This window comes from Rattus norvegicus, chromosome 1 (genome assembly GCF_021556685.1).
Source record: "Rattus norvegicus strain SHRSP/BbbUtx chromosome 1, alternate assembly SHRSP_T2T, whole genome shotgun sequence".
Lineage (NCBI taxonomy): Eukaryota > Metazoa > Chordata > Mammalia > Rodentia > Muridae > Rattus > Rattus norvegicus.
Genome location: NC_141534.1, coordinates 229,859,306 through 230,003,484, shown reverse-complemented (window position 1 = coordinate 230,003,484; position 144,179 = coordinate 229,859,306).

Genomic DNA, 144,179 nt, shown 5'->3' with positions numbered 1-144,179 from the left:
GGAGGTAAAAGCAGCAACTGTCAAAACTGATATGTGAAGGGGAACAAGCCATCCATGCTCCTAAATTATTCTGGAAGGTAGATTTCTGGTGTCTTTTTGAACCAGAATGGAGCCATTATTCTGCTAACAAAGATATGTCGAAGTGTTCACATATCAAAGCGAGTTTCTAAAGGAGGACGTCAGACTTGCTGAGTGTTTGTGCTGCTGCTCCACGGAGCCTTGAAATGCACCGTAGATCATTCCGTGATACCCATGTGCGCTTGCTCAAGCTCAGTTTGCTCAAGTCTGTCCTTACTCAGTTTTTTTTTTTTTTTCTGATTGAGTTTTTCGTCTCTAAGGTTTTCTTGCCTTCTGGGCCATTTATAACTTTAAAATATCTGTTAACTCACCAAGATATACTTTGTTTCCTTATTGTGTCATTATTGTAGTATACAGAGTATATCCCGTTTGAGTATTCTTTTTTTTAAATGACACACCCTAAATGTACTCCTCAACAACATATCACTTACAGGCCAAACAGTTTTTAGTACAACTTTCATATTTTGTATAATTTCTATTCACATTGTTTGTTCTAGGAATACCATGATACTTTTTTTTTATCCCGAGCAGATACTTTAAAGATACTCTTTGTATCTTTAGCAGAAAGCATTAAACATTTTTGTGTAGCACCCACATTTTTGTTTGCACTGTTTCCTCACTAGACATATGTGGCCTCCCTTACCTTTCCTCCAACATGCACATAAATATCCTAATGTTGTATTCTTGCTCATCAGACAAGGCCAATATCTCGCAGCCCTATCTATGCCCAAACTGCCATTCCTGTATTAAGAGGTGCTCTCCTCTGTCCCAACATTATGAGTTTGCATTTCACAATCCAAGTCAAACCTGAGTATCCAGATTGACTAGTCTCAAAATTTTGAAGATATTATGAAACCTGCTTTCTATCATGACTTCTCTTTAGAGAGGACAATTAAGTTAGATAAAACTAGACAGACTTAAAAACAGTCTTATTAGTGATAATTGTTTAGGTAAGTTCATTTTAGTAGTGCTTACAAAGTATATCATTTATATCTATATGAAAATATTAAATAAATCTGTCCCTGATTTCCATGACACAAAAAGTATGTCTAGCATCCTGATCAAATTTGAAAGTCCTCCTAAAGCTTCAGCTTTGTCTCGTGGTTGAAATTTGAAGCCATTAAGAGTAGTTTACCGGCCCGGGAAGTTTCAATTAAAAAAATAAGAGTCATTTTCCTTATGAATAAAAACACAGTTATTACATATTACTGTTGGTACTCACAAGGTTACTCCTGTTTTGTGTGGGGAAATTAATAGGGGAATAAATACCCCTGCTGAAATACAAAAAGAGAGAGAGAGAAGTTTACCTTAGTTAAATAGTCACTCTATGTTTTTCTGTAGACAAAAATTGACATGAAATTTAGTATAATTGTGGGATAACTATTGTATTAACTTCATAGTGGAAAAACCAACTATAAAAATGACAGTGAATATAGATTTTTGAAACATTATATTAGCATGTATTAGTCATATATAATATGGGTTTAGGTATATTTTCATATATATATAAATATATTTGCATGGCATATTTTGATTACATTATCTCCTCTCTATACCTGCAAGTTTATTTTATATCAATTTCCTCTTATTTGACATATTATATCCATCAAAAGGCTCAGAATCTTCCAAGGGGACTTTCCTTAAGTTCCTTAGTACTTATGAATTAAACAACTGAAAGTTTCAAAAGGTTCCTGAGATTGACCAGATATATGTGGCTGTTCAAGCTTACAGGAGTGGTGAGGAATGTTGAATCTCAGACAAGCCCAGCTGCTGTGAAAAGATGTAGACCAACTATGCTGCAAAAAAGAAGCTGAAAGCAGCCAAGATATGCAACAGATCATAACCAGCTGAACTGTCTGATTGAAAACTCAGATTAACTGAGTTGCCAGGAGCAAAACCTCCTCTGTGTGTCCAGTTCCTTCCAATTAGGCACGAATTTCCATGTTTCTAGGTTTCTTCAGGCCTCACCTATACTGAGGTGGCATTTTATTTTGTTTTGTTTAGACGATCCAGTTGTCTTTCAGCCATTTATACTCATATCAGTAACTCAGTAACTCTTCAGCAGTGTTCCTGTATATAACCTCTATAAAACACATTAATTTTGTCAAGCTAGACATTGATGGTATCCTTACTTTGATATATCATGAGTTATCTATTTGTATTGAATTGACTTTGTTCAAGCCTCCCAGAAACAGTGTCACAATGCTCCCTCCCACTCTTGATGATACTGCTTTGCTTAACCTTTCTATTTCTATGCCTTTAAAAGTCACACCATAGATGAGCATACGCAAGAAAATATCTCTAGGAGCATGAATGCTTTACCAGTAGTTACAACACTGATGGAGAGATCTCACCTTCAGCCACTGTTAGGGAAAGCTGTGGCTTATTATGCCTTTCCATTATAACTACATTTAATTGCCTATTAATTAGGGAGGGGCATGAACTTCTGAGCCCCCGCCTTCTCCATAGCAGGATGCTGAAAGGCCCAGTCACAGGCATGTCCTCTGCAGATCAGAGCTGCTATGATTAACATGCTATGGATGACAATGTGGTACCAACATTTCAACCCACCCCCTTATCCATAATTCCTTCTACCGTGTGTTTTGTGAGGAGAGGGACATGAATGTCCACCTAATGAATTGACACTCATCAGTCACACACCCTCAGTCTCCTTTTTCTCTTTGTAGTGTGTGTGTGTGTGTGTGTGTGTGTGTGTGTGTGTGTGTGTGTGTGTCTGATCTATATACTCAAGGGTATGTACTTGCTGTGGTACCTGTGGGTAGGTTAGAGTACTCCTTTGATGAGTTGGTTTTCCCCTCAAGCCATGAGTTTATAGGTAATATCTCTTGTCATCAGACTTCTACAGTAATCCCCCTGAGCCAACTCAGCCCTTATTATCATGACTTTAAACGTTTGTAAGATTTGGTAGCTGTAACTTCCCACGGTAAGAAGGAGCTTTTCTGAAAAAGCAACCAGTCGCATTAATACTATTATTAGAATATGACTAGTCCCTTACGTCTCCACATCTCCCCCAACACCTTTCTAAGGCTTTAGTCCTTAAAATAAACTTAAAATGCATAATTTTTAATTTGTAAACACTGCAAATTTATAAATAAACAACCCTGAAATTTATAAATAAGGGTTTCTTTGAATGTTTGTTTAGCTTGTTAACGCTAGGCAATTTACATTCATTCTTGAGATTTGTGCATTTATGTATGCTTATATGTATAACTGTGAAGTGCTTAGAAAAATAAAAGTTCTCTTCTAACGAGCAGATCATATTTGCACGGCTTACAACTTACAAGGCCTGGCAAACACTAAGAAGTCACACTGTAAATCTGCTGTGCCTAGAATCTTTTTTTTTTTTTTTTTATTAACTTGAGTATTTCTTATATACATTTCGAGTGTTATTCCCTTTCCCGGTTTCCGGGCAAACATCCCCCTCCCCCCTCCCCTTACTTATGGGTGTTCCCCTCCCAACCCTCCCACCATTGCCGCCCTCCCCCCATAGACTAGTTCACTGTGGGTTCAGTCTTAGCAGGACCCAGGGCTTCCCCTTCCACTGGTGCTCTTACTAGGATATTCATTGCTACCTATGGGGTCAGAGTCCAGGGTCAGTCCATGTATAGTCTTTAGGTAGTGGCTTAGTCCCTGGAAGCTCTGGTTGCTTGGCATTGTTGTACTTTTGGGGTCTCGAGCCCCTTCAAGCTCTTCCAGTTCTTTCTCTGATTCCTTCAATAGGGGACCTATTCTCAGTTCAGTGGTTTGCTGCTGGCATTCGCCTCTATATTTGCTGTATTCTGGCTGTGTCTCTCAGGAGCGATCTACATCCGGCTCCTGTCGGTCTGCACTTCTTTGCTTCATCCATCTTGTCTAATTGGGTGGCTGTATATGTATGGGCCACATGTGGGGCATGCTCTGAATGGGTGTTCCTTCAGTCTCTGTTTTAATCTTTGCCTCTCCCTTCCCTGCCAAGGGTATTCTTTTTCCTCATTTAAAGAAGGAGTGAAGCATTCACATTTTGATCATCCGTCTTGAGTTTCGTTTGTTCTAGGGATCTAGGGTAATTCAAGCATTTGGGCTAATAGCCACTTATCAATGAGTGCATACCATGTATGTCTTTCTGTGATTGGGTTAGCTCACTCAGGATGATATTTTCCAGTTCCAACCATTTGCCTACGAATTTCATAAACTCGTTGTTTTTGATAGCTGAGTAATATTCCATTGTGTAGATGTACCACATTTTCTGTATCCATTCCTCTGTTGAAGGGCATCTGGGTTCTTTCCAGCTTCTGGCTATTATAAATAAGGCTGCGATGAACATAGTGGAGCACGTGTCTCTTTTATATGTTGAGGCATCTTTTGGGTATATGCCCAAGAGAGGTATAGCTGGATCATCAGGCAGTTCAATGTCCAATTTTCTGAGGAACCTCCAGACTGATTTCCAGAATGGTTTTACCAGTCTGCAATCCCACCAACAATGGAGGAGTGTTCCTCTTTCTCCACATCCTCGCCAGCATCTGCTGTCACCTGAGTTTTTGATCTTAGCCAATCGCACTGGTGTGAGGTGAAATCTCAGGGTTGTTTTGATTTGCATTTCCCTTATGACTAAAGATTTTGAACATTTCTTTAGGTGTTTCTCAGCCATTCGGCATTCCTCAGCTGTGAATTCTTTGTTTAGCTCTGAACCCCATTTTTTAATAGGGTTATTTGTTTCCCTGCGGTCTAACTTCTTGAGTTCTTTGTATATTTTGGATATAAGGCCTCTATCTGTTGTAGGATTGGTAAAGATCTTTTCCCAATCTGTTGGTTGCCGTTTTGTCCTAACCACAGTGTCCTTTGCCTTACAGAAGCTTTGCAGTTTTATGAGATCCCATTTGTCGATTCTTGATCTTAGAGCATAAGCCATTGGTGTTTTGTTCAGGAAATTTTTTCCAGTGCCCATGTGTTCCAGATGCTTCCCTAGTTTTTCTTCTATTAGTTTGAGTGTGTCTGGTTTGATGTGGAGGTCCTTGATCCACTTGGACTTAAGCTTTGTACAGGGTGATAAGGATGGATCGATCTGCATTCTTCTACATGTTGCCCTCCAGTTGAACCAGCACCATTTGCTGAAAATACTATCTTTTTTCCATTGGATGGTTTTGGCTCCTTTGTCAAAAATCAAGTGACCATAGGTGTGTGGGTTCATTTCTGGGTCTTCAATTCTATTCCATTGGTCTGTCTGTCTGTCTCTATACCAATACCATGCAGTTTTTATCACTATTGCTCTGTAATACTGCTTGAGTTCAGTGATAGTGATTCCCCCTGAAGTCCTTTTATTGTTGAGGATAGCTTTAGCTATCCTGGGTTTTTTGTTATTCCAGATGAATTTGCAAATTGTTCTGTCTAACTCTTTGAAGAATTGGATTGGTATTTTGATGGGGATTGCATTGAATCTGTAGATTGCTTTTGGTAAAATGGCCATTTTTACCATATTAATCCTGCCAATCCATGAGCATGGGAGATCTTTCCATCTTCTGAGGTCTTCTTCAATTTCTTTCCTCAGTGTCTTGAAGTTCTTATTGTACAGATCTTTTACTTGCTTTGTTAAAGTCACACCGAGGTACTTTATATTATTTGGGTCTATTATGAAGGGTGTCGTTTTCCTAATTTCTTTCTCGGCTTGTTTCTCTTTTGTATAGAGGAAGGCAACTGATTTATTTGAGTTAATTTTATACCCAGCCACTTTGCTGAAGTTGTTTATCAGCTTTAGTAGTTCTCTGGTGGAACTTTTGGGATCACTTAAATATACTATCATGTCATCTGCAAATAGTGATATTTTGACCTCTTCTTTTCTGATCTGTATTCCTTTGATCTCCTTTTGTTGTCTGATTGCTCTGGCTAGAACTTCAAGAACTATATTGAATAAGTAGGGAGAGAGTGGGCAGCCTTGTCTAGTCCCTGATTTTAGTGGGATTGCTTCAAGTTTCTCTCCATTTAGTTTAATGTTAGCAACTGGTTTGCTGTATATGGCTTTTACTATGTTTAGGTATGGGCCTTGAATTCCTATTCTTTCCAGGACTTTTATCATGAAGGGGTGTTGAATTTTGTCAAATGCTTTCTCAGCATCTAATGAAATGATCATGTGGTTCTGTTCTTTCAGTTTGTTTATATAATGGATCACGTTGATGGTTTTCCGTATATTAAACCATCCCTGCATGCCTGGGATGAAGCCTACTTGATCATGGTGGATGATTGTTTTGATGTGCTCTTGAATTCGGTTTGCCAGAATTTTATTGAGTATTTTTGCGTCGATATTCATAAGGGAAATTGGTCTGAAGTTCTCTTTCTTTGTTGTGTCTTTGTGTGGTTTAGGTATAAGAGTAATTGTGGCTTCGTAGAAGGAATTCGGTAGGGCTCCATCTGTTTCAATTTTGTGGAATAGTTTGGATAATATTGGTATGAGGTCTTCTATGAAGGTTTGATAGAATTCTGCACTAAACCCGTCTGGACCTGGGCTCTTTTTGGTTGGGAGACCTTTAATGACTGCTTCTATTTCCTTAGGAGTTATGGGGTTGTTTAACTGGTTTATCTGTTCCTGATTTAACTTCGATACCTGGTATCTGTCTAGGAAATTGTCCATTTCCTGAAGATTTTCAAATTTTGTTGAATATAGGTTTTTATAGTAAGATCTGATGATTTTTTGAATTTCCTCCGAATCTGTAGTTATGTCTCCCTTTTCATTTCTGATTTTGTTAATTTGGACACACTCTCTGTGTCCTCTCGTTAGTCTGGCTAAGGGTTTATCTATCTTGTTGATTTTCTCAAAGAACCAACTTTTGGTTCTGTTGATTCTTTCTATGGTCCTTTTTGTTTCTACTTGGTTGATTTCAGCTCTGAGTTTGATTATTTCCTGCCTTCTACTCCTCCTGGGTGTATTTGCTTCTTTTTGTTCTAGAGCTTTTAGGTGTGCTGTCAAGCTGCTGACATATGCTCTTTCCTGTTTCTTTCTGCAGGCACTCAGCGCTATGAGTTTTCCTCTTAGCACAGCTTTCATTGTGTCCCATAAGTTTGAGTATGTTGTATCTTCATTTTCATTAAATTCTAAAAAGTTTTTAATTTCTTTCTTTATTTCTTCCTTGACCAGGTTATCATTGAGTAGAGCATTGTTCAATTTCCACGTATATGTGGGCATTCTTCCCTTATTGTTATTGAAGACCAGTTTTAGGCCGTGGTGGTCCGATAGCACGCATGGGATTATTTCTATCTTTCTGTACCTGTTGAGGCCCGTTTTTTGACCAATTATATGGTCAATTTTGGAGAAAGTACCATGAGGAGCTGAGAAGAAGGTATATCCTTTTGCTTTAGGATAGAATGTTCTATAAATATCCGTTAAGTCCATTTGGCTCATGACTTCTCTTAGTCTGTCTACATCACTGTTTAATTTCTGTTTCCATGATCTGTCCATTGATGAGAGTGGGGTGTTGAAATCTCCCACTATTATTGTGTGAGGTGCAATGTGTGTTTTGAGCTTTAGTAAGGTTTCTTTTACGTATGTAGCTGCCCTTGTATTTGGGGCATAGATATTTAGGATTGAGAGTTCATCTTGGTTGATTTTTCCTTTGATGAATATGAAGTGTCCTTCCTTATCTTTTTTGATGACTTTTAGTTGGAAATTGATTTTATTTGATATTAGAATGGCTACTCCAGCTTGCTTCTTCTGACCATTTGCTTGGAAAGTTGTTTTCCAGCCTTTCACTCTGAGGTAGTGTCTGTCTTTGTCTCTGAGGTGTGTTTCCTGTAGGCAGCAGAATGCAGGGTCCTCGTTGCGTATCCAGTTTGTTAATCTATGTCTTTTTATTGGGGAGTTGAGGCCATTGATATTGAGAGATATTAAGGAATAGTGATTATTGCTTCCCGTTATATTCATATTTGATGTGAGGTTATGTTTGTGTGCTTTCATTCTCTTTGTTTTGTTGCCAAGACGATTAGTTTCTTGCTTCTTCTAGGGTATAGCTTGCCTCCTTATGTTGGGCTTTACCATTTATTATCCTTTGTAGTGCTGGATTTGTAGAAAGATATTGTGTAAATTTGGTTTTGTCATGGAATATCTTGGTTTCTCCATCAATGTTAATTGAGAGTTTTGCTGGATACAGTAATCTGGGCTGGCATTTGTGTTCTCTTAGGGTCTGTATAACATCAGTCCAGGATCTTCTGGCCTTCATAGTTTCTGGCGAGAAGTCTGGTGTGATTCTGATAGGTCTCCCTTTATATGTTACTTGACCTTTTTCCCTTACTGCTTTTAATATTCTTTCTTTATTTTGTGCGTTTGGTGTTTTGACAATTATGTGACGGGAGGTGTTTCTTTTCTGGTCCAATCTATTTGGAGTTCTGTAGGCTTCCTGTATGTCTATGGGTATCTCTTTTTTTAGGTTAGGGAAGTTTTCTTCTATGATTTTGTTGAAGATATTTACTGGTCCTTTGAGCTGGGAGTCTTCACTCTCTTCTATACCTATTATCCTTAGGTTTGATCTTCTCATTGAGTCCTGGATTTCCTGTATGTTTTGGACCAGTAGCTTTTTCCGCTTTACATTATCTTTGACAGTTGAGTCAATGATTTCTATGGAATCTTCTGCTCCTGAGATTCTCTCTTCCATCTCTTGTATTCTGTTGGTGAAGCTTGTATCTACAGCTCCTTGTCTCTTCTTTTGGTTTTCTATATCCAGGGTTGTTTCCATGTGTTCTTTCTTGATTGCTTCTATTTCCATTTTTAATTCCTTCAACTGTTTGATTGTGTTTTCCTGGAATTCTTTCAGGGATTTTTGCGATTCCTCTCTGTAGGCTTTTACTTGTTTATTAATGTTTTCCTGTGCTTCCCTAAGTGTGTTCAGGTCTTTCCTGAAGTCCTCCAGCATCATGATCAAATATGATTTTGAAACTAGATCTTGCTTTTCTGGTGTGTTTGGATATTCCATGTTTGTTTTGGTGGGAGAATTGGGCTCCGATGATGGCATGTAGTCTTGGTTTCTGTTGCTTGGGTTCCTGCGCTTGCCTCTCGCCATCAGATTATCTCTAGTGTTACTTTGTTCTGCTATTTCTGACAGTGGCTAGACTGTCCTATAAGCCTGTGTGTCAGGAGTGCTGTAGACCTGTTTTCCTCTCTTTCAGTCAGTTATGGGGACAGAGTGTTCTGCTTTCGGGCGTGTAGTTTTTCCTCTCTACAGGTCTTCAGCTGTTCCTGTGGGCCTGTGTCTTGAGTTCACCAGGCAGCTTTCTTGCAGCAGAAAATTTGGTCTTACCTGTGGTCCCGAGGCTCAGGTTTGCTCGTGGGGTGCTGTCCAGGGGCTCTCTGCAGCGGCAGCAACCAGGAAGACCTGTGCCGCCCCTTCCGGGAGCTTCAGTGCACCAGGGTTCCAGATGGTCTTTGGCTTTTTCCTCTGGCGTCCAAGATGTGTGTGCAGGGAGCAGTCTCTTCTGGTTTCCCAGGCCTGTCTGCCTCTCTGAAGGTTTAGCTCTCCCTCCCACGGGATTTGGGTGCAGAGAACTGTTTATCCGGTCTGTTTCCTTCAGGGTCCGGCGGTGTCTGTGTGCCTAGAATCTTGAATGGAATTCTCTATTAATCTGTATGAAGTCCTTCAGAAGTTCTATTTTTAAATTTAAAAGCTCTAATTTTAGTAATGGGATCAACATGAAGAAGTAATTGAGATATTTATATGTAAGGTTTCCTGAACAGTTGGGAACAGAGAGAGATTAAGAAAAGGAAAATTTCTGGGGCAGAAAGATGGTTCACTATGTAAAACTTTTCCCTCCCAAGCCTGACAAAACATTTCTGGTATAGGAAATACATAGGTACATAGAAGAAGGGAACGTGGAACACTGCTCTACACAGTGTTCCTTAAAATTCCACATGCGGCAGACATGCACACAGTAACTTAGTACACATATAAACAACAGTAATAGATAAAGAAGAATAGGGGTATTTTTTTTAAAGAGGTTAAAGAAAATTTTTTCAAGCACAAGAATGGGAAGCTGTGATAGAGTGTAAAGAGCTCTAGAGAGCTTAACAAATAAAAATGTAATTGGTGCCAAACAGTAATCCATGAAAGGATTTGTTGAGATCCTTGGGCACGTGACAGGGTGTGGTGCAGCTGAACCATATGGTAGGTCTAGTTTTAGTTTCTTGAGAATTCTTTTAGCTGATTTCTAGTAAACTTGTTTTTGCGTTATTTATTTGCCATTTTGTTTTCTTCATTTGAAAACTCTGTTTAAATTCCATCCCTGTTTTTAAATTTAGTAATTTGCTTTTTCAGCTCTTGCATTTTTTTTCACTTCTTTGTAAGTTCAGAATATTAATCTTCGGTCAGATGTATAGCTGGCAAAGATTCTCTTTGGCTATTTTCTTCACCTGATTTGTCAGTTCCTTAGTTGTACAGAAGCTTTAAAATATTATGAGGTCACACTTATAAGATGCTGACTTCTATTTCTTGAGAAATGGAATTCTGTTCAGAATTTCTTTTCCTATTTCTACATCATGTGAGGTAATACCTATGTTTTTATAGTAGTTTTAGTAGTTTGTATTTCAAATTGAGGTCTTAGATTAATTTGAATTAATTTACTGTTCAGGTAAAATATAGCTAATTTCATTCTTCTGCATGTGAAATCCAGTTTTTGCAGCAGTGTTTGTTGAAAGGGCTTTCTTTTCTCAAGTCTATGTGGTTTTTTTTTCTGTTTGCCAAATGCATATGATTTTGCCAATTAAAAATAATTATGAGTATTCATATTTGTGTCTGTTTTTCTTCTGTTTGTCTAAATATTTATTTTTGTGCAGTGCCATATGGGTTTTATTACTGTAGCTTTATATTCTTTCTTGGAATCTTGAATAGCAATCTTTACAGTACTGAATTGTTTGCTTACAATTGACTTATCTACCTGAGATCTTTCTGGTACAAATGAATGTCAATATTTTTTACTATTTCTGTGAGGGATATTGTGTGCATTGTAACTGAGATTACATTAAATGTGCAAATTGAATTTTTGTAGAATGACCATTTTTGCAAAATTAATTCTACTAATCCACAAACACTGGGTTCCTTTATATTTTCTACCATCTTTGTCTATCTTTTAATTCAGAGATTCAACAATTTTATAGTAGAAGTTTTGTATATCCTTGGCTAAGTTTAAGATATTTCATAGTCTTTGATGGTATTTTGAATGGGAGTATACCCCTTGATCGCTTTTCCAGTGCATTATGGTGGTGTATAGAAAACACCAAATTTGACTGGCCAGAGAAGGAATAATTAACTTTTCTTGGAGAAAATGACTTTATTGTTTCTCTAATGCAGAGACATCATCTTTGAAGTCTGAGGTTTTATTTAAATATATTTGGGCATGCATATACATGCATGTACACATACATATATAAACAGTAATAATGAAAAGAATGGAAATGTGGGAGGGGCTGGGGAGTGGAACGGATTTGAAAGTGATGTAGTTTAATTCATAATAAAAAATGAAAAGTGAAAAGCAGCTGCTGTTGAACAGTGGGTGAAAGAAGTGGAAACTTAAGGTCCTTTGAAAAGTCAGCTGTGTTGGACAGTGTTTTGCTGTAGCAAACATGGGAAGGAGTGTTTGTCTGAAGCAGACACAGGTGGAAGAATGTTTTCCTAAAGCAAGCATGTGAAAGGTTGCCTATTGAAGGGTTCTTTGCTAACAAGGTGCAGGCATTGGTTGACATGCGTTGTTAAGCTTCACTTGCTATGACTCAATAGAGAAAACCACACCAAAACCTGGGCTGAATGGCAGAGTGAAATCAGCTGATATAGACTTACATGAAGTTTTGGTAAGACAGATTGACTAGCTGAAGCAAGACCTGTGGAGGACATGTGATATTTGGTGAGAGTTTAAATGGGCCTCAATGAACAGCGACTGGGCGTTGGTTTGGTTTGCTTGTATAGCTAGCACTGCAAAGCTTCTTGGTCTCATGTCTTTGCTGATCTCCACTTCCTTGAGAGAGGAACAGAAAAGAATTTGCCCTGGTGTCCCTGGTGTCCCTGGTGGTCCTGACCCTGCCGGCTGACTAGTGCCATTTGATTCAGCTCAGGCCTGGCTGCTCCTGCTAGGTCATGTTATTGCTGCTGCTATCCTGACACTTCTGAACTGGACTGCTGATCTATGCTCGAAGTGTTTCTGAGTACATTGAGCTGCTGCTGCTGACCTATTAGCTGAAATGCTGAATTCCTGACAATGCAGATGGGATTTGCTCCACAGAACCAATTCTAAACAGATACACTTCACCCATGTCATAATAACCTTTCTTTTCCACTACTGTAGAGAGGAAGTTAAAGGATAAGAACTGTCATTAGAAATAGAGTGAGAAAAGATTTAAGCTTACAAATGAGGATGAGAAAGTTTGTCCTTCCCAATTGCTAAAATCTATTCAAATAAATGGCATCTTAAAGGAAAAAGAGAAAACACACACACACACACACAAACACACACACACACACAAACACATACACACACATACTTACGCATACACACAATCAGGCATATAAACCCACATTCACACACACACACACACACACACACACACACACACACACACACACACACATACACATACAACCATACACATACAGTATGGGCAATAATTTACATTACAACATATTTTATGTTATCCCAGATTATTATCCACGTTTGGCAATAGGAAATAGCAAAATGTATTGTAAATTTGTATCATTCAGATGTCTTTAGAATTAGAGAAGCATAGCATATAGTTAAATTGTGCATCATATAGTACAACATTTGCAGTCTTGGTGCTTTAAATTTTGTACTAAGCTAAGTCTAACTCAACTTAACCAACTTCTTTAAATATTGATCAATAAACTTGATAATTCTAAAGTCAGCCACCATCATTCTGCACCTTTGAAAACATTTAAAATTCAATTCAATCAACAATGGTGAGGAAATTTAATGAACTTGTTTCTATACCCAAATGATAGCAGTGACTGCTAGCGTGTGCCACTTCAAGCATGTGGAAGATCAATCCTTTTTATAAGAGGGAGCTGAAGTGACCCAGTCAAACTGCTGTGGAGTTTAGAGTGTTTCCCTTCATCTACAATTCTTTTATTCCTAAAGGGAACATCTTTCAAATAATGCAAGATATGCTTTCTCATTCCAGGGATAAAAAATGTTTTCATATTAAAAAGATGAAAGTCATACTTGACTGTTTTGCTGCTTATGGATAGAGAAAATATTTTGCTATGTTACCTGCTTGTCTTTGACACCCTGTCAGATTGTTAGCACACAAAGATTAAATTAAAATAAATTGGCCAAATGCAGCCTGGAAACTATATAAAAGGATAAAAGGTAAATGTTTGTATCCACAGAAGATTTACGGCACTTGGAACTGGTGGAACAAGCAGAGTTAGGAAGAAAGCACCTGTCCTTTCTTGTCTTAACTTAGAGGGATGGTAGCCAGCATCCCCATCAGAAACAAGGTGAATTTACATTTCTTGTTAATGCACTGTGTTTGAATTTCATCTATTTGGGGGCTTCTATTGAAAATTTTCAAGTTTTGTGGCACTATAAATCAATGAAATCAGTAATGCCTCTGCCGCTCATCAATTATCCTCTCCAGAGCTCCCAGGGACTAAACCACCACCCAAAGAGTACACATGGACAGACCCAGGGCTCCAGCTGCATATGTAGCAGAGGATGGCCTTGTTGGGCACCAATGGAAGGAGAAGCCCTTGGTCCTGCCAAGGTTGGACCCCCAGTGCAGGGGAATGTCGGAGGGTGGGGCGGGAAGGAAGGGTAGATGGGTGGGGGAAGACCCTTATAGAAAAAGGGGAGGGGAGATGGGGTGGGGATTTATGGACAGGAAACTGGGAAAAGGGGTAACATTTGAAATGTAAATAAAAACATATCCAATAAAAAACAAAAACATCATACAAAAATAAAGACAATGCTTAATTTAAAACTTTACTCATAATTTATTATTCATTTCATTGGTCAGGTCTGTAAGTTAGAGTACTTGTGCACTGTGACAAATTCATGCATAACAAAAAAATGCAAATAATGTTTAAGGAATCACTGTCTTATTCTTTTACAGATCTCAACAGGAGGAAATTAAAAGATAGGACTGCAAAGCAAGCAGCTGCATGTGATGTTTCCATGCAGCTTGGAAATCTCACAGAATGATGGCTGTAAGACAGTTCCACTTTGCATTTTCAGACTCAGGAATAAAGGGTATATACATGGACGTGGAAGCACACACACACACACACACACACACACACACACACACACACACACACACACACGCACATTGATCCCTACAGACAAACACAGAGAACTGACTTTGGTTTCATGAGTTTTCCTTAGAAGTTGGATACCTGTACTTCGGACATGTTCTGTCTGTACAAGAAACACATTCTTACTGAATCAAAAAACTACGTGCACTTGCACACTGATAATAAAAAATTATTCTCTGAGAAATTTGAACTCAGTTTTAAGGAAATTCTCCCAAGTTTGTTCTCTCAATACAAATGAATTTATTTCATTCATAGCACATTAAGTATTTATATAAGATAGCTCAGGTCAACACCTCTACCTCACAACTAGTAAAAGCAGGATCTTCCCTCACTTTTCCAGTTTATGTTACCACTCCTGTAAGATTCCTAAAACACCCCAGCATTATGCACGAGTGGCCTTGAGAACCTATAGCAACAACATAGAAATCTTTGTTGGTTCTTCATTCCACATAGCTAGATCAAAAATGGTAACAAAGTACTGTATCCCTTGACCCCATCTATCTAGGGAACTCTTGTGTCATAGTATTTCGTACATTCAGACCTGTAAAGAAATATAAAGACCATGGTCCTAAATCACTACAACTCAATAATCTTTTTAATGAACTATTTTTAAAATCTATTGATAATTTTATTGATTTACATTTCAAATGTTGCCCTTTTTCCCTGTCTCCCCTCAATTCTCAGATCCCCATCCACACTGATCTTTATGCCCATAGCAGAAGGCAGACAGGTAGAACTAAACAACAGGTCACAACTAAAAACCTAACTCTTCGTGTCCAAATGCCATGCAAACTAAAGCAATATAAAAATGAAAATCAATATGTCCCTACCTAAAACTCTCAATCTCATATAGGTGAAATTTAAGGAGAAACAATTAAATAAAATAGAAGACATAGAATTCAAAAGACCTGTTTAAGTGTAATCAAAGAATTTAAGCTAGATCCAAATAAAGACCTGAATAAATTTAGAGGAGACAAGAATGAAGTCCAGGAAACCATAAACAAAACAAATGGATAGATGAATTAGAGAAAGCTATTTAGGATATGAAAATATAATTCAATAAACAGAAATGCAGAAGCAAATTTACAATAAAGTGAAGCTGTGAAACAAAAACTCAGTCAAATAGAAAGCTCAGCAGAAAAACTCAACAAAAGAATAAATCAGGTGGCATGTAAAATATCAGGGCTAGAGGAACTAATATTTTGAAAAATTGGAGCATTCAATTAAATAATGTGAGAAAATGTAAAGACACATAAATAAAACAAAAATGTCTTTGGAACAGTATAAATACACAATACCTATTCAGTATGAACAAAGAAGAAGAAAAAGAAGAACAAGAAAGAAGGAGAAGGGGAAGAAGGAGAAGAACGGGGAGGGGAGGAAGTAGAAGAAGAGGAGGAGGAGGAAAGGGAGGAGAAATTATGTCAAACCATAAAAATATTCTACAATAATTCCAAAGAAGTATGTCTCACAAATTTAGAGAAAGGAATGTCCATCCATGTGCAGGAGACTTTCAGAATATTATGTGCAAAGAATTAGGAATGGAGATTAACAAAATATATTATAGGTAAAAACCTAAAATCATAGTATAAAGAAGTGTGTCAAAAGATCCAAGAGAGGAGGACCAAATCACATATGAAGGTAGGCCAATTACAGTAACCTTTCATCAGAAACATGGAAAGCCAGTTTCTTGGAAAGATGGACTTCAATTTCTGAAAATTCAAAGTGCTAAACTAGAATATTATAGCCAGAAAAAGTATCTTTTAAGAACGAATGATATATATAAAACATTCCGTGATAAAAAAGGATCAAAGGAACTTATGACCACTAAACTATCTCTACTAAGGATATCAGAAGGATAAACACATCCAAGAGGCCACAGACAAAAAAATAAACAATATTAGGAGAGAAAAAAGATTTCTAACAATATAATTCAAAATCAATAAAACAACAGGAAAATATACATATGTCTGCAATAATTCTGTTTATTGATGTTGAGAATTCCCAAGTAAACGTCAAGGAAAAACTGACTGTATTAGGAACCAGGGCTCAGGGTTTTGCTGTCTCTACTTACGTCTTATCACTAGAGGTAGGTTTTATCTTAGCACACGTGAGTCCATGTTTAGAAAACAAAACTACCACGACTTCAGCAAATAAAATTAGAAAATAAGCTGGTGTATTTTATTCCAGTATTTAACAAAATTAGGCTTCAAACCAAAACTATTCTAAAGAAATAAAAATATAGAGGCCCTTGATCCACAGTGGGGGAGGGAGATAGGGACAGGGGGAGGAAAATGGGATGGGAGTGGGGGGGGAGTGGAACATGATTTAGTATTGGGTGGGGGGAAAGGACTGAAGTCCTGAGGACCAGCAGAAAGAATGGAAACAGGTGACCTTGGGAGGAAGGAGCTTGGGAGGACCCTCTGGAATATACCAGAGACCTGGGAAGTGAGAGACTCTCAGGACACAAAGTGGGGGGGGGGGCTAGATAAAATGCTCTACAGTGGGGAGAGGGAACTCATAGAGCCTAACCTCCAGCAGAAACACAGAGCATCAAGTGAGTCAGATGAGGTTGCTATTCCACAGTCAAAACTCTGATCCATAATTGTTTCTGTCTGAAAGAAATTCAGGGATGGAAATGTAGAAGAGCCTGAGGAAAAGAAGGTCCAGCGACAGGTCCAAAATGGGATCCAATCAAGGGGAGGCCCCAAGACCTGACACCATTACTGTGGCTATGGGATGCTCACAAAAAGGGACCTATCATGACTACCCTCCAAAAAAAACCCCAGTAAGTAGCTCAAAGATGCAGATACTTACACCCAACCAATGTACAGAAGCTGCCGACCCTTGTCACTGAATTAGGGAAAGACTGGAAGAAGCAGAGCAGAGGGCAACCCTGTAAGAGGACCAGCAGTCTTAATTAACCTGGACCCCCAAGATCTCTCAGACACTGCATCACCAACCAGGCAGCCTACACCAGCTGAGATGAGGCCCCCAACACCTATACAGCAGAGGGCTACCTGGTCAGGGTTGAGTCAAAGATGATGCACCTAACATTCAAGAGACCCCAGGAAGTTTAGAGTTCTGGTGGACTGGGTGAGGTGGGACATCCTCTTGGAAACAGCGGGGAGGGGAGTTATGGGATGAGAAACCGTCAAAGGATGGACTAATGGGAATAAAATATGGAGTGTAAAAATAAATTTAAAAAATTTTAAAAAAATAAATAAAAATGTCAAGAAAACCATTCAAGAGAATAGTCCAATTCTAACATATGTGGACGAAGCATAGGTACACCTAATCTCATAAAAGAACATAATATATAGAAAGCCAAGTTTATTACGAGCAGTTATTATATCCATAATTCTGTGAAGACTGTTAGCAAGAAAATGCCTTAACTCTAATTTCATAAGTATATTTTAAACAAAAACTATGAAACATTTTAGGAAACACTGGAACATCTTGAATTTGAAAGAATTTTACTTTTCATTATGTTTAAACCTAATTACAAAATTATCTGTTCAAAATCTGTTTGTAATATCTACCAGAACATTTTGATATTTTAGCATTTTGTTTGTTTTCTAATAGTGTTTATAATTAAGAACAGGTTTGAGCTCATTCTTGACCACCCAGGTTATTGAATTACAGCACAACTATGTACATCTTGAAAAATAATAGATAACCATCTGCTTTAAATGGCTTAGCTATTAATGTTGCTAAATCTCTAAAACTTTTTCCAGATTATTATTTGAGTATTAGGATATTAAGGGAAATAATTTCAGTTCTATGCTGATGATCATTCTTAATAGGTTACTTTTCATTATATTTTTATTGTTCTGTTAGTGTGGGTACAAAGAAAATGCAGATATATTGTGTGATATTTACCTCCTTTTCCCTATCCCAGGAGAAGAGCATTGTACTCATCCACTCTTCTCTTCTTGTTTTAAGAGAGTGCCCTTAAAGTTAAGCATAATAGAAATGGATGGATTTTATTGTCCATTTTGGGTTCCATGTCTTTATATAGTTGTCTCATTTCTATATGGGGGAAGGAAAAATATCAGGTGAGCTATTAGTATTTGCGAGGTGAAATAGATTAAACAATTAAATCTGATAACCCAGGTTTCTATTTTGCCTTGATTCACAAACGTAATATCTTTAGTCGTGGGTATCTACATTGATCATCATCTATAATATTTATTGGATGTTAGTTTGAATGTTCATTTAAACTATAAAAGATCATCACAAAAATTTCATAGTATGATTACATGAAATGTATTTATTGGGAAGAATAGCCTGTGAATACTTTTTTTTGTTTTTGTTTTTGTTTTTTTCTTGTTTGTTTGTTTGTTTGGTCAGATGATGGCATGCACAATCTTTTTATTATATTGATTAAGACAATATTGCATTAACAGATGCTTAAATAAATATCCTCTGGCCAAATTTTAAGAACACAGAGAAGTATATTTCTATTACTATTGAAGAGAAACAAAGCACATTTGCCATTATTTGAACAGAAAAAGTAAAAAAAAAAAGAGCTTGTTATGACATGAAGTCAAAAGGACAACGGTGAAATCCGTGTCAACTGTATGTCCTCAGGACTTCTGTCATCTTCCTTAAAAGGAATCTTCGTGCTTAAATATCGTTAAATTTCAACATAATAAAAGTAAAGAATACTTATTCCACTTACAACATAATGTTTACATTGCAGCCTAGTGCTCCTTAACTTAAGAACCTTAATGCATTAATTGTATATACATTTCTGAAAAATGTAAGTTTTAAGCAATAAATAAATCATATTATGTATGGTGAGAATTTTTAAATAATCTTTAATCTGCAATAGAAAAGTAGTTAATGTACACATTTGATAATGATAGTGGGTGGGTATAATGGTGATAAGGACACAGAGGAGGAGACCTGACAGGAGATCAGGTTGTGCATTGAAACCATCTACAGTGTTGTTCTTAGGAAATGCTTGTATGCTGACGTAACTTAACCAATAAACACTAATCACTCCCACAAATTTTATTTCACTATAGTACATTGTCTCCCATAACTCCTTGAAGTTTGTGCTCAAATACGAATGAATCTTATTTTATCATATTTGTCTGTATTAATTCAGCATAATGTGAATTCTGGTACTTCTCATTTCATGACACAATATTTTTTTAGAATTTGATAACACAATATAGTTTTGTGAATTATAAAAACTAAACCACAAGCAAAGTTTAAATATTTGAAATTGACATCACAAACAAGCTCTCTCCTGACTTGTGTAGTGGCAGTCAGAACACCCCCAGAAAACTGTGCCAAAGAGGTTAGAAAACAAATATACAATAAAAATAAATACACATACAAACCCACAAACTTCAGGTAACTGTTTTGAATTGTAAAGGCCAAATATTTAATGTTGAATGAGCTGATAAAATAACCATTTGAAAAAATAAAAACTAAACTTAAAATTCTAATTTCAGCATTTTCCTGAAATTTCCTCATTAATGAAGTTCCACAGAGCCACTGATTTTTATCAACTTTCACTAGATGATGAAAATTTATTTTGATACAAAGTTGAGTGGCAGAATCTTCAGATTTCAAGTCAATTCTTTTCTTTCAACATCAAGGTCACTTTGTGTTGACCACATATTACTCGAGAAGGGCCCTTCTACTGGGGCATGATAGATTTTTCTAGGGCTACATTTTTAGAAATAAACCTGACCCTTTCTCTATTGGCAGCCAGCAATTACTAATAAATGGTTCCTTGGTTAAGGATGGAATTTTGTGCTCAACTATGCTCCCTATTTTGTGATTCTGTCTGAATATAGTTTGCACAATTTTGTTTTGTTTGTTTAGATTTGTTTGTTTTGGTGCATGCTGCTATGCTCCCTGTGGGTTTGTATGTGCACTGTCCTGTGTGCCCAGATGACACCACTTTCATATAATCATACACCTTCAGCTCTTATGTTCTTTCTGCCCTATATTTCTCAATGATCCCTTGGCCTTTGCAGGAGGGGACACAGTATTAAATATGTTACATTTATGTTAAAACATTCTCTGGTTCTTATTCTCCACATATTGTCCCATTGTGGTTCTCTGTGTTTATGGCTTCTCTGACAAGGGTGGAGACCTTAATCTATAAGTACAATGGTAGGCTAATAAGAATTGGTTTAATTTTTCTTCACTTGTGAGAATAATAGTGTTTGATTCTTTTCTATAGTCAATTGTATATGTATCCATAGGTTTTTGTCATGTTAATAGTATCATGTATGGGTTTTATCTTTTTGATCAGGCTTAAAAATCAGATCAGATAGTGCTTGACGATTCCCGTGACATTAGTGCCCCTATTATAAGAGTGGTCATGTCTTGCCAGAGCAATCATATTATAACATACAAAATTCACAACTGGCTAAAACTAATGATTGGTTTTCTGTTCCTGTAGGAAAATGCCAGGGCATTGAGGTTGTAGTGGGTAGGTGGGAGTGGGAACATCCTCATAGAAGCATGGGGAGGGAGAAGGGGGTGTGAGAAAGGGAGGAGAGATGATCGCATTTGAAATGTAAATGCATAAAATATTCAAGAAGAATAAAATTTTTAAAAAAGAAAAAGAAAAGTTTTAGGCATATGGGTGAAGCTGGGACCATTATTCTCAGTGAGGTCTTTCATTCCCCCAAGAAACAAAATATCTTATCTTTACTAATTTCTGGATAATTAGTTTATAATATTTAACAATGCATGCTTCACTCTGAACAGACAATGGTCAGAAAATAACTAAGGGCCCATAGAAGGATGTTCTGATACATGATTAAGTGAAAAGGGAATTATAGAACAGAATAAACTGAGGTGGGAGAAAAGAGAAAATGGTTGAAGAAGGAAACTGGGAGGGATAAATAAAACAAAGGCTTTTAAAAACAAAACCTTAAAAGTCACTTGGAAACTTACTATCGTAGAAGCTTCCCAAAATGTCTGAGCATATAGAGAAAAATAGATAAATGAGTTACTGTATGTCAGGGTAACAATACCCTTACTAGAATCCAGAAGCTAACACATTAAAATCCTGGTCTCAGAAATGAATTGCTTGCTTTAGAACTTTTGGCCAGAAGGGATTCCAGAGACTTCCAAGTATTTTAGGTTATTATCATTACTGTTTGTTATGTCCAGACCGTTACACTAATGCACTTTTGCTGAAGATACCACACTCTTTAGTTGTAATACAGAGAAGTCAAAGTGATGCTATTCTGTAAACCTCATTTGTTTAACTTTGTCAGTCCTGGAAAAGGCTAAGGATTTTAGTAACTTCAATGATGAACTATGATTGTGTAAGTTGGTAATGCCTATGTTTCTGCTATCCAATTTTGGTGAGTTTATTTTGTTTCCTTTTTGTCTTTAAAATATTGAGTGATTGCATCTCGCTGTTTTATTCTTCTTTATTTAAATCTAGCCATATTTTGGACATGAATATTATCAATACCATTATTTGATGATTGGAAAGTGATCAGTTTTTATCTTAAAACTTTCAAATGTAACATATATCTAAAGTCAAATTTTGTGTTTGTGAATCCTTTTAGCTAGTTACTTTATTGATCCAGAAATTATTTTAACTTTCTTAAGGTACTAATTTTAATTATATTTAATGATAGCTTTTATGTTTTTCTTATAAATATTGATGCGTCAGAGAAGAAAAACAACAACAAAACCAAAAACATTTTCAAATCTCTTTTTAAGTCATGTTGGAAATCAAGGAACGAGTAGTCCACAAATATCAAAGTAAGAAGGGTTAATGTTGCTTGTATTTTTTCAATTAGAAAATATTAATGGGACAAACTTTTAAGAAATATTACAGATAATATAAATTTTATCTCCACAATGAAAATATATTTAGTGGCCAAAAAGGAAATATTAGGCAAGCAACATAATTAATTACTTCTGTTACCCATGTATCTACAACCTACAAAATAATAAAAAGTATTTCTGTAATGTATTAAAATTAGTAAATATGGACTCGATTTGTCTCAGTAGTTACTACCTTGCTGCTCATGTAGAGTACTGGAGTTCAGTGTCTAGCACCCACATTCAGCAGCTCCCCATGGTCTGTAACTTCTGTTCAGTCTCAGATCCTGTCTTCTGGACTGTGTCTGTAGTGACTTGCAAACAAAAGGGTCACATACATGCACTCAGGCACACATAGAGACACATAAAATTAAAGGGAAATCTTTCTCCCCTAAATGGAAAAGTGTAATATCCTATCCTTCATTAGTGTTCCTAGTTGGGATTCTAGCACATTCTAAATGAAGTGGCAGTATTTTGAATAAGTGAAATCTATAGTTCACATCACTCTTTCATTACAATGTAGCATGGTGAATTTTTAAGCCATTCTCTTGTTTGATACTTGCCAACGCATTTAGCATAGTTTTACCAAGTGTTCCTATGTTTGTTTAACAAATAAAGCAAAGTGCAGATGTCAAAGGTAAAATTACTTATTAGGGGAGATCTGAAACAGAGAGTCATGCATCTTATCAAATTTAACGATTCACAGAAAGGTAACCACAATAAATCGTGACAACATGCAGAGACTGAAAGGAAAACGTGATGATAGCAACAAGAATTGACATGATGTGTCCATTCCTTAAATTCTGTAGCTAATTTCATGTTGACAATAACTTTAGAAGAATACTTATCTCAGGTATAAAATGTGAATCACAAAATTTGCTCAAGGTCATGAAAACAGTCACTTTGAATATCTGGCATATTATTTTCAAATTCACAGAAATCATGAGTACCAGGAGGCTATCATATATGTATATATGTATATATATATATATGTATATATATATAAATGTGTGTATGTGTGTGTGTGTTTGTGTGTTGAGTTTAAGTACTAAAGCATGAGCATAGAAAATTTGAATCTATTTAATAGATATATGATGCTGCGATGTTGTATTTTCCAAGTGCTAGTTAGTGTCTAGGTTTCTCAATTTAAGAAAGAATTTTTAAAACAGGTGTGACCTATACTCTAAAAGAAATTGACCATCAGGAGCAGCTGTCGTACTTTCCTTACCTGATTTAGGTGGAGATTACTTCCCCCTTCCTCGTTAGAAGTTCCTGTTAAACATCCTCGACCTCCCAACCCCTACATCTATTACTTTGTCCTATAAAATTAGAAAATAGAACAAAAAGAAAGGAAAAAGGCTAATGTATCCTCTGATACGGGATATTGCTGCTTTGAACATTTTAAGATGGAATTTATGTGGAACCAGATTAATTTTAAGGAACTCCCTGTGGGTTCTGTTTGTTGTTTTGAATTGCTTTAATAGTAAACTTGCATTATTTATGTTTATTAATATTTAGAATGCACTCTGCAAGGATGATTTTCATCTGAGTTATAATTAGTCTCAGATGATGAATGCAATAAAATGATTATAAACAACTTTGTGAGATCATTATCAGCGTCCTGGGAGAAAATGTTACAACACTGTTTCAGTGTTTCACCTTCAAAGATCCATGAAATGAGATTCAACCCATTTAAATTTTTACTTGGGTCACATTAAATTTATGCTCTTCTTCATGAATTTATTGAAGTTCTCGTACTGATTCTTTTCAAATGAAGCTCATAGTTCTTACATATAAATAGCTGGATATTTTGATAGTCATCTCTCAATTGAAAGATTGCTTCTTTGTGAAGTATTAAGAAATTCAGTTGTATGAAAAATTACATGACCGTTAACGATAAACTTATGAATAGAGAGGGTAATATTGGCATTGGAAAACAGTCTCCTTGACTAGAATGTAGATGTTAGTATGGGATTTAGGTGACTGAATATATAATATCCTAATAGTTATTTTCATTAGGCATCTGTTATGGAAGATTTCTAATAGTTTGTTTAAAAATTATCTAACAAAATAATACATATGTGCTACAGCAAAATAGAATACTTTGATATGATTCTTTAAGGGAAACCATTAATTTTTCAGTATGACAAATATCAATATAGAGAAATAATAATCTAAGTAGACATTTTTAACATTTCCTTTTTGTGAAAAGTTGGATTTTTCAATCAAGCTAACAATTATTAGGGGAGTTTTACACATTTAAGAATTAAAATCTATAAAAGTTTCCTTTGTTTGCATGATTCTCCTATTTGAGAGTTTTTGCATGAAGGGTAATGAATATATCCCATAACAATATTTGCATATTTGATAAATGTATGTTGCCCATTTTATATTTACTTTTTAGTCATTTATCAAAATTATAGTCTTTCAATTGTGATATCCAGTTATATTTTGCCAAATATTTGCATTACTTACTTAAATGCTATCTACTTTAAGAATTTATTTTCCTTAAAGCATATTTATGGCTGATATTTACCATAGTAAATAAGAAATAATGATTTTTAATGTTCCATTAATAGCAAATATGTTTGTTTCTACCTCTTTCAGCTTTGCTTATTATCTAGTTATAGCAATGGCATATAGTTGCATTTTTGTATTTTTTATTCTTTCTTTTAAAAAACATAATAAAAATTGCTTTAGTCCTGTCTAATGTTTTTAATTATATGATCTTGTTTTTTTCTCTAAGCATCTGTGTATATTTTATGCCTTTAAATAAAAGCATCATTTTCTTTGTAATTATTTATTTCCCTTTCATGGCTCTTGCTCATTTCCTTGGCATCCACTATAACACGTTCTGCCCGAATGGAACTCACCCTGAACTATGTATCAGGCAATGTAAGTGTGCACATGACCTTCCCTCCAGGGTTTAACACCTACTCAGCATATCCATTTGTTTTGTTTAATATTACTTTGCACATCCAGTGGAGAATTCTTAGATGTTGTAGTTGCTTCTTATTCTCCCTTTTTACTGCTAACATTCTATATATTAACATCATTTTAAAAATTATACTACTAGAATTTCCCTCAATTTTGTCTATATGGCATCCTTTTGTGTGCCTTTTTTGTTTCAATTCCTAATTGACCTTGATTCAGGTAACTATTAGCTCTTCAATATATATGGAAAATATCTTTGAGCTTTCCATTTTCTCTGTTTGTGATATAGGTGTCCCAAACACTAATAATTAGCATCTACTCCCTTCTCATTATCTGTAGGATGCATTGTAGAATTTCTTTACATATCTTCCTATTAATTGGCACTTGCTTTTCTCCTGTAGTCCCACAGTCTTCAGCCTCTGGTGTTTTCCCTTTGTCATCCCTCCTAATATGGTTCTTCTTAATTTTGCATCATTAATCAGGTCATCATTTTTCACGAAAAATGTTATTTTTTAGATAACTCACAGTTATATTTTCTAATGCTATAATCTCTTGCTTCTTTTTGCCCCTAACCTGTTTTATGCTTCTCATAGACAATATCAATATTAGAAAATTGTTAAGATATCATTTTTATACTACCATACTAAAATAGAATTCAAACAGAGGTTTCTTCAAATATATCCCATTTTTCTCTCCTTAATACAAAGTAAATACAAACGGATTAAGCACCTCAACCTCAAATCTGAAACTGCTAAGATAAAAGACAGAGATAGGAGCCAGAGGGAAGAACTTTCTAAACAGGGCTTTGGTTGTCTTAGAAATAATGCCACTAACTGACCAATGGAATCTATGAAAGAGGTGGTGTAGCTTAGGCTAAAGGAAGTGGTAAATGGTGTGAAGGGACGGCCCACAGAATGAGAGAATCACTGGCAGCTATTCATCAAACAGATAATATAAAATAAATACAGAAGGCAAACCAATAAATAATAATAGTAATAATAATAATAATAATAATGGCAATAATAACAATAATAAAAACTGGATTATTCTCGTCTCCAAGGGCACTTCAGTTGTTTTCCAGTTAGAGTTAAGAAAACACTTAAATAAAATAAAATAAAAGTAAATTTAATTTTATAAATTTAAATAACATACTAAAACATGACCTATATAGTCTTCTCAGAGGAAGAAATAAATTCTAGCAAACATTTTAGAAAGTGTTCAAGTTCCTTAGATTAAGTAGTTAAAGAAATATAATTAAAACTATTTCAGCTCACCAATCAGAATTTCTCTCGTAAGAAAGGAATTGACATTAAATGCTAGAGGGGATGTGGAAAACGGGGAACTCCAATCTATTATTGGTGGATATATATAAAAGGGAATATTTTTTATAGAACTCAATCATAGATTTCTTCAAAAAGTTAGAAAGAAATATAAAATGACCCACCTATACCACCACTTCTGGGTATATATCCAAAGGACTGAATAATCTACTTCAGCAGTCCTTGCTAATTTAGGTTTAATCTGTTCTATTCACATCAACAAAAGAATGAAAAAGGTTTAGATATCTATCAACTGATGAATAAATAATGAATATGTGGTACATACACACAAATCTTTTCTCATCAATTAAAATATTATTTTAAAAATGAATTCAGAAATAACGAGTTAGTTAAATTATGCTGCCCTTAGGATCCATGGAATATGAAACAAAATTCCCAGTGCCAGGTATGGGGTACTTTTATGAGTTGGGGGTAAAAACAACCCCAGAAACGCTTCCCCCACACAATACAGGCTTCTTCTATTGTTCTTAATAAGCTAGAGTATTAGATGTTAAAGCTCTGTAGTTGAAAATACCACACAACTTGATTCTGAGGCAAGAAAAAATCAAGTTGAAGTTGAGCTGGAAGATTTTTCCCTGCTGATTTACTCTGGTTACTGGAAAAGAAACTCATCAGTTTGTATGGAGATAAGCCAACTAAACTACGAAAAAAAAGTTCCCTACCAGGCAGGTATGCTCAGTAGTACAATAGTGTCATGACTGTTCTGAGGACCACCAACTACTCTTTGATGAGATTTAAGGCCTTCTCCAAAGAAAGAAATGTATACCTGCTCCTGTAAACCTCATCATAAACCTATGGTTGTAAAAGATTTTGGAGTAAATTCATCACTGTGTTTTGGCTAACATTTATGTTTATACTCATAGACCAAGTCTACTCTCAGTCCAGTAAGTGGTGTATCTCTTCACAGTCAATGATGGTAAACACAGAGACACGTCTGCTTACGATGATTAGAATTGGGGACAGCTGAGAGACCAGCTCAAAAAAGACATTTATAGTACTCCATGTAAGACTTGGAAAACATTTGAGGAGATGGGAAGATTATAAGAACTGTTGGAATGAAGAGTTCCAGAAATACAATACTCTATGCATCAGGCACAATTGTAATCACTAACTCACAGTCACTGCAGCTGCCTACACAAAGCCTGGGAAAGAGTGGGATGGGAGGGGACAGATATTGGTGGGGGAAGACTACAAAGGGTGTTCTTACCTTCTCTGCTGAACAACTGGCTACTGATGCATTCAGAGGAAGGAGTCATTGAGTTATTGCATATTCTAATGGTTCCTGAGGAGCCTACTAGGCTCTACTGAATAGGTCCGAACTCATGCATAAGCAGATGCCCTGGTTAAATTCTACAAGGTACAAAGCAAAAGATGTGACCATGCAAAAAGGACTTGTAGAGAGCAGTCAGGTGGGACAAAGATTCATAGAGGAGAGTAATTTAAAAAACACACAATATACAGTTCAAAATATACACGTCATTTCATATCAGTTGAGGCTGTTATATTTACATTCTAACAGAAAATTTTCATTTCTATATTTTCAGTCAACATAATACTTGTACACTTTCACTTCACAACTTTCATTTATTTTTATTTTTCCCTTTAAACATCATTTTCCTTTAGGTAACTATTTTAATCAGCATGTAATTAAATTCTGTTGTGTAAAACAATTGGCAAGAGCATCTGGTTTTTGAAGATAAATTTAAGCCAATTACCTTCATTATCATAATTGATGACTTATATCAGATTTTTCATGCTTTTATTTTTAAGTAGTCACTGAATATTTTTAATCTTTGTAGAAAATATATTGGCTTTATTTAACTTCCAAGTGTTTCTGCTACTTGATTCACTGTCTTCTACATTAAATAATCATTGATATTAAAGTTTTATCTGTAAAATTGTATATGATTCACATATTTGCACAAATAGGAAGAAAAAGGTCTTCTGGTGATTTCTTTAGCTATTAAAATTCTGTCATTACAGTAAATTTATAATGCATACAGAAAATGAAAGGTAAAACTGTAACTTGCATTATATAAGATATAGGGAAGAAGCTAAAATGTAGTGTTTTTTAAACTATTAAATACTACCTTAATAGTTTAAAAGTGATAATTTGAGATGAGCTTTTGTGTAAACTTCTTTGTAAATGCCTACAATTTTAGAAAAAGAAATTTTAGATGGATCCCCAGGTAGGGCAGTCCTCGGATGGCCCGTCCTTTAGTTTCCTGCTCCATTCTTTGCCCCTGTTCTTCCTCTAAACTCCCCGGGACCTCCAGTCTCTTGAGGGTTAGGTGCATCTTCTCTGACTGAACCCAGACCTGGGAGTCCTCTGCTGTATATATGTTGGAGGCCTCATCTCAGCTGGTATGTGCTGCCTGGTTGGTGGTCCACTGTCAGAGATCTTGGAGGTCCAGGTTAATAGAGACTACTGGTCCTCCTACAGGGTTGCCCTCCTCCTCAGCTTCCTCCAGCTTTTCCCTAATTCACGAAGAGGAGTCAGCAGCTTGTGCTCATTGATTGTGTGTAAGTATCTGCATCTGACTCTTTCAGCTAGCTGCTTGTTGGATCTCTCTGAGGGTATTCATGATACACTTCTTTTGTGATGCTCCATAGCCTCAGTAATGGTGGCAGGCCTTGGTCCCTTGCCTTGAACTGGATCCCCCATTGGGGCTGTCACTGGACCTCCTTTTCCTCAGACTTTTCTCCATTTTGGTCCCTGCAGTTCTTTCAAACAGGAACAATTATGGGTTAGAGCTTTGAATTTGGGATAGCAACCCCATCTCTCACTCGATGCCCTGCCATTCTACTGGAGGTAAGCTCTACAAGTTCCCTCTTTCCCCTTTTTCATTTTACCCCCCCCCCCTTTTGAGTCCCGAGAGTCTCTCACCTCCCAGGTTTCTGGTAAATTTTGGAGAGTTCTCCCAACCTTTTACCTCGTGAGGTTGCCTGTTTCCATTCTTTCTGCTGGTCCTCAAGGCTTCAGTCCTTTTACCCCCACCTAACACTAGATCATGTTGCCCTTTCCCTGTCCCTTTCCCTCCCTCCCTCCCAACTCCCTCCTGACTTGTGGTTGTTTTCTTCACCCTCCCAAGTGGGACTGAGGAGTCCTCACTTGGGCCCTTCAGCTTGTTGATCTTTTTGAGCTCTGTAGACTCTATCTTGGATATACTTTTTTTTGGCTAATATCCACTTATTAGTAAGTGCATACCATGCATTTCCTATTGGATCTGACTTACCTGGGTATCCATCCTGTCTGTAGACATCAAACCCGACACTGTTGCTCTTGCCAAGAAGCACTTGCTGACAGGAACCTGGTATGACTGCTCCTGGGCAGGTTCAGCCAGCAACTGACCAATATAAATATGGATGCTTCGAGCCAACCATTGGTGTGAGCTAAGGGTCTCTGGTGAGGGAGCTGGAATAAGAACCGGAGAAGCTGAGGGGTGTTGCAACCCCATAGGAAGAAAAACATCAGTTGGCTGGACAACCCTTTGTTCCCAGGGACTAGACTATGAACCAAGGAGTGTACAGGAAGGGATCCATGGCTCCAGAGGCATAGGAATCAGAGAATGGCCCTGTCTGACATTAATGGGAGGGCAGGCCTTTGGTCTTGTGGTGGTTTGACGCTGCAATGTAGGGAAATGCTGGAGGGGTGGGGCAGGAGAGGGTGAGTGGGTGGAGGAGCACCCTCTAGAGGCAAAGGAGGGAGGAGAGGAAGGTTGTGCGATGGGGGTCTTGTGGAGAGGGAACTGGGAAATGGGATATCATCTGAGATGTAAACAAATGGAATAATTAATAATAAAACCACCACCACAACAAAGAATACTGTGAAGAAAGAATGGGTTTCTATGTAAATGACCTTTTTAAATGACATTTAGTAAATGACACCCAAGAAGCAAATAACACAATTATAAGTGATACCAATCAATTAAGAAGAGGAAATAAGAATTATAAGTATATGTGAACAACACATATACTTATGCATCAACAAATGAAAGAAATGCAAATAGAATTCATTGGAAATATTAATACAATATTGTGAAAGGATTCCAGCATTTCAATGGGGAAGAAAACCCACACGGAAATCCAATAGGGAAGCAACAGGCAATGTTAAATACCTAGGAGACCTTGCAGAAGTAACACAACAGACATTGTTTTTGAGTAATTATGAAACACATTTTGATATACATCAGACATTAAACCGAAAAAGTGCATCTTAACAATTGAGAAGTCTGAAGTAATGTCAAGTTTCCTTTCCCACCACGGTGTTCTGAATCTAATGATCATTACCAGGCAAAACTAAAAATTTAAATACAAAAAGATCATTAAAAGTGACTATGAACACTACCATGATAAAGAAAAAAATAAACTTAAATTAATATGTAAACTAGAAGCATATACCCTATCAGGGCTGAATCTGAAGAAAGAGAAAACCTAAACAGATAAATAGCAAGTGAGGAGACCAATTCAATGAAAATCTTCCCTTCAATGTAATGAATGCCTCACAGTTTCTCTAGTAGGTAATACTAGGTACTTATTGGAAACTTAACACACTATAATCTGCCAAACTGAAGAGAAAGAAACATTTCTCAAGTTAATTCTTTGAGGTCAGGATTATTGTAATCACAAACCCACATACGGAAGTCACAGCTATTAAATTACATGCCAATTGTCCCACTGAAAATGGGTTTTAAAGGTGTCAAAACAGAAGTAAAAAATTCAAAACAGAACAAGGAATGGCAAATGAGCGAGGGCTGGAGGGAAGAATGGGAAGGAAGAAATGATATAATTGTCTTGTAATATCAAAATATAAAAGACATAATCAAAACTTTTTATTCGTTTTATGTATTTTACTTAGTATTCTTTTTTTGGTCATAATTTTTAAATTAACATTACATTTCAATTAGAATACCCCTCCCTCCACTCTTCCAAGTACCACTCTTACAAATCTCTTTCCCTATTATCTCCCTCCTCTCCTCAGAGAAGGGGAATCCCCTTTATGCACCACCTCACCCTGGAACATCTAGTTCCAGAAGACTAAGCATATCCTTTCCCAGTGAGGCCCAACCAGGCAGACCAGCTAGGGGAAGAGGATCCAGTGGCAGGCACCAGAGTCAGAGAGAGCCCCTCCTATAATTGATAAGGGACTCACATGAAGACCAAGCTGTACATGTGCTGCAAATGTGTGAGAGGCTTAGGCCCAGGTCCTGAAAGCCCTTTGGTTGGTGGTTCAGTCTCTATGAGACCGCAGTGGCCTAGGTTAGTTGACTTTTAGGTCTTCTTGTGCTGTCCCTGATCTCTCTGGCTTGCTCAGTCCTGTCCTCGAGTCTTCAACAATATTCCTAGAGAACCACCTGATGGTTAGCTACAGGTCTCTGCATCTATTTTCATTTGCTGCTGGATGATGTCTCTAAGAAGACAGTTACTCTGGGTTCCTGTCTTCAATTATAGCAGAGTATTATTATTAATGTCAGCGGTTGGCTTTCTCATTTGGGATGTGTCTTAAGTTGGACCAGTCATTGGTTGGTGGTTCCCTCAGTCTGCTTTGTCTTTATCCCTGCCCATGTTGTAGGCAGAACAAAATTTGGATTGAAGGTTTTATGTGTTGGTTGATGTCCCCCTTCCTTCACTGGATGTCCTGCCTGGCTACAGGAGATAACCACTTCAGTCTCTATATTCTCCTCTGCTAGGAATCTCAGGTAGGGTCACTCCCATAGCCTGTCTGTAGCCTTCCCCATTCAAAGTGTTCATCTAGTCCCAGAGATGCCCTCTACTGATTTTTATTCTCACCCCTAGACTTGTCTTGTCTCCCTTCCCCCAAAACCTGACCACCATTCCCATACCCCTCCTCACCCCCTCTTCATCCAGCTTCCTCTCTCCATCCACTTCTAATGACTGTGTTTTTTCCTCTGTTCTGAACATTTTTTCAAACCTTCAAAATGTTAGGCACTTAAGTTCAATAGCACAATAAATTGATTTAATTATTGTAAAAAAGAGGTTATCCCTGTGGTGCATGAGTAGTTTAACATGTTCAAATCAGTAAGTATAATCTGCCTCATTAATTAAACAAATGACAAAAATAATAGTATGCTTTTAATAGATGTATTTTTCATATAATCAATACATATTAAAATGAAATCTCACTCAGTAATATAAACAATAATATACTATGAAAAAATATTCAACAAGGCCCATAACAAATATTTTACATAATAGTGCAAAGCCAGAAAGTAAACCAATGAGAAAAATCAGGATGGTGGCCCTTTCCATTACTAGTCAAAGGAACAAAGACGCTCCAGCTGGAGTAGAGAACAGAAAGGGTTGGGATTAGAGAGAAGGCTCAGTGGTTAAGAGCACTGACTGCTCTTCCAGAGGTCCTGAGTTCAATTCCCAGCAACCACATGGTGGCTTACAACCATCTGTAATGGGATCTGGTGCCCCTCCTCTGGTGTGTCTGAAGACAACTATAGTGTACTCATATACATAAAATAAATCTTAAAAAAAAAGAACAGAAAGGGTTCATTCATAGACACTGGAAACAAAAATACTTAGTTTTACCTATAAAAAGTAACATTCAAAGAGTGTAAGATTTTGCCTGCTTTCAAGAGAAAATCTTTCATTGACAAGGAGACAGTTTTAGAGGACATTATCCTAAGGGAAACAAGCCATGCAGAAAAGGCAAATATTGCTTGATCTCATCTTTGGAATCCTAATACCTAACTCATATAAGTCAGAGATTGGGGTGGCTTATTATTGTCAGGGACTGAATTTGGGGCATGGAGTTTGTCAAAGAGTACAGATTTCCAGCTATGGAGGATTACTAAGTTCTAGAGATCTAACATTGTTCAGTATGATGACTGTAGTTTGTAATATGGAATTTTGTGCTTGAAAATTCCTAAGATTGAATTGGAAATGTTTTCATCCCAGAGGAAAAATAACTCTAGGAGCTGATTTATATTAACTACAGTTTAAACATATGTAATGTATATATGTGTTTATTTCATAATATCACATTTTAATTTTATTTTCAAAAATTATTATTATTTTGTGTAGGGGGAGCCTGCATGTTGTGGTGCACGTGTAGAAGTTACATAACAAATTTTTGAAGTTGGTTCTCAGCAAGAGATCAAGTTCTGGGCAGTAATCCTTTTACTCACTTAGCTCTTTTGTTAGCTCTAAATAATCATATTTTTGTATCTTAAATATATATAATCTTTGCTATGACATAAGTAAAGCTATAAACCTAACAAGGTTAAATTAAAACTAGTTAGAATGGCGATATGTTTACTATGGTACTGGAAGAATGAAAATAATTTTATTTTAAAGACATAAATGTTTAAAATTAAACATTTATATGTATATGTACACATATACCTCAAAATAGTAGTTTTCATATGCTTTTATTACTTCATTCATATATGTTTCCTCTTATTAAGTTATTTGGTGCTAGGGAAAGTCCTAGCTTCCTAGCTATGGTTTGTTTTCGATTAATACAAGGATTTTATAGTGTGAAATGTATATTGCCTTCAGTGGTGAAATCACCTATTAATTTCATCATGTATTATTTAATTCTCTGTATTTGTGTAGCTCTGTTAACCTTTCCAATGAGGACTATACTATCATTCTTTTATCCAGATTGACATTTTTGATACTGAAATTACTTTCCGTTTATGTATCTTTAAAAATTGAAATATTTGCCTACTATTTTTCACTATGTAAAAATCAAACACTTTTGCAATACAATGTGTCTATCCAAAGAATATGAAGATGACTTAGAAGCCACTTATTCTTGAGAGAAATCAGTACTTTTAGAGAATCTCACACTGAAAACCTGTAACAGTTTTATTTAGTTTTAATGTGTGATATTCACATTATTTAGCGACTCAACATGTTGTTTGCTGGTGAGTTTTGACTTAATGTTTCTTGGGAAGCTCAAGAAGAAGGACCGGTTATGTGGTTTAGCTGTAATAAAGTGATTAGTAGACGTGAGAACAATATCTGCGAAGACTGGTTACTAGCACAGAATGGAAACTAAGTATTCTTCCTAGCACAAATTATTTAAGTTCTGACTATGATCAACTCATATCAAGTTAATCTAAAGCAAAAAACAGAAATGTGACCTCATAAGATTAAAGGACAGTTTCAAGTGTTTTCATACAGCAAGTATTATTATAATATAAATGCTATTATAGTTATTTTGCATAAGGCCTATGAGGCCAGACTGACATATTGTGAGTGAAGTAAGTTAGTACTGGTTAGTCAATTTCAATATTTTTTACCTAATGATTTATCTTCTGCAACATCCTGTTTTCTAGTGAGCTTCAAGATAAGAATCCATTCTGTAAGTAGTTGATAGATACAGGAGTATAGGAGTATCTCCCACAGATCTCAGAGTCACCGGATGTTGACAGTAATCATATCCTGGAGCTCACTGAGTCAGCACAGAAGTTAAATAGTCATCTTATTCTGGACCTTTTGTTGTTCACACCGTCACATTCTGGCATATGTCTTTAAATGATGTGTTCTGAGAAATGCATCAAGAGGAAATGCTGCCTTTGTGCAAACACCAAGCAGTTTACTTACACAACCATGCAAGACAGGTTAATCGCTTGTGTGACCTACTGACACAAATGAGATTTGGTGCATAAAAGTTTAAGGAGGCTGCTGTGGTTGTAACAAGGCCAATTGTTAAACTGTCAACTATTTTTTTCAAGGAGGAGTAAGTACACTGTCAAAAAAACAGGATATGTGTGGTGGCTCACACCTATAAATTCAGGATACAGTAGGCTGAGACAGGAGAATTAACACAAGTTTGAGGCCATTCAGAACTATACAGAAAGTTGTAGGCCAACCTAGTGTCTAGTGTGAGACCCTGCCTCAAAACACCAAGACATGATGTTTGAATGACTAATTCATAGGTAGGAATACTCAGATATGCTAATCAATATGCTTAACAGAATTATATGAATGGCAGGACAAGTATGAAATATTTCATTGATCTTTTTAAAATGTGACATTTAAATACAAACTTTCTGATGGTAAATACTTTAATGGTTGAAGAGATGACATAGTTGTTTAGAGCAGTTATTATTCTTACTGGGACCCGAGTTCAATCCCTAGCATCCAAATGGTGGCTCACAATCCTGTACACCACCAGTTCTAGGAAATCTAATACAGTTTTTAACCTCTATTAGTATAACACATGCATAAGTTGTACAAATATGCATGTAAGCAAAATATCCATATACATAAAATAAAATAAATAAATCTAAAATTCTCCACTTTCAGCTGTAGGCTGTGTGTAGTAAAAACACAAGCATATACAAATCTGTCATATAATTAATATAATATAAATAAATATAATTATGTATTATGTATATAAATATGTATTATAAATATAATTACATGTATGTGTCCTTATTCATCTAATTTTGTTGTTTTATTTGTTTAAATATGTAAAAAGATTTGTGACCCACAGAGAAATATTTGAACTTGATTTTAAGTTGGAATAGTATATTAACATTCAGACCTCCATTTGCATTTCTAATATATTTTTGCCTTGAAAGACAGATATGCCACAATATTTAGTACGGACTCAAAATTCTCTGATAACTATATTTCTGATGTGTATATTAGGCTTGGAAGGTTGACAGTCTTATTCCTGGAAAGTTATCCCTGAATAAATGGCTACTTAGCTTTCTTTCCTTTAAGATCATAGGCAATTTGGACGGCAAAATGTTATCATTAGGAATTGTGGTACCTAGTATCTTCTCCTTCACACATACCCCAGCCTTTGAATTAAGGTCTTGGCAGAAGAGATAAGCTGCAGACTGTCTTGCAACAGGTTGCCTTAGTAAATAGCCTTGATCATCCCGTAGTCATCTTGCAATCTAATTGCTAAAATACGCTACAGTCAAACATTGTACATTTCAGCTACAATATCAAAAAGTTGATATTCTTCTGTGAATATTTGAAGTGTTATCTAGAAACATGAAACCTAGAATTAAACAAGAGTTCTGATTTTTTTGCTAGCTTGTAACATTGGCCAATGAAATGTGAGAACAATATTATATACCTATTACTTTGTAAAATGTTCATAAACATAAAGATAAAAGAAATTCTTTATATTCTCTTCCTTTCTTTCATATCTTTTCAGTATGGATAATACATGTGCCAAAAGTCTCCTTTTAAGAGTAACTGGAGCCAAGGAAAGAAGGATTTGAGACTTATCCAAGAGTCAGAAATAGTTTATTTGTCAATACTGAATTGACATTTCTCACTGTGATCTAAAGCTTAAGCTAGAAGTTATGGACAGAGCTCTCTTATTCTTTGATCAGACTTTACTTTTCCCATTTTCCTATATTTGCTTGTTTCTTGAGAAAATATCCTGTTTCAAAAGACAACATCTAGAAAGTATTTTAGAAAATAACTAGGGACGATTACTCTTTTCTTTTACAAGGTCTGTTTTGTTTTAATAAGAAAGTGGTCACAATAGAGCAAAGGTTTATACATGTGTGGCAAATATTTATCACTTCATACAAACATAATCAGCATACAGATTTGCAGATCACATGAGATACGCAGATTTATAGCTCACTTTATTTTTTTCTTTAATAAACTAATGAAAAATATTTGAGACTATCAGGTTATAGGCTGTCAATTTTAATAATTTCTAATCAAATTAATATTTCTTACAGACCAATGTGAAAAACAAGCCATTTTAAAGGAATTGCTTCATAATTATATAGCCTGACATTTACCAGTGGTTTTGATCCAAACTCAAAAGATACTATTCAACCCCATACTCTGGATTCTGATTCTGGAATCTTACTAAAAGGATGATCTCTACTGAGGCTGGTGAGATTGTTTTTACAACCAAGCCTGACAACCTCAGTTGGATCTCTAGGATGCATTTTTGGGAAGGGAGAACTGACTCTCACAAATTTTCCTTTAAGCTCCATGTGCACACTGCAACACTCATGCCCCCTAATGAACACACACATGCACACACACATGCTTATCAAACAATGCAATTAAATATTTCTAAAAGTGGTTGTGTTTTGTTGTTGTTTGTTTGTTTTTTGGTCAGGACTAGCAAATTTCAAAATGAGTCATGAGCCTCGAAACATGGTCATCGTTCTCGTTCATATAGTAATAAAACTTATCCCAAACAAATTGCGAATTTTCCATGTAAACATGGGAAAAGTTGCCATATAAGTTTTCAGAAACATATTTGATTAGGAAGAAATAGAGGAATTTAGTGTAATTTAACTATTTTTAGCAAGTTGTTTTTAGCTCGATGGGAAAATCAACACCTTTAAGATAATTTCTCCTATCTTTATTCTAAGGACAGATTGTTTATCTTAAAAAGAGATAAACTACACATAAAACATAAAAACAAGCACAGTATCCTGTGCTGCTAAACTGAAAACATAATGATCTCGGCAAAGTAAGGCAGTTTACAAGCAGTAAAACCAGAGGCTTTCCAAGGACAGGCCCGAAGACCAGAATCTGACCTCTGTTGAATGGAATGTTCTTGGCTGACTTGAGGGAGAATTTGGTACGCTTTGTTCCTGCTCTTTCTTCTCTGAGCTAATCTAGTTGGAGCCACACGGCTCCCACACACTGAGCAATCAGGTCCACTGGACTGCTGTATCTGGGTGTTGTTTCTGTTCATGAATTGATCAGTGGGAAGATTGCCATGAAACACCAGTGCCTTAAAAATGTTACAGTATTTGCATGAAAAATCTAAAAATTGGAATTCATGAAATCTAAGCATTTGGAGTTAGGTCAGGGGTAGCTTTTCTTTGTAAAAATACCCAGTCCTCTATAGTTGAGTTGGTGTTAGGTTATTTGTTTGCAGTAGCTCCATGTTTTCAAGTTGTAGCCAGCTGCATGATACTTGGTTTTCAGACTTGAGACCACTCTGTTGATGTATGAATGGAGAACAAGGAATGGTCTCAGCCCACTTTATAGGTGAAATTTCTGAGTTTATGCACAAAAATTACTTAAGTAATCTCACTGTAAATCTTTAAAAGTTAAAAGTAGACTTTTTGCAGGAAGTCACTGCATGCCAGTGACTGTGTTCACAGTAGATGTGACTAGTACATGAATGACAAAGGATGCTGTGCTCCAATCTTGGGACTAAGATGAATTACACTACCCAGTATTTGTTGTAAAACATAAAACACATAACCGAGACTCTACGTCTTCTCTGTAGAACAGCACCAACCTCATATTTTCTGAGAAAGGCTACTTAGCTACTGTGCAAGACAATAATTTCAAAGGGCATTTTTTTTTGTTCAAATACATTCAAGGAACCCAAATAAGATAATAATTAATTGAGGCTTCAGCAGCAAAGCAAACATTTGAGGAAAATAATGAACAATAAAAGCTATGAAAATTGAATTTAGTAAAGAGTGGAAAGCCTTTAAATAAAAGAAAGGTAAAAATCAAACTTGATATGAAAAACTCAGGAAGTCAAAAAATTCAGCGGAAGACTCCCCAGTAGATTTCATCAAGGAGAAGAGCCAACAGGTCTCAGAGAGAAGGTATAGGAAATAAATGTCTTGGTAAAAGAAAATGTCAAATCAGAAATAACCCAGGAATGAAACATGCAGGGCAGCCTTGGTGGTGATCTGATAGGATGCATTGAATTATCTCAATTTTCTTGTATCTGTTGAGGCTTGTTTGTGTTCAATTCTATGATCAATTTTGGAGAAGGCTCCATGAGGCATAGAGAAGAAAGTATATCCTTTTGTTTTAGGGTAAAATGTTCTGTAGATATCAGTTAAATCCATTTGGTTCATAACTTCTCTTACTTTCATTGTCTCTCTTTTTTGTTTCTGTTTCAATGGCCTGGATGTTAGTGAGAGTAAGGTATTGATGTCTCCCACTATTATTGTGTGTGGTTCTATCCGTGCTTGAGCCTTAGTTTCTTTACAAATATGAATGTCCTTGTATTTAGAGGTACAGGTTCAGAATTGAGAGACCATCTTGGTGGATTTTTCCTTTGATGAGTATGAACTGTCTATCACTATCTCTTTTGGTTGAAAGTCTATTTTACTGGCTATTCAAATGCCTACTCCAACTTGTTTCTTGGAACCATTTGCTTGAAAACTTTTTTCCACACTTTTATTTTGAGGTAACTTCTGGGAGAATCACCATCCCTGACATCAAGCTATACTAAAAAGCAATAGTGATAAAAATCCTCATGTTATTGGTACAAAGACAGACAGGTAAATAAACAGAATAGAATTGAAAAACCAGAAATAAACCCACACATCTTTGGACACTTGATCTTTGATAAAGAAGTCAAAACCGTACAGTGAAAATAAGAAGGCATCTTTAACAAATGGTACTGGTCTAACTGGCTGTCTGCAGGTAGAAGAATTCAAATTGATCCATTTGTATCTCCTTAAACAAAGCTCAAGTCCAAGTGGATCAAGGATCTCCATGAAAAACCAGATACACCGAATCTAATAGAAGAGAAGAGAAAGAGGTAATATTTTATGAACATAGCACCAATGGCTCAGACTCTAAAATCAACAATTGACAAGTGGGACTTCATGAAACCAAAAAACATGTTAATGCAAAAGACACTGTCAATAGGACAATAGGGCAACCTACAGATTGTAAAAAGATCTTTACTATCCCTACATTCAATAGAGGGCTAATGTCCAAAATATGCAAAACTCTCAAAAAGTTACACTCCAGAAAACCAATAATGCGATTCAAAAATGGGGTACAGTACAAAGAATTCTCAACTGAGGACTCTCAAATGACTGAGAAGCACCTAAAGAAATGCACAAAATCCTTAGTCATCTGGGAAATGCAAATCAAAACAACCCTGAGATTTCACCTTAAACCAGTCACCAGTCAGAATGGTTAAGATAAAAAAAACTCAGGCAAGGATATGGAGAAAGAGGAACAATTCTCCATTGCTGGTGGGATTACAAACTGGTAATCTTTTGAAATCAATCCAGTAGTTCCTCAGAAAAATTGGAAGTTTTTCTAAAGTCCCAGCTATACTAATCCTGATCATGTACACAAACGATTTTCTACCATATGATAAGGGCATATTCTCTACTATGTTCACAACAACCTTATTTATAATAGTCAGAAGCTGGAAAAAACCCAGATGTCTCTCAACCTAAGAAAAGATACAAAAAATGTGGTACATTTATACAATTGAATACTATTCTGCTACTAAAAATGAGGACATCAGAAATTTTGCAGGCAAATATATGGAATTAGAAAATATCATCCTGAGTGAGGTAGCCCAGATCCAAAAAGGGCATATATGGTGTGTACTCACTGAGGATATTAGCTAAAAAGTTCATGAAACAATTTGCACACCATATGAAGCTTAACAAGAAGGAAGGCCCAAGCGTGGATGTTTCAATCCCACTTAGAATGGGGAATAAAATAATCATAGGAAGCAGAGGGAGGGAGGGACTTGGATGGGAAAGGAGGGGGAGGGAAAGGGAGCAGGATCAAGCATAAGGGAAGATAGAAGTGAATTCCAGAGGGTCAGAAAACAAACAGAAATATGGAGCAGTGTGTGGTGGGAGACAGGAGGAACTGCTAGAAAGTCCCAAACACCAGATATACGAGAGGTTTCCAGGACCCAATGGTGATGACATTAGCCAAAATGCCTAACAGTGGGGTGATGTAACCTATAGAGACCGCCTTCTGTAGATAGACATAGCCTCCAGTGGAAGGATGGGGCTACCCACCCATTTCAATTTTTTGACCCAGAACTGTTCTTGTTTAAAGGAAATGCAAGTACAAAACTGGAGCAGAGACTGAAGGAAAGACCACCCAGAGACTGCCCCACCTTTGTATCCATCCCATGTGCAAATTTCAAACCCTGGACACTATTGCTGATGCCAAGATGTGCTTGCAGACAGGAACCTGGCATGGCTGTCCTCTGAGTGACTATACAAGCACATGACTAAGACAGATGGAGATCTTATAGCCAACCATCGGACTGATCCCATGGACCTCTATGGAAGGGTTAGGGGCAGTACTACTGAAGGAGCTGAAGGGAATTGCAACCCCATAGGAAGAAGAATAGTATCGACTAACTGGACCTCTCAGAGCTTTCAGGAACAAGGCTACCAACCAAAGACTATACGTGGACTGGTCTGTAGTCCCCACTACATATTGTAACAGAAAGCTGCCTTTTCTGCCTCGGTGGAAGTGGATATGGTCTTGTGGAGGCTTGATGTCCCAGAGAAGGGAGATGGTAGAGGAGTGAAATGGGAGTGGGTGGTGGGTGGGGAGCACCCTCTTAGATGCAAAGGTGAGGTGAAATGGGGTGGGAGCTTCTGGAGGGAGAACCAGAAAGGGAGACAATATATTTGAAATATAAAAAAAATAAAATAATTAATTAAAAAGAAACATGCAATAACTGTGGAATACTATGAAAACCAAACTTACAAATTATCAATATAGATAAAGGAGAATAAACTTAGATCAAAAGCCACAGAAAAAAATTTTCAAGAATAATTTCCAAATCTAAAGAAAAAGATGCTTGTCAACAAGTGCAAGACTTCCAGAAAACCAACTACAAAGGACCAGAATGAAACTCACAATGCCACTTAATAGTTAAAACACTAACTCAAGTGCAGAACAAAGAAAGCAATGGAGGACTCCAACAAACGTCTAAGTCACATGTAAATGCAAGCCAATCAGATTAACACATGATATTTCAGTGGAGATTTGGAAATAAGAAAGGCCTGGGCTTATGTCTTGCACATTCTGAAAGATGAGTAAAGGAAAGAGAAATAGGCAAGAATGCATGTAGAGAGGTTGAGGCTTGACACCACAAGTTAGGGAAAGAATCCCTGAAGTCAGACCACGAAAGGTCGCTGGTGAAGTTACTGTGGAGAATCCAACATTTTGGAAATGACAGTACCCTAAGGTGATGACCAAGGGCAACAGCAGCTGTGAAGTAGAGATGATGTGAACCTAGGAGACAAGCTATGTATACTGAGGATGACAGAGTCAGAGAGCTGTACCTGCCAAGCCCTTTATTACGTAGAATATTCTAAGTTCCAGAAATCTGGCTGAGTTTTATGCCAGGGCTGAGTTGTAATTGTACCCTGACTCTTGTTTGTAAGTATTTCACTCCTTTTTCCCAAATGGAACTCAAAGTTAACAGACTTTGGAAATTTAAAGAAAGTATAAATTCAATGAGGCTTTTAACTTTAGAACTGGATATTCTAAAGAAATTGTAATTTAGAAGTATTTGCATTTTTTAAAATTGAGACTTAGAAAGAATTGAAAGAGCTAAAGGGGCTGGCAACCACATAAGAACAGCAATGCCAACCAACCAGAGCTCCCAGGAACTAAACCACTATCCAAAGACTATACATGGACTGAGCCATGGCTCCAAGTACATATTTAGCAGAGGATGGTCTTGTTGGGTACCAATGGAAGGAGAATCCCTTGGTACTGCCAAGGCTGGAGCCCCCAATGTAGGGGAATGTCGAGGGTGGGTGGGAAGGGGGAATGGTTGGAGAGGGGAACTCCCTTATAGAAGAAGGGGAAGGGGATGGGATAGGAGGCTTATGTCCAGGAAACCAAGAAGGGGAATAACATTTGAAATGTAAATTAAAAATCCAATAAATGTATTTTATGTTGTGATACTGATGTGAATATGAGATTTGGGCTATAAACAAGCCAGGGATTGTTTTCCCTCACTTTTTATTTATTTTTATTTATTTATTTATAATCCAGCTGTTACCCCACCTAATGATGCCCCCTCCCACAGTTCCTCATACCATTCCTTCTTCTCCCATCTCTGAAAGGATGCTGTCCCTGTCAGGCCTCCCCTCTCCCTGGGGCCTCAAGTCTCTTGAGGATTAGGTGCATCTTCTCCCACTGAGGTCAGGCAGGCAATCCTCTGCTATATGTGTGTCTGGGACCTCAGACCAGATCCTGTATGCTGTATGATGATGACTTGGTGTCCGGGAGCTCCCAGAGGTCCAGGTTGGTTGAGACTGCTGATCTTCCTATGGGATCACCCTCCCCTTCAGCTTCTTTAATCCTTCCCCTAATTCAACTCTAGGGGTCCCTGCCTTCAGTTCAATGGTTGGGTGTAAGTATCTTCCTCTGTCTCAGTCAGCTGCTTATTGGGCCTCTCAGAGGACAGCAATGCTAGGTTCCTGTCTGTAAGCACAGCATAGCATGAGTCTTGGGCCTTGGTGCTCCCCCCATGTGATGGATCCCAAGTTGGGCTGTTTTCTGGACCACCTAAGAGAGGGACTTTTTTAAAATAGTAATTATTAGTGTGTCAAGTTGATAAGAGGCCTATTGTCTTGGTTAGTTTTTGTCAATATGGCAAATGTTAGTTATTTAGAAAGAGGACATCTGAACTGATAAAATTTTACAACAAATTGACCTGTAGATAATCCTGTTACTAAAGCATTTCCTTGATTAATTATTGATAAATGAAGATATAACTTTAGGCATTGCCATCCTGGTGTAGGTTGTCTTGGATGGTATAACAAAGCAGATTGGGCAGGAGATAGCCATTAAGTAGCAATTCTTTATGACTTGTGCTTCAATTTCCACATCTGAATTCCTTCCCTGGCTTCCATCAATGATGCTCTAGATATTAAAGTATAAGCTGAAATGAGCTAATTCTTCTCAAAATAGGTCATGGTCTTTTATAACAATTATACTAAGAAATTACTCTCTATAGTTATTTCATATGTATGGCCACAATAATATCACCATTGGATTTTAATGATGACTAAAACACATCTTTCAGTCTACTCATGAAGACATTTTGTTACAATTAAATGTATTCAATTACATACAAACATACATTAATTAATTAATTTTCAAATATATTTTCAGAATTTCAAAATTGTGAAGTTAATGTTTCTTTGTAACCATACTCTGATAATATTTGCCTTCACATAACCTAGTCTGTTGTGATCCTCCTCTGAAAAAACAAATGTAGGGTGCACAGGGATACAGATGGAGTGGAAAAGGAGTAGAAATTGAGGAAAGAGCAAATGAATGACCGGCTCAATTTTAGAGACATCACATATAAGAGAGCCAATCCATGACACTTATTAATGATACCCTGCTATGCTTACAGACAGAAGTCTGGCATAAGTGTCTCTGTGAGAGTCTAGCGGTGGATAGAAACATACGCAGAGACACAAAGTCAAACATCAGGTACTGCTTGAGGAGTCTTATGGAAGAGCAGGGGATATAACTGAGCAAGCTGAAGAGGTTAATGATATCACAAGAAAACCTACAGTCAGAAAACCTGGGCCTATGGTGGTTTATACAGATGAAACCACAAACCAAAGAGTATGCATGGACTGGACTTTGATAACCTACAGCTTTTTAGCAGATGTGCAGCTTGGTCTTCATGTGGGTTCCCTCACAATTGGGGTGGAGGCTGTCTCTGTCTTTCATTTGTTTCTCTAAATGATTCTTATAATTGATCCTTTTTTCAATTTGGGAAAATTTCTGCTATAATTCATTGAGTTGACTCTGCCTGTTTTCAGCCCTTACTTTAGCTACTTCTTCTCCCCTGGATCCTTTGCTTTGGTGTGTTGAATATGGATCAAAATCCTCAAATACCATATTCACACACCTTCGGCCCTTATTAAAATTTGAATGAAACATTATGTATGTCTCCATCCGTGTTATTCTTTCTCCTACTTTCCAATGAGATTTTATTTGATTTTTTGGCATTTTAATTTCTATTCTTATTTTCTTTTCAAAGTCTGAATTCCTTTGTCTGAGTCTTAATTCTTTTCTTTTTCATCCATGGTGCAAATTTAAAATATATTTCTACATTTGAAATATAATTATAACTCTTTACCCAATTCATTTCCTTATCCAACTTCCTCCCAAGTCCCATTGCTTCAACTCTTACTATGCTCTTCCACTGTCAAATTGATAACTGCTTCTTCCCAGATTATTATTGCTGCACATGTATATATTTATATGAAAAGACATACATTCAACCTGAGTCAGTCTCTCTCTCTCTCTCTTCCTCTCTCTCTCTCTCTCTCTCTCTCTCTCTCTCTCTGTATATGAGAGAGAGAAAGAGTGTATGTTTGTGAGAGAAAGTGTGTGTGTGTGTGTGTGTGTGTGTGTGTGTGTGTGTGTGTGCGTGTGTGTGTGTGTAGTTTCAGGAATGACCACTTTGTAAAGGACAGTGAATTAAGTAGTTTATCCTTAGAGAAGGTTAATGCTTCCTTTTCAAGCAGCTGCCTTTAGTTTCTTGTTCTAGTTGTGATCCTATAGATTTTTTTCACCCTCCCTGTTATTATGATTATTGACATTATCTTTTTCAGATATTATCTATTCAATTATGTAACTGAGAGACTGTTCCTTGGCTTGACTGATGATCTGGCCATCACGATGTTTCTATTATGTACTTACTGATATTCTTGGAGCTATAGATTAAGGAACTGTGATGTACATGTATTCAATGAAGCTGAACTACCGTGATCAGTTGAACTTTGCATTTTGTTGAGTTGTGGTTTTATGTGATCATGTATATTTGTGACAAAGTGAAACTATTTTAATGAGGAATGATTGAATATTTGGAGCTATGAACCAATAGGAGAAACACATGGTCTTTGTTTATCTGCTTCTGGGTTATTTCACACAATATAATCTCTTCTATGTCTATTCTTGTACCAGAAAAAATTATGATTTCATTTTTCTTTAGAGATGAATAATATCTCGAATGTTTATGTGTCACATTTTCATTATCTAAGCATTTATTGAAGATTCTGATATATATATTCTATAGAGGAAATAGATCAAGTGAATCAAAGACATCAGTTTGAAACTGAGACACTAAAACAGTTAGAAAAAATCATATGCAATAATCTATTTTTTATAGATGTAAGGGAAACATTTTTAAAAGGTCTCCAGTTGCCAAGGTAATAAGACCAAAAATTCACAAGGACTTCATAAAACTAAAAAACTTCTGTTAATTTAAGAAAATAATCAATTAAGTGAGAGAAAAGTCCTCATAATGGAAGAAAAACTTTGTCAGTTATACATTTGACATTGGGTTAATGTAGAAATTTTACACGTAATTCAATGAAGAGCTAAGAAAATAAATGATCCAATGGAAAGATGGGCTATGAATCCAAATAGAATTCCCAGTATAAGAAATACAGATAGGTTGAAAATGCTTCAAAAAATGTTCTCCATGCTTAATAATTAGAGAAGGGCAAATTAAAACAACTTTGAGATTTCATCTTACCCAATTTAGAATGGCTAAAATCAGCAAAACAACTAAGAACACTGGTGAGATCATGGGGAAAGAGACATCCTCATTTTGTATTGCTGGGAATGCAAATTAGTATAACTGCTCTGGAAATAGATGTAAATAATGCTCAGAAAACTAATACTAAATCACATATAAACTCATGCACACACCTACATGTGCACACACATACATACTTTGAAAGTAGAGAGAAGTTGGGAAGAAGAGAAAGGGGGTGATTAGTGGGAGTGGCATTAGATTAATTGCTTAAATGTGATCAAAATATGGTTGTACATGTATGCATATTTCATAACCAAACCCATATTTATTTCTAATTAATATTTTCTAATAAAACCTAAAATATGATGTTACACAAATCCTGCTATACATATTAAAAAGCAACACAAAAATAAGACTAAAGAAAAAGAGCCACTTGCAAAGTGATAATAAAGTAGACTCTTTCTTGGTCCTGGTAAATTGGGCAGGCTTAGTAACACCCATGGAGAGTAGAAGGGTCATTGAACTACACTCTCATTTGTCATCCTGTGTATTCTATTGCTTGTTCTGTGCTAGAGAATAGACTGATGGCCACAGCATAGGTTTGCAGGCAATTTTACATCTTCTATGTATTAAGTACCTCTTTATCCACTATTGCCTTTTCCTTTCTTCAGAATGATCCTAATCTCCCATCTTCTGGAGTCTACCCAAATTGTCTTGTTTTACATGGTTGTTTTGGCTGAGGGTGGCTACTAGCTGCATTGATAAGAGGGGAAGCAATCATGGCACTGAAACTATACAAGCATATAACTTGCATTTGTCTTTTGCAAGATCACTAAAACATTCCACTTCTGGAACTTCAAATATCTCTAGTACTACAGCAAAGAGTTACAGAGAGATCGCTTTTCAAATTGCTCCCACCAATGATTCCAGGCTCAGGACTGTCAAAACGTAGAGCAACTCTTGGGTGACACAATTGACTCCTGGATAGTCACCTCAGAGTGATTTCTCTATCCTCTAACTCAAGCCTGTTCCCTACTGGCTCTCTGTGCCTTTTCCAAAACAAGGGTTGTAGCAGGTTAAATTGGCATTATCTTACCTTTTGTTGCACCCTGACAAAAAAAAATCTCAATTTTACCAAAACTTTGTAAGGACGATGAGTTGATTCAGAGTGTTGGACTGTCTGTCTTCTCTGGCCCTTCTCATTTGATAGAGCTGGGGAGCTTCTCCCAATAGCCAGTTGACAGCATGGCCAAGACTGTAGTGGGCTTTGTTATTAGTGCTGTGAGTCCTATTTTATGAAAAATTTCAGTATCCCATTACTTTCTTTATTAATAATTGAAGCTTTTTCTCCAGTTTTCTCTTTGGAATAATGTCCTCTAGCACACTATCTTCCCTGAAAGTCCTAACAAAAACCTTCCATAGAGGATTTTGTCCCTTAAGACTACTCTGGTAGAAAAAGCTAGTTACTTTTATTCATTCATTTGATTTTATTTATGTTCTTTGGCCTTTCTGAAGAATGGCTGTGCCTCCTTATTGTTCCCCACAATAATTACCACAAAGCAAGGCCTAGCTAAGCCATCTCTCTAGTCAGGCTACTGCCTTCTCTCCATCTTTGAGAACATCCTGAGTCTTTCTCTGAAAATTGCATTGAGATTTTTAGTTTTAATCAGTAGGACTATTCTGTGTGTATAAAGATTTCATATCCAGTGGCCTCAAAAATCAGCCAAAGACACTTGGGTTTTATTCTCATGAATCTTGAGAAAAATCGTTAAAATGGAAAAAGTCAGCCAGACAATCACATGGGAAGCAAATTGGCTGCAGTCTCCATTATACTACGGCTCCTGGGAGGCACACAGGTTCCTAGCAGACTGTGTTACAAATCTCTCACAGTTGAGGAGGAATCTGCACCCACAGCATTGAACACCATGTGAGTGTATCAAGGGCAGAACAAAATTCACTTTCCGAATAAAAACAAAACAAACTTTCACATGGTTGTCTTTTTAAGCTCTGTGCAAATTCACAACTTGAAGCTGCGTTTATTTGAACTGAGGATGTGGCAGCCTCTCCACCCACATGCCCGAAAGCCATTCTGCTCACACTTTCTTGTTTGGAGAACTATACTTTTATCTCCTGCTTTGAAGGAACTCAGACGACATCTGTCAAGTAACCCAACAGAAGCTTTACACCAGAGTGTTGAAAATACTCTTTAAAAAAAAAATCTGTTCGAAAGCCACAATATTTTAAAATTAGCAACAGTAGCTCACAAAACATTGCCATTAATGTCCATTAGTGAAATTTAATTTGTCATTTTGACTTTGGCTCCCTATTGCTGCATATTATTTAAGAGCTGGTACCCTTTGCGATATGAATGTGTATAATACAATTAAATTTTGTAACTGTAATTCATCCACAGTATTTTAACAGGAAAATGATCATTTCGAATACTTACTTATGTATTATAATATGCACAAAATAATGTCTATTATTCTTTTCAGTTTATAAATAATGAAAATTTTGATACTTATAAAATATATGCAAATTATTAAAGAAGAAATCTTTAGTAATCACAGCAAGATCGAATATTGTCTCAAAGTAACATCTCCTCATACAGGTATGTATGAGCTTATATTTATCTTATCATCCAGATGTGAAAGCAGCAAGCAGAAGGAAGTTATTCAAGAGCCGAGAAGAAAGTACTTCTCTGGGACCAAGAAGCAACATCGCAAGCTTATTTTGAATTTAATATATTGCTTAGTGAAGTTAAGAAATATATTAAAGACTATTTTTGTTTGTTTTCTCATTAATTACTTTATTTATTCGCTTTACATTCTGATTGCATGATTGCAGCCCAGCAACTCCTCTAAGTTGCCCCTCACACATTCCTTTCCCCATGCTCCCTCCCCTCCAACATTGAGAAGGGGTAAGATACCCCTGGGTATCGCCCTACCCTGGCACATCAAGTCACTTCTGGACTTCGTGTATCCTCTCCCACTGAAGTCAAACAAGGCAGTCCAATTAAGGGAACAGGATCCACATTCAGGCAACTGGACCGCACTGCTCTAGTTGTTGGGGGACCTGCATGAAGATAGAGCTGTATACTTGCTATACATACACAAGGGACCTAGTTCTATCCTGTGCTTTCTATTTGGTTGGTGGTTCAGTCTCTAGAAGCCTCCAAGGGTCCAGGTTACTTGACTCTGTTAGTCTTCTTTTGGTATCCTTATCCCTGTATCCTTCTCCCTCACTCTTCCACAAGACTCCCCGAGCTCCATATAATGTGTGGTTTTGGATCTTTGTGTCTGTTTTCATTGGCTGCTGGGTAGAGTTTTCAGGGGACAGTTATACTAGGTTCCTGTCTCAGACAATATCAAGTTACTGGACAAATAACCTGTCTACAAGCATAGCAGAATATCATTAATGATGTTAGGAACTGGTTCTTGCCCATGGGTAGGGTCTCAAGTTAAGCCAGTCATTGCTTGGCCATTCCCTTAATCTCTTCTCCAGCTCTGTCTCTCCACATCTTATAACCTGCGTCGAAGCTTTTGTGTGTAGGTTGGTGTTTTTATACCTCTATAGGGAGTCTTGTCTCGCCACTGGGGGTGACCATATCAGGCTCTATATTACATACAGTGAGGAAGTTTTAGCTAGAGTCATCCCCATAAACTTCCCGGGGCCGCCCCATTGTCCCAGGTCAACGGCACATTCTAGAGATATTCTCCCCAGCCCATTGCCTATTTCTTCTCTCTCCTCAGCTGTTTGTATACCTGATTCTCCATTCCAGTTCCCCTCCACTTCCCATCTCCTGCCTACTTCTCTTCCTCCACTTGCCTCCTATGTCTACTTTCCTTCCCATTCTGAGTAAGATTCAAGCATCCTCCTGTGGACCTTCCTTGTTATTTGGCTTCTTTGTGTCTGTGAATTGCACTGTGTTTATACTGTACTTTATGGCTAATATCCACTTACAAGTGAGTACATACCACGCATGTCAATTTGGGTGTAGGTTACCTCATATGGGATGATATTTTCTAGTTCCATCCACATGCCTGAAAAATTAATAATGTCCTTGTTTTTAAGAGCTGAGTAGTATTTCATTATACCAATGAACCACATTTTCTTTATCTATTCTTCAGTTGAGGAACATCTGGGTAGTTTCCAGTTTATGGCTATTAGGAATAAAGCTGCTAACAACATAATTGAGAAAGGGTTTTGGTGATACAGTGGGGCATTTTTTGGATATATACCTAAGAATGGTATAGCTGGGTATTAATGTAGAAATAATCTCAATTTTCATAGAAAAGACCAAATACATTTCCAAAGTGATTGTTCAAATTTGTATTCCCACCAACAATGGAAGAACGTTCCCGTTGCTCCAGATCCTTGCCAGCATGTGCTGTTACTTGAGTTTTTTTAGTTTTTTATGTTACTCTTTCTGATATAAGGTAGAATCTCAGAGTCATTTTGATTTTCGTTTTCCTAATGACTGAGGATATTGAACATTTCTTTAAGTGGTTCTCGGCCATTAGAGATTTTTTTTTGTTTTGTGGAGAAATCTTTGTTTATCTCTATAGCCCATTTCAATTGGGGTTAATTTTGGCTGTTGGTGTCTAACTTCTTGAGTTCTTTATATATTTTCAATATTAATCCTCTGTTAGAGAATGTAGAGTTGGTGGAGGTCTTTTCCCATTCTGTAGGCTGCCATTTTGTTTTATTGAAGTTGTCCCTTTTCTTAAAGAAGTGTATCAGTTTCATTAGTAGCTAAGCTATGGATGTTCTATGTTATCTCCTACATGAATGAGTCCATGGTTATTTCGACTTTCTCTTCTATGACATTTAGTATATCCTGTTTTATGTTGAAGTCCTTGATCCACTTGAACTTGAGTTTAATGCAAGGTGGTAAATCTGGATCTATTTCTATACTTCGACATGCAGACAACTTGACTGTGTAAACATTATTTAGAGGATCAACTTACTTTCACATAGTTAAGTTGTAATAATCAGATACATCCAATGATGCAATCAAAAAATTATTTGCCTTCTTGATTTCTTGAAGCCAAAATGATCTCAAAATGCATTTGGAAATTAAACTGCATAGATTACTGTTTTGATATTATGTTAGAATGATATGTTATATTTCTTTTCCTAGTGGTTTTTTCAATGTAGTACAGCAAAAAATAAGAAGATAGAATAATCTCCAATGCTCCTGGATTAGTTGGATTAACATTAAAAATGGCTCTTCTTCCAAAAGCAATCTACAGATTCAACGCAGTCCTCAGCAAAATTCATACTCAATTCTTTACAGTCCTTGAAAGAATGATACTCAAATTAATATGGAAGAACAAAACTAAAAAACAGGAAAGCTAAAAATAGTCTATAAAATAAAGGACACCCAGACGTATCACCATTCTTGAATTCAAGATAGTTATAACAAGCTTCATGGTATTGACCTAAAAACATAAAGCTGATCAATTGAATTGAATCAAAGACCCAGACATAAATCCTCACACCTATGAACACCCCGTTTTTGATAAGGAAGTCAGAAATGTACAAAGGACAAAAGAAAACATCTTTAACAAATGGCAGTGGTTTAACTGAAGTTTGGTATGTAGAAGAATGCAAATAGAGACATATTCATCATCCTGCACAGAACTCAAGTCCAAGTGGATCAAATACCTCAACATAAAACTAGATACACAGAACCTGATAGAAGAGAACATAGAAAATAGTCGTGTAAGCATTGGAACAAAGGAAACTTCCTGAACATAAGACTAATGGCACAGGCACTAAGATAAACAATTAATAAACGGGACCTCATGAAGCTCCTATGAGATAAAGAACACCATCAATAGGACAAAATAGCAGCCTACAGAATAGAAAAGGATTTTCACCATCACTACATCTGATGGAAGGATAATATCCAAAATATATAAATAAATCAAGAAACTATACATTGACAAACTATATTTCACAGTTTAAAAATAGGGACAGAGATCTAATCAAAGAATTATCAACACAGGAATCTCAAATGGCTGAGAAATATTTAAAGAAATGTTCAACATCCTTAGCCATCAAGGAAAGGAAACTCAAAGTGATTTGAGATTTCTGTCAACATGTCTAAGACCAAAAACATAAGTGGCAGTTTACCCTTGTGAAGATGTGGAGCAAAAGCAATACTCCTCCACTGCCCATCTGAGTACAAAGTTTTGCAGCCACTTTGAAGTCAATATTGCAGTTTCTCAGTAAATTGGAAATCAACCAAAAGACACAGCTATACCGAAAGGAGATATGGGCATATACCACATACAGAAAGGATGTTCCTCCCTACCACTAACAAACTTGCTCAGCTATGTTCATAGCAATTTTACTCAGAGCCAGCAACTCGAAGCAACCTAGATGTCTGACAGTTGCAAAACAGATATGAAATTTTGGTACATATACACAATGGAGATATGATACTTGACTGCCAGAAAAAAAAAACGACATCATGAAATTTACAGGCCAATGGATGGAGCTATATAATCATCTTAAGAGGAATAACTGAGACCCAGAAAGACCAACATGGTCTCTATGAATTTATAAGTAGATATTAGCTATAAAATAAAGGACAGTCATGCTACAATCTGTAAACCCAGAGACTAAATGTCACAGCTGTCCCTGACATTTTACCTCCCTGTGTCACCCTGCACCTTCTACTGGGTTGCCTTGTACAACCTAGGTGTGATGGCTTGGTCTTTTTGTAGCTTCTTATACTTTATTTGGTTAATGTCCCTAGTAGACCTGTTCTTTTATAAAAGGAGGGAGGAGAGTGGGTTAGTTGGCCAGGGAAGGTGGGCAGAGAAACTGAGGGTAGAAAAAAGAGGGGAAATGTGGTTAGTTAGGATGTAATATATGACATAATAATATATATATATATTATGAATACTGTGAAAATAATCTGCTTTATCTCATTTTATAATAGTTTTTACATGCCTGAATACAGTCATGTAACATTTATTTTTTTAATTTCTGAGGAATAAACCATAATTTAAGATAATGTGAGATTTTGTGACAAATTACGATATTTACACACTTATTCACAGCACAATGTAGTAATCAACACTTAGAAATAGGTAATTAACAATCTTAAAAAACTTCATAAAATTCATAGGCAAATTGATAGAACTAGAAAATGCCATCCTGAGTGAGGTAACCCAATCACAAAAAAACCACAAATGGTATGTACTCAATGATAAGTGGATATTAGCCCAAAAATTCGGATTACCCAAGATACAATTCACAGACCACATGAAGCTCAAGAAGAAGGACAACCAATGTGTGGATTCTTCAGTCCTTCATAAAAGGTGGAACAAAAATATTCATAGGAGGAGATATGGAGACAAAGTGTGGAGCAGAGACTGAAGGAATTGCCTTTCAGAGCCTGCCCCACCTGGAGATTCAGTCCATATATATACAGCCACCAAAACTAGACAGTATTGATGAAGCCAAGAAGTACATGGTGAAGGGAGCCTGATATAGCTGTCTCCTGAGAGGCTCTGCCAGAGCATGACAAATACAGAGGTGGAAGCTCTCAGCCAACCATTGAACTCAGAATGGGGTACCCACTGGAGCAGTTAGAAAGAGGATTGAAGGAGCTGAAGAGGCTTGCAATTCCATAAGAACAACAATACCAGCCTACCAAAGCTCCCAGAGACTAAACCACCATCCAAAGAGTACACATTGACAGACCCATGGCTCCAGCTGCATATGTAGCAGAGGATGGTCTTATTGGACACCAATGGGAGGAGAAGCCCTTGGTCCAGCCAAGGCTGGATGCCCTCCTACCTCAATGTAGTGGACTGTCAGGGTGGGGAGGCGGGAAGGTGTGGGTGGCTGGGTGGTGGAAAGGGATAACGTTTGAAATGTAAATAAAAAATATGCAATAATTTGTAAATGAGCTTTTTAAGGATTAAATGCTACATGACAGGCATTGACTATCTAACATATAAAATATGTATTTTTCCAGGGAGTTTTAGATAGGACATATTAAAAAGGATTTATGGAGGGTAGGATAGGGGAGAGATTGTGGGAGGGGTGACCAGGAGTGGGACAGTGAACAGGATGTAAAGTGAATAAGTAAAAATAAGTAGATAGGTAGATAGTTAGATAGATAGATAGATAGATAGATAGATAGATAGATAGATAGATAGATAGATAGATAGATAGATAGATAGATGGATGGATGGATGGATGGATGGATGGATGGATGGATGGATGGATAGATAGATAGATAGATAGATAGATAGATAGATAGATAGATAGATAGATACATAAAATCCCATGGGAGAGGAGGCAGGAAGAATGTTAAGTGCCATAGAGAATGGAGGACTTCAGGAGAACCATAAACTGAGCATAGTTCATATGAACTCACAGAGACTGAAGCTATAAACACGAGACCTATAGGAGTCTGCATTATACCCTTACATATATATTATGACTTCTAGTTTCGTGGTCTTATGGGACTTCTGAGTGTGGGAACAAGCTGGTCTCTGATTCTTGTGCCTTCTGTGCCTTGGGCTCTTCCTCTTCTGTTGGTTTGCCATGTCCAAAGCTGATGTAATGGCTTTTGGCATTTGTTTTATCCTATTACATTTAATTTTGTTATACTTGGCTGTTATCTCTTAGTAACCTGTTCATTTCTAGTAAGAGTCGTAAAGGGACTTGAGTGAGATGGGAGGGGAAGTGGTGTGGAACTGGGAGAAGTAGAGGGAGGGGAAGCTGAACTTAGGATGCATTGTATGAGAAAAGAATCTCTTCTAAACGCAAGGGAAAGTGGTGTCTTCAAAGGACATATAAACTTGACAAAACGAATCTTGTCTCATTGTCCCCTTCACTTCACAAATGACGTCATCGTCTCAAGTTCATCAATTAATTCACTGATTAAAGAAAACAGAATATTGCAAATAAATTGAGCATATATCACTTGTTTAAACATGCGTAATCATTAACCAAAAATCAGGTGTAAACTATATAAATTCAAGAAAAAATAATTTGTTTTAATTTACTAAACATTGAGATTTTCCTCTGCATATTAAAAATTAAGTTAAAAATAAAGCTAATATTTGCCAGAGCTTAACATTGTGAATTTGAACCAGTTACAGAAAAAATTCATGTTCAAGCCAAGCCTACAAATAAAGGTTTTCATAATGAAGTACCTCCTTGCCCATAATTTCGAAAATGCGTTTTCAAGGTATTTGACATTTGTCTGATTCCTATTGGCTTAAAGAAGGTCAGATGGATCTTGCTTTGGTTAGTGGAATTTTGTGGACATGCCCAATATTGCTTCTAGTAAAAGCATTTAATTTCTGGTTATCTCTCTTCCTTTTATGTAAATATTGGAAATTACATAGGAAAATAGTACTAAACAGTTCATAAATAAGAGCTGACTTACTTACATATATAACTTACTTACATATATATACTTACTATATAACATGAGATAGAAATAAACCTCTCTTATTTCCAAACTTTCAAGAATTTGAGAATTTGACACTTAAGAATACCCTTGCTCTATCCTAACTATGCCTGTTGGCTGTATGGAACTTGGAGGGCTTGCCTTATTGAACAATCCTCATGGTGTGTCAACGGTTTGGAAGATCAACTAAGTACTCTTTGTAATCGTCCACATAGGGAGAGAACATCATTGCTACTTTATAAAGGGTTATTCGGACAAACTGAATCGCAGGCTGTGTTCATTAGTTATCCTATCACTCCAGCTCTGTTCTGATAGTTCCACCGAGAGCATGGAGAGTGGCTTTCATGATTTGGTATTTAAAGCAAATATTTGTGTGGTCGAGTACTCTCCTCCCCCTAATTTTCCGTTTCTTTTATTGTTAGTTCTTCCTTATGAAATGTATAAGGAAAGTCTAGCCTTGTCTTATGTGTTGTTATTTAAACAAGCCTGTTACTTCCTCATTCACGAGTCTCATTCACATTTCTTAAATCTTTTCAACATTCTCATAATTTCAATCTAAATATCTTGCTTCTGGGCTAAGAACAGTGATTTCTACCCCAGAAAGCTACTTAACAACTTGAAAACTTGAGGCAAAATTTTCTACTATCTCCTGTTTTGGTTTCTTCTCATGAGAAGTGTCAGAGTATACAATGTTTGAAAGGATTAATATAGTATGAGGTATTTGAACACAGATTGACATGCGCTAGATATTATTACATGCTATATGAAAGGAAAATGAAATAACATAGTATGATATTCTTAAGTTTTTATATTATGACAGCACAGTGTCAGGTATTTTTCTCAAACCACTTCATTACAGCTCTACAATGATTGATTCTACGTTGGTTTTATAGTGGTTTTCTGTATGAAAGCTCTTGTATTTAGAGATGATAAGAATTGTTATACTATTGTCATATTCTGGAGTCTACTGCTTGGATGTTATAGTAGTTCTAGTATTTTTAACAATGCTGGATGAAGCCCTATAAAATATAGAGGTGTTTTAATATTGTTTAGCATCAGTGTTCTAAGATACACCAATGAGATTATAATGATGTAAACCATTGCTGTCTTCTACAGCCTAAAACCAATAAATACATTTAAAGTGTTTAAACAGCCTGAAAAGAGATATTACTGTGAATGAGACATTATAAGAATATTAAAATGAAATGTTATAAAAGATCTGAAAAACACACGTGCTTCTGACTAGAGCAGATGGTTTCATGTAGAAAGAATTTGGAATCTTAGCACACTCAGAATGATAGGTGGAATTTTTGACAGGTGCCAAAGTTGCAAGAGCATTGCAGGAGGAAGTAACAGCATGAAAAAGGAGATATTTCAAAAATGTACAAAGCATATAAAAAATAAGACTTAGAGACTTGAATATACAAAAGCATTTTCAAAGGAAGAACAATTATAATTAGTCTCGGTGTACAATGACCTAGTTGTTATTAATGATCACATTGTACACTATTTTATTGCAATCCAGAAACTAGCTGAATAAAACAATAACTGTCTGTTCACATTTACAACAGAAATTCACGGACATTTAAGTTTGTGGTTTGGTATGAAATAACAGTTAAGATGTGAGCTGTCACTGCAGACTTGTGAAATCTGAATGGGGACTAAAGGGTAAGCTCCAAATAGGATTACTCATATTCCTATGTTCCTCGATAGGTAGCCCCAACCCTTGTCACATGAATTTTTTCATTTTGCAATTTGAGTTACCTTACCATGTGGCAAGCACGTCAGAGAAAACACGACAGAACTTTTAATGTCTCCATGTCATCTAACTTCAAAATTAATAATTATTTTTAGTATTTCCTTGAATTTCTACTTTGTGAAGGAAGGTGACTATGGATGCAGGAAGTGGACATCATTGGCACCATTTCTGAAAGCTCACTACCACAGCTGTCGTTGTGTTTAAAATAAAACCATGGTCCTTAGTTAAGTCCATGTTCGGATAAGATCCCAAGAATAAGTCACTAAATTATACTAAAAGGCACATCTGTGGAAAAACCACATATCTCATGAATTCACCTCGCCATTTGCATAGGATTAGGACTACATAATTTTCTCTTATAAACCTATTGTATACACACACACTTTCTCACTAATGTTTGAAGTGAAATTTTACTTCGAAATCTTAGTTTGGAATAGAATTTATAGTTTAAACCACTACATGATAGTTGCAAGATGCTTAATCTAATGGCTGTATATCAAGATTTATCTTGAAATGGATCAGGAAAGCCATTGCTGCTTATGGGTGTCACCAGGTTCTCAGATTAATTCAGCCAATAACCTAGATGATAAAGGACAGTCGATGACCTCACTCAGTTTCCGTAAGCTAAAAATACTGAGAATAAGAGAGGAAATCTAATAGCTTTTACCTTTCAGATTGTTGTTTACTGATCTCAATTTCAGGTTGCATTTTCAAATCGTAAGTAGTTCACAAGGCTTTATTTGGCCTCTCACTTTTATTGGTCCCAAGTTCAATCAAACGAACTGCTGAAAGCTAAAACCTGAACTAGCTCATCTGCTGAACAATGAACTCAAAACAAGCCTAGGGCAGCAAATGGGATCTTAATTGCTACTGCTATTTCTCCAGTGTTTTGCCCTCTAGGTGACTGTGTGACAAGAGGTCTCAATGAATTAAGAATAGTGGAACAAAATTCCTGGGTACGGATAGTAACCTCCCCTGCCTGTTATCTGGAAGGCAAGTGTCTCCTTAGCCCAGGTAATCCTACTTAACACAGTCACCTGGAGGTGTTAAGAGATTATGGACTGCCCTCACTTCAGAGGTCTCTTGAAGAGTCATGGGGGGAAAATAATCACATTATCCTTGCCATTATTAAGCACTTATTGAATGCCACTGGAGGGCTAGACATTACAAGAGAGTATCCATTTTGCACACATTAGAAAAATGTATGTGCCCTTTACCTCAGCAACATATTAACAGCATTGCTCTTCCTGTCATGTGCGCCTTCATTTCCGATGGATTCTTTGGGGACTTCTTAGGTGGTAAAGGACTCATTTGATTGTTTTTCTAGGATGAATTTTCATCCTCCTTGTCAGTTCATCCCAGTTGGGAAATATGTCTATTCCCAGAAATGATCTCCTTCCTCAGCCATTTTTAGAGTGTCCGGGATACATGCATTCATTTCACTATGTGGGGTTTAACGGGGAGAGTGAAGTGGTGGAGGAACCACGGTTTGCGTTTGCTTCTGTTTAGCCTTTGAAACCTGCAATATTTCAAAGGAGTCTGTACAGTTTGGAGTATCCCAGGTTTATTTGTGCAAAGGACTTAGTTAAAGACCCACTGCTCCAAGCAATCACAGGGTGAGTGCGGGATGCTGTTCCTGAGCTGAAGGCTAAGAACGTAGGAAGCAGAGACATTTTGCAACTTCCTCCTGGCTTTGTTATCATTAAATATTTGAACCTCCGTTATCTCGCTTGTCTGTATGCTATTTCCATTTAACAACCTGGTAGAAATATGTAAAGAAAAAAATAACCAAGTAAAGTTCTATTTCTATTACATACGTTTCTATTAGACATTACATAACATCTATGAGTATGATTTTAGATTTGTAGAAGATAAAATCAAGAATGTTTCCTTCTTTGGGGATATTGTAACTTACACAAGAAATAGCCCGACTTTGCATTGGGAGTGGGGGGGCGTGGTGACTGTTAGCGAGGCAAGTTCACTGGTGCAGGGGCTTCTTACATCAAAATCCTAAGCACAGGCATACATAACCGAATCTCCTCTGTAATTTGCAAACTCACAAAGAGGAGGACATCTTTAACTTTTGTATTTAAAATTTAAAGATAGACCATTTAAAATTATTTAAACATTAAAGGCAACATAATTATTCCTTCCTTTAGTTATACACCTATGATAGTACCCACAATTGTCTAACTCAAAATAACAATGTGCCCACAATTCCTATTTACTTCTATAGTACAGGACAAATATATTTTCACCCCCTACATTTTTATATATTTTACTGCAAAATACATAAGGGAATAGCATGTTAAAAATTCATCCTTTTACTGAATGCTTTGCATTTAAATATATGTTGCTTTGCAGTTATGGAGGTTTTCTAGAAACATAGACTATATTTCTTCCTTTAAATTGTCTTCTTAAACTTTATTTGCAGGAGAAGCCAAGAATGAAGAATGCATTTATTAATGTACAATTGTGAATGTGTGCATATACTTATAAGTTTGCCTATCTTCATATATCAAATAATACCTCTGTCTATTTACTGAAATAGCACATGCTCGCAACAAACATTTTCTGGAACTGCTACAGAATTAAATTCTGGTCTTCTGTTTAGTTCTGGATTATAAAGAAATAGAAACATGGACCCACCAGAAAGTAACATACGTAATTTAGAAAAACAAATCATAACATATAATCTGAGGAGTTTAAGCAGATTAAGCTGAAAGTAAAAACTAGTATTTCTTACCTTGTTTGAAGCCATGGACTAGCCTTTCTCTGGACATTTTGTTTAAATAGGATAGCTAAGTATCATTTCTGGAAGCACTCTTTTTGGTTGATTTCTGTCACTTGCAATTCTAACATATATACTTTGTTTGCTTCCCCAAACATCACTTTAACAGCCCAGAGCACAGCATTCCATTGGATTTAATGAGTATACACCATTATATTAGTCATGCTATATGTGCCTTATGGATTAATCACCTTAATTGAAATAAGTTATCGACATTTTAATATATTGTTAAATAGTAACTTGTTCCTGACTTTCGGCACAGTAGACCAAGATACACACATTTTCCGATTACATAGCCAAATTTCTGTTATATATTTGAGAGGAAAAAGTGTTTAAACTGTCGTTCAAGGGACAGGAATAATTGTCTCCACTTCACACTGTTCTGTCCCTCCTTCTAACGTAAACTCCTGCAGGTAAAGCTGTACCTGCGAAATGGGAATTTTCAAAATTAAAATATTTTAGACATGCGATCTTTATGGAAAGCCTTTTGCTTTGACATTTACTCTGGCATTAAAAGCTCCAGTCCAGCCTTTGTTTCCTCGGGTCTCTGTTCATAGTTTTGTTTTATACATCTAAATAGTTTTAGTTTGATTTAAGTTCCTGAAATTAGTTAAGAGTCTCCTTATGACTGAATTCAGAGTCTTAGTCTTAAAGGAGAACAAAATTCATTTTGAATTCTTACAAAGAATACACTTATCTTTATTTTTATCATCCTATTTTACTAGCTATCCAATTTCATATTTTTAACTTTTTGGCTTCATTTTCCCCCATATTTTCTATTTTTTGACATGAAAACTTTGGGTTCTTTTTTGTCCTCAAACTAGTCATTTGGAAGGCATACATCTTCCTTTAATTTCAAGTGGAAAATTCATACAGGCTTAAAGAATACCATGAGGCCAAAGCCCCCTGCTTTAGTAATAGCAATGCTAGAAGGGTCTGTGTCATTCTAATGCCCAGACGGTGGAGCAAATTAATCATATATGATTATTCAGTAGAACGCCATATTTTGAATCCTGTTGGTATGGTTTATATATTCTCCTGATACTCATAGGAGTTATTTTGCAACATATTTTAACACCAGAAATTGTTGGTTACACTGGTATTATGATCACTACCTTTATCATTTACTTCAGTGACTCTTTCTATAAAATAGCTGTTTGCTTGTAGTTTGTACCTTCCCATTGGTGTGCTGTTCCCGTGACTAAAATATGTATTTACTTCTGTAGGGGACATATTTCTATATCTAAGAGCCACACAAAATGAACTTTCAGAAAAAAATATTTAAAAATTGTGAGCATTAGCTTACTCAGATATTCTGGGTACTGATTTGTTACTTTCTGACAGATAACAATTTTTTTCTTTCATTCCTGAGTTACTCAATATTTTTCTTTGGATGTTCAGGGATAATTCTAACCTGTTTATAAGACCTAAAGTCGGCAGTTTAGATCTTATAATAGATCTAAACTATCTATTTAGTTAGATAGTTTTATTATCATATCTATCACTGGTCTCTTTTCTGTTCCCATTATATAAAAGTGTCTGGCGTTTCAGGAAGTCACCAGGCTCTCTCTGTGTCTAACTAATAGTGCGTTCAGACCCTTTGGCTCTCGTAACTTACCCGGCTCCATCATTAAACATATTTGCGTTTGTACTGCTAATGTTAGGGTCTATCCTCAGTGCCATTTATGCTTTGTTCCTCTTGGTCACGCTTTGAAAACTGTACCTCATTTATTTGCTGTCTCCATGTTTTCTTTGCTACAAATTCTTGAATTTAAAGCACTGTCATCTTAACTCTACATACCTTCATCTCCTCCTCTGTATCGTTCCTAAATCCTTCTCAGAGTCTGTTTTAGTTTGAGTTTTCCTCTTCAGCATTTCTTCACTTTAAACTTTCCCACATTTTCCTTAATACACAGAGAGATGATGAGATATGAGAACAAGGACTTTATGCAACAGATTCTCTCTAAACGACGGTTTGGTTGCCTGCCTTTCCAGTGTTACAATATATTTACTTCTTTCACATCAAACGACCATCAAACAAGTTGTTAGTTTCCATTCTAGTCCTCCACTCTCAAGAGAGACAAAATATATTTTGATACTTTGCTTGAAATGATGTAAACCAGTTCTCATCTCCAGTGTAAAACTAGAATTTTTATCTTTAATCTAAATTTTGCTATCAAATTATGTAATTTATGTTAAGTTTTTAATGAATTCAAAACAAAAAGGCAAGCATAGAGTATGTATACATTTTCAAAAATGCTCTGGAAATTTTGCCTTGAGACCTTTTTCTTTCTTTCTTTCTTTCTTTCTTTCTTTCTTTCTTTCTTTCTTTCTTTCTTTTTCGTATGACCAATGCTCTTTCTTGACACCCGTTTAAGTAGACAGATTTGTATGCATAATGAAACTTTACGGACCAAAGCATGTGCACCACACATAAATCCAATGCTTCTCCTCATCATCGTGTTTGTTTCTGTATTTTCATATTTGCTACTAGATCTACATTGGATGCAAATAACGTGGAACCAGTGACATCCTTATTCATGTGAATTTTCTCTGATATTTTCAATTTTCCTTTAAATCTTCTAAAAACATACAAGTAAAATATTCTTATTTATTACTTGCATATTTGTGAAAAATGAAAAATATACCATGTAAGAGCTAAGTCAAGCTACTTAACCTATGCACTAACTTACTCATAGTTTTAGTAAGAACACCGAAAGTTCAATTAGAATTATTTTAAGTATGCCATGCTTATAATTAACTGCAGTATCTGTTGTGTATCAAAGACTCATAATAATATTTAATTAAAGCTTTTTGGTCTTTGACTATCTTCTTCCTAACCTCCCTCCTTACCAGTATTGCAAGCCTGTCATTCAATGTTCTATACGTATGAGTTTGAATTTTAGAGGAGTTGTAAGAGTGAAATTATTCAGAATTCATTTTTCTATGCCTGGTTTATTTTACTTTACATATTGCTTAACGGATCCATCCACCTTGTTAAAATCTATAAAATTCCCTTATTTGTCAAACCTGAAGAGCCCTCATGCATATAATGCATATAATGTTCCGATATATGTACTATACTTTTAATTTATCTGTCAGTGCACACCTGGATGGAGTCTGTGTTATAAATTATGCTGCGATGTAAATTCTAACTGTAACTTCAGTGTTCTTACTAAAAGCATGCACAAGTTAATGTATAAGTTAAGTAGGTTGACTTAGCTTTTATACTGTGTAGTTTCACCATTTTTCCCAAGTACACAACTAATATTACACACACACACACACACATATATATATATACATATATATATATAAATATACACACACATAAACACACCTATTAGTGGTATTGCTAGATCACATAGAAGATTTATTTTTAATTTTGATGGAATTTCCTTCAGATTTTTTAAAAATGACTGTATAAGTCTAAACTTTCACTAATGTGTGTGCTGCCCTGATTACCCTAACATCAACAGTCCTTGTTATCATTTGATTATTAATGGTAGCCATTCTCACAGCTGGGAAGTCAAATCCCATTCTTATTTTGATTTGCGTTTCCATGATAATTCATGATGTTGAACAATTTTCTCGTACTTATTCGCCATTTCCATGTTTCCTTACAAAATGTGTATTTAGCGCCATTGCCTTTTTACTGTTCATTTAAGAAATCAACTAATGTAGTTATTTACTTGTGTTGACTTCATTTTATATCTTGATCATTAGTCTTTTATCAAAAATAGCTTTGAAATATGTTCTTCCATTCTGTATGCATATTTCTTTTCCAAGATTTTTTTGTGCTGGAAGTGTATGTCTCCTTAAAATTGCTAGGAAAATGCTGGTCAACTGCCACGTTTTCATTTATATAAATGTACCAGTACACAAAATCTTCTACCATACTGAGCCTTTTATTTCATAAGTTGCCAATTTTGCCTAGTCTGTTGCACATGGTAAATGGGGCAATAGTATCAAGTAATAACATGTAGGTATCTTGTATAAGAAAGCCAGTTCTCCCGTATTTAAGTTGATATCCAGTATTACTTCTTATACATAAAACCATATACAATACATGCATGTGAGTAAATAGCAAATTTATATGATGTCTGAATGTAGTAATTAATTAAACCCATTCTGTTATTTAAATTAAATTGGTATTAAAATGAACATCTTATTTTTCTGACAATTAAATTTATTTCTTTCGAAACGTGAATGAACTGACTGGACTAAATAAAAACTATCCTATACCATATCCATTTGCTCTCTTTAATAGGTAAAATACATTTAGGTAAAGACTGGTTGGGGCAAAGCAAATTTACCATTTTCTAACTGTTTTAAAACTTGTAAAGTATCCTGCTTAAAGATCAAGAAAAAGAACACACACACACACACACACACACACACACACACACACACGTAATATAAAATGTGATGAGCTTGGATGAGACACATGAGAAATCTAGCACAATTTTGAAACTATTCTCTGCAAGCAGCAAAAGTCAGTTTCATGCCCATTTCTGGACATTTTGTCTTTGCTGCTTCTGCATTTGCTCTCAGTGAGAAGCTTTCAAAATAATGTTGCGTTTAAAGCACTCTTTGTGATTTCATAAAAAATGGGTATAAGCAGGGATTATTAATGGGACTGAAATTAAATGTTCAGTATATGATCAGTAATGAGGTAATATAACCTCTCCTGAAAACACTGCATGTTTAACCTGAAATTTTGAAAGTTCTGCTAGGGTTTCAAGTTGGGTATTAAGGTTGGCTTCGAATTACATAAAAATATTTTCTGATAAAACATCAGTAGGTAATGAAATAAATGCATGCATTGAATATTTGGGAGGTTTCAATTATCCTTTAGTTAATAATATATAGACCTGTGATTTTTTTAACTAAGTAGCCAGTTTATAACTTTGAGTAATAAGAAATCATTACTTATTTTATATACCGTAAATTTGGATAATATAAAAAATTTTAATAATGACTCTATAATGTTGATGTCTGCAAAAACAATGTGTATCAGACTTTCACTCTGATGTTAGTCTACACTCTGATGGATGAAAGTAAGACTGTACTTCTGAGACTCCTATTATAACCTGAAGCCATACTAACATTTACAACCTCGAGTTTTATAATTAATTCATTAGAACAGCATGAACTGTTGTGAAATTACATTAATGGAACAAGTAAACACAAATCACAAATAACTTGCCACAGTTAGTCACTCTATCATAAACACAGGAGTTAGGCTAACAAAACTCCTTTAACAATATATACATCCGAATGTCAGAGGACAAAGTATAGTGTTGACCCATTGCTGTGTAACAAAATTGCTGTTATAAGGGGAAGCACCTGACTCCTTGTTACAACTCTAAATTATGGAAAGGGATGAAACCTAGGAGAAGGCATAAATGCAGAACAGCTAACTTGCACATCAATATTTATTTAAAATCAGAGCCTATAAAGCCTGAGCTCAGGGCTTCTATACATCAAGACCCTTTTCGGAACACACAAATGAATGAAGTAATTAAGTCCATGCTGCATGTGGAAAATCAGGTTCCCAGCAATTATTTCCCTTTAGGAAGATAAGTTTATTTATCAATGTCTAATGCTCCACCGTTCGAATAAATCTTTTTCTAAGTGAAGCGTCTGACTCACAGTCCATGGCTATCAGGAAAACATGACCATTCAACCCAATCTGAGATTTATGCTTCAGCTCAAAACATGCTCTCGGGTATTATGCAGCTTCCAATCCTGGCTGACAGAGTGTTGATCTTTAATCTGACATTAAAATCAATTATTGGGAAAGAGAAGTCCTATTAAGGAGATGTCTGCTTTTGCATTCTGTCCCTTCAAAGTGAACTGGAGATTAATATTCTCATATATTATTGTTAAAATATTTAATATCTTTTTAGTGTGCTTTTGAGCTGTAAGTTGTTGATGAACCCAGCTTAGTCATCCCAATTTGCATATGAAATCTATAATATTTTGATATCTCCTTGTAATCAGTTTCTGTATCTGCTTGTAGATATTCACCTGTAGACTTTTGTAATATTGAGTTCTAATTGGAAGATTTATATATATATATATATATATATATATGAATAGTTTATCTCAGGCTTATTTAATATATCTTCTAGATTTGCTAATTAGATGATTAAAACCAAAAAAGAAAAGGATATTTCCATTTTCTGGAATGACTGAAAATAGCATTCAACTTACTTGAGCCTAAATTTGTGGGTAACTGTTGGCCCTTCCCATATGGGATATATTTAAATATCCCAAGTCTGTTGTCTTCTGCTCTTTTTATTTTCAGAAGAAAAAGAAGGATTTCCAGCCAAATGCAGACTGTGCTCTAACAAAGATGATACTGGGGATACTGGAAGGGATGGGGAGAAAGAAAGAGACTCAGCCTGAAGCACCATTAATATATCCTTTCCTATGGCCCCTGTTTCTAAATTCTGCAAACTTAAACAGTTGTGCAGAAAAAAATAGAGTAACCTAAATTTTTTAAAAAGATTGATCCAACGCTTATTCAAAGGAGTTCATCCAAAGGAAAACAGCTTAGCCACAGTTGGGAGGCCCGCTGCTCGTAGGGAGGTCTTCAGTGGCATGTGTGTGAAAATAAGACACCAAGGAAGACATTGGCTTGTGTACTTAGTGCCTTCTGTTTGGTTTGTCCATGAGACTGGCTTATTCTCCTTTTTTTTTCTCATTCGGAAGCTCTCCAGCCTTTTCCCTTAAAGACATTGCAGTGTTTGAAGACCAACAGTGGTTAGTACAATTAGAAATAGTGATATTCAATTGAATATTCATGTTTTCTTTTATCTGTAACTGCCTTGGTAAATGAATAAAAGTAATAGATATTGGGAGCAGACTCACAGGATTATAATAATTTCTAAGCTGTGGGCGAATAGGCAAATTACCTGACACCAGGAGTTCCTTCAACTTAGTTATATCATGACGATATATTGGAAGTATCAAAGGACATTTCCTATGGAAAAGGGAAGCACACAGGGTGTCAGGATCACAATGTGTGGGCTTCAAATAGTAAAACTAAAATCAAGATTTGTGAGGTGGAGTAAAAGCGAGACAAATTCTGATTTTGCAATTATTTTATAGTTATTAAGATAATCATTTGGGAGATGATATTTAAATGTTTTCAATGATATTTTACAATAAAATCACCTAGCATGTTCTTCAAACTAGGGGGTCTCTAGAAGTCCATGTATATTTAAAGCACGACTGGATGTGGTAGTTGCAAACAAAGATACCAAGGGTGAAAATGTAGCAAGGCTTAAACCAGAAACATAAGGGAGAGCTGGGAAGACATGCATTCTTCCAGGGAAATTATTAAAATCTTCACAGTGAGTTATAAACCTGGTATGACAGACTAACACTGAGTCTTTGAACTCACAGAGAACTGTTAATAAGGCGTCCTCAAACCAGAGGTGTCAGAACATGAGAAATTCTAAATGTATTTAAAACATGATAATTGTTTGCTTCCTGTGTGACACGACCACTCTGCTCAGTTAGGGAGCGTAAAGACGCACATATCTTACTGTCCTGAAATGTGCCGGTATGCTTCGGTGGTGATATACATTCTATACTGTGGGTCTATGGTCATGTGATAGACAGTGATCTATCATGAAAGCCTATGCACCAAAATGTCAGGGTCATTTTGTTTAAATCCTTCAGATACATAATGTGTTGCATAAAGCAGTCACAATCGAGTTCTGGTCATCTTCTATCAATGCAATGAAAGGTGATGATGTTGATTTGTTTCTACCTGGACAATTTACCAAATTCTTTTGAAAATGCTGTTAATAAGCCCCTGTGGACATAGTGAGTAAACCCCAAAGGACTACAGAGAGAGAACATTAAGAAGTAAGATGCCTTCACGGTGTTGTTCTGTCCGTACTCCTGATGTACTCAGTAACTGAAAGACATGAATGTAGGCCTCTGGATTACACTTCGCCTGATAATTCTTGCTCTTTATCCCTACCAGTGTCCTCTTGGCTATGCAACTCTTTAAGTAGTTTTGCTTTTACATTTCATTCTTTATTCTCTGTTGAGCTTTAAGTCTCATTTTTATTTTTTATGCGTGACTTTCAGACTTGTGGTTTATCTCCAGTCAAAGCTACTTTTGAATAAAATTATATGTAAAGTTGTTTGTTTTAGCTAAGTCCAGTGACAGTACAACTTTCCAACTTGCCAACTTGCCAACTTGCCAACTTTGAGAGCAAGATTTGGGTAATTTTTATTCTACCATTTGTCTATTCTTTCCTATTAAAAAGTAGCAAAATTCTGAAATTTTCAAAACCATCTTAAATCCACAAAAATTATCTGATTCTCCAACAGTCAGATGATCTCATGCGAGATACTTAAGCAAGGCTTAGGACCCTATAAACAAATTATAATCATCTTTAAGTAAACTCTACATTATCTTTGGACCTTTGACTGTAATTAAATGTCTACTGGTGAGATAATGTCATTGGAATCTTTTTAAATTTAAAAGTATGCCTGAAACTGATTACTCACCACATACAATGGTCAGGGTTGAGGAAGGGGTCATTTCTACTTCTGTCACTGGTTTTCTTTTGTGCAGCATACACAGCAGAGACTCTCTCACTTTGATGAGCTCTATACAGATTTTACAGTCATTATTTCTCACCTCAAATTTCCATAATGTCTTAGCTAGTTTTATATGAACTTGATACAAACTAGGGTCATAAGAGAGTAGAGAATCTCACTTGAGAAAATGCTTATAGAAGATCAGGCTGTATAAGCCTGGAAGATTATTATTTTAATTAGTGGTAGAGAGGGGAGGCCTAACCTATTTTGGTTTATGCCACACCTGAACTCGTGGTTTTGCATCATATAAGGAAGTAGGCTGCAGCAAGCCACGAGGAGCAAGCCAGTAAGCAGCATCCTCCATGACGCCGCCCTTTCCTTCCCTGTTTGAACTTCTTTCCTGACATCCTTTGATGATGAACTGTGATGTGGAAACTTAAGCCAAACAAACCCTTGTCTAAAGGCCTGATATTTCATCACATCAATAAAAACCCCTAGTAGTAGGTCTTGAAAAGTGCCTCTATGAAGTTTCCTCTTGCAGCAGAAGGGGATCAATAAAGAGATGCATTGCCAGACATTATGCAGAGAACTAGAGAACTTGGAACACTAGGCAGAACTGGGATACTCCATTAAGTCCCTTTCCTTAGAGCTCAGGGAACCCTGTAGAAGAGAAAGCAGAAAGAGAGAGAATAAGGGACAGAAGAGTTACATGACACCAAGAAAGCAAACTTTCTAAATCAGTGAGAACAAAGATGCTATGAACTCAAAGACCAGGACAGCTTGCATGGGGCGTATGCCTGTCTGCTCCAGCTCTTCCACACAATTACATGGCTTCCGTTTTGGTCCTTTTATAGGATTCTTGCACATAAGTGGCTCTTCTGATTCGTCTGTCTTCTTTTGAACTCTTTCATTGGCTGGTTTGACTTGTCCAATTATGATGTAACCCATTCTGTTTTATATTATTATATTTTACTGTGTTATATTTTACTATTGTCTCTTAGAATCCTGTTCTTTTATAATGAGAGACAAAAAGGGAGTAGATGAATGGAAGAACAAGTGAGGATGAACTTGGAGAAGTAGAAGGAGGAGAAAATAAAATCAGGCTATATTATGTAAGAAAAGACTGTATTTTCCACAAAAGGAGAAAGAAAGGAAAGAAAAAGAAAAAAGAAAGAAAAAAGAAAGGAAGAAAGGCATCTGTAAACTAAGCAGTTACATAGAATTATAGTTTGTGTACGAACCATACATCCAGCAGTTAATTTACATTTAAGCATGTTTATATAAAGACAGGTAAACATTGAAAGCTTTTTAGCCACAATTGTCTTTTGAGGACCCAAGTTCACAGATGTGTCTGAGACCGCTGTCCTAGACAGTGAAGAAGTCATATCTCCCTTTTTGTTCCTTTAGCTTTTTGGTTTCATGGGACACAGACTATAAATGCAAATGACCTTGAAATCTAATCTTGATCTTGCCACTTAAACATCGAAAGTGAAAATTTCCTATCATCTAAACACTGAGTTGGGGAAACAGTTATGTAGTTTTCTTGAAGTTTATAGAAAATCAGACTTTCCAACACAAGTACATCCCCATCTGAATGTATTGAAATACTAGATGGTTTGCCCTGTCTAGTGGTATCGTTCCTAGGAACAGTGCTAATGAATCCTTGTAATCTCAAATACTAAGCATGGGAAATTGGAGACTCTGATTGCCTTTGTAACATGTCTTTCAGGAAATCTGTCCAATATGCAGCATATGTTCAGTAGTCTGTTGGTTTAAAGTTTATACAGTTTATATACACCTGTTTATCTGATTAAAATTATATGATTCTAGTGTGAATGATTGATATAAGTGAAATTAAGCTTTAATGCACATAATATATCAGCATTTAATATAATATTCAAGGATATTTTTTATACACTCTTGAGCATTTTATTTCATACTTAGTATTAAGCTGACCATAGTAAAGTTTAAAACAATCTCTAACATATAAATTGCAAATAGATTTAACAGTGCTAAATATAATAACCATTTTATAGATTCTAATTTTCTAGGTCTCACAACAGGATAAATTTTTCATTAATTCTTTGCCTCTGGCACATCTAAAACCATATTTCTTCTCTTTTTTACTTAACTGTTTAAAGGACTTGATTTGGCACAATGGTGAACATCATACACTAAGAAGAAATTTTCATTGTTGCCTAGTTTTGTAATATATTTGTATTTATTGTTGGAGAATTTTATACATGTATAAATTCTATTTTCATCAAATCTGTCCTTAGTACCTTCCATCCATTCTTCAATGACTAAACATGGGAAACAAAGGAGCTTATAATATTTTCACTTATTTATTTATTTATTTATTTATTTATTTATTTATTTATTTATTTATTTATTTAGTGTGTGTGTGTGTGTGTGTGTGTGTGTGTGTGTGTGTGTGTGTGTGTGCCTGGGAATACATTGCAGTAGAATGCATGTAGTAACGAGGTGAGAGGACACCATGTGTGTGCCAGGGATCAAACTTAATTCACTTGGTAGCAAGTGCCCTTACCAATTGGGTCATCTCTGGCATGAAATTGACTTTTAAAGTCAATGTTCATTTTAAATTAGAACACTATTAATATATAATAATGATAATAATTTGTCTGAGGAAGTAGTTCAGTGAAAGTTTACTGAGCATGCCACACACTCTATCTATTTAGTACTGAATATGCCCAAGTAACTACCTGTCTTGTTCGAGTCAATTTATTTAAATGAGTTCGAATGGGTCTATCTTATTTCATCAGTGTTGTCATACAAATACATCAATCATAGAAGATTTGGAAAATTTTTCTTTAATGTCTTCATCACTAATGACACTTCCAACATTCTTATTTAGTAGCCAGGGATATATGTACAAAATAATTCTAAATATGTGCAAAGAGGTAGAAAGGAGAGCTCAGCGGATTAGTATATTTGAACATCCAATACATAACCTTGTAAACCTTTTCTACACTTTGTAACTATTCTGTTCTTCCATGAATGAAAAGAAATGAAAAGAGAAGCAAGTGTAGTGCTTTTGTAGTTTAAACAGCATGAAGTATGCACTAAACAAGCAGGCCCCAACAAGTCCATCTACCCTGCATTTACTCAAGAAGAGTTGAATGGGTTTCCTCCTCTAGACTAGATAAGATTATGATATTCTTTCAGTTCAGATTTCCAAATACAAACTTTTATTCTAGCAAGTCTGGAGAGATAGCTTGATGGATTAAGACACATTATGACCACTTAGATTTAGTGATGGACATCTGAGTTTGCTTTAAGTGTCATAGTTGGGGCCAAATAAAGGCTGTCATATTGGGACACAGGGTTTGCTAAGCAACCGCATTCTGGATTCTCCATCTTTTCATCAACCCACTTCTTAAATAATTTTTAAGAGAAGTATTGACATCATTGTGATTAGACTATAGTCCACAGAGTGAGGAAATCAGTAGGGTGCCAGACTTACATCATCCCAGGTGTAAATGTTTAGTGATTTTTTTACTAGGGAAATTAATACTTAAGTATAAAGCAATGCTTTTTGAAAAGTGGTCAAAGTGGAATTGTAAACAATAGAAAGAAGCTGAGACTAAAGACTTCTGGAACATTCACTACATTCCTGACACGATTGATTGATCACACTGCTATTCTAACAAGTTCGTAAGATATGGTATTTCAAAACACTGGAATAATATCCCCCTCTACAGCCCCATAGTGAACATCAGAGACTCTTATGTACGATCTAGGCTCGTGCCTGACTTAAAGACCTGTGTGTGTCCAGAGCCCCAAGGCCAGCTTCTCTAGTTTTAATATACCACTAAAAACCCTACTGTGGTTTGTGATTAATGTTGTTGAACAGGGTTTTACTAGTATCCCTAAGAAGACTGAGAATAGGATCCTTCTTTTTTAGGCTCTTAAATCTTGGAAACTGAAGAAGGCTTGCCCACATGCAGCAACAACGGTTGTGCTCTAAACCTCAGGCTAGCAGTTTTTAGAACTCACTTCCATGTCTCAGCACATGCCCACACATGCTCATGGCCTTCTTCTCAAGTAGCTTGCCTATCTGAACATTTCCACATTTGATCATGGATGTTCTATTCTTTCTTCTTCCTTTAAGATTAATATGTCTAGAAGAATAACAGTGACAAGATCAAGAGCATCCAAAGCAATCCAGATCAAAAAGAATATTATGAGAGATGCTACCCCAATTTTAAATCTACAACAGAGACAGAATCTTAAAGATATTATAGTACCAGTATAAATAAGGCCTATAGATCAGTGGAATGTAACAGAAGATGCAGATATTAATCCCATTAAATACTGTTACTTTAGTTTTAACGAGATCAAAAATACACATTGGAGCAAAGACAAAATCTTTAGCAAATGGGGCTAAGAGACCTGGATTTCAACACAGAGAGAAATGAAACTAAATCCCTGTCTCTCACTCAACACAAAGCTGAACTCTAAATAGATCCAGAGTATCAATATTAAGAGTGAATATTTTAAACTTGCTAAAGGATAAAGTAGGGGAGTATACTTCAACTTATAGGAACAAGTATGAATTTTCTGAATAAGAATCCCATGGTATAGGAAGTAAAAACAACATCTAATAAATAAATGGGAACTTGTGAAATTAAACAGGTTTTATATAACAAATGAACCTGTTAATTTACTAAAGAAACAGTCTGCAGCAAAAATCTTTCTCAGTTATATATTTGACAAAGGATTAAGTTCTAGGCTATACATGAAACTCAAAACAGCAACCTATGAAGACTAACATAACAAGTGGAGAAAAATAGGACTAGTTGCAAGGAAATCAGGGAAGGAGGAAATAATATAATTTTATTTTAAGTTTTTGATAAAAATGAACGATGGAATTGATTCTCAAAACAACAATGACTAGTGAACACTTTAAAAGTGTTCAGTATTCTTAGCTATTAGGCAATTTAGATTAAAACTACTGTATGAATCCACATCACCAAAACACAATTCTACTGCTGACAATCTCTCTTTTTTTTTATTAACTTGAGTATTTCTTATATACATTTCGAGTGTTATTCCCTTTCCCGGTTTCCGGGCAAACATCCCCCTCCCCCTCCCCTTGTTTATGGGTGTTCCCCTCCCCATCCTCCCCCCTTGCCTCCCTCCCCCCAACAATCTAGTTCACTGGGGGTTCAGTCTTAGCAGGACCCAGGGCTTCCCCTTCCACTGGTGCTCTTACTAGGATATTCCCCAACATATAAAAAAGACAGGTGCTCCACTATGTTCATAGCAGCCTTATTTATAATAGCCAGAAGCTGGAAAGAACCCAGATGCCCTTCAACAGAGGAATGGATACAGAAAATGTGGTACATCTACACAATGGAATATTACTCAGCTACCAAAAACAATGACTTTATGAAATTCGTAGGCAAATGGTTGGAACTGGAAAATATCATCCTGAGTGAGCTAACCCAATCACAGAAAAACACACATGGTATGCACTCATTGATAAGTGGCTATTAGCCCAAATGCTTGAATTACCCTAGATGCCTAGAACAAATGATACTCAAGACAGATGATCAAAATGTGAATGCTTCACTCCTTCTTTAAAAGGGGAACAAGAATACCCTTGGCAGGGAATAGAGAGGCAAAGATTAAAACAGACACAGAAGGAACACCCATTCAGAGCCTGCCCCACATGTGGCCCATATATATACAGCCATCCAATTAGACAAGATGGATGAAGCAAAGAAGTGCAGGCCGACAGGAGCCAGATGTAGATCTCTCCTGAGAGACACAGCCAGAATAGAGCAAATACAGAGGCAAATGCCAGCAGCATATTTATTGCTATATTAAATTCTCCCACAGAAAATGCTGGTAGAGATGTAAGAAATCCTTATACCTTGTTGGCTGGAATGAAATAAATAAATATATATATATATATATGGATATATATATATATCCATATATATATATATCCATCCTCCATCCTCCACTGCATTTCCTGAACTCAACTGAAATGTACTCATTGAACTATTTCCCATTACCAATTTCACTCTGTGCTGCTTTTAAGTAGCCTCTTAATGCTTAAGTAGTCTTAAGTATGTTATAATATAGTAAATATTTATATTAATTGTCCATTTTACTTTTGGGCAGAGTGCTTTCTCTCTCTCTCTCTCTCTCTCTCTCTCTCTCTCTCCATATGAAAGAAAGAAGAATACTAGAATTTTGAATTAAAGAAAGAATCACATCAAAGTAGTTTGCTAGGTAGGAACATGTTTTAGTTAGGGTTTTACTTCTGTGAACAGATACCATGACCAAGGCAACTCTCATAAGGACAGCATTTAATTGGGGCTGGATTACAGGTTCAGAGGTTAAGTCCTTTATCATCAAGGTGGGAACATGGCACAACCCAGGCAGTCATGGTGCAGGAAGAGCTGAGAGGTCTACATCTTCATCTGAAGGCTGCTAGCAGAATACTGTCTTCCAGGCAGCTAGGACTAGGGTATTAATGCCCTTGCCCACATTGACACACCTACTCCAACAAGGCCACACCTCCAAATAGTGCCATTCCCTGGGCCAAGCATATACAAACCATCACAGAACATGAAACAGTACTGGTGATATTGGTTGGCAAGTAATGGAAACAATATTCAAACCTATCTACCTGATCATGCCAGGCTTATTTGTTGATACTTGTTGGTACACTCACTTAATGAGCAAGTTTGATCTGATTTTTCAGTTATCTCATGTTACCTGCTTAACTGCCTTATTCCCCCTGCCCCCGTCTCAGTGTCACTCTCTTGTCACACCTCTCCTCTCCCTCCTCTATCTCCTTAGCCTCTCTAATATTTTATCTTGATTTTATCCACTAACCTCTAACATTGTATTAGAGAATCAGAGAGAAGACTTGGTCTCAGGCATACTTTCATATTTTGACTACATTTCACATACTCTCTTGATTCCTACTTATAAAATTAGGCATTTATTATATGTTGTACTACACTATTTTAATAGAAATATTATTTGATTAGTGTAGGAAAGAGGGTATTATGCTTTTTAAAGTAGCATATATGCATGAGTATTATTAATTGGCAAAAATGGTAAATTAAATATGCATAAAACCATTTGCCCAGGATATTATTTTCAATAAATTTCTTTATTTAAAAATATATGAACTAGGATAATGGTTTTTTCTTTTGCCATATGCAGAAAATTTAAAGTCCTTAGTACACATAATAATTTCACATTGACATCAGGTTTATTTTCGTGTCAAAGAAGCCAAGATACAACTGAACACATGGCAAATTCATAGGAAACCTAGGATTTAGACACAGCCAGACACTGAACATTCACTCTTACTCACTGTGTTCTACAAAATCTTACATATCCCAGATTTCTATACCCTGAACATAACTAACACCTTCCCCCTCCTTGTGAGCCATGACAGCAGAACCCTGGTTTTGCTGAGCTATCAAAATCTTAAGTGGTCAAAACCTTAGGTAAGAAAACACTAACGGTGCAGAATTCTATCAAACTTTCATAGAAGACCTCATACCAATATTATCCAAACTATTCCACAAAACTGAAACAGATGGAGCACTACCGAATTCCTTCTATGAAGCCACAATTACTCTTATACCTAAACCACACAAAGACCCAACAAAGAAAGAGAACGTCAGACCAATTTCCCTTATGAATATCGACACAAAAATACTCAATAAAATTCTGGCAAACCGAATCCAAGAGCACATCAAAACAATCATCCACCATGACCAAGCAGGCTTCATCCCAGGCATGCAGGGATGGTTTAATATACGGAAAACGATCAACGTGATCCATTATATAAACAAACTGAAAGAACAAAACCACATGATCATTTCATTAGACGCTGAGAAAGCATTTGACAAAATTCAACACCCCTTCATGATAAAAGTCCTGGAAAGAATAGGAATTCAAAGCCCATACCTAAACATAGTAAAAGCCATATACAGCAAACAAGTTGCTAACATTAAACTAAATGGAGAGAAACTTGAAGCAATCCCACTAAAATCAGGGACTAGACAAGGCTGCCCACTCTCTCCCTACTTATTCAATATAGTTCTTGAAGTTCTAGCCAGAGCAATCAGACAACGAAAGGAGGTCAAGTGGATACAGATCGGAAAAGAAGAAGTCAAAATATCATGATTTGCAGATGATATGATAGTATATTTAAGTGATCCCAAAAGTTACACCAGAGAACTACTAAAGCTGATAAACAACTTCAGCAAAGTGGCTGGGTATAAAATTAACTCAAATAAATCAGTAGCCTTCCTCTGCACAAAAGAGAAACAAGCCAAGAAAGAAATTAGAGAAACAACACCCTTCATAATAGACCCAAATAATATAAAGTACCTCGGTATGACTTTAACCAAGAAAGTAAAAGATCTGTACAATAAGAACTTCAAGACTCTGAAGCAAGAAATTGAAGAAGACCTCAGAAGATGGAAAGATCTCCCATGCTCATGGATTGGCAGGATTAATATGGTAAAATGGCCATTTTTACCAAAAGCGATCTACAGATTCCATGCAATCCCCATCAAAATACCAATCCATTTCTTCAAAGAGTTAGACAGAACAATTTGCAAATTCATCTGGAATAACAAAAAACCAGGATAGCTAAAACTATCCTCAACAATAAAAGGACTTCAGGGGGAATCACTATCCCTGAACTCAAGCAGTATTACAGAGCAATAGTGATAAAAAAACTGCATGGCATTGATACACAGACAGACAGATAGACCAATGGAACAGAATTGAAGACCCAGAAATGAACCCACACACCTATGGGCACTTGATTTTTGACAAAGGAGCCAAAACCATCAAATGGAAAAAAGATAGCATTTTCAGCAAATGGTGCTGGTTCAACTGGAGGTCAACATGTAGAAGAATGCAGATCGATCCATGCTTATCACCCTGTACAAAGCTTAAGTCCAAGTGGATCAAGGACCTCCACATCAAACCAGACACACTCAGGCTAATAGAAGAAAAACTAGAGAAGCATCTGGAACACATGGGCACTGAAAAAATTTCCTGAACAAAACACCAATGGCTTATGCTCTAACATCAAGAATCGACAAATGGGATCTCATAAAACTGCAAAGCTTCTGTAAGGCAAAGGACACTGTGGTTAGGACAAAACGGCAACCAACAGATTGGGAAAATATCTTTACCAACCCTACAACAGATAGAGGCCTTATATCCAAAATATACAAAGAACTCAAGAAGTTAGACCGCAGGGAGACAAATAACCCTATTAAAAAATGGGGTTCAGAGCTAAACAAAGAATTCACAGCTGAGGAATGCCGAATGGCTGAGAAACACCTAAAGAAATGTTCAACATCTTTAGTCATAAGGGAAATGCAAATGAAAACAACCCTGAGATTTCACCTCACACCAGTGAGAATGGCTAAGATCAAAAACTCAGGGGACAACAGATGCTGGCGAGGATGCGGAGAAAGAGGAACACTCCTCCATTGTTGGTGGGATTGCAGACTGGTACAACCATTCTGGAAATCAGCCTGGAGGTTCCTCAGAAAATTGGACAATGAACTGCCTGAGGATCCAGCTATACCTCTCTTGGGCATATACCCAAAAAAATGCCCCAACATATAACAAAAACACGTGTTCCACTATGTTCATAGCAGCCTTATTTATAATAGCCAGAAGCTGGAAAGAACCCAGATGCCCTTCAACAGAGGAATTGATACAGAAAATGTGGTACATCTACACAATGGAATATTACTCAGCTACCAAAAACAATGACTTTATGAAATTCGTAGGCAAATGGTTGGAACTGGAAAATATCATCCTGAGTGAGCTAACCCAATCACAGAAAAACACACATGGTATGCACTCATTGGTAAGTGGCTATTAGCCCAAATTCTTGAATTACCCTAGATGCCTAGAACAAATGATACTCAAGACAGATGATCAAAATGTGAATGCTTCACTCCTTCTTTAAAAGGGGAACAAGAATACTCTTGACCTGGAATAGAGAGGCAAAGATTAAAACAGACACAGTAGGAACACCCATTCAGAGCCTGCCCCACATGTGGCCCATACATATACAGCCACCCAATTAGACAAGATGGATGAAGCAAAGAAGTGCAGACCGACAGGAGCCGGATGTAGATCTCTCCTGAGAAACACAGCCAGAATACTGCAAATACAGAGGCGAATGCCAGCAGCAAACCACTGAACTGAGAATAGGACCCCCGTTAAAGAATCAGAGAAAGAACTGGAAGAGCTCGAAGGGGCTCGAGACCCCCTATGAACAGCAATGCCAAGCAACCAGAGCTTCCAGGGACTAAGCCACTACCTAAAGACTATACATGGACTGACCCTGGACACTGACCTTATAGGTAGCAATAAATATCCTAGTAAGAGCACCAGTGGAAGGGGAAGCCCTGGGTCCTGCTAAGACTGAACCCCCAGTGAACTAGATTGTTGGGGGGAGGGTGGCAATGTGGGGAGGAAGGAGAGGGGAACACCCATGAAGAAGGGGAGGGGGCGTTAGGGGGATGTTTGCCCAGAAACCGGGAAAGGGAATAACACTCGAAATGTAAATAAGAAATACTCAAGTTAATAAAAAAAATCTAAAAAAAAAAGAAAGAAAACACTAATGGAAGTCAGCACTGTCACTTAGAATATGATAAAGGAATTAAATAGTGTGTACTGATGAGTTTTCTTCGGTTCAAGCCATCACAACACGAGATTTCTAATTCAATAAGAACATTTCATACAACCATCTTAAGACTCCTATAATGCTGCATAGGAATTTCCCTCTAGGTATTAATATTAAGTACAATGGGATCATACAAGGGTGATAAGCCAAAATTTTTATGGTGGTAGGGAGACAATGATTTTAATACTGTTTTATATTCTGACTTCAAGGAATATGTTTGATCTATGTGAATATAATATTGCCTTGATGTTTGACATCTGAACTCTTCTGAATCAAAGTAACTGCCACTCAAATAAAGCTATGTACAGAATGTTACAATATAGGATCTTATTTTGTAGTCAAAGAAAAACTGAAAGCTAAGTGTGCAGGAGTCAAGTGGGGACATAATTTCTTTTACATTCTCACACTATGAGTAGGAAAATCAATGGTTTAAATGTTTCAAATGTCAAAGATACATGTATTGCCATTATCATTCATGAGAATTAGAGACTGCTTACATAAAATGCATATGAATCATAGTAATATAATCAGAGCACATAGAATATAGATCTTTCTAATCTTGTTGTCTTTAGAATTTTGCAGCCTAACAGAGATCTCTGAAGTGGGTATCATCTGGGTTGAGGTGATGTTTTAGTACAGCCCTTCTGTTCTGATTTGTACTGGTTGAGAAATGGGAGACAAAAATGAAGTTGTTTTAACAACTCACATTAGAGTTGTAGTGAATAAAATCTTTCATAAGAACTTCAAAACATTTCCATTAATCAAACATGCTCATTTTAAAAAAATATAGTGATATTAGAACAGTGGAAGCTTTGACCTGATGCCACAAAGGGAGAAGCTACACTCTGGGTAAGCAGTTTTACCTAAAGAATAGAGAAGTCTGAAGGGTTTGGGAAGGGGTAGAAAATATTTTGCCCTGTGAAGAAACTAGAGAAATAGTACACAACATGTTTAACAAGTGACAGGAGTATCAGCAATAATTATAAAAGAACCTAGTATCTAGAATTTGCAGCACATGTTAGAACAGCAGACCAAATGCTGTTCAGAACAAGCATATCTGCAGCTATGTTTTACTCCGGCACAGAGCTAATTCTCCATGCAGGCCCACAGTAACTGGCTCCAAGTTATCAGGGACTTTCAGTGGCATTACCCATATAATAGATGCACAAAAATTAAAAAAATTCTTTTTCCAGCTTCCTGCATATCAGTAGGATCACACATATCTACCTTGTGATATAAGCTCTCTGTCCCTTCTTCTGCTACCCAGAAGTAAAAGGCAGTCTGGCTACAAACACAGAGTATGAAGTACTTAGGAACTGCACGGCTCAGAACCTCCCTCTTTCTTCTGAAATCTGTCAGAAGAGGCTTCTATTCTCCAACATAAGCCTGAACATAAATCCTGTATAAAGAGGCAACTGCCCTTTATGTCTTTCTTGAGCCATAAACCTGAAACTTTTCATCATGTGCCTTGTGATGGTTTGCATATACTTGGCCCCAGGGACTGGCACTGTTAGAAGGTGTGGCCCTGTGAAAGTAGGTGTGGTCTTGTTGGAGTAGGTGTGTCACTGTGGATGTGGGCTTTAAGACCCTCATCTAAGCTGCCTGGAAGCCAGTATTCTGCTAGCAGCCTTCCGATGAAGATGTAGACCTCTCAGCTGCTCCTGCACCATGCTTGCCTCTACGATGCCCTGTTCCCACCTTGATGATAATGGACTTCACGTATGAACCTGTAAGCCAGCCCCAATTAAATGTTGTCCTTTTGAGAGTTGCCTTGGTCATGGTGTTTGTTCACAGAATAAAACCTTAACTATGACATGCCTATAATCCAACCCCTTGAAACATGCAAACTAAATGACTGAGGACCCAAAGCTAGGTTCATTTATACACTGAATTCAAGGTTAACCTATCTTATGCAACAGCTATCTCAAAAAGTTAAAATTTAAAAAATCTAAATATATACAGTTTTGAAAATGAAAAGAAAATGACCTTGACCATGTAAGGTAATAGTGATCTGGGGATGATTCAGCACCAGAAAGAAAGAGGCCCTGGTGTTTCTCAATGGAATCTTACACAAGAAATAAGAAGATTATTCTGGGGAGAGGGCAATAATAAAGCAAGATGCCGAAAGATATACAGATGTCTAGAATAAAGAAGAATCTGTGTAGGCACATAGAAGAGAACCCTAGAGAGGATGGCTTGCATGGTCAACAGGTTGTCTTAAGGATCTGTTGTGTTTGCCTGTCGAATGAGCACTAATGCACTAAATAATATGTCATCAGCAAAATACTAACTCAAAGCTTATGGGAAGAGTGAGTAATTTATGAGTTCTCAAGTAATCCAGCAATAGAGCTATGAATAATTTCATGAGATATGAAACATCAATCCTGATTGGAGTATGAGAAAAAGAATTTTCTGAATCACAAGACAAGTTGGACAGATTTAATCTTCCAACTAATGTAAATAGTATGAGTGCAAGCACACAGGTCTATGGTCCATGTAAATCCATACGTAAAAAGGACCAGATGCTCCTAGGTTAACACAAGTTTCTTGTTGTTTTACAGAAGGGAGCCTGGGGCATAGTTTTATGAATTGAAATGCTTACCTTTGATCTAAGGATATACACACACTTTCATTGAAGAAAAATGTAGGGAAGGTCAATAAAGTGTTTCTACATCTTAACTTCAGTGAAGCTCTTATAAATATTTCCAGATCATATTTAGTTCTCTGTATGTCCTCCTTCCTACACTAGCACATCATTAACCATTATTGTTTTTATATTACCCAAAGATATCATATAAATCTGACTCCAAACATCCACAGTGGATCAGATCTTTCCAGAGATATATGCCAGAAACATATTGTTGGCAACTTCTTGTCTAATTTTCTTTTCTTTCCTCTTTTATTTTTTGTTTGTTTTGCTTTGGTTTGCTTTTTGTTTTGCTTTTCTCCTTGCTAGCTTTAATTTATTCTTCTACCATATGCGACACTCATACCACATTTTCTCCTCCCTCTTCTCTTCCCAGGACCTGCCTTTCCCTTGCCTCTTTCACAAATCCCTTTCCCCTCAGAAGAGAAGAGGTCTCCCAGGGACAGCAACTGAACATGGCATAAAAAGTCACAATTAGAGTAAGCACATACCCTCCTACCAAGCCTGGACAAGGGAACCTAATAGGAAGAAAAGGTTCCCAAACACCGGCAAGAAAGAGAGAGAAAGTCAGAGAAAGCTCCATCCTACTGTTACACAAAGTTACATAACCATCACATATATTCAGAAGACCTAATCCAGATCCATACAGGCTCCATGATTGTTGATTCAGTCTCTGAGCCTCTGCAGTCTCTGGGTAATTGATTCTGTGGGTTTGTTCTTGTGCTGTCCTTGACCTCTCTCCTTGCATCTTTTTCAAATATGATTTGGTGTGCTTTCAAAGGAGGGAATAGCTCTTGCTGACGGTTTCTAAAAGCACAAGAATTTGTCACACTCTCAGACACAAAGGGGAATACCAGCAGCAACGCGAGCAGAGGGAAGAAGCCTGCACTCCAGATACATGAGATTTCAAAACATTTGTGTTTGGACCCTATGCTTCCGTGATTAAATTAAAATGAAATGAAATACTTCGATTGATTTTTCATATATTCACAATTGCCTCAGTAGAGTTTAAGTTCCTCAAACCTATTTGCAATGTAATATAAAAGGTAAGTTGGCCAAAAAATTTTCAATGTTCTTAATTTTTATTATGAAAGTTTAACACTGGAGAAAAGGATTTGAGGCACATGTGTCTCTTCGTTGCTATAATAGCCAACTGCTTACATTATGCTAATGAAGATATCAACAGCCCAGAATATGAGTACAGGACGTCATTCTGCAATAAGCAGAAACATAAGTCCATCAATTTTGGTATTTGTCAGTTGGTGTTCTCTCAACAATAACAGCAAGGAGTAGAAGCAGCCAAGGTGAGAAAATTGTGGTCTTTAAACTGGCTTATTTGGGGTGCTATTTGTGAGCTCATTGGTAAGAAGACTGACGCAGGATTTCAAAGGCAATTAGGGTGAATCAGGCTGCAGAAGATCCCTAAGGGCTAGTTTGAAGTTACCTGTGCAAGATGCTCTTTTTCTCCTCCTGCTAACCCTGCTCGCTGCCACATCTAGCAGCTGCTTTATTTTTGACAATTCGTCACTCCTGAAAAATGTTTGCAAGCAGTTTGGATAATTTCCAATTCATTCTTGCAGGAAATGAGGATTTGTTCCCTCACTTGGGATACCTGCTGCTAGGTTTATTCACTAATAAGCATGATAAATGTTTTAGCCTTTGATCAGTGCTAATTTAACAAGTAAGCTTCTCAAAAAAAAAAGTCTTTGAGGCTCAGGGGCTCAAGGCAGCACACGAGTTGGAAATATGATTGATTGCATTGCTCTGAGAAATTTCCATAAAAACTTTTTATCACACTGCTTCTGTTCTGAACAATTAAATCAGAAAGAAAGATAGTTACCCTCCAAAGAAGGACAGAGGCAGCTCAGCAAACTTTACAAGATATTATTTTTAAAATGGCTCAGAATAATTTTCCAAAGAAATAGTTTCCTTTCTTATCAACTTTGCCGCATATTAGTTTATCCACTGACTTTTTAAAAAATATACCCTTGCTTAACATCTTCAAACATCATTCTTTCCCCTTTCCTACCAGTGCACTAAGAAGTGTTTTAAATAAACTTTAGTGGGAAGTACATCATGGAAACAGAACAGAGCAAGTGGAGAAGAAATAGAATCTTTGAGTTTGGATTCTATTAGCCCAGAAGAGACTCTGGCATAATTTAATGCTGAAATAATGGAAAACTCTTGCCACTTGCTCCTTGAGGAGCAGTCCACATAGCCATTAGTAACCACCGAAATAAACAGAAAAAGTGAGTGGACACAGAAGTGACAGGTGCCTTGGCTCCATGTCCAGTTCTGAAACCTTCCCAGCATGTAACTATAGAGACTGCCCACAGTAAAAAGGATCTGGTTTACATTTTATTCTGTAGCAATGCTGATGATACTGTGTATCTTAGGGGAACAATACTGTATATCTTAGGTGAGTCCTTAGTACACTGAATCGAATCCTGTGTCATAAATTGTACTTTCAGTGATTTTCAAAATATCTAATTGCTGAAAAAGTAAAGGAAGTAAAAAGTAAATCAGTTGCTCCAGATCACGTGATACCAAGCATGCTGTACTCTTTGAATGATAATGTATACATAGCTGTTCAAATGATCTACTTGTTGCTGATTTTATCTTTTTGTTGTTTGATTTTTGTCTGACATTATTACGTGAAATGAGGAAAATTTACATTTATCATATTTTTACATGTAACCCTTTTCTTCTTTCTTTTTTCTTAATCATTTCATTCATTTACATTTCAAATGATATCCAACTTCCCAGTCACCCTTCCACCAACACCCCATCCTACATCTGCACTACCCCCTCCCCTTTGCCTGTATGTGGGTGCTCCCCCACCCACTCACACTCTCCTGCCCACCTCTCCGCAGCCTTCTACACATGGGGCATCAAACCTTTCCTAGGACCCAGGGCTGTCAGTCAAGGCCATCCTCTGCTACATATGTGTCTGGAACCACGGATCCCTCCAGGTACACTCCATGGTTGGTGGTCTAGACTCTGGGGGAACTTGGTGGTCAGGCCTGCCTCTGTTTTTCTTCCAATGCAGTTGCAATCCTCTAGTCCTTCAACCAGATCACCTACCAGATTCCCTGAGCTCAGTCTGATGGTTGACTCCAAGTCATCTGCATTGGTCAGTTGCTGGCTGGACTTCCTCAGGAACCACCATACTAGGTTCAGATCAGCAAGCGCCTCTTGACCACCACAACAGTGTTGGGTTTGGTATCTGCAGACATTATGGATCCCCAGAGAGGAAAGTCTCTGTTCTATTTTTTGTCCCTGTTTTTCCTTTGGACAGGAACATTTCTGGGTTAAAAACTATGAGATTGGTGGGTGTCCCCAGCCCTCAACCGGGAGCAGTACCTGTCTGCTGGAGGAAGTTCTGCAGAATCTATCTCCCCCAGTTCAACATCACCCCCTACATATTTTTGTTAGATTTCCTGACCCTCTGTACATCTCTCACGTCCCCTCTAGTTTCTGATTCAAAAAAATGCTTCAACATATAACAAGGACACATGTTCCACTGTGTTCATAACAGCCTTACTTGTAATAGCCAGAAGCTGGAAACAACCCAGATGTCCCTCAGCAGAATAATGGATACAGAAAATAAGCTACATTTACACAGCAGAGTACTACTTAGCGATTAAAATGACTTTGTGAACTTTGTGGTCAAATCCATGGAACTAGAAAATATCATCCTGAGTGAGGTAACCCAGACACAAAAGAGCACACCTGGTATTTACTCACTGATAACTGGTTATTAGCCTTAAACCTCACAATGTTCATGGTACAAACCACAGACCATATGGAGTTTAGAAGGGAAGGAAGATGTGGATGCATCAGTCCTGCATTGAAGGGGGAACAGGATGACCATAGGAGGTAGAAGGATAGGAGGACCTGGGAGGCAGTATCAGTAACTCTTTTCTATTAGCAATAAAAAACTATACAATACATTTTACTCATATTCTTCCCTTCCCCCTATTCCTCACAGATTTGCCTTACCTCTCAACATACCCAAGATTTTCTTCTTTTTCAAAAAAAATCATGAAATATCTGTAAGTAAATATTAGAAAAATGTGCAGAGTTACATATATGTAGGAAAAGTCTAAGGACACAGAACTGTAGATTTCATGCTGCAGAACAGGAGAGAAGATAGAAGATGAACCAATGTAAATGGTCCTCGTTCATATGTGCTTTGTAGAAGAATGGCAGCATTTATCATTTGTTAAAATGTTTGTTCTACAAAAATCATATCAGACATTAAATTTATCATATATTATGTGGTAATTATTGTAAACTGTGGTTAGAAATTGACTGTTAAAAAAAGGAAATTCTCCAAACATATCTTTCTTTATTGCTATGATAATAGTTTATGTTTATTCATTGAGGGTAATATGAAAAAAATGTGATAGTAATTATATAACAAGAAATAAAATATTTATTTATATATATGTATATATTTCTAAGACAATTGCCCCCAGTACTTGCCATTTCTTTATGTTATGGTCAATAAAACCTGTAGAAATTATTCCATGATTAGACTATTATAAAATTAGGAATGTCCTGGTAATTGAAATGATATTTGGAAGTAGTGTGTAATAAAGAAAAACTGCAATTAGTAACTACAAAGTTGATAAATGTGCAAACATAGTACATTATCTTTACTTTTATGAGCATTATAGGCATGAGAGAAAGTTGGACTCAGAAAACTTTTTTGTCTGTACAGAACTCATTGTATGGTTTACTGATGGCTATGGAGACTCACAGTTACACATCTAGGCAGGTATGAGAGAAAACAATATGGAGAACAGATAAAAATTTGAAGCTTTAAATGGTTCCCTTCGTTTCTATTGTCATTAAAATATCTATGAAAACTCTGTTTCAGCTTTTCTCCTTGCTTTTCTTTTTTGACAAAAGTCTCCCAAATAAAGTTGATTCATATCAAAAACATATTGATCAGTAGTAAAGTATCAGCATTGTTATGCAAAACTTTATATTAAAGAAGCACATTCAAAACAAAGAGAGCATTGATCTGAGATTTGGGGACTGAGGGTAACCCTGGATTATTAGCATCTCTGAAGCCACATCACCTACCTTCTTGTCTCCGTCTCCAAATCCGTGTATTCAGAATAAGCCTCAGATAGGGGATTTGTGGTAGTTCACTTTTTGTGACATGGCACATACTGGAGACATTTGGGGAAAGCAAACTTTCCCCGAGGAATTGCCCTCATTAGATAGGGGTATGTGGCATTTCATTATTGATAACTAATGGAGGAGAGTCTAGCTCACTATGATCAATGACAGCCTTGTCACCTGAGTTGTATCAGGAAAAAAGAAGAAAATCCGGAGAAAGCTCTACAGTAAGCATAGTTCCTTTTTGTCTCTGCTTCAGTTCCTTCCTCTAATTTCTGTCCTTGAACTCCTACCTTGCCTTTACTAAATGAAGGGCTCTAACCCATAAGCAGAAATAAGCATTTTCATGTGCAAGTTGATTTTGTGAATGTCTTGTCTCACCATCAAAGAAGCAAATTAGAACAGTACTTTTTTTTGGTTATAAAGCAGACCACGTTGCTTTTAAGTCTTGGAATGTTTTGTGGTTGAAAGGTAAAGAATTTTCAAGCTTTGTGCTAACCTAGTGAGCGTTGAGTGCTTACTGTGTTGTTTTGTTTATTCATGTGGTATCGTGTACTAAGCAGCTTTGGAAATAGCACATTAATTTCACTAAGCCAATTGATAGGTTTTTTTACTGGAGATTGAGTCAGCAGAGGAGAAGGGAAAGGGAAGGAGGGGTGGACTCTGTGAGGGGTAGGATGGGGGTAGCAATTTGGATGTAAATAAAGGAGAAGTGACACACTTTTTACAAAAGAATCAGCTATGATTAAGAGTCCAGCATCATTAAGACAAAATATTCTGGAAACTATTTTCTCAAGGTCAGTACATAGATGTCCAGAGAGGGTCAAAGCTGCATCTCAAGGTGGCAGCTGAACTTGGTAATGTACAAGAGTCTCCCACATAGCATACTTGGCAAGCCCCATACTCATGAGAGAATGAGAGACACTATCTCAAAAAGGAAGGAGACAGCATTTCTGAGGAACAATGTAGTGACTGGCCTCTGACCAGCACATCTGCACATACACCTGTATGCATGCATGTATACTTGATACTTACAATCATGCATACATATATTATATATATATATATTGTATATATACACACACACATATATATATATATATATACATATGATAGTGTATTGTGTATGTATGTGTGTGTGTATGTGTGTGTGCGTGCCTATAGGGAGGGAGTGAGACAGAGATAAGAGAAAATCCGACAAAACTTATGTGTTTTTATTTTAAAAATTATATTAACTATGGAAACATTTGAATATCCATCCATTGTAAATCAATAAATTATTATTATTATTATTATTATTATTATTATTATTATTACTGTATTTCCTGCAGACATGGAAATAAATGCACGTATTCACACACACCCCCCCATTGACAAAAGTTTCTGTAACATTATATTTCCTGCAGCCCTTCAATGTTTTATAGGACTTTTCATCACATTCAGTGGAACAACTAGGTTCTCAAGTCCAAACCTTGGCACAGTCTGCTTGCCCGAGAAGACCTGTAAACATTACAAGTTGTCATTCTGTGTCTGTAGCAAATATCTTCTACCATAGTCTGTATTGTATTCACTTGTTGATAGAATAATTTATTTCTGTTGGCTTCACTTCTTGGCTTTGTCTTCAATAGTAATCACTTTGTCATTGATGAGTAAGGTAAATTAGATTGTGTGTAACATGTCTGTATTATGACTTAGATTGGCTTTATGTTTTATAAACCCCAAAGACCATTCAGAATGCTGACAAGAAATGGCTCAGCGGTTGATACAGTATTGCTTTTACAGAGGACCAGAGGATCCTGTTATCCACATTGGGCTGTTCACAATTGCCTGTAACTCTTGTCCTAGGGGTAATTATGCCTCTGCCCTCTACAGGCAGTGACAATCATATATATAGACACCCCTCCCCAGCATGCACATACTCTAACATGAAATAAATATTAATAAGTTAAAGCTTATATGAAGCTATCCTAGTTATAACAAAATCGGAAACAGAAAGATGATTTACTGGGACATGACAATAGCTCATATTAATTACTGATATGTCCTCATGCATGTCACTCAAGAGGATAAATACCAACTTCTGAGCCTATAACTCATTAACAATTTTTAGTAAAATATTCTCCAATTATATTTTCCTCACCAGGATATGTTTCCAAAGCAGGGTTTCAGGAAGACTTGCTGTTTCAAAGGAGGGGAAAAGAGAACAGTTTTATGACATTTGCTGAAGAAATATGTCTTGACAGTTTGCCGCTGAGCCCTAATTTCCACCAAAAGCTTTCATATGATTTCAATTTTTAATTTGAATATAGTTTTCAATTTTCTGTGTAAGTATGAATTGGTATAACATGAACATGCTAGTTTATTCTAATTGTGTCAATACACTCAGCAATTATCTTTACATTGTGAACACTTTTATATCAGTTATTATTTTAGATTTAATATCATTGATCTTTCTAAGTTTCATATTATTTTCTCTTATTATTTAAGCATCTCCTATATCCTTAGCATTAAACAAGGAGGTAGTAAGAATCTGGGAGGAGCTGAAAGAGTGGAAACCATAATAAGAATATAATGTGTGGAAAAGCTCTATTTTAAATAAAAAGAAAATAATAATTTCTTGTGATCTATATTATTGATCCAACAAAGAATACAAATGAGTTAATTCCAACAGCCTTCCACAAAGTTTCTATATAAAATCATCCTCTCTTTTATCTTTCTTCATCTTCTCTCTACCAAACTTTTAAGAAGTTTATTCTACTCTTCTTTTTAGATACAGAGAGCTTAGCTTTCTACCATCTGGCTTCTGACTTCACTACTCTGTGAAAGGGGTTTTGAAGTCTATTAATGACTTCAGAAATCGACCAATCTTGCACCCTCACTGCTTCTGATCTTATCTTAAGTATTTTTTTTCCCATTTGCTATCTCCTTCATATAACAGTCAGTTTCTAACATTGTACCCTTGACTCTGGATTCTCCTGTTTTCTTCCTCATCTTTCTGAAAAAAGATCTTAATGGATGCTTCATATTCCTAACTGTCTTTTTTTTTTTTTTTTTTTTGGTTCTTTTTTTTCGGAGCTGGGGACCGAACCCAGGGCCTTGCGCTTCCTAGGCAAGCGCTCTACCACTGAGCTAAATCCCCAACCCCCTAACTGTCTTAAAACAGAAACTTTATAAGCATTCACTCTTAGAGTGTTGGCGATCTCACAGACTCAACAATTTTCCTCTCTGTTAATAAAATCTAATTAGTTGTAATAAATCCAGTACGGGCTGAGTATTGGCATTACACTTTTAATTTCTTGCTCAATGCTACCTAGTTTTATTATCCAAAGACTACTTGTAGGCTTCCCTTCCAGAATGGTTTCTGGACATCTCTTAAATAAGTGTTTTGCTTAACAGGATGTGGTGAGGATCTCAGCTCTCTTCACACTAACCTTACCCAGGCTTGCCACTTGTAATCCTGTTATAACTCTTCTCCTGCCATTTCCACCGCCCAATCTGTGATTGCTCGCAGCCCACTCTATCTGATTGGATGATTCTATCTCTTGTTCCTTTTCAGCTACACTTTTTCTGTATTATTGAATCATATTATCTTATAAAACTTCATTTTTAATTATTAGAATTAGTTCATATTGATATACCTACAATACACTTTCGATGTGTTAATTTTTTTTGGTTGAAAAATGCCAAATCTCTTTGCTGTGAAAGAAGTAAGAATAAATTGTCTGTTCATGATATCCTTTGGTATTAGTCCAAAATACTTTCACAAAGCCTCTGTCTGTTTGAATTTTACTCTTTAAAGATTTGTTCTAAGGGGCTTTTTCCCCCAAACCTCGTTCTTTAGTTCACCTGTTGTGTTACTCAAAATCAAAATGAAATGTTTCCCACTCAAAAAAAATTTTTTTAAAGTTATAGAGTAAGTCTCCTTATATGTAAGACACCATTTAAATTGTGTGTACATATGAAAATTCTTACATTTTAACATTGTGCTCATCACCTTTGTGGCAAGGTGGTCAATCACACTGTAAAGGTTCATTGATACCAGGTGGTGTTGATGACGCAAGTTTCCAAATGCTAACAAATTAGACAATGTAATGGATATCATTATATTTTGCTTCAAGGACAGCCTTGCTGAAATAAAGAAACTACAGATCAGTACTTTGCAGTGGAGCTTTTTCTTAGAAGTAGCCATCCTAAGGAGTCACCTTCATGGAGGCTTTTCTTCCAGCCAGCATCCAATATGAAACAAGCACAATGCAATATATCTGTAATTTTCTGATGGTGACAATAGTAAAACTTCCATGTGAACAGATCCACATTTTCTCCATAAATGCTAAAGATTCACCTTACAAAGGCCAAGCTCTTTGATTTCCCTCCACCGAATGATAGTTCATTTATGTTGATAACCAGTGTAAGGTACAGTATTTCTCAAACATTAAAGAGCATCACAGTTATCCTATGAGTTACTTAAAACACTTCATAGAAGAAAGCAAGATAGAAAGCCTGCCCAAGATACAGGAACTTGTTTTACTATTAAGCTGTGGGTTCAGGAATCACATTTTATAGCTATTGGTCCAGTCCTTGTGTCTATATAGAGATTTTCTGCCAGGAGCCATCAAAGAAAATCTTAAAAACTAGCAGGCAATCTTCTTGAGATGGTCCTGTCATGGGCTGTAAAAGTTAATGACAGAATTTCTCCATTCAGTGAGGCCAAGAAGAATTTCATTTTAGAAAAGATTCCTGGGCTATTAATATGTTTTCCCTGTTATCATTAAATATATGTAATAATCACTAGGTATTAACCCACCCTTTTGAGCAGATCTCTAGCAAACGAAGATGTACTGTCTTCAACTAATGTTACATAGGCAAATAGATAATTTTTTAACTCTTCATGATGATCCTATAAGGATTTCTAAAATTACATTAGTAATTATTATGCGCTTTTATTTATTTATTTTTATGGTATATTTTATTTATTTAGATTTCAAATATTATCCCATTTCCCAATTTCCCCTCTGCAAACCCTTATCCTGTTCTCCTTTCACCTGCTTCTAGGGGGGTGTTCTGCCACATACCTACCCACTCTTGCCTCTCCACCCTGATGTTCCGCTATGCTGGGGCATCGAGCTTTCATCAAGTGCCTCTTCTTCTATTGATGTCCAACAAGACCATCCTCTGCTACATACATGATTGGAGTCATGGATCGCTCTATGCCTACTCTTTGGTTGGTGGTTTAGTCTCTAGGAACTCTGAGGGGTCTGGTTGGTTGATATTGTTGTTCTTCCTATGGTGTTGCAAACCCCTTCAGCTCCTTCAGTACTTTCCCTAACTCTTTTATAATAGAACTGCTACTAAGTCTTTTCTGACAGCAAAACTGCATTGAGAACTCAGTCTTCAAGTGTCATGAGTTAATTGCTTCTGAGGTAGCAAGAAGGCACTACAACTTTGAGCACATTTCAAGAGGTTGTAAAACCATTAAACAAAGGTCATAAAAAGGGAACAGAGGATTTACTATAGGTGCAAGGACAGAAGGTAAAATATTGACTGGGTTTATCTATACCAAACTTCAGTGGCAAATTACTTATGGGCTTAAACTCTCTATGAATCTGTAGAGCTAGTGATAGATGATGAATGTTTAGCCAGATAATTACTCTTAATTTATTTTTTATTTTTATTTTTTTACAATATTTATATTGTATTTTATTACTTTTAATGGATATGCAGGTAAACATCTTCTGTTGTAAAGTTATTCAATTTATGATTTGAACTTATGTTTGAATTTCTAGTGAACTTTTGTCAAAGAAAGAAAGAAAGAAAGAAAGAAAGAAAGAAAGAAAGAAAGAAAGAAAGAGGCTGCTTGGAAAATCCATGTTATCTATTCTCCTAGGAAAGGTACAAAGGACTAGGAAAAATTGCATTGGCAAATGTAACACTGAAGGGCATAACATTGGAGAGATAGCATTTAGAAACATAGCATTGGGAGTGAAGGCATTGGGAGCAAGGGCATTGTTACATCAGAACAGGATGAGAAAACAAGATTAGAAGAAGAATGCAGAGTGGAATAACTTAGAAATTAAAAGGCAACATAAAAAACTAAGAGCAATATTCAGAATGTAAAGGAAAAAAAGAGAAAAGAAGTTGCTAAAGAAGGAGCAGAGGAGCAGGCAGGCTTCTCCTTAACATGGAACAGAACAGTTCTTTTCTTAGTAACAAGACTGGCTTAATCTTACTAAAGAGAACAAAGCTTTCTTCTTACTTCGTTTTAATTCATTTAGAAATAAAAAGATAGAAGCTTTGTCTTCCCCTATGTGATAAAGATTGGAGTGCATTTTTCATCTAGAATGAGTGAGTTCTTTCTCCACTGGCACTTAGTCTTTGCTCCATATACATATGTAAGTATGGATGTGTGTGTGTGTGTGTGTGTGTGTGTGTGTGTGTGTGTATGTGTGTGTAAGCATTTGATTGTGAGATACAATGTTAGTAATACCCAACTATTTTGAATGGAAATGTATATGTATATATGCAGGAATTTGTATATGAATTTATGTGCGTTTAATCCATATTTGCTTGTGTAAAATTTTTCCTTCTGCAAAAGTGGTTGGTGACTCTCTTCTCATGGTTCAATAGAAGTTAATGCTCCAACTCTTGCCCTAGCCTGACAAGTATGAGGCATCTGAGCAAGAAGGAAAAGACACTTACAATGAATCCTTTACTTCACCCCCTGCTGTTTTACAATGAAGTGCTAAATGCCAAAGACTGCAGTTTCTGGCCTCAAGGGAACACAGGCTGGTCAGCTACAATAGCTGTTGTATTATTATACAGCAACTGCATATCCTGTAAGACCAAGTCTTACCTCTACTGAAGCTAGTCCCCCTTTTCTTTCCCAAGAGGAACCAAAGAAAAAAGAACAGCTGAGCTGGCCCCAGCATGTTTCAGCTTTACCATCTCTTGCTGTCTGCCATCCAGAAACATCCACTGAAAGCTAATTGTGGGGATTTTTCAGGCAGGTGTTTCAGAAGACATAGTGTACTATATTCACTTTTATTCAATGGTTATTTTCACTAGAGATGAGGGGGTGACCCTGAAGCATGGTCACATGTGCAGGTAATGACCAAGAGACCAAGTAAAATACTGAAATGATCAACATTGGTAAGGCCCTTCCACTTATCTTATATGCAAGTTCTATATGGTAAGTAGAAGCTTACCATGCATACAAGTACATCAATACGGTTGCGTATTTTTTACTTTATATAATATCTAATAAGGAGAAACCAAGACATAGCTATCATCTTAATGGAAATTCATAGAAACAAATCCCCCTTAGGACAGTGTATTCTTTTTCCTAGAGAATTCTCAAAAATGTAACATTAGGTTTTGAGGTCAATGAAAACAGTTTTTTAAAAGTGTGACATCTTCTTCCCCTTTTTGTTAACAATGAAGTAACGGTTCTGTGCCAACATGTACTCCCAACATGCAATACAGTTAGGCCACAGGTCCAAAACATCGAAGGCAACTTTTCACATACTCAGATTTTAAAAACTACTTTTTTTCCTATAAGCATTACTTTGGGTGTCTGTTACAGTGCTCGAAAAAGAAATAGTTTAATGGAATAGTGAAAGTTTCTTTCAAGCTCAACACAATACGGACACAAAGCACATATGCACATGTATGTGCTTGATGCATATTCACTAATTAAATGTCCTCTTTCATAAACACATAGGTAGGTAAGTGATAGATAGGTGAATAGAAAGATACACAGGTAGATGGTTTACAGTTTAAGGAGTTTTAGTACAGAGAATGTTATATTCCACCAGTAATGATTGAGGACGTTGTAGCATGATGTCAAGGTTTCAAATCCAACTTCAGTGCCCAGTCTATTTGTAACGTGGTCCACCTATTTAACATCTTGATAATGCTAACAAGAATGCACAGTCAGTGAGCATCTAGAAAAACTCTGCCAAGCAAATAGAAATTAATATAAAAGTGTTTCTAAATGAGAAAATGTGCATATATACATATTTTTACAAGATGCAATCACATATCTTCATATTATTCTTTTGAGATTCCAATTTAATTTTTTAAAAATGCTCTTATTTGATTTTCCTTTTTAAAGAGAGCCGAACATCGCCTCAAGACTGCACCACTGCCTCCAGGTGCCTCCCTAAATATTCGGAACTGGGTTAAAATTTCCATTAATCTTTGGCAGGTTCTTATTTTCTTTGTTAGCTTAGAATATGTGTCTATTGGAGTCAAATTGTCAGGGAAACGGAAAAGCAAAATAAAATCATCATCTTTCTGAGCCTCTGTTCCTCATGAAGAGTAATCCTGAAATAATCCCCACTTCTGCCTAAAAGGAAAGGGGAAAGTTTAGAGGGCACTTTCATTATTATTTTTCACATCCATCTTTCTATCCTTTTTTTCAAGTCCCAGTCAGACCCCTACACTGAAATCCTGAAATACATCAAGAAAGGCAGGACTGATGTGAGGAATAAGCAGAGACTAAAACCTCACATCTCTCCTCACTTCAGAATCCCCTGCGAGGCTTCCTGACCACGCAGTCCTTCTTTATTCCCTTGAAGAATTTGGCTTTACCGTCTGAAGAATGATATTGATGGAATAGAAAAAGTTTTAGAGTAGAATTTAAGGACAGTCTATATATCCAAACCTATCATATCGGACAGCAAAAAAGGCTTCATTTCTAACGAAAAGGCATTTTAATACACGTACTTTAAGCTAGAAGATTACTGAGAACAGTCATGATTTTTGCTTAGTATTCGACTTTTAACTTTGTTATAGTTTATAACTACAGACAACTTTGGGATCAGGAGTTAATGAAATAATTTTAATCATGGAGTTGAAATGGCATATCAGATTAGATTCATTTTGTTTCTCCTTTCTAAGTTTTCTTTTTTGAATTCTATTTCTGTGGCACTCAGAACTGAATTAATTCTTTGATTTAGCTCTCAGTTCCTGGAGCATAACTAGGGTCTTCACTACACTTTGTCAACACTTGTGGTGGTTTATGATAAAACCCTTCCTCACTATTCTCACTTCCCTTCCACCTGTCTAGTTTCTGCCACTTCTTGATACTTATTCCTGAGTTGATGGCTCTGTTTGGAGAAGCAGGAAATGCAGCCTTGCTGGGGGAAATATGTCACTAGAGATGGTTTTTGAGAGCTCAAATACCTGAGCAATTTTGAATTTGTTCTCTGTTTCCTGCATAGGATTCCAAATGCGACCCCTCAGCCATTCCTGCCACCAATTCTTAGAGCTTGCTGCCAAACTTCATGGTAGTAATTGAGATGAACTGTTAATCTCAATAACCATAACTTTCAAATATATCATTCTATAGGTTGTCTTACCATGATGTTTTATCTCAGCAATAGAAGCATGACTCAGCCTTCTTCCAAATAGCTCCGGGCTCCGGGCTCCGGGCTCCGGGCTCCGGGCTCCGGGCTCCGGGCTCCGGGCTCCGGGCTCCAGGATCTGGGATCTGGGATCTGGGTTTCTGGATCCGGGATACAGAGATTCAAGATTTCTTTACACAGTTGAACAGTTTATTTTGATGCCTTTATTTGCACTCGTTTTACTTTAGATATATCTGAGGCTTTGATTGACAACTCTACATGGATCGTGGTTTCATGATAATAATAAAACCTAAAGTTCGAACTTTTATACATGTTGTTGGAGCTGAATGAAACAATTCTAAGATCCAAAATGGCAGATTTTTGCCTGAAATTTTATCATACCATAAATCAAATTCCTTTCTTTTGATGAAGGCTAAACCCTAACAAAGTCAAGCTTTTTGGATGTAGGTGCATAGGAAGTTAATGACTGAAGATTGTTTGAGAAACGGCTATGGTACTTCTCTCAGGAGTATGTTCAAGAGAATGGGGCTGATTCTCTGCCTATGTTCCTGATAAGTATTTTGGCCAAATTTTAGCATCCAATTACTGGGTGATTTTATTGCTCAAGGTTCCACACTTTATCTTTTTTGTTAAAAAGATGTCATTTGAACTACTTGAATCAATCTGACCTTCCCCCTTTTAGGGAGAGCGACTGAAGTGATCTACTGCCTTGGGTATATGGGACCTAATATAATGACGGGAACAGCCAACGTTATGAAAACTTGTTTGTGTTTTATAGATTTCCTTTCTGTTTATTTTTCAGAAACTTTTTTAGTATAGAATAGAGTTTATTCAGGGTATGGGGAGGGGAGTTAAAAGCGTAGTTTGGAGAGAGAGAGAGAGAGAGAGAGAGAGAGAGAGAAAGAGTGAAAGAGAGAGAGGAGTAGAGGTGTAGAGGGCAGCCATAAGCACCTGGAGAGAAAGGGGAAAGAGAAGCAACAAAGGGGGAAAGGGGAATAGTTAGAGGGCAAGAGGTGAGCAAGAGATGTATCTGGTTTGATGTGGAGGTCTTTGATCTCTGATGTGGAGGGCTTTGATCTATGATGTGGAGGGCTTTGATCCACTTTGTACTAGAAGTGAAGAATGGTTCAATTTACATTCTTCTGCATGCAGACCTCTAGTTGAACCAGCACCATTTTTTGAAAGTGCTGTCTTTTTTCCACTGAATAATTTTAGCTCCTTTTTCACCGATCAAGTGATGATAGGTGTGTGGGCTTGTTTCTAGGTCTTCCTGCCTGTCGCTGCACCAATACCAAGCAGTTTCTATTACAATTGCTCTGTAATACAGCTTTAGGTCAAGGATAGTGATTCTCCCCGAAGGTCTTTTATTCTAGAGAATAGTTTTTGCTATCCTGGGTTTTTTGCTGTTCCAAATGAATCTGCAAATTGCTCTTTCTAACTCTATGAAGAATTGAGTTGAAATTTTGATGGGGATTGCATTGAATCTGTAGATTGCCTTTGGCAAGATGACCATTTTTACTATATTAATCCTTCCAATCCATGAGGAGGGAAGATCTTTCCGTCTTCTGAGATCTTCTTCAATTTCTTTCCTCAGAGACTTGAAGTTCTTGTCATACAGATCTTTCACTTGCTTGGTTAGAGTCACACCGAGGTATTTTGTATTATTTTTGGCTATTGTGAAGGGTGTCATTTCCCTAATATCTTTCTCAGCCTGTTTATCCTTTGAGAAGAGGAAGGCTACTGATTAACTGTTTTAGCTAATTTTATATCTAGCCACTACGCTGAAGTTGTTTATCAGATGTAGGAGTTCTCTGGTGGAAATTTTTGGGGCCATTAAAGTATACTATCATATCATCTGCAAATAGTGATATTTTGACTTCTTAATTTCAATTTGTATCCCTTTGCCCTCTTTTTGTTTTCAGATTGCTCTGTCTAGGACTTCAAGGTCTATATTAAATAGGTAGGGAGAAAGTGGGCAGCCTTGTCTAGTCCCTGTTTTTAGTGGGATTGCTTCAAGTTTTTCTCCATTTAGTTTGATGTTGGCTACTGGTTTACTGTATATTGCTTTTATTATGTTTTGGTATGGGTGTTCAATGGATCTTTCTAAGACTTTTAACATGAATGGGTGTTGAATTTTATCAAATGCTTTCTTAGCATCTAATGAAATGATCATATGGGTTTTTTCCTTCAATTTGTTTATATAGTGAATTACGTTGATGGATTTCTGTATATTGAACCATCCTTGCATCCCTGGAATGAAGCCTACTTGATCATGGTAAATGATCATTTTGATGTATTTTTGGATTCAGTTTGCAAGAATTTTATTGCATCTATTTTCATGAGGGAAATTGATCTGAAGTTCTCTTTCTTTGTAGGGTCTTAGTGTGGTTTATGTATAAGCATAATTGTGGCTTCAAAGAATAAATTGGATACTGGTCTTTCTGCTTCTATTTTGTGGAATAGATTGAACAGTATTGGAATTAGGTCTAGTTTGAAGGTCTGATATAGTTCTGCACTAAAACCATCTCGTCCTTGCCTTTTTTTGGTTGGGAGACTTTTAATGACTGATTCAATTTCTTTAGAATTTATGGGATAGTTTAGATGGTTTATCTGATCTTAATTTAATTTTGGTGCCTGATATCTGTCTAGAAAATTGTACATTTCATCCAGATTGTCCAGTTGTGTTGACTATAGGCATTTGTAGTAGGATCTGGTAATTTTTCTAATTTCCTCAGATTCTGCTGTTATGTCTCCTCTTTCATTTCTGATTTTGTTAATTTGCATACTGTCCCTGTCCCCTCAGGTTAGTCAGGCTAAGTGTTTATCTATCTTGTCGAATTTTTTCAAACAACCAGCTCCTGGTTGTATTGATTCTTTGTATAGTTCCTTCTGTTTCTACTTGGCTGATTTCAGCTCTGAGTTTGATTATTTTCTGCTCCAAAAGCTTAGAAAACCTACGAAATATTTCACAGATCATATGAAGCCCAAGAAAAAGGAAAACCAACATGTGGATGCTTTATTCCTTCTTAAAAGGAAGAACAAAATACTCACTGGAGGAAATACAGGGACAAAAAGTGTAGAGGGACTGAAGAAAAGGTCATAAAGAGACTACTACCCCACCTGGGGATCCACCCCATAATGCTGCCTCCAAACCCAGTCACTACTGCTGATGAGAAGAAGCACTTGCTGACAGGAGCCTGATCTGGGTGTCTCCTCAGAGGTTCTGCCAGAGCCCTACTGATACAGATGAGGATGGATGCACCTAACCATTGGACTGAACAAGAGGACCCCAATGGAGGAGATAAAGAAAAGAATGAAGGAGCTGAAGAGGTATTCAACACAATAGGAAGAACAACAATACCAACCAACCACACCCCACTAGAGCTCCCAGGGACTAAACCTCCATTCAGTGAGTACACATGGAGAGACCATGAATCCAGCCACATATGTAGCAGAGGATGACATTTTCCAGCATCAATAGGAGGAAAAGGCCTTGGTCCTGTAAAGGTTTGTTTCCCTAATGTAGGGTAATACCAGGTCCTTTAGGTTGGAGTTGGGAGGGTGGGATTAGGAGCATCCTCATAGAAGCAGAGGAAGTGGGGAGGGGATATAGGAGAGGGAGGAAAGGAGATAATATTTGAAATGTAAATACATAAAATATCCAAGAAAAATAGATTAAAAATAGTTCAAACCTTAGAGTTTGGATTGCAAAGCATCAGCTTCAAACCGTACGTGCTGAGTACATTTTTTGTTTTTGCTTTTGTTTGTTTTTTTTTTAACTTGACATGTTTCTCTTCAGAAACAACTTAATTGAGAAAATATCTCTACTATATTGGACTATGGGTGTGACTATGGTGCATTTTATTGAGTGGTGATTGATATAGGCAGATCAAGCCCACTGTGACCACTTCCAGCCCTGTCTTGTCGTTCTTAGTACTATTAAAAAAACCCAAACAACAACAAAAAAAACCAAACCAAACAAACAAACATAACCATAAAAACAGACTGAGCAAGCTTGGAGAGGGAATGCCAATAAGCATTGTCCCTCCAAGGCTTTTGTTTTGCATTGGCTTTTGCCTCCAGGTTCCTGATTTAATTCCTGTCCTTATTTCCTTTGGTGCTAGACTACAGTCTGTAAGTAGAGAGAAACCTTTTCCTTCTCAAGTTGCTTTTGCTCATGGTGCTTTATCCCAGCAATAGAAACCCTAAGAAGTCAAATCACTTCTACATCTGACTTGCCTCCCTCCTGCTTCTCATTCTTCCCTGATTTAGGCTTTCAACAAGCCATTAACTTCTACATCTTAGTGGCAGTGGCTGCGTATTCACCTACTTAAGCCAGAAAATGGTAAAAGTACAGGCAACAGAAAAGAGATTGATAATCTCTTCATATGGAACTGACTGATAATTATTAGAAGTGACACATAAGAGCACAGTAACTTTTAAATGGCATTCATGAAAGAGAGAGCTTTCATAAGTATCCTAGAGACTTCAGTCAATAGACCTAGAAAAACCAAACCGGTGAATGGAAACAGAAAGAGTTGATATCAACTGAGTGTGAGAAAAAAAACAACAGAAACAACAACAAAACTGCTTTTGCAGTGCAGGCAGACAGGAGCCGGATGTAGATCGCTCCTGAGAGACACAGCCAGAATACAGCAAGTACAGAGGCGAATGCCAGCAGCAAACCACTGAACTGAGAATAGGTCCCCCGTTGAAGGAATCAGAGAAAGAACTGGAAGAGCTTGAAGGGGCTCAAGACCCCATATGAACAACAATGCCAAGCAACTAGAGCTTCCAGGGACTAAGCCACTACCCAAAGACTATACATGGACTGACCCTGGGCTCCAACTGCATAGGTAGCAATGAATAGCCTAGTAAGAGCACCAGTGGAAGGGGAAGCCCTTGGTCCTGCCAAGACTGAACCCCCAGTGAACGTGATTGTTGGGGGGAGGGCGGCAATGGGGGGAGGATGGGGAGGGGAACACCCATAAAGAAGGGGAGGGGGAGGAGTTAGGGGATGTTGGCCTGGAAACTGGGAAAGGGAATAACACTCGAAATGTAAATAAGAAATACTCAAGTTAATAAAAAAAAAAACTGTTTTTGCAGTTAGTTTCAACTTACATTGGAAAAGAGGAGTGTATGAAACCTAACGAACCTCCATTATTGGGGTCATTTACAATTAATGCCCAAATATCAGCTATTGTTTATGCCTTGAGAGCTAAGCCTTGGTTGAGCTATACGTATTAGAACTGACACTCGGCAGTGTATTACAGACTCACTGAAACGAAACTGACAAATTTCCATCTAGAATTTAAGAGGGGGGGGAGGGAGGGAAGGAGAGAGAGAGAGAGAGAGAGAGAGAGAGAGAGAGAGAGAGAGAGAAGAGAGAGAGAGAATATTAAAGCTTATTAAGATAACTGGTTGACATGAAAGATTAAATGCTTTTAAAAAAGCATGTTCTGGAAAATCACCTATGTAGACATCTGCTTGCTAAATGTGGAGTAAGGATTGTTTTAATGCAACATGGAATGATCAAATCACATCAACCAAGCCCGTCATTACCTCAGACACCTTGCATTTTTTATAATGAGAAGAGTGGAGATCCATAATCCCCATGGCACTGGCATTAACACTGCATTGCTCAGCTGGTAAGATTCCCATAGCAAACAGATCTCAAAAACAACTCAAAGCATCATCTCCTTCCTCTTGCATATGCACAACTTCTGTGAAAACCTCTCATTGTCTTCCCTTTGTTCTTTAGACTCCACATATAAGTGATATTATATGATTTCATGTAACATAATGTTTTCCAGTTTCAACTAGGAGGACCCATGTGATAAGCTGATTGGCCAACAAGCTCCAGGAATCATTCAGTATTTGTCTTCAAGCTCTGGGATTACAAGTTTGCGTGACGTTGAAGAGAGCTCTAGGAATTGAGTTTTTAGTCACGCTTGTATGGTTAACTCTTTACATAATAAGTTGTCTTCCAATTTTTACAATATTTTCCTCAATTTGCATTGCCTGCCTCCTCACCCCTAATTACTATCATTTCTCCCTTCTGTGATGTTCACTCTATCCAATGTTCGTATCTCATTGTGGCTTTCATTTTTATATTCCTATCACTTACTGATGTTGAACATCGCCCCTTTACCTGCTGGGCACGTGTGTGTTGTCATTTGAGAAGTATCTGTTCGGCTCAGTTGCCCACGTCTTTATTGGACCAATTGTGTTCTTTTTATAAAATTGTGTTAGGAAAGATCTTACTAAACACCTTGCCAGAATAATGAAGAAAGAAGATGGCATTTAACGGGCAAGCAAATGGGAAAGGAACAAGACAAGGTTGCCACTGACTCAGGATAACAAAAACCTAAACAGAAAATTCTGAAAGAATGTACCAAAAGTTCTTAGAATTGATAATAAATTCATCAACATTGTGGAGAATATCAACATGTAAAATCATCAATGTTTGTGGACTCTAAAACTTTTCTTTAAAAAATTCATTAATTATTTAAAATATATCTTTAAGAAGGTGAGATACCTGTTTGTGTAAAACTACAGAACATTAATTAAATGAAGTCACAAGTAAACATATAGATATTAGTTAACAGACTAGAATAAATTATGTTGCTAAAATATATAGACTGCTCAAAGCAATCTATAAATTTGTGACATCACTAATTCAAATTTCAGTCATTTTTATATTGACAATGTTTCCATGAGAATTATGAATTCCCCCACAGATACCCCCACAGAAAAGAGTTCTGAGTAAGCAAGGTAGTAATAAAAGAGGGTGGAGCCTGAGACATGAACAATTCTTGGTTCAAGCTGTGCTACAGTGTAAGAAGAGTGGAAGCAGAAGGCTATTAGCATAAAATACATACACTAACCAAAAGATTGGCATAGAAATCTCAGAAAGAAAACAAAGCTTCCTTTTGTTTTTAATTTGAAGAGTTTTTTTCATACAGTATATTTTGATCTGGTTTTCCATTTCTCTAAGGTTTCAAGATCCTCTCCATCACACCTAACTTTATGTTCTCTGCCTTGCACTCTATTTAAAACACACACACACACACACACACACACACACACACACACACACACACATTCACACATGCACACCCAGACACCCAGACACACACCCAGATACACACACACACACACTCACACATATATACACCACATACCATACACACACATGCACACAGAGACACAAACACACATACATACACACACACAGACATACACACACATACACCACACACCATACACACACAGAGAAACACACACACACATAGACACACACAGACACACACAGACACACACACACACACACACGTGTGCAAAAATGAAAGTAACAAAAAGACAGTAAGAAAAGGAAATTCTCAAACAAATCAAAACAGAAAAAAAAAGAAAAAGAAAAAGAAACCGCACATGGAAAAGTACATGGGGTTTATTTTATGTTCGAATACCCCTAGACCCGAGCCTGCCCTGGATTGTGGTTTAAGTATCCAGTAACAGTCCACTGAAGAAGACGGATTTTTCCTTCACCACCTTCTTGGATAAGCATAAGAGCTTCCACTTCCCATTGTAAATGCTGGGACTCAATCTGGCTTGAACCTCGGCAAGTTCTGTGTGTGCCGTCTAGGTCTTTCTGAGTTGATAGGCACATCAGTTCTGCCGTGTCTGGAAGACACAGCCTACCAAGTTTTCTAGTATAAGAACCCATCATCTTTTTATTGGTATAACAAAGAAAACTAACAAACCAAAACAAAAATTGTACTAAGCTTCTATGGGGAAAAACACTTTTCCCTTCTACCTATATTTTATTTGATTTTTTCAACAAAACTATATGGAAATACTAGGTATTAGAGAAGAATACAGGGAATCCAGTGTTCCTTGCACTATAGTTTGAGACTGCCTTATTTCACAGTAGATATTTTAAAAACTGTGGTATGAATGCACTTAAGGACATAAGTGGAGTTTAATTATATACTCAGAATGTACGCAGGATGGATATCACTGTACCCACTCTCTATCACGAGTAATCTGCATTCACTTAGTTCATAGTAATCATTTCCTCTAGAGTAGTATGCGATTATACAAAACAAAACAAAACAAAACAAAACAAAAAACCCACCACAACCAAAACACAAACAAAACAAAACAAAACAAACAAAAACCAATTGCTACCTTCCTAAGATTGACCTCTGATGCGTTGGCTAAAATTACAAGAAGAGAATAATCTTGGTTATATTATTTGCATTTTTAACAAATAATGTAAAATTTTAGATAGTATGGAGAGTTGAAAAAAAGTAGAAAAAAAAACACCAGAACTTTCTAACACTCCCTATCTTGAAGAACTTTCTGCCGTCATTTCAGACTTGAGAAGATTTCAGTGTGCTTTCTATCCTCTTTCTACATATCTTCCGATCTTTCCCCTTTCCTAATGGCTCGGAAGCAACACGACTTTCCTTCCATATAAATCATCCCTATTAAATGGCTAGATTATGTTGATGAGTTCATCTTGAAGTAGATTTACAAAGTGTCAGAAAGTTAGAATTCTCAATTTATTCTGGCAGGATGCATCATGCTCTAGGAGCAGGTTTACGAGGCAGTAATTGGGCAGTCATTCTGTACTCTGATAGCCCCAGGAGATTCAATTCTAGTACAAGAAAAGACATTAAAAAGGCATAGTCTTTTTTTTTTATTAAAAGCACATCCTGAATAACAGGGCATTTCTTTTAAATCTAACCCTGTCTTTTTTTTCCTGTCTTTTTTTTTAATATTATTCAAGCATAAAGTACTGACTCACTAAAGGGTAGTCAGGAAAGCGTGGAGCATAGTTGGCCTGGCTAAGTTCTGTACATCACTGATTACCACCCTGATGACTTCTTTATTCAGGCCTGGAAGTCAGATTTGCTTCTTTGTAAAGAAACTACAGGACTGACAGCCCACAATGAATCATGCACAACAACATGCTGACAAGCTGGCAAGAGGCAGCCTGCGCGGTGACAAACAAGCCTGACAACAAATGCACACATCTGTTTGGTAGGATTTATGAGAAAGGAATACAAACAAGGATGGGCTATGGGTTTTATAAGAGAATTTAAAGACTCTCTTCTTTCTATCCAAGTAGCCACAATATAAAGAATACATATTAGCCCTCAAGATCTGTTTATGACAAGCAGAACTAGGTTTCAAATGGCCTGTGCAGATTAGCATTTTGATTATCAAACTGCTTGTTCCAACTGTCTGATGAACAGATATTAGAATAGTTCTAAAACATACTGATTGAACACACACCGATGCTGCTATTTTTAACACTTGCTTACGTTCAGGTGGAAATCGGGTTTCTCATCTTTCCTTAAAGCTTCAAGGAAAAACATAAAATATCTGTAATCCCACAGCCTTTCTCAGGGAGGAAACAAGACCAACCACTGTTTTTAACTTGGTGATAGGGACTAAATAGTTAAAGTTTAAAAGGAGGTCAACAGATGCAAATTTCTCTAATCAGGTATTGACAGAGCCAGGGATCAGATTTGCCCTGTGGCACACCACACACCACACTGGTCTACCAGAAAACATAAAAAGCATTGCGTTCACTACAACCTAACACGCTCCTTTTTGAGATTATTTTATTTATTGATTGAGTGTTTGTATAATATATTTAGATCAAATGTATACCTCTATGTCCTCCCAAACAATGCCCACTTTAGTCTGCTGACAAATTTTCCTAACAACTTCACATACTATATATTTTTTTCTTTTTGTAATTTTACTTAATTTTCTTTTGTACATTCCAGATTTTATTCCCCTTCCTGTCTACCCTCTGACTGCTCCCCATCCAATATTTCTTCCAAGCCACCAAGCCACCCTGTCTCCACAAGGATGTCCCCATCCCCCACCCTACCAGACTGGGGCCTCCAGTCTCTTGAGGGTTAGGTGAATCTTCTCTGACAAAACCCAGACCTGGCAGTCCTCTGCTGTAGATGTGTTGGGGAACTCACATCAGCTGTTTGTATGCTGCCTGGTTGATGATCCAGTGTCTCAGGAATCCTGGGGGGTCCAGGTTAATTGAGACTGCTGGTCCTCTTACAGGGTGTCCCTCCTCCTCAGCTTCTTCCAACTTTTTCCTAATTCAACCATAGTGGTCAACAGCTTCTGTCCATTGGTTGGGTGCAAATATCTGAATCTGATTCTTTTAGATGCTTGTTGGGTCTTTTAGAGGGCAGTCATGATAGGTCCATTTCTTATTTTTGGTTCTTTTTTTCGGAGCTGGGGACCGAACCCAGGGCCTTGCGCTTCCTAGGTAAGCGTTCTACCACTGAGCTAAATCCCCAGCCCGATAGGTCCATTTTTGTGAGCTGTCCATAGCCTCAGTAATAGTGTCAGGCCTTGAGGCCTCCCCTTGAGCTGGATCCTACTTTGGGCCTATCTCTGGACCTTCTTGTCCTCAGGTTCTTTTCCATTTCTCTCCCTGAAGCTCTTTCAGACAGGAAGAATTATGGGTCTTGCCTGTGGATACCAAACCCATCGTTTACTTGATGCCCTATCTTTCTGTTGGAGGTGGGCCCTACAAGTTCCCTCTCCTCACTATATGAAATTTTATTTAAGGTCCCTTCCTTTGAGTCCTGAGAGTTTCTCACCTTCCAGTTCTCTGGTACATTCTAGAGGGTTCCCCCAACCTCCTACCTCTCAAGGCTGATGTGAGTGTCCTAGAAGGCAGCAACAGATGCTACACTGAGATGTCAGTCATCATTTCCAGTGTATGGAACAATAAAGAAACCTTTTGAAAGTGGGAAAACACTTAAATGGCATTAAACTATTCAATAAACTAAAGTTCAAATATTTTATTCATTACATTCTTAACTTGCCCAGATCAGTGCTTGTGGCATCTGACCATGCAAAGCCTTATGCTCTTTCTGCCCTGGAGCCCTGAAATTTTGTGAGTGCTTACTTTCAGGATGAACTTAGACTCACTGGGAATCTAAGAATATGAAATAGTCATATTTACTTGCTTAAAACCATGTACTGTATTTTTAACACACTGATTCCACTAAGTGTCCTAGTATAGGTACGGATGTAGTTGGTCCATTTAATGGGGCATGGACTGTGTACCAGAGGCAGCATCATTGAATAAACTGAATTCCCCTCCCCCAGGAGCTTTTAATTTCCAGCTGGCAAATCATTCCTTTTTCTGGCTTCCCAAAAGGTATTTCAACTTGAAATTTTGTATTATGTACAATCATGATGAAAATAACGAGATAGCAACAATAACAACATTCCTTGTCCAACTGTGAGAACCAGTCCTTCCCACCTACACTTCACAGTGCTTATATAAACAACAGAAGAAGCCTGTACCAGACTGAACTCAATGACAGGTAAAGTATCAAACTCTTCAGGTGATCTGGGTAGAAAGAAAACTTAGAAATTTGCTTTTACACAATCTGATTTCCCACATTTGGTTCACAGTCTGAGAAAATTTGACTTTATGACAACAGATGGTGGTTCCTATTTTTTCTCTTATTCTGGAATGACTTAATAGATAAAACCATTGTTTTCCATATATCCAATGCTGATGTGTTGTTAAGTAAAATGAAATGGGGAAGAGTAAAGTTAGCTTACATGTTAGATAGAATGTTCCCTACTCCTGATGGGGTTTCTTCAACCTCAGGACTCTCAAGGACAAGTTCCTCTAGGAAGCAGAGGAAGCAAACAGGTTTTCTAGCCAACCTGAGGAAACAAGTCACCACCTTTGTCCCACATCACTCAATTACCAGATATGTGAAAACAGATGACTAATATTCTGAATCCTAGAGGATGTGTAAGCATGTTATTTAGGTGAAATGGACCAGCTGAGTTCCAACCAGAAATTTTATATTTTGTTATTTCTGATTCTTGCATCAGGGCAAAGAGCAGACAAGAATCTTTATTACAGGGAAGACACTGATAGAAAAGGGGACTGTGTCTTCCTTTTCAGGTGTGGAATTTTATACCCCTGTTACAATTTAGACAGATTACTGATTTCATGTTTCCTCATATTTATATTTAAGAATGTTGAGAACATGCCTTTATAATTATTTCTTTCATAAAAATCTTCCTCCAGAATCCATGTGAATAAAATTAAAGAAATAGTCCGATGTAACAAAACGTGTATCATAATGTCAAATATATTGATTGGTGTCTGCTGTGTTGTTGAACTAGAGAATTTTAGAGCAAAAATAGAGTTTGAGAGATAATTTATTCAAGATCCTTTCCTCTTTCATATTTGGCACATGGTTCTACCATCCAGTTCATTTTGGTTTTATTGAGTGAGTTTCAAAGTAATAGTTTATCAAATGTCATGTATTTACATAATTAGCATAATTGCATATAAGTGTATAATTAGTGTAAATATATGTAATTATATTATTATAGCATGAAATAATCTTGTAAAAAGCTTTTTCATCTAACTTTTCATGCCAAGGCACACATTGAATACACATATGAGTTGTGATTTTGTATTCAGTATCTTGTTCTTCCTTATTGATTTAACCAAATGTCAAATCTTAGTATATATATTTGAGAGACAGCATTCTTTTTCATTGGACTGTTGATTTCCTTTCTAAATATCTGAAATCCTAGGAACAAATAGAGATATTTTTTCTATCATTTGCTGTAGTCTGTTATAGACAAAAAGTAATCCTTAAAGTCAAATAAAAACCATAATTCTATTTGCAAACTTTCCATAGAGATAAATAAATATCATTTTAGACTTAATCCCTTGGCAAATAACAAGAGCAAATGGAGGTACCAGCTGCCTTCTTCTCCGTGCTTGATACCCTAGGACAGCTGAAAACGACTGCGGTAATTTTAAATTATGATAAAGATGAGACCAGTAAGTTGTTGGACCTAAAGCTTAAACACTGTAACTTTTCCTGATACTCCCCATAAGCAAGTCTTCTTTTTGTTTAAGCTATTTGGTGGAATGATTACCTCTTCAAATATGTCTCTTTAAAACTGAAATTTGAATTTCTGTCCTGAATGATGAAAAATTATGTTTCTCATGTCTAACATGTTTTAAGAGGACAAGCAGAAATTTTTAATTATGAGTTGTTTTATAATGATGCTGTGTATGATCTGAGAATTCTCATCTGATGACCTTACCACTGAGTGAACATCATAGAGTATGAACTGCCAAGCCATGTTAAAGCAGCAAAGACACAGGTTATTTAAGGAGATAGGTATATTTAACTTGACCTAAAGATAATCAAGTCATATATTTATTGAAATATAATGATACCTATTAATAGTACAATCTTTGTGATGTTATGTGTAAGCTAGTAATAATGTAATTTAAAAACAAACAATAGACAAGGAATAAAATACTTAGAAATATCTATAAAGAAAAATGAAAAGTTCAGATTTAAGGTTAAATAAGTGATTAGTAACTTTGATAAAAATTAGTACATAGTTTTATAACATATTAGGAAAGAAGGACTATAAGATTGAATGAACATTCACAACACAAGACAAAAAGGTAATGTTTACGAATAAAAATTCTACCATCAGCAATAGAACCAAATCATCAAAATAAGGAAGTAAACTCCTGCAGCAAGATCTAAAATCTTTGCATTTAATAATCATTTGGAACTAAGATTATTTGTTAAGAATTTGTTTGTTTGTTTGTTTGTTTGTTTATATACTCCAGATTTTATTCCCCTACTGGTCCACTCCCAGCCAGAGTTCCACATCCCGTACCCCTCTCTCCATGTCTCATGAGTATGTCCCCGCCACACCCATCCAGGCAGACCTCTAAATTCCCTGGGGCCTCCAGACTCTTGAGAGTTAGAGTCATCTTCTCTGACTGAACCCAGACCCAATAGCCCTCTGCTGCAAGTGTGTTGGAGGCCTTATATCAGCTGGTGTATGCTGCCTGGTTGGTGATCCAGTGTCAGGGATCTTGGGGTCCAAGTTAATTAAGACTGCTGGTCCTTCTTCTCCTCAGTCAGCTTCCTCCAGCTTCTCCCTAATTCAACCACAGGTGTCAACAGCTTCTGTTCATTGGTTAGGTGCACATATCTGTGTCTGACTCAGCTTGTTGGGTCTTTCTTAGGGCAATCCTGGTAAGTCCCTTTTGTTAGTGCTCCATAGTCTCAGTCTTGGGGCCTCTCCTTGAGCTGGATTCCCCTTTGGGCCTGTCGCTGGACCTTCTTTTCCTCAGGTTCTTCTCTATTTCCATCCCAGCAGCTCTTTCAGACAGGAACAATTAAGATCATCCCTCACTTGATACCCTGTCTTCAAGCTAGAGGTAGTCTCTACAAATGTTTCCTCTCCCCTCTGTAGGGAATTTCACCTAGGGTCCCCTCCTTTGAGACCTGAGAGTCTCTTACCTCCCAGGTCTCTGGTACATTCTAGAGGGTCCTCCCAACCTCCTACCTCCTGATGTCACCTGTTTCCATTCTTTCTGCTGGCCCTCAGGGCTTCAGTGCTTTTTGTTCACCTAATACCAGATCATGTTCCCTTTCCCGCACCCCCTACACCTTTCACTTTCAGGTCCTTCCCTCCCTTCCCCCTTATGGTTGCCTTTTTCTCCCATTATTTATTTGAATCTTTATATTAGATTTTATCTTAATTTATCTAAATACTTCAATACATATTATTTTTCAACAAATTTCAGTAAATGTAGAAACAAAGTCAGTAAATATCTAAAGATTAATTTTTAGTAGGAATGTTTAACCTTGTTTTGATGAATTAAAATAAAATATTTGGAATTAAGCTTAATTATTCAATACATTTATAAAAGTTATTGCTAAACTGTAAGAACTTCTAGGGGAAAATGAATACCATAATCAGGGTTGGAAACAAACAAAGAAACAAAGAAGTTGAATATAAAGATAAGAAATTTTACTGAAAGTAAGAACTGTATGAATTACTTAGGGATCCTCACGTAGATTCATTAATTTCTCTTTTACCAGCACAGCCACTATTGACTCCATAGCAGAGGTCTGTGTTAAAGATTTTCAGTTAGCCCTATCTGACATGCTACCATATAATTGACAGACATCTATATTACAGAAAATAAAGTATCAAATATTTCACAGGGTTGATAATAAGACCGTCCTTCACTCTACTTCCCTTTCTGTCTCAGAGGATTTTGAATACAGCCTCGGGTGGACATCGGATGCCAGACATGTTGCCTTTTCCTATATTAAGGCTTACTTTGGGATCCCAGAGTCTCTCCTTCTTTTTCAGTAGTTTCTATGTATCTCACTGTGGTTTCCTAGGACAAAAATGAAGCATAAGGAAGAATCCAGACACAAGGATTCTATGCAAGAGGGGATCCTAAGAGGCATTGAGCAAGTCCTTGAGAAGGACAGGAAGGAGAAGCAGGGACAAAGGGTTTGCTGCCAAGCTGCAGGCAGTCAAGTTGTTTTCCCACTGGGAAATTCTTGGATATCATAAATTCAAGAGCTTTCTACAGGAGAAGGAAAAAACAATTCCTCACATATTAACTGCAAAATCAGCTGAGACCCCATTACAAGGAGCTTTCCCTTAAGCTTAAACACACAAGTTTCGTGTTAAATGTTGTGTGTTTACATTTATTTACTTATATGCTTACATATTTGTGTGTGCACTTGTTTGCTTACATACGTTATGTATTTGTGTATAATTTATTTATTTACATACGTATTCATGTATTTGTGTGTGCAATCCTGTGAGCAACTTTGAGAGCTTTGCGCTCTCCTACCACCGTGTGCGTTCTTGCAATTGAACTTAGCATCAGGCAAGTGCCTTTACCTAGTGAGCCATCTTGACGTTGCCTTTAAGCATTTGTTCTTTTGCTTGCTTTTTTTTAAAAAAAAAGAAGCTTGCCTTTATTCTATTTATTGTATTTCTGTCTCTTCTATCCCCTCTCCAAACCATCCCATATAACCCTTCCCAATCACCTTTCAAATTCATGACCTCTTTTTCACTATTCTTGAATGCATACATGCAGATTCGTTAATATAGCCTGCTCATCCTATAATGTCACTTGTATGTATGTTTTCAGAGCTGATCATTTGGCACTGAACAAATGGTTGATATGGAATTCCCTGGGGAAGATCACCTATCCCTCTCCCAGATTTCCTCAGTTGCCTATAGTTCTTTGTGTAAGGTTGAGGTCATATGGATTTTCTCTGTCCAGTTTGCCATGTTCTTTGGTGTTGTCCTTGTTTAAAGGGTTATGACTTTTATTCTCAATGGATACAAGGAAAAACACTCCTGCTCCTGAGGATCAGGAAACATTCAGAACAAGGGGAAGAAAGACAGCAAGAACTAGGTGATCAGGGAGTTTGCTGTGAGATTGTGTCTCATTGTTACATCAGAAATCACTGCCCTAAATATATATTATCTTAATGTTTTTACACATGCTTGCCACATTCTGTCCAAATATAAGAGTCACATGCATCATAAGTGTCACCCCAGATATTTAGAGGTCAATGGCAAAGGGTTCCTTTAAGCTGCCCTTAGCTACCACATGTAATCTGTCTGAATGATTGAGCTAGCAAGCTGGAAGGCCATTTCTGACTTTCTTTTCATCATTAGCATTTAGACATCCATCAAGTTCTGTTAACTGTCCATAAATGATTTCTGTTCTCTCCCACTCACATTCTTAATCTTGCCATCAGTAAATCATTTCCTCTTCAAATTATTGCAGCAACCTGCACATTGATTTCCTTTGATATTTTGTTGCTATCGTTTTCATGATATGATATTTCCACCTATCCATATACTGTCATTTCCCGCTAGATACCTGTCCCAGAGGAATTAGCCTACTCAAGGCCATGCTTCAGCAATCATACCTACATCACAACATCCTTACTAATTACATGATCTTTGCCATGGCATTTGTATTTCCTAAGGCCCATTTTCCCCTCCTGGACATTAGAAATGTTTATAATTATTTTACAAGTTTTTGAATATTGGAACTAATACACATAATTTGTTACTCTTTTGGGAGCTCATTAGAACAAGATTGGTTTTTATTACCATTAGGAGTAGCTGATCATACTAGGCCTTTAGAAAATTGTGCCTATGTATACATCTAGACGCTGCTCTATTTTCTTATGCACTATATATTTCAACTACTCTAGACTAGACCGTTCTTCATGATTTGACCACATTCTATCACCACCGGTCTGGTGTATATTTCTAAAATGCTCAGAGAAAACTCTTCTCCAGACTTAAAGAGCTAGATCAATTATTAACTATTTCTTAATTATTTTCTGTATTCCAGGTAATTAATCAACACTTTATGAGTGCTCATCTGATTAATTTAAATGACATTTTTGTACATTTAAAATCATTTTATGTATATTTTATTGATTAGATTAGCTTCTCTATGTTAAGGACAAAAATGACTTTAAATGTTTTATCACCGAGTTCAGGCATATTGTCACCAAAATAAAAGTCAATTAAGTAAAGGGACAACATAGACAGGTGGAAGAATAGCCCAATAGACGATGTTCTTTCTACCATGGACCATATAATTTAAATGACTATAAAGTGTTTCTTCTGTCATACAGACATATAGAGAAGAAATAAGTATTGATTTTTCCAAGGCAGGATTTTGATATAAAAATGTAGACTTTTCGACATGGCAGGTTATATATGAAGTATTTTTTTTAAATATGAATATGAGGAATTGGCTTAGTTTCATCTGTGAAATTAGCTTACACTTTAAAATATGTCAAATTATTCAGTGATTGCCAGATCACACTTAGTAACATGCCCTATAGTTAAGATTATGAAGTCTTATAGCATTCATCCTCTGGAGCCAATGAGGACTGCAGTGCAATGTTGAACTCCATGTGTGCATCCAGAAAGAAGATGGCAAAAGGACAATGCTAATTCCTTCATAATCTAAACAAGGATGTATAAATACACCCAAGCTAAGATCTCATATATATGAAAGTCTGAAAGTATTGACTTTTATCACATCAGAAAGTGGAGGAAACATTACCCCTTCCTCCACTCAAGTAGACTTCTAAAAGCAAACGACCTCTTAAAAGTGACCAGGCTAATAACATCTCTTGAGAAGAACCAGCTTTTGGTGAATAAGACATAGAAATGTTCAGAAGTGCCAATAGAAAAGTTGGAAGCTGTTAGAATAATTGTCCCATTTACAAAAATGTTCTTGAGTATTGTTAGAGAAGCAGGCTGGCTTGGTACAGCTTTTGTTGGTTAGAGCATCAAACACACCTGCATTTAGCTCTCATGTGCTTCCTGCCGCTAAAGTTGGAGAATAAACACCCCTGACTCTTGTGAAGAAAGATTCATTTGTGTTTAGGTGTTAAGTTGCTTATAGCAAAAGTTTGAAACACCTTTTGTCATAAGAGTCATTTATATTACATATAAAGAAACAATTTGAAAACCATTCATCCATATTATAAAAGTGCCATCAACACAGGAATTGAGGTCTGGAGTGATGTGAAGACTCTTTCCACAATGAGAGTTATTTTGGTCCTCTTTTCTTAGTTGCTTTTGACAGATCTGTTGTCAGCTAATTCATTGTTGGATGTGGAACTATATGCCTTCATTTGAATCTTGTTCCTCGAGTTTTAAGTAACTTAAAAGGAAGGAAAATTCTGCTTCTGCAGAAAATGCAGAGATAAGAGTTCTCTAATAAGAGAAAGACCATAAAAGGAAACCAATTCCTTAAAAGGTTTCCATAACCAACATAACTTTTCTCTAATTATTCATAAATATTTTAAAATATTATAGTATTTGCATTAAATTTAACCATCCAAATTTGAAAAAAATCACATTTAAAATTTCACTTTCACTACTAAAATCAGGTCAGATATTTTGACATTTTTATCTTTGTCTTTTGAGTTAACAGGTAATTTAAAATACATCTCAAAAAGGACTTGATAAATTAGTTATTGAGAGCTGGCCATTGAAAGTTTGAACACACTCTAGTGAGTATATGTGCAACACAAAATCAACTAGTTTTCTTCTTCTTTTTTTCTAAGAGGAGGTCACATGTTGCTGTGGGGCATGTGGACCAGGAGACACTAGAAAGTGAGTGTGATTGGGTGTGTATTATGTGAAATTACAAATAATAAATATTAGTATACTCTTTCTCTTTTATAGAACATAGCTCTACCAATATAGAGCTACTACTAATTGAGGCATATGTAATTAAAACAGGGTATTTTTAAGGATAACATTAGTACTGTACCTCAGATGGGACAAAGAAAAACAAAAAAGCCCTAGTTTTCAGAGATTCATTCCATTGAAGAAGAATATTTCTTAGATATGTCGAGTCAATGTGTTTAATAGTTAAAAACCATCATAGAAAAGCTGGGTATGTATGGCTATATTCTAGACTTCAGCAGCCATGAGTTAAAGAATAGGGATTCCAGGCCTGCTTTGGTTACATTTTGAGACCCAATTAAAAAAAAAACAAACAAAAGAAAAAAACTGAAAATAGATGAGTGTTTATGAACAGCAAACATGGTGATCTACTTATAGGTTGCTCATCAGATAATAGGCATTCAATAAGCATTAAAACAATAGTGACAACTTAAAGTAGTAATTATAGATGATGTTCTTATGTTTACGTCTTCAAGGAGGTAAAGATTTCATGACTGCAATAAGAATTCTGATAGCAGTTTCATAGTGAACTCAGAAGACAGGCATTTGTCTCAGTGCCAGGAGGTATACAGAGGAGACAATCAGTATTTCCTTAAGAAGAATATATACATACACACTCATATGTATATATATATATATATATATTTACACATACACACAGAATATGTGTATATATATAAATATATGTACATATACACATATATTCAATTTCACTGTTATCTAACTCCATATGCTACAGTTTTCTCTCCCTTTTATAAAAGCATCTTTCAATATGGCAAAAACAATGATCTCTATAGTACAAGATGTTTCAGAGACTGGAGATTCTGATTTTACATAAAATAAGGGATTATGAATTGTCAGGAAGGTTGGTAAAAGGAACAGCCCCTGAATCAGAAAGTTTATGCTATCAAGAGGATATCATGAGTTTTGCAAGCAAATGGATGGAGCTAGAAAATATCATCTTGAGTGACGTAACTTTGACCCAAAGGACACGTGCATGGTATGTACTCACTAATGAGTGGATACTAGCCAAAAAGTGTACAGAATACCCAGGATACAATTCACAGAACTCAAGAAGGTTAACAAGCCTATGGGCCTCAATCCCACTTAGGAGGGAGAAAGCAATTATGGGGTATGGGGGAGGCAGAGAGAGGAAGGGACCTAGGTGAGACAGGGGACATGGAGGGCAAAAGAGGAACATAATCGGATATTGAGGAAAACAGGAGTGACGCTCTGAGGGCCAGCAGAAAGCATGAAAACAGGCAACCTCATGAGATAAGAGGTAGGGGACACTCTAGAATGTACCGGAGACCTGGGAGGTGAAAGACTCTCAGGACTCAAAAGGAGGGACCTTAGATGAAATGCTCAACAGTGGGAAGAGGGACTTGTGGAATCCATCTCCAGTAGGAAGACAGGGCATCAAGTGGAGGAATGGGGTTGCCATCCCACAGTCAAAAACTCTGACCCAGAATTGCTCCTATCTGAAAGAACTGCAGGGACAAAAATAAAGAGGAGATTGAGGGGAAGGAGGTTCAGTGAACAAGTCAAATTAGGACCCAGGTCAAGGGGCAGTTCCAAGGCCTGACACTACTGCTGATGATGTAGTATGCTCACAGACAGGAGGCTAGCATGGCTGCCCTTTGAAAGGCACAACAAGCACCTGAAAGGGTCAGGTGCAGATACTTACATACAACCAACGGACAGAAGTCAGGGACCCCTGTGGTTGAATTAGGGAAAAACAAGAAAAAGCTGAGGAGGAGGGCAACAGCATAGGAAGACCAGCAGTGTCATCTAACCTGGACCCCTGAGATCTCTCGAACAATGAGCCACTAGCCAGGCAGCATCCAGCAGATGATATGAGTCCCCTGACACCTGTACAGCAGAGGACTGCCTGGTCAGACCTCAATGAAAGAAGATGCACCTAACACTGGAGAGACCTGGTGGAGTCAGGGTAGAGGGTGGGGACACCCTCTTGGAGATGGGGAGGAGGAATGGGGTGGGGAATGGTGGGAGGGCAGACAGGAAGGGGGATGATGATTGGACTGTAAAAGAAGATTAAAAAATAAAAAGAAGAAAAAAATAGAAAAGTATATGAATGGTCATATGCAGAAAACTCCAACAGTCTCTCTGTCCATTTATATCCAGTTTCTAAGTTAATTCTTCAAGACTATAGATTACATAACTTTCTAATTTCAATAGAACAAATGGATATGTTATAGAAGTAGTAATATAATATTTCTGAGATTATATAAGAATCCATATTTTAATTCAATTCAAACTCCATTTGAATTGAAGGTGAATAGGAGACCATGGACTGATTCATGGACATTTCCCCATGCACTGCCACAAGAAGACATATTTGATGAGGGCAGGGTTTCCTACCTTCACTATTAAGCCTTGAATTGTGCTGTGAAAGTCTTTAGCCAGGAAATTTTCTAAGGATCATGAGTAGCTTGTCCAATACTTCTGAGCAGGGGGTGAACATCCCTTCCTTATATATTGTCTGGATATCAACTTTCTTTTGTATAGCCCTGGTAATTTTCAATCACTGTGAAAAAACATTTCACACACATACAGCATCAACCTATCACTACAGCTGCTTCATCCACAAGTGATAAAAGTATAATAAGATGCTACTCGGCGCACAGATTTCAATAGTTTGGTTTCCTCGCTTTAACAACTGAGCCACAGTCTATAGAACTTCCCACAATGCTGTATTTTCACAGAATTCTTGCTTGGAGCTTTTCGTTTGTTTGTTTGCATTCATGTCTATTTATTTTACTCCTAAGCTTTGGTCTGAATCTAATTCCTGAGATGTAAACTTCAGGCTTTTAGTTTTTCCCTCTACAATTGATTTTTTATTTGCCAACACGACTTCTCATTTACTTTACCATTGTTCTTACCTAATCCTCTTAATACAAAAATCTCATGTAAGTAGATGTGACAATTGATATTGTCAACTCAACAGGATTTAGAAAGTACCTAGGAAATAAGTTTCTGTGTGTCTGTAAGGAATTATCTAGAGTAGAGGTATTAAAATCAGAATGCCCATTTCAACCATTGGAACTGGTTGGCACCATTCTATGGACCAGAAGCCTGAACTGATAAGATAGATAGATAGATAGATAGATAGATAGATAGATAGATAGATAGATAGATAGACGGACAGACAAATAGATCAAGTTGAGCATTAGCATTCATTACCCACTGCTTTCTGACTACAGTCCTAATATTCCAGGTATCATGTTTTTCCCACCGTGATGGACTTCTTGAAATGAGTCAAAGCGTACCCCTATTCCCTTATGCGACTCTTGTCTGGTATATTAATCTCAACAATGAGAAAAGTAATTATACACAGTGCTTAATTAATATTCACAAGTTTAGAACAAACTATTATTAATAGCTAGTCAACCATAAAGTACACTTGGTATAAAATGAAAGGGCTCAACATAATATTTAACTTTTTCATTCCAAATTATTAAGGCCTCTTATTTAAATCTGTGCAAGGGAATGGTAAATCCAATGACTCTGCTACTTCAATCCCTGACTAATATGATTAACTGAAGCAATAACCATTTCATTGTTAGCTAGTAGATTTTGATGACCAAAGAGTTATACCTGATAAATAATAGTAGCTTATTCAGAATAAGCAAGCATAAATGAATAAACATGTAGCTGCAACTAACATGTTGATGATAAATATCAGGTAGACATCTATTCAACAGTTTTGGTGACATTCACTATTTTCACTGGCATTGAAGCTTTCTCTTCTGTCTGTAGTTTCCCTGCTGCTCTTTACCTCTCTTCTTCCACTAAATGACTTTCAAAATTACTTTTCTTAATGAAGCTTTTCTGATTCAGCATCTACCTCTTGTAAGCAAACACACCTAAACAAACTAATTTTGAATATTTAAATTAATAAAATTGTAATGCATACAAATTTTATTATATTAAATTATATCATATATAACATATATAATATTTGTTGTATACTTTTATATATATGCATTTCTCTATCACTCTGTGTGTGTGTTCATGTGTGTAGGTATGTGTGCATGTGAGTGGGAATTCTTTGAATCTGATGCCTGAATACTGGAATTATAGTTATGGCTACCATACCCAAAGACCACATGTGATGGTGCTGGTCAAGATGGTGACAATTTTTTTTTTTCGGAGCTGGGGACCGAACCCAGGGCCTTGTGCCTGCTAGGCAAGCGCTCTACCACTGAGCTAAATCTCCAACCCCCAAGATGGTGACAATTTATTTTGAATAATTTTAGAGATCATAAATACAAATTTTAATTATACAAATAGTGCATTCTGCCTAGCTTTTAAATGGTCTCTCTACTTCTTTTCCATTGAGGATTAGAACTATGTACAAAATTGTCCATATTATAAGATTATCATAAGTTGTTCTTCTCTATCAGACAATAATTAATAAAAATGGCAAACAATATTGTCTGTCCCCACCAATCTTCCAGGACTAATTTTTTACTCTAAGGTCTTTGTCTCAGAATGAAGAAGCAAGCTTAACTTAATTACTAGAGGTTCTTTTCTTCTTTGGACACCAAGTTATTCCTTCTACTCTGATCCAGTCCGAACTTCATCCTCAACCAACATTTCTTTAATTTTCAGTTGTTATGTAAGTAGGTGTAGGTCTTGGTTCTGCAAATAATGACTCCAAGTCTCTTTCTCAGATCAGACTAGCTTCCATTGCCTCAGCCACCAGGAAAATAGCCACAAATTAATGTATGTATGCATGTATGTATGTATTTTAATAATGATTTGTTATAATTATCAATTATAGTTGACATATATCTAATATATATACACACACAATGAAACTAAAAAAATTTACACTATTTGTGTGAGAATTTATATCCGGTTACAAATTGAATCAAGACCCCACCACTTGTCTCTGTATCCCAGTCCCCACCTCCAGTAAGCACTCTCTGCTAAACAATATACACTGGGTAAAAGTTATACCAGCCACATTCTCTCTCTCTCTCTCTCTCTCTCTCTCTCTCTCTCTCTCTCTCTCTCTCTCTCTCTCTCTCTCTCTCTCTCTCTGTGTGTGTATATGTGTGTGTGAGTACCTATGAGTATGTTTCCCCAAACCCAATCTCCTAGTCTTTTCCCTACCAGTCCAACAGAACACCAGTTAACGTCTTCCTTCTCACCTCCCCACATCTCCTGTGGACCCCACAGTCCCCCTCCTAACCTTCCTACCCTCACTTGTTGCTTTGTCCTACACCCCAGCTCCTACCAACCAAAGGACCACTCTTTCCAGGGCAACAATGCTACACCTCTTCTACTCCTCCTGGGCTCTGAAGCTGGAAACCTACTATGTTCTTTCTTTATTTTCTGACCTCATTGCCAAGGGATCTCTAAGACCGTCTCTCCAAACTTCCTTTCCCTAACTCATCCCAGTATTACAGCCCCTGACAACATCAGGCATTCCCTGTGAAAACATAACAGCTGAACAGGCCAAGAAAACAGATAGCACCCACCACAGATCACTGAAACTTTCTAAGATAATCACTTCTAAGTAAATATTTTCTTGCTTTCAAGCCATTATTAATAAATGAACCAATGCAGGTGATAGTATAAAAGTGATATTCAAAACCATCTTTAATGTCTGTGTATGGCTTACATTCATTGCAAGAATTATCGCATTGCTGTTCTATAATTCAGCAGGCAATTGCACTAGAAGTATAAATCTAGGCTTTCAAAATAATGAATAATCATGTTTCCTTTTTATTTTTATGTAGTAAATCATTGACTATATGTGGGTGACGGGTTATGGTGTGAAATAGTCACCCAATATCATAATATAAAATTTACTGCTTTATAAGACAAAAATAGCTTTTAAACCTGCTTTCTTATTTTATAACAGCTAAAAATGAGGCTCTATATTCCTCCCCAGAGTATTCATGCATGGAATCAGTCTTTATGTTATTAGTATCATATATCATCAGCCATTAAGAGTACGATACTACGGCTGTAGAAATGTCATAATGAGAGTGCCAATATGATCTTATTGATCTATCACACCGGATCCATTCTGACCTTCGGGTTTTTGCAAACCTGAGCGTAAAATGACCTGGCTGGATTTTGCAAAATCTTAATCAATGATTGCTTTATGCACATTTCCGTTTAAGTGGAAGTGATTCCTGTGGGCTAAATTTTTGAGATTATGATAGGGATAAGAACTTGTTCTCCCTTCTGGTCATAAATGACCTCAGTTGACAAAAATGATGAGCTTCTCTGCATTCTTTCCCTGTCTGGCCACCCAGGGAGATAACTTTACCAGATTTCAGCACTCACCCTGTTCCTTTAGAACCACCCACTCATGGCATTTTTCTTATTTAAACTCTCCCTTCATGGTCAGTATCAGTCTCTTACTTTCCAGTGTTATCCCTCCCTCAGTTTCATTTGGGGACACTGTGCCTGTCACACAGGGATGTAAACAAACTTGGATGGAAATATGGTTGGACACTGCTCAGGAATTAAAAGCATTTCCCGGTCCTACAGAGGAATTGGGTTGGTTGCCAGCACTGACATCAGGAAATCAGCCACCACCTGTGACTCCAGCTCCAGAGAAGCCAATGCCCTCCTTTGGTCTCTGCACACAACTGCATACATGTGGTTTAAATAGATGCACAGTGACACACATACACATAAATAAAAACAAATTTTTGGATTTGGAGAGATAGCTCAATAGTTCAGAGATGTTGCTGTTCTTTCTTTAAAAATATAATTTTAGTATTTATTAAAATGTTCATAAATGTTTTATATCAGCCAAAATTCAAGTAATTAAATTTAATATGAACGAAGAGCAATTAGAGCAAGAGCTAAATATTTCTTTTTTTATAGTTTTCTTTGTTTCTTTCTTTGTTTCTTTCTTTGTTTCTTTCTTTGTTTGTTTCTTTGTTTCTTTGTTTGTTTCTTTCTTTCTTCTTTCTTTGTTTCTCTCTTTCTTTCTTTCTTTCTTTCTTTCTTTCTTTCTTTTTACACTCCAGATTTTATTTCCCTCCTGGTCCACACCCCCCAAGGGTTCCACATCCCATGCCTCTTCCCCAACCCCGTGAACTCCCCCTCCACCCCCTCCACCCCCTCCACCTCCAACAACCCCACTCCCCATAGCCAGGCCACCAGATTTTTAAACTTCCTGGGGCTTACATTCTCTTGAGGATTATGTGCATCTTCTCTGACTGAACCCAGACCCAGGAATCCTCTGCTGTACGTGTGTGGGAGGCCTCATCTCTACTGATGAATGCGGCCTGGTTGGTGATCCAGTGTCTAAGAGATCTCAGGGGTCCAGGCTGATTGAAATTGCTGGTCCTTCTACAGGGTTGCCCTCCTCCTAGCTTCCTCCAGCTTTCCTCTAATTCAACCAGAGGGGTCAGAAGCTTCTGTTCATTGATTGATTAGGTGCAGATATCTGCCTCTGACTCTTTCAGCTGCTTTGTTGGGCCTTTATGAGGGCAGTCATGATAGGTCCCTTTTTGTAAGTGATCCTTAGCCTCAATCAAAATGTAAAGGCTTGGGGCTTCCCCTTGAACTGGATTCCACTTTGGACCTATCAGTGGAACTCCTTTTCCTCAGGTTTTCCTCCATATTTGCCCCTGCAGTTCTTTCAAACAGGAACAATTATGGCTAAAGACTTTGGCTGTGAAATAGAAATCCCATCCCTCACTTGATGCCCTATCTTTCTGCTGGAGGTGGATTCAATAAGTTTCCTTTACCCATTGTAGGCCCTTTCATCTACATTCCCCTACCCACCTTGAGTCCTGAGTCCTGAGAGTCTCTCATGTCCCAGGTCTCTGGTATATTCTAGAGGGTCTTCCCAACCTCCTTCCTCCCAAGGTTACCTGTTTATATTCTTTCTGCTGCCCCTCAGGGCTTCAGTTCTTTTCCTCGAATTCAATACCAAATCATGTTCCCTTTTCCCCACACCCCATCACTTTTCCCTCCCCTGTCACTCCCTCCCCCACTTGTGGTTGCTTTCTTCTCCCTATCAAGTGGAACTGAGACATCCTCACTTGGGCCCTTCAGCTTGTTGACCTTTCTGAGTTCTGTGGACATATATTGAGTATTCTGTACTTTTTTTTTGGCTAGTGTCCATCTATTAGTGAGAACATACAGTGCATGTCCTTTTGGGTCTGAGTTACTTCACTCTGGATGACAAGTTCTCATTCCATCCATTTGCCTGCAAAACTCGGGATGTCATCATTCTTAATAGCTGAGTAGTATTCCATTGTGTAAATGAACCACAGTTTCTGTATCCATTCTTCTATCGTGGTGCATCTGGGTTGTTTCCAACTTCTGGCTATCACAAATATGGCTGCTATGAATATAGTGGAACACATGCCCCTGTGGCATGATGGGGCATTTTTTTTAGTATATTCTCAAGGGTGGTATTTCTGGGTCTTTAGGTAGGTCTATTTCCAATTTTCTGAGGAACCTCCAAATTGATTTCCAGAGTGGTTATACTAGTTTACGATCCCACCATAATGGAGGAATGTTCCTCTTTCTCCATATCCTCGCCAACAAGAATTGCCACCTGAGGTTTTGATCTTAGCCATTCTGACTGATGTGAGGTGGAATCTCAGGTTCATTTTGATTTGCGTTTCCCTGATGACTAAGCATGTTGAACATTTCTTTAGGTGCTTCTCAGCCAGTCAAGATTCCTCTATGCTGAATTCTCAGTTTAGTTCTATACCCCTTTTTTTGATTGGGTTGTTTGGTTTTTTGTTGGTAAGCTTTTTGAGTTCTTTATATATTTTGGATATTAGCCCTCTATCAGATGTGGGGTTAATGAAGCTTTTTCCAATCTGTAGGATGCCAATTTGTCTTATTGACTATGTCTTTTGCCTTACAGAAGCTTTCTTGTTTCAGGAGGTCCCATTTATCAATTCCTCATCTTAGAATGCAAGCCATGGGAAATTTCTGCCTGTGCCAATGAGTTCAAGGCTCTTTCCCAGACCTTTCTGTTCTTAAGGAGAACCTGAACCCACAGAATAGCTCACAACTGTCTATAATTCTAGTTCACGGGAATCTGACATCATTCAGTCCCTGTAAACATTAGTCACACATGTGGTCAGCACACATACATACAGGAAAACATCCACACATGTAAAATAAAAATAAATAAATCCTCTCTCTAAATATGGAAAAAAATCACCTTGCTTTGATCATATACAAACCTTTTATTCAAGTTCTTCTGTACAAAAATAAAAATGTAAGAATGTTTTAAGTCATGAGAGAAGATGTACCTGGGTTATATGCAAATATTTTACAATTCTGTATAGTACTTAGGCATCTGCAAATGCAAAATCATGGGAAAGCCTGGAATCAGTCACCAGAGCATACTGAACAAGACTATACACAAGCCTAGGAAACATTAAACATTTAAATTACTTTCAATTTGAATCAGTATTGATAAGCCCTGGATATCTTAGCATGCTTGGATATGTAACAGAGAATATGGTTGGGTTTAGAGTATAAAGCGTATGCTTATTTATATGAAGAATAAAATATCTAAACTCATAGAAGTTGAATTTATAATAGTACTTGCTGTGATGGCTAGGAGATACAGACAAAGTAGCTATCCACCGAGGGATACATTTCCTGAAACTGGACAGCAAGAATGAATTTTTGTCATCTATCTCATAATGTCATGACTATATTATATTAAATAGTAGAGTGTTATTTGATTCAAAAATGCTTAAAAGAGGGGCTTGAAGAAATGACTAACCAGTAAAAAAGACATACTGATCTTGTAAAAGTCCTGAGTTCTATTCCTATTATGCATGTCAGAGAGCTCACAACAAGTGATATAAATATATCTACAGGGCATTGGGCACTGCCTTCTCGCTTCCTTGGGCACTTGCACTATCACACACACACACACACACACACACACACACACACACACACACACGAGAGAGAGAGAGAGAGAGAGAGAGAGAGAATTAAAAGTATACAAAAGTAAGTAAGAAAACATTCAAGTGTCTCACCATATAGTAAGGCGAATCATAGAACCTGATTCATTATCCTTGCACTATATACTCATCATTTTGTTGTATTTAATTGTGATGTTCTCATGAACATACTAATAAAACTTAAAATAGCCATGCTGTTTTCCACACATAGCTTCTATGTGACATTTTCAGTTTAGAGAGATTTCCACCAGTGTAGTATGTTTAAACCACTGCAGTCTACAATGTGGTAAAAACTCTGACATCTAGGAAAATGTAAATTAGCTTTTCAAATATAGTAGCCTTTTTTCCTATATTAGTCTTCCCTGGCTACTATAACAAATTATGACAAGCTTGGATTTTAAAGCAGTACAACATTTTCTCTTACTTATAGAAGCTATGCATCTAAAATTTGTTTTTCTGGGTAAAAGTCACAGTGACAGTAGAGTAGGTTCTCTTTGCCCCAGAAGAATCCTTGTCTTTGTACCTCCTATTTCTAGTGGCTTATCAGTCCCTGAGGTATAAACCCATTACTTCTATTTCTGTTTCCTTTATCACTTTGCTTTCATTACAGTGTAGAACTCTGTCTTCTTCCTGCAGGAGCTCTTTTTGTTACTTCTAGGATCTATGTAAGATATTTGTTATAATCCTCCCAAATCAAAGTCTAAGCTTAACTCAATTACATCTGCAGTGTCACTTTTGGCATTCACAATATCTAGGGCTCAGAATTTTGATACTTCATCGTAGCGGAGTAGTTCCGATGCTTTGATTTAATTGGGAATCAGTGTGTCCAGACGCTGAAGGTCCTTGTCCCCAACTGGCTTTTGATCCACGAATAAAGATACCAGCAGCTAATGGTTGTGCACAGGGTGGGACACTTAGAGTTGTGTGGGTAGGAGTCGGAGAGGAATGGAAAGAGATTGCTATACTTGGGGGAGAGAGACACAACAGATTCAGATCTGTCGTTCACGAAAGGGCAGACCTGAAGCATCCTGGCAGCAAAGATCAATGGACATCACAGAAGGTAAAGGGGCAGCAAACTTTATTTAAATTGTATTTAGCTAGGAGTACCACAGGGAAGGGCACACTAGCCTACTGGAGGCTTATAAGTGTCCAGCCACCGAGCCAGTAAGGTGTGTTAAAGATAAGTGTGTGTGTGAGTGTGTGTGTGTGTGTGTGTGTGTGTGTGTGTGTGTGTTTCATCTGAGGATCCAAAGATTCCCTGGGTGGGTGCCTGGAAGTTCAGCCCACTGAGGAACACAAAGCAGGACAGTCCAAAACTTCCACAACACTGCATGTGCATTATTCATCATGCCATACAACCTAAAGCTACTAAATATCCAAAATGTGTCCTGAAATCCATTAATGGGGCGTGAAGTTGTTGCCAGTGGTGATAGAAACACTACTAGTGAAAATTACACAAATAAATATCTAGATATTGTGCCAGGTATACATGTAGCCCATTCCCTAATTGACTCTGCAATTCTTGTGTTCTCCAAAGGTCTATCAGTGTATTCAACATTCAGTCTTCAAGATATTTTTAAGAAATTGCAAGTCAATATTCCATTCCGATCATCACTGTCAGATGAAGAAAATAAAAGCAAAACGACTAAGTAGCTTTCAGAATATCACAATCCTAATTACAGTCAGAGACTAAATTTAAACACACGCAAGAGTTACCCTGTCATCTGAGCAAGCATTTCTGGCCTTGCCTGTGGCAGGAATTGTGGGTCTGAGTTATATGGGTGCTATTATTTCCAACCAGGAAAAGAGAAATTTCACAACGTTGATAACGTGATAATTTTTATATAGTGAATGTTTCTATAAATAAAGACAATATTATCCCACAGGGAAATATTAAACAAGGACAACTGTATATGTTATCAATTTTCATCACTCATTCATCATTTTTAAATTGTGACAAATAGCCCTGTGAAACATTTTCATCTCTGTTTCTGTGGCTGATAACATATTTGCTTTTACTTGGGGACTGTTCTTATGTTTTAGCACTGGTAAACTTGTATTTAGGTTTTTTTTTGTTTTTTGGTTTTGTTGTTGTTGTTGTTGTTGTTGTTGTTTTGTTTAGTTTTTCCATTTTTTTCCTTCTATTTTTATTAAATTGGATATTTCTTATTTACAGTTCAAATGTTGTTCCCTTTCTCAGACTCCTGTCCATCAGCCTCCTAACCCCTGTCCCTCCCCTTCTATATGGGTGTTCCCCCCATCCACTACCCATTACCGCCCCCCTAACAATCCCCTACACTGGGGATCCAACCTTGGCAGGACCAAGGGCTTCCCTTTCCACTGGTGCCCCAACAAGGCTATTCACTGCTACATATGAAGTTGTTGCCAAGGGTCCATCTATGTATAGTCGTTGGGTAGTGGTTTAGTCCCTGGAAGCTCTGGTTGGTTGGCATTGTTGTTCTTATGGGGTCACAAGCCCCTTCAGCTCTTTCAGTCCTTTCTCTAATTCCTCCAGTGGGGGTCCCATTCTCAGTTCACTGGTTTGCTGCTGGCATTCAGCTATGTATTTGACATGTTCTAGCTGTGTCTGTCAGGAGAGATCTATATCCGATTCCTGTCAGCATGCACTTTTGTTTTCTCCATCTTTATTATATTGGGTATTTCTTATTTACATTTCAATTGTTATTACCTTTCCCAGTTTCCAGGCAAACATCACCCTAGCCCCTTCCCTTCCCCTTCCATATGGGTGTTACCCTCCCCATCCTCCCCCCATTACCGCCTTCCCCCAAACAATCATGTTCACTGGGGGTTCAGTCTTGGCAGGACCAAGGGCTTCCCCTTCCACTGGTGCTCTTACTAGGCTATTCATTGCCACCTATGCAGTTGGAGCCCAGGGTCAGTTCATGTATAGTCTTTGGGTAGTGGCTTAGTCCCTGGAAGCTCTGGTTGATTGGCATTGTTGTTCTGTATTTAGTTTTTATACTTGATTCTCACTTGAAATGGTTTTTATATTTAAAGCTTTACGAAAATAAAGTCATTTGACTTTAAATAACCACAGCCTATCTAATCTACATCACTGAAACCTCTTCTGCAGGGCTTATTCCCCAGTGTCTCTTTCACTTTCCACAATATATTGTTTTTGTTTTAAGTACAAAAAAAGATAAAGAAAACTTATCAAATCTAAATTGGATGGGACAAATCAACAGAAGGAAGAGAGCTCAAGAGACTGCACAAGAATCAAAGGCCCAGTGATCCACATAGTTGGTCAAATCTTATAGAAACAATGGAAGTCATAATATATACTGAGAGGGAACTTTCCCAATCTATTTGTAGTAAAGTTACTATTTATTCTACTGTAGAAGTATCTCTCTAATATTTTATCATCTATAGCCCAATAACAGCCTTGCTTATATACTTAACCAGCTTATGCCATTTTTCCAAGAAATGCTTATGTACTTCTTTAGTGTCTCAGTCATTTTTGTGTATGACTTTGGAATTCATACCCAGAGTCAAGCCTGTTCTAGGCAAGTACACTAATGTTGAGCTATACCACCCTAGGCCTGTCTCACACCTTTTAGTAGAGTATTGTAGAAACTATTTTCTTTATGACTCAGCATTCACATATATGTGTCTGCTCATGCATGTACTTTAAATGATGGTGATCATGACCCATAAATGTATTCTTCTGATATTTTCTATTTCCATAATATTTTCTTAAATTTACAAAAACTGATTTTGTAATGTCATCCATCATTTGCCCAGAGGATGAAGCATAGCCAGTATGAATAGGTAGGTTCTACAATGCTCTGTTTCAGTCGAGGATGGTGGGAGTGGAGTATGTACACTCTTAAAAGAGATGTGAAGAGGTTGGGTGGTCTGTGCGGGGCAGGTAGCAGAAGTCTCCAATCTCTCTTCAGCTACTGGGGAAGCAGTGACAGAGCCAGTAGTGGAAAGCCAAGCATGGCCTGAGCCTGGCCAGCTAGGTGGGGCCAAGGTCAAGTGATGAGTGCTTCTGGAGAGAGAATTCTTCCCCAAGTGTTATAGCTCAGTAAAGATAGCCACTCTCAGAGGATCCTTGGTGAAATAACTTGTGTGTTTTATTCTATGTGGACAGAAACAATATAAACATTGAGGAGTGATGTAGGATTTAGAGGGAGGTGTTTCCTATTGGCTCAGTTTGAAATATGAATGATACTCTATTTCCCTGGAGAAGGAATCCAGGTAATGCAATATGTAACTCACTGTCCATGGTCCTCTCAGTGGAGTGTAGTGGTTACATGTGCCAGAGTAGGTACAGAGTAGGGAGTGACTCAACCTCCGCCAGTCTCAAGTCTCTGAGATTTTTAGGGTCTGAACTCACTCAACCTTACCAGTTCTTCTGTCTCGGTGGCATGACCCACTTTCTCCACATAGTAATGTTAACCTAAGATTTATTTTAAAAAATGAAATCTATGTAAATCCACATATTTTAAGTGGGGACTCATACATACTCTAGGTAATAATGGGGATGGGAGGAGCTTGGGTTTTTGAAATAGGCATAAAAGATATAAGTGACATGGATAGAAAGTCTGTTCTCCTCCTCACCTCCCACATCTTTTGCTTCTGTTTCTTTCAAAAAGTGTCTTGTGCTAGTAAAATATCATTAATGAATGTGAAAGGGTGTTTTTTCTACCTTCTTTGATTCTTATCATGGCTAAATTTACTGAAAATTCTCTTTCTGGAAAACTGAAGATCACGACCTCCAGCACAGTTACCTTGTTTTTAACTCTTTTTAATTACCAGGAGGATTGTTAATAAACACCCATCTCTTTTCTTTGCATTTTACTCATAATCAAAATATCACCCACATTCTCAAGAATTAAACCAACATTCTCTTTCCACAGAATTCTTGCTATCTATGAAAACGGATGTGCTGCTTTCTTACTGAGGTTATAACAGATTACAAAATTATCATGGCTGAAAACAAAACCATTCCTCTACTTTCCTTATCTTAGGCTTCTTCTCTTCTGGAAACCAGCAACACGGTATCCTCTCCATCTCAGTAAGTCAGGGGACCATGTGATACTCATCTTCACAAGCAGTCCCAGTACTCTCTCAAGTTGACATTGATGAAGAGACCTTAGACTGTTTAAAATCTGTGTTGCCAAAGTAGAAACAAAACAGAGAACTTACAAAACTGGGGGATGTAAGTCCAAGGTTTGTGGGTGCTGCCTGAAGGAGTCTTATCAAGTGTAGAGAATGAGAGAAACGCAGATGAGTACTGGAAAGGTAGAACAACTGCAAAGCTACTATTTTTTTAGCCAACCAATTTTTCAAGCAAAGTCATAAAAATTACAATGACAATTAAATGCTAAAGAAAGCCTATTGTCCTGACAGCTGAATTAAAGGAAAGGTTAAATGGAAAGTTCAGGTATGACAACAGCTACCTTGTCATCAGAGCAATACCTATGGTGGGAGTCAGAGCAGTGAGATAGCAAGTGTTAGGTTCTGAGATACATAAGTTCACCTGGATTCTGTCATCAGTATAATTTCCTATCAGAAATGGAGCCACAATAAAGACACTTAAAAATACATTTTATTTTATTTATTTACTGTCATGATTTAGAATACCTTTTATTTAAATGAAAAGTGTTATCAGTTTATTTGGTAAGACTTCTTCTCTCAAGAAAGAAAATGGCCTATGTAGCAGATGATGGCCTTGTCTAACATCAAAGGGAAGAAGGACCTTGGTCCTGTGAAGGCTTGATGCCCCAGGATAGGGGAATACTAAAGCAGTAGGGCAGGAGTAGGTGGGTGGGGGAGGGGGCTGGGCTGGGAGAGGAAACCAAGAAGAGGGATAACATTTGAAATGTAAATAAACATACAGAGCAATAGTGATAAAAACTGCATGGTATTGGTACAGAGACAGACAGATAGACCAATGGAATAGAATTGAAGACCCAGAAATGAACCCACACACCTATGGTCACTTGATTTTTGACAAAGGAGCCAAAACCATCCAATGGAAAAAAGATAGTATTTTCAGCAAATGGTGCTGGTTCAACTGGAGGGCAACATGTAGAAGAATGCAGATCGATCCATCCTTATCACCCTGTACAAAGCTTAAGTCCAAGTGGATCAAGGACCTCCACATCAAACCAGACACACTCAAACTAATAGAAGAAAAACTAGGGAAGCATCTGGAACACATGGGCACTGGAAAAAATTTCCTGAACAAAACACCAATGGCTTATGCTCTAAGATCAAGAATCGACAAATGGGATCTCATAAAACTGCAAAGCTTCTGTAAGGCAAAGGACACTGTGGTTAGGACAAAACGGCAACCAACAGATTGGGAAAAGATCTTTACCAATCCTACAACAGATAGAGGCCTTATTTCCAAAATATACAAAGAACTCAAGAAGTTAGACCGCAGGGAAACAAATAACCCTATTAAAAAATGGGGTTCAGAGCTAAACAAAGAATTCACAGCTGAGGAATGCCGAATGGCTGAGAAACACCTAAAGAAATGTTCAACATCTTTAGTCATAAGGGAAATGCAAATCAAAACAACCCTGAGATTTCACCTCACACCAGTGCGATTGGCTAAGATCAAAAACTCAGGTGACAGCAGATGCTGGCGAGGATGTGGAGAAAGAGGAACACTCCTCCATTGTTGGTGGGATTGCAGACTGGTAAAACCATTCTGGAAATCAGTCTGGAGGTTCCTCAGAAAATTGGACATTGAACTGCCTGATGATCCAGCTATACCTCTCTTGGGCATATACCCAAAAGATGCCTCAACATATAAAAGAGACACGTGCTCCACTATGTTCATCGCAGCCTTATTTATAATACCCAGAAGCTGGAAAGAACCCAGATGCCCTTCAACAGAGGAATGGATACAGAAAATGTGGTACATCTACACAATGGAATATTACTCAGCTATCAAAAACAACGAGTTTATGAAATTCGTAGGCAAATGGTTGGAACTGGAAAATATCATCCTGAGTGAGCTAACACAATCACAGAAAGACATACATGGTATGCACTCATTGATAAGTGGCTATTAGCCCAAATGCTTGAATTACCCTAGATCCCTAGAACAAACGAAACTCAAGACGGATGATCAAAATGTGAATGCTTCACTCCTTCTTTAAATGAGGAAAAAGAATACCCTTGGCAGGGAAGGGAGAGGCAAAGATTAAAACAGAGACTGAAGGAACACCCATTCAGAGCCTGCCCCACATGTGGCCCATACATATACAGCCACCCAATTAGACAAGATGGATGAAGCAAAGAAGTGCAGACCGACAGGAGCCGGATGTAGATCGCTCCTGAGAGACACAGCCAGAATACAGCAAATATAGAGGCGAATGCCAGCAGCAAACCACTGAACTGAGAATAGGTCCCCTATTGAAGGAATCAGAGAAAGAACTGGAAGAGCTTGAAGGGGCTCGAGACCCCAAAAGTACAACAATGCCAAGCAACCAGAGCTTCCAGGGACTAAGCCACTACCTAAAGACTATACATGGACTGACCCTGGACTCTGACCCCATAGGTAGCAATGAATATCCTAGTAAGAGCACCAGTGGAAGGGGAAGCCCTGGGTCCTGCTAAGACTGAACCCACAGTGAACTAGTCTATGGGGGGAGGGCGGCAATGGGGGGAGGGTTGGGAGGGGAACACCCATAAGGAAGGGGAGGGGGGAGGGGGATGTTTGCCCGGAAACCGGGAAAGGGAATAACACTCGAAATGTATATAAGAAATACTCAAGTTAATAAAAAAAAAAAAAAAAAAAAGAAAATAACCACCTTGAATTTTAAATTTAATTTAGAAAAAAAATCTACTTCAGATGCCAAGTTTTGGGTTGTGCCTTTCCTGCTACTTTGTTTCACAGTGTCATTTGCTTTGACATTTCAACAATTTAAAAGGACACCTGCAGCTCTTGCAACAGAAATATCTCAGAAAAATGTTTACTGTCCATAAACTACCGGATATCTGAAAGTAGATATGGTATCTGTTATCTCTTTGCTTTCTAGATCTATAGAAACAGATATGTTACAATGATTAATAGACATTTTAAAATGAATGCTTATAGTGATATATTAGAAAAATAATTTGGCCACAAAGAATAAAAGCTATTACTGGCAAAAAAAATAAAAATAAACAAAATAACCAATAAAAAGCTAAAAAGAATACAGTTTAAAGCTTTCCTTTTAAGGAATATATTCTCCAAATAAATGCTAGTGATGGAGTTCAAACTTTAGCAATATTAAAATTAAAAGTCATTAAAATTCAATTTTATTAAAAAAAATGAAGTTCTTTAGGTTGAACTTGAAATGGGGCCAGATAAACAATAGAATGTGGTGGAAACTGAGGAAGTTTGATAAAATGAAATGTCACATAGTATAGTATCATCCATATTAACACGTTCATGTAAAGCTAAATCACTTGCTAGTGCGTGCTATGTACATTATGTGTTATATTCAACAGTAAGATAACATTTGACAATTTAAATTTTATTTTTGAAGGTAGGTGTGAGAATTGAAAAAGAGAATATCATTTTGTAGCATTTTTACATGTAGAAATGTGAAATGTGTATTCCAATGGACACAAATGCTAGGAGAAAAATAAAAATTAAATAAGTAATATAGAATAGGGGAGACAAAAGTGGCTGCTTTTCTTATGAATAATGATGAAACCTAACCATTCAGAAAATGCAGCACCAGATAAACACAGGGATAGGCCCACCAACTCTCGTCCATATTCTATCGAATGAGCATCACATGACTTTCTACTGAACTGACAGTGTTCTGCTTTGCAAACAGGAGTTCTGTTGTACCATTTAGAAGCAGAAAGGCTCGTTGAGTCAGAAAGACATCTGTGAACATGAGCAAATTGAATTTTGTACAAGGATTCAAAGTAGTAGGCATAAGCCCACATCACATTGTCTGGAATATAGTAGCATTGTGAAAATTTATAACAAGTTATTTTTTTAAATTCTTTTGAGTTTGTAATAGTTTCACATAATGTTTGCCCTTCCTTTGATTCCTCTAATCCCTCCCATATGCTCCATTGTACTCAAATTCATGGGTGTGTTCTCATTAACTGTTATTCATACAGAGGTGTGTGTGTGTGTGTGTGTGTGTGTGTGTGCGCGCGCGCATGTGCGTGCATTTGTCTTCTGTCTGTCTGTATATAGGTGTGGATATGGAGTGTGCGTGTGTGTATTTTTTTTCTTTTTTCTTTTTTCTTTTTTTTGGAGCTGGGGACCGAACCCAGGGCCTTGCGCTTGCTAGGCAAGCGCTCTACCACTGAGCTAAATCCCCAACCCCGGGTGTGTGAATTTTTATATATATAAATACAACTTTCTCAGTACATATATATATATATATATATATATATATATATATATATATATATATATATTCAGGGCTGACTGTTTGAAATTGGATAGTCGAGTGCCCTTTCCTGAAGATAACTATTTCTCTAGCTCTCAGCACCCCTTAGTAACCCGTAATTCCTTATCTAGGGTTGAGGCTCTGTAATAATTCCTCCTTCCATGTTACCCTTTTTATCTCTGTCACCATTGTCCAAATCTTGTCTAAGAAGCCATGTTGCTGAGGTTTCATGGGAAGCTTCTCGGAAATTTCTAGGAAATTTAGACAATCTTAGAACAAACTTCCTGTTCCTCTGGCTCTTACAGTCTCTCCTGTTCCAGTTCTGCAATGATTCCCAGGCCTGACATACAGCATTTATGGTATAAATATATCAATTGACACTGGGCTCTATGACTTTGTATTTTTACAATACTGTTGTCTATAATGGTCTTCTTCTGTTGCCAAGTGAAGTTTTCTTGATGGGGATTGGGGAGAACTCCACTTATCTGTCTGTATAAAGGCAAATATTTAAAATGCAGCTAAATGCCCACAACAACAGATGAAAGCTAGTGGATTGAAACAACTACATGCATGAAAGCAGAACACTCTGTCCCCATAATTGGCTGAAAAAAACCAACAACAGGAAAACAGGTCTACAGCACTCCTGACACACAGGCCTATAGGATGGTCAAGCCACTGTCAGAAATAGCAGAACAAGGTTACACCAAAGACAACCTGATGGTGAGAGGCAAGCAACAGGAACCCAAGCAACAGAAACCAAGACTGCATGGCATCATCGGAGCCCAATTCTCCCGCCAAAGCAAGCACTGAATATCCAAACACACCAGAAAACAGGATCTAGATTTAAATTCACATTTGAACATGATGATAGAGGACTTTAATAAAGACATAAAGAACTCCCTTAGAGAAATGCAGGAAAACACAAGTAAACAAGTAGAAGTCCTTAGAGAGGAAACAAAAATCCATGAAATAATTACAGGAAAACACAAACAGGTGAAGGAATTGAAAATGGAAAAAGAAACAATAAAGAAAGCATAAAGGGAGAAAACACTAAATATAGAAAACAAAAGTAAGAGACAAGGAACTGTTGATACAATCATCACTAACAGAATACAAGAGATAGAAGAGAGAATCTCAGGAGCAGAAGATTCCATAGAAATTATAGACACAACTGTCAAAGATAATGGAAAATGGAAAAAGCTACTGGCCCAAAACATACAGGAAATCCAGGATAAAATGAGAAGATCAAACCTAACGATCTTAGGTTTGGAAGAGACTGAAGACTCCCAACTCAAAGGACCAGTAAATATCTTCAACAAAATCATAGAAGAAAATGTCCCTAAAATAAAGTACCAGATGCCCATAAACATACAAGAAGCCTACAGAACTCCAAATAGATTGGACCAGAAAAAAACTCCTTCCATCACATAATAGTCAAAACACCAAATGCACAAAACAAACAAACAAACAAAAAGAATATTAAAAGCAGTAAGGGAAAAATATCAAGTAACATAGAAAGGCAGACTTATTTGAATTACACCAGACTTCTCACCTGAGACTATGAAAGCCAGAAGGTCCTGGAAAGTTGTCACACAGACCCTGAGAGAACACAAATGCCAGACAAGGTTATTTTATCTAGCAAAACTGTCAATTAACATGGAGAAATCAAGATATTCCATGACAAAACCAAATTTACACAATATCTTTCTACAAATCGAGCCCTACAAAAGATAATAAACGGTAAAGCCCAACACAAGGAGGCAAGCTACACCCTAGAAAAAGCAAGAAACTAATCATTTTGCAACAAAACAAAGAGAAGACAAGCACACAAACATAATCTTACCTCCAAATATGAAGATAGCAGGAAGCAACAATCACTATTCCTTAATATATCTCAACATCAATGGACTCAATTCTACAATAAAAAGACACAGATTAACAAACTGGATATGTAATGAGGACCTAACATTTTGCTGCCTACAGGAAACACACCTCAGAGACAAAGACAGTCACTACCGCAGAGTAAAAGGCTGGGAAACAACTTTCCAAGAAAAAGGTCTGAAGAAGCAAGCTGGAGTAACCATTCTAATATCAAAGAAAATCGATTTTCAACCAAAAGTCATCAAAAAAGATAAGGAAGGACACTTCATATTCATCAAAGGAAAAAATCTACCAAGATGAACTCTCAATCCTAAATATCTATACTCCAAATACAAGGGCACCTGTATACATAAAAGAAACCTTACTAAAGCTCAAAGCACACATTGCACCTCACACAATAATAGTAGGATATTTCAACACCGCACTCTCATCAATGGACAGACCATGGAAACAGAAATTAAACAGATACATACACAGACTAACAGAAGTTATGAACCAAATGGACTTAACAGATATTTATAGAACATTCTATCCTAAAACAAAAGGGTATGTCTTCTACTCACCACCTCACTGTACTTTCTCCAAAATTGAACACAATTTGGCACAAATTCGGGCCAAATCAGGCCTCAGCAGACACAGAAAGATAAAAATAATTCCATGCGTACTATCAGAGCACCACAGGCTAAAGTTGGTCTTCAATAACAATAAAGAAAGAATGACCACATATACGTGGAAGTTCAACAATGCTCTACTCAGTGATAACCTGGTCAAGGAAGAAAGAAAGAAAGTAAAGACTTCTTAGAATTTAATGAAAATGAAGGTACAACATACCCAAATGTATGGGACACAATGAAAGCTGTGCTAAGAGGAAATTTCATAGCCCTGAGTGCCTGCAGAAAGAAACAGGAGAGAACATATATCAGCAGGTTGACAGTACACCTAAAAGCTCTAGAACAAAAAGAAGCAAATACACCCAGGAGGAGTAGAAGGCAGGAAATAATCAAACTCAGAGCCGAAATCAACCAAGTAGAAACAAAAAGACTATACAAAGAATCAACAGAACCAAAAGCTGGTTCTTTGAGAAAATCACAACATAGCCAGACTTAACCAGAGGACACAGAGAATTTGTCCAAATTAACAAAATCAGAAATGAAAAGGGAGACATAACTATAGAATCAGAGAAAATTCAAAATATCATCAGTTTCTATTATAAAAGCCTATATTCAACAAAACTTGAAAATCTGGCAGAAATGGACAATTTCCTAGACAGATACCAAGTACCAAAGTTCAATCAGGAACATATAACCATTTAAACAATCCCAACAGAAGCAGTCATTAAAAGTCTCCCAACCAAAAAGAGCCCAGGTCCAGATGGGTTCAGTGCAGAATTCTATCAGACCTTCATAGAAGACCTCATATCAATACTACCCAAACTATTCCACAAAATTGAAACAGACGGAGCGCTACCGAATTTCTTCTATGAAGTCACAATTATTCTTATACCTAAACCACACAAAGACCCAACAAAGAGAAAGAACATCAGACCAAATTCCCTTATGAATATCGACGCAAAAATATTCAATAAAATTCTTGCAAACCAAATCCAAGAACCCATCAAAAGAATCATCCCTCATGATCAAGTAGGCTTCATCCCAGGTATGCAGGGATGGTTTAATATACAGAAAACCATCAACATAATCCACTATATAAACAAACAGAAAGATAAAAACTATATGGTCATTTCATTAGATGCTATGAAAGCATTTGACAAAATTCAACACCCATTCATGATAAAAGTCCTGGAAAGAACAGGAATTCAAGGCCCATACCTAAACATAGTAAATGCCATATACAGCAAACCAGTAGCTAACATTAAACTAAATAGAGAGAATCTTGAGGCAATCTCACTAAAATCAGGGACTAGACAAGGCTGCCCACTCTCTCCCTACTTATTCAATATAGTTCTTGAAGTTCTAGCCAGAGCAATCAAAAAACAAATGGAGATAATGGAGATCAAATTAATACAGATTGGAAAGGAAGAAGTAAAAATGCCAGTATTTGCAGATGATATGATAGTATATTTAAGTGATCCTAAAAGTTCCACCAGAGAACTACTAAAGCTGATAAACACCTTCAGCAAAGTGGCTGGGTATAAAATTAACTCAAATAAATCAGTAGCCTTCCTCTACACAAAAGAGAAACAAGCCGAGAAAGAAATTAGAGAAACGACACCCTAATAGTCCCAAATAATATAAAGTACTTCGGTGTGACTTTAACCAAGCAAGTAAAAGAGCTGTATGTCAAGAACTTCAAGCCTCTGAAGAAAGAAATTGAAGAAGATCTCAGAAGATGGAATGATCTCCCATGCTCATGGATTGGCAGGATTAATATAGTACAAATGGCCATTTTACCAAAAGCGATCTACAGTTTCAATGCAATCCCCATCAAAATTCCAATCCAATTCTTTATAGAGTTAGACAGAACAATTTCCAAATTCATCTGGAATAACAAAAAAACCCAGGATAGCTAAAACTACCCTTAACAATAAAAGAACTTCTGGGGGAATCAGTATCCCTGAACTCAAGCAGTATTACAGAGCAATAATAATAAAAAATGTATGGTATTGGTAGAGAGACAGGCAGATAAACCAGTGAAATAGAATTGAAGACCCAGAAATGAACCCACACACCTATGGTCACTTGATTTTCGACAAAGAAACCAAAACCATCCAATGGAAAAAAGATAGCATTTTCAGCAAACGGTGCTGGTTCAGCTGGAGGTCAGCATGTAGAAGAATGCAGATCTATCCATACTCATTATCCTGTACAAAGCTTAAGTCCAAGTGGATCAAGGACCTCCACATCAAACCAGATACACTCAAAGTAATAGAAGAAAAAGTGGGGAAGAATCTCGAACACATGAGCACTGGAAAAAAATTTCATCAATGGCTTATGCTCTAAGTTCAAGAATCGACAAATGGGATCTCATAAAACTACAAAGCTTTTGTAAGGCAATTGACACTGTTATTAGGACAAAATGGCAACATAAAGATTGGGAAAAGATCTTTACCAATTCTACAACTGATAGATGGCTCATATCCAAAATATACAAAGATCTCACAAAGTTAGACTGCAGGGAGGCAAATAACCCTATTCAAAATGGGTTCAGACCTAAACAAAGAATTCCCAGCTGAGGAATGTCAAATGCATGCGAAGCACCTAAAGAAATATTCAACATCTTTAGTCATAAGGGAAATGCAAATCAACTCTGAGATTCTACCTCATACCTGTCGCAATGGCTAAGATCAAAAACTTATGTGACAGCAAATGCTGGCAAGGATGTGGAGAAAGAGGAACACTTCTTCACTGTTGATGGGATTGCAGACTGCTACAACCATTCTTGAAATCAGTCTGGAGGTTCCTCAGAGAATTGGACATTGCACTACCTGAGGACCCAGCTATACCTCTCTTGGACATATACCCAAAAGATGCTCCAACATATAACAAAGCCACATGCTCCACTAAGTTCATAGCAGCCTTATTTATAATAGCCAGAAGCTGGAAAGAACCCAGATGCTCTTCAACAGAAGAATGGATACAGAACATGTGGTACATCTACACAATGGAATACTACTCATCTATCAAAAACAATGACTTTATGAAATTCATAGGCAAATGGATGGAACTGGAAAATATCATCCTAAATGAGGTAACCAAATCACAGAAAAACACACTTGTTAATGCACTCATTGATAAGTGTATATTAGCCCAAATGCTCGAATCACCCTAGATGCATAGAACACATGAAACTCAAGAAGGATGACCAAAATGCAGATGCTTCACTCCTTTAAAAGGGGAACAAGAATACCCTTAGGAGGAAATAGGGAGGCAAAGTTTAGAACAGAGACTGAAGTAACACCCATTCAGAGCCTGCCCCACATTTGGCCCATACATACACAGCCTCCTAACTAGATAAGATGGATGCAGCAAAAAAGTGAAGGCTGACAGGAACCAGATGTAGATCTCTCTTGAGAGACACAGCCAGAATACAGCAAATACATAGGCGAATGTCAGCAGCAAACCTCTGAACTGAGAACAGGGCCCCCGTTGAAGGAATCAGCGAAAGGACTGAAAGACCTGAGGGGCCTTGAGACCCCATATGAACAACAATGCCAACCAAGTAGAGCTTCCAGGGACTAATCCACTACCCAAAGACTATACATGGACTGACCCTGGGCTCCAACTGCGTAGGTAGCAATGAATAGCCTAGTAAGGGCACCAGTGGAAGCCCTTGGTCCTGCCAAGGCTGGACCCCGGGTGAACGCGATTCTTTGGGGGAGGTCGGAATTGTGGGAGGATGGGAAGGGGAACACCCATATAGAATGGGAGGGGGAGGGGTTAGGGGGATGTTGGAAAGGGAAATAACTGGGAAAGGGAATAACATTTGAAATGTAAATAAAAAACACCCAATTTAATAAAGATGGAAAAAAAGAAAATTAAATGGCATATAATGTCTAAAAAATGTAGTTAAGGATTATGTTAATACAAGAAAATGGCAGCTGTAGATTTTCTTCAAATATCTTTGAATTTAATAACCGTGGATAGTTGACTAGGTTTTCAATAACAGCACTATTTTACTCTTGTTGAGTAACTCTTGTATTCAATTAGAGAGCTGTTGGTTACAACCACACTACATTTTCCACTATTCCACCCTTGGAGTTATCATGTTGTTTTACCACTGTTGTGATTCATAATATCTAGTTATGACTGCTGGCTGCTTCTCTCCTTTGGATGCCTGCATGGTACCTTCTGGACCCATAAAGGCTTGTCCTCAGCGAGGAAGAGTTCAGGACAGATTCTTCTTGTGTTCTCTTTGTCCAGTGTCTAAAGTTCATGTTATCTTTAGCCATAGGGACTTTACTTTTACCTCCTGCAGTCAATCAAGGATAGTAGCAATACCCTATAATGTTTTGGGAGTCTCTTAGACAACCCTGATGAACAATTAAAAAATGGCTTCTCATGCAGGGTATTAAACATTTAATTAGCAAGTTCTGAAGAAAGAAGGTATTAAAAGTTACAAGGTCTAATTCTTTTCTTTAGTGAAGTCATATATAAGTCTTCTAAGACTGAGGTAAGAGGAAACTGAATTGTCATTTCATCTTTGAGCATTCTCTAGGCCAGTGACTTCATAACAGCTCTACAGGTAAAGTAGGTAAAGAACATTATTTTTAAAGATAAATTATACAAGTTCTCCAGAATTGTAAAATATTATTTTTAAATCTAACATATTTTGAGAGATTTTTTTCTAAGGAACCATTTAGAAGTTTTATAAAAAGCATTTATCCAATTTTAAAAGTAGGAATTCTGTCTCCATATTAAAATCTGAATTTTTGAAATCTAAACTGCTTTCACCTTATTTACCATCTTCGTCTGCTGTGCAGGAAGCATCCAATAGAGTTAGAGTAACGGAAATTTTCCTGTCCTTAGTAAACTGACAGTTATTTCACAGACTTACCGTGAGGATTAAACAACAGAGGTCACTGTATTATTGGACCTTTCTAGTAGGAAAGTGAGCCATGCCTTATAACCCACATGGTGTCTCCTAGAAAAATACCATTTTAAGGAACTTGGTTGTAAATACTGTAGAACACAGTGGTGGGGCAAAAAGAACAAGATACTGCCTAACTTAATCTGAAGTGCAGAAGTTACCTACCTTTGTCTCAGTAAAGTGTCTTAGTTATGGTTAGTTTGTCTGGTCTAAGTCATTTGCTGATTTTATATTACCTCTTCCCATTGTTGAATTGCACAAACACGTCCTGAGCTCTTCCAGCTCTGCAGGTTGCAATGTTTAACAATTCCTTTCATTTCATAGATTAAGGCTCTTGGCATCTTTCATGATCAGGCCTGGTTTCACCATACTTTTCATAAAATCAATTACAGAACTCTATTTCAAACTCTTGAAGTTTTATGGTTTGTTTTGAGTTGATCATAGAAGATGTCTGAAGAGATTTAGTAAGGCAAACAAGGAGATGGTGAGCTTGATAATCTCTGCAGTACTGTGAATAAAAATGGCTTTGTATGTCTTATTGAGCAAAGGAACAAATATGCTTTAATGGAATTTTATGTTTTGAATATTTGCATATGTCTTCTTCTATTTCACTTTACAAATATCTGCAACCGGAGGCCACAACTATCTGAGGAAAATAAACGATTCTTTGAATTTGGAAAATGTGGCAGGTTTATGATTGTAGTGTGTTAGTGGGAAAATGGATAAATCTATCATAGGTTGGGTAATTCTTCCATTCATCTTTGAAATCTCAATGAAAGTTGTCAGTCAAATGTGCGTGTTACCTAAGATCATGCATATAACATACACACACACATGTGCATGCACACACACACACATGCGTGCACACACACACACACACAAGCACATGCAGGTGCTCTATTGCTTTAATTTTGAACTTACTAGCAAACATTTATAACTGATCCATTGCTCCAAGTCTCTTTATTAGCCTGGAACTCAGTCATTTTGCTTAAAAGAAGGAATGTTATGTGGGTGAAGATAGAGAGGGAGAATTCTTTCTCCAGCTATTTATTATATCATCTTATTTCAATCTACAGTGATTTATTCCACTGATCAACTGCAATTGACCTACAGAGAAAACACATAATGCAAATTA